We start from the raw sequence: 144,179 nt of genomic DNA on the forward strand, positions 1-144,179 counted from the left end.
GAAAATGTTCTAGGGAATAGCAGTTTTACAGTTCATTTTATACATGAGAATGAAAGGAGAAGACATAAGGAAGGTTACATGAAATCCATTGGTGGTAGGTTAAGGAGGCAGGAGAAAGCAAAGTAAGGAAGTTCATAGGATTGTATAAAAAGTAAAATGGCAAACTATGCACTTTTACATTGGTGGTCACAAAGTAGTTAACATTTAACATGTACAATTTATAGAGGTAAGCCAGTAAGAGATAACAATGAGGAATGTTGGGGTCGGCTGGCCTCGGTACTGCGGTGTTTATTATCTTTGGAGGTATGGAGATCATTCTGACATTTTAAGTATGTTATCCTAGATGCAGAAAAACAGTGGATAGGGCTTGCTTAAGGTAAAGAAGAAATCTATCATATAGGCCTAGGACATGACTTTCCATCATGGCCTGCTAAGTTAGGACTTTTTATGATCTGAACATCCCATGTAGTTAGTTCTAGTTATTGGGCTTGCCAAGTAGCCTCCTTTTCATTCACACTCCCAATTTTATTGAGGTATAATTGAGTATGTGCATATCATACTACACATATTTAAAATGTACAATTTGATCAGTTTTGACATATGTGTACACTTGTGAGACCATTACCAAAATCACAATAACATTGTCATCACTTTCAAAAGTTCTTCATACCCCTAGGTATTCCATAAGTAGAAGCAGAATTGATACTTTGTTCATTTTAGTGGTTGCAAAACATTGGACCTGTGGTAAATTAAAAATGCTGCCAATTCTTTGCTACTCCTCCCACTGAGAATTGGAGTAGATGTCCCTCTCCCGGTATCTGGACTGCACATAGTGACTAACTTGGCAGAGAGTGCAGCAGAATTGACCTTCTGTGACTTCTGAGGCTTAGTTCTAAAGCCTCTGGGAGCAATCTCTTCAAGCCCTGAGCCCCTGAGAGACCATGTGAAGTGACTGCCAGAGAGGCACTGAGACTGCATGAGGATGCAGAGATGTGTAGCCAGTACCCAGCTGTCCAGCCTGTAGGCATTCGTGTCACCCCAGCTATGGTTTCAGACATGATGAACAGAGGCAATTCCTTTCTTCTGTGCCCTGAAGAAATTCCTGACCCACAGAATTATGATATATAACAATAAAATGGTGGATATTTAGGGCACAATTTTGGGGTTAGTTTGTTAGGTAGCAATAGATAACAGGAAAAAACTATTCCCCTATTGAAAAATATTTAGATTGTGTCCATTACAAACTATATTGTACCTGTACTTTTTGCACATTCAAGACTTTCTCTAGGGTAAGTTCTCAGTGATAGAACTGCTGGATAATAGGGCCATCTTTTCTTTTTATTTCTCCATCCTCTGTTGTTGTTTTTTTTCCATCCTCTGTTTTGATAAGTGTTGGTATGTTTCCCTCTAGAAAGAGCATATAAAGGTGACCTTTTCCCTTCATTCTCCCAAATATCTCTGATGACTCACTTCATCTTCCTGTGTTTTACTTATGTCTAAATGATAGAGAACAACTCCTACCCTACCATACAGGGCTGCAATTTAGTGATTAAAAGTGAAATCTGAATAACACCTTACAAACAAAATGCCATCTATTGTGATACAGGGTCCTTGATTAGGGATGAGATAACTTTGACCTCATCTTTTTCCTTTTCACAAGATAGTCTATGTCTACTCATTCTCCCTTTTTCTCTCTCTCTCTTTCTCTCTCTCTCTCTCACACGATATGAATATGTATGTGTATCTTATATGTACATATGCACAGACACATACAATATGAGTGTTTACTATTTCAATTTGAATTTATGGGAACAATTACCAAAACTTGAATTAAATAAATATACTGTAAGAATTATAGTAGAAAATTAAAACTGCAATTGCATTTGTCATGTTGTCTAGTGCTTCTGAGAATAAGCTGTTCACTAGATAGAAACAGGAAGAAATTTGACTTGTGATACAGGGTATAAATGTGGGTCTATTATAGGAAATTTGTACTTCTTTGGCCGAGTGGGGGGCAGGGGCACTAGGTGATATTTGCTCATACAGAAAAGAACACTAGAGTCTGAAGCAGAAAATTCAGTATATTGTATACCTTATACTTTCTAGTATATTGTGAGCAACCACTACATTTTTAAATGTATATACTTCTATGCTAGTATTCCGCAAAATTAAAACACCCCATAAAAACTGATGTTAATCTGTTTCACTGCTCTTGTTTCTTCCCCACCCCTACAGAACCAGCTGGTGACTAGGCACAGCTGTCCTTCCTTAGCTCCCTCAATTCTTCAACTCAAGAATAATCCAGGCATTATTGTGTTGCATATCTACCTTCCTCTTCCCTCATTTGATATCACAGTAGATTATTAAACATTTAGCCTTGGCCAAAATGTTTTCCAGGGGTACTGTGACCTGCACTGAAACCCTTTAGCATCATGAATCACCAGTTGGTAAAAATATTTTAAAGAATTAGACATAATTTTAGAAGGAAGTGGAGTGATCATGGGCTTGGGAAAATCTGCAATAGAAATGTATTTGGGAGAGACAGTGTTTATATTTGGTCCTTGAAGGATGATGTTTGGTGAAGAATTGTCATCACAGAACTCAAGAGGATTATCTTAATTTACGAGATTTTTGGAACTAGAAATCAGTCTGGTCTGAAGAAGAGAAAGTGTGTTTTAGGTACTTAGACAGATAGATCTACATATCTGTACATATCTACAAGATGATTTTCTTTAGGAAATAGTGGTCGATTGATGTGATGTGTGGTGGGGAACAATACTCTGAAGCTGGGTTGAATAATTAAAATAGTCACCTTACTCTTTAATGCAGAATTCATTGCAAAATAAGGAGGAGGAAGAGGAAGAGGAAGAGGAAGAGAAGGAGATTACCTATTAGTAATCACAACCATCTGTAAGTGTTTTGGGAGTGTTTCTTTTGGGCAATAGGATCACATGCTATTATCATTCTTCTTAATTGTATCAGTCATTTTTCCAAAGAGATAAATATTTTCTACAACACTAGAGTTTTAACTTGACTTTGAGATAATTTTCAACCTCAGAAAAGTTGCAAAAGTAGTACAGAGTTTCAGGTATGCCCTTCATTTAGCTTACATAACTATGTACAATAATAAAAACTGGGAAATTAACATTGACAAAATACTATTACCTAAATTACAGACCTTACTGGAATATTTTTATTTTATTCTATAGTTTTTTTCTCTATCTATTCCAGGATCCAATCCGGGTTCTGACACTGCATCTAGTTGTCATTTCTCCCTCATCTCTTCCTATATGTAACAGTTTCTCAATCTTTCCTAATCTTTTATGACCTTGACACTTTTGAAGAATACAGGTGAGTTGTTTTGTAGGACATCCCTCACTTTGAGTTTGCCTGATGTTTTCTCATGTTTAGAATGTGGTTTTGCATTTTTGGCAAGAATACCACAGGATATTGTGTCCTCGATCTATCATGTTAGGAGTTTTATGATGCTGCTGCTGACTTTGATCTCTTGGTTAAAGTCATGTCTGCCAGGTGTTTCCACCTTAAAGTTAATAGGCCCCTTGCTATTAATACATATCTTGGGGAGATCATTTGTACAATGTAAATTTGTTTCTCCTCAAACTTTCACCTAGTAATTTTAGCATCAGTCATTATATCTTGTCTGCTGCAATTATTACTATTTCCCTCATTCTTTCCACATTTATATTTTTTGGAATTCTTCTGTAAGGAGAGTTGTTCCTTCTCCCCAACTTACTAATTCAATCATTTATTTATATTACTATGGACTCAAGAGTATTTATGTTATAAATTATGATCCAATACTATAATATTTTTGTTGCTCAAGTTCACAAGATGACTGTGCCATGAATTATTGGTCAAAATCTTAAATGTTGTACATTTAGGTTTTTCCCGATTATTTGATACTACTATTAATGACGTCTGATGCACACAAATCTTTGAATTTTTGTGTTTTCATAAATTAGTTTTCTAACAGTGGAGTTACCGGATGTCGGTAAAGTTTGTATTCGTGGTTGTGATCCAGGTAGCCGAAACTGTCAACAGGTCAGCAAGGCGATCGCGCAGTACACTCTCCACTCAGACTACTCAGCAGTGAGCAGAGGCTGCAGATCCGCCAGCTCACAAAAGCCCCTGCCCGCAGAGTCACTTAACACGATTGTCGCGAACAACACGTAACAATAAAGTTATGGATGTTGAGGAAAAGACTTCCGGTAGGGGCACTTCTATTTCCGTCAGGGTCTATAGCCTCCTCCATCCACGCCTACAACGCAACCGGAAATATTTGTACCGGTTTAAAGCCACGTCTGTCCGGACCTCAGTCCCGCCCACACTCTGTGGAAGTGTTTCCGGGTTCAGGCTATTCCGGCTCAGTCCGCCCCGCCCCGCCCCGCAGCCGGTGCTTAGCTGGAAGCCCTGTCTCTGCCGGAAGTGGCCCGGGCCAGTCTGTCGGGGTCCCCACCACCCCGCTGCTGCTGAGGGCCGCGGGGGGCGGCGGCGATGGCGGAGGCGGCGCTGCTGCTGCCGCCCGAGGCCGCGGCGGAGCGGGACTCGTGGGAGAGGCTGGCTTTCTGGGATCGGAGACCTGACACTACGGCGCCACTGACCGACAGGCAGACGGACTCCGTGCTGGAACTGAAGGCGGCGGCGGAGAACCTGCCCGTGCCGACCGAGGTGAGGTGACGGGCGGGAACTGGGCTGGGGTGTGCCTCCGGCACGCGGGTGGACCTTGGTCTTGCAGACCTCTGTCCAGGGTTTGTCCGCAGTCCTCCCTGACCACAGTGCGGCTCGGGTAGGAGCGGCCCCTCACAACCCCGGGCTGTCAGGCCTCACTGTGCCCCGACCGCCCACTCTCCCCGCGCGGGGATGGCTGCTGGGGCGTCCAGTGGCTGGTGTCCACCGGCACCCAGCCCTCCCCTTGCGGCAGGGGTCGGTTGGCCAGGAGCCTTGACCCGGGCATATTGCCCTGGTGTCCCCGATGTCAGCGCGGCATAATCCTGCTGTCCATCGTTTCCCAGAGGAGAGGGCACCAAACCGATCCGAACCGCTTTGCTTCAGGACAACCTCCTATTGGTATTCGTTTACCACCTTAATGAATAGCCCAGCGTCCTTTTTCCACGGGGGCAGACCAAAACTTGATCCTGAGTGACAGTTTTAGTGATCGCACATTGAACGGTGAGCTAGCTCTCCATCAAGTGCAGGTTATGGGAGATCTATTTATTTGACCTGTTGCAAAGCAATGGCAATGAATTTTCTCGGAAAGTTGGGTCAGTATATTATTAGATAAGGCTGGGTTTTGGTTTAGTGTCTTAATTACCATTGGGATATTATGCATATTATGCTTGTGTGATTCAATTCAATTAGTTATAATAGCAAGAAGTATGTTTTATGAATTGTCAAATGTTTGACAACCTTCTTATAGTAAGGCCAGGTTTAGTAGGATTATTTTATTAGGGATGATAGTTACTTTTGATTTTGGAGGCATTCTTTTTTTTAACTTTAAACAAATTGTTATTACAGTTGTCACATAATTGGATATTTCTCTACTTTGTACACAATTATTCTTACTCTCCACAGAAAGGCTGCTTAACTTTTCATTGGATGACGGCAAGCACTAAAATCCTGATTTTAACAGAATAGTAGTAAAAATGCCTCTGATTTAAATTGAAAGTTGTACGTTGGTACCTGGCTCTTGCACTTAATTATCAGGAATGTACAGGTACCTTTTTATTCAAAAAGGCAAAATAAATTATGTGTAGGCATGGATAATGACAGCAGCAAATCATTGTATGTTGTCAACTAAAACCAGTAACTGATGATTATAGTGATTTTCTTAAACATTAGCCATCTTTTTCTTCAGTCATTTCCTTCAGGTGACTTCTTAAGTTCTAGGTGAGGAGCAATACCTTGAGCTTCCTCTCACAGTTCTCAATAATAATGGTAAAGCACAGTTCTAGGAATTAGAACGTGCCACCTCCATACCACCTCTCATTCCACCCATCCCACCCATTCCAGGGTCGTCGTCGTCTTTAGGAATTTCTGTGACTACAATTTCTGCTAGGCCGCTCTAGCAGCACCCAGTAGAGCAGTTTTTACAACCTTAGTTGGAACAATGATTCCTTTTTACACCATATTCACAAAATCTTCGGCATAGTGTCATAACCAACTTCTGAGGAACTTTGCATAATTTTTTTCAACTATCAATGATCCCTCAACACCTATATTCTTAGCAGTGATTCATTGCAGGAATTTTGAGTTCTTTCAAAAAAATAATTTCTGTGCCAATTTTTAAATCTTTATTACTTGGATTTAATGAGTCCAAGGTTGGAATGAACCTAGGCACGGCACAACCCCCTCCCAGAACAATGTCTTCTTAGCATTGAGGGAATGCATCTGTTATTTTCTTTTTACTCATTTCCACATCACTTCCCAGCAACCTTCAGCACAGCTACTCCATCTGAGAGTTTTGCCAGGCATTCATTTAGTTTTTCCTTTTCATATTCATTAATTGAGATATCTAACTGTTCGATGATTTCTTGAATGTGTTTTTAAATTTGAGCCTTGTCACCTTTTCCTTTCAAGAGCATGGCATCATCTTTGGTCACAGTGACCTCCCCAACTTTTCCTAACGTGGGGCTGAACATTTTCAAGGTTTAGAATTCTTCTTCTTCAAACACTGCAGCACCAGTAGCAATAGCCATGTCTTTAAGCTGATTCTTTCTATTGTCATCAAAACCTGGAGCTTTGGCTGCTACAACCAACTTTTTAGCCTATTCAAAATGAGTGTACTTACAGCTTCTCCATCAACATCTTGAGCAATTATGACCAAGGGCTTAGGGTGAGCATTGGCAGTTTCAAGAGAAGGTACAATGGACTGAACACTAGAAATTTTCTTTTCACTCATTAGAACATAGGCACCTTGGAATTCACATTTCTGATCTTTTGATGTATTAATAAAGTATGGAGAAATATAACCTCAATCAGATTTCATGCCTTCAGTAATTTCTAATTCATCATTCAGTGTTTTCCCATCCTTTACTGTGATGGGAAAACACTGAATGATGAATTAGAAATTCCAACCTTTTGCATTGCATCAGAAATGATTTTGCCAATTTCTTTGTCTCCATTTGCAGAAATCATAGCAACCTGAGCAATTTCTCCAGAGATTGTCACAGGTTTAGGCTGCTGCTTAAGTTCAGCAATTATAGCATCAACAGCTAACATCACACCCCTCCTGATTTCCACTGGATTAGCACCTTTGCTAATCTTTTCAGAGCCTTCCTTGGCAGTAGAGTGTGCCAGTATAATAGCAGCAGTGGTCCCATCCCCAGCCTCTTCATTTGTATTATTGGCAACATCTTGAACAAATTTAGTGCCAATATTTTTATATTTATCTTTTAAGTCAATGAACTTTGCAATGGTCACGCTATCTTTTTTTATTTTGGGACTTCCCTAACTCTGTTCAGTAATCACTGTTCTTCCCTTTGGCCCCATAGTAATGGCTACAGCATTGGCTAAAACAGGGGATGTATATGGCCCAAGAAATAGTTTGGTCCGGCCCTGCCAAGGCAACTGCAGGTGGGACTTGAAATTCAATAAACCTAGGAGCTTTTTTCATAGCTAATTAAAAAGAATTATTGTTGAAAGTATTACAGATGTCCCCCTTTTTCCCCATTGATCCCCTCCACCCGGCATCCACCCCACCCCCAGGCCTTCCCCATACCATTGTCTGTGTCCATAGGTTATGCATATATGCACATAAGTTCTTTGATTAATCTTTTCCCACCCACTCCCCCACCCCTGCCTTGTCTCTGAGATCCCTCAGTTTGTTCCATGCTTCTGAGTATAGCTAATTTTTAAGTTGATAATTTTGTATGGCCTGTGAATGATGTTATAAATATCCAAATGGCCCTTGGCAGAAAAAAGGTTCCTCACCCCTGGAAAAGGTCTACACCTTGAAGCATTAAGGCTGGAGCATCTGCACCACATTTTATATCTTTGGCATAAGCCTGAATGCTTTGAGGAGCCAGTGCCCTGGACACTGGCCTAATCTGGCAAAGGACTTCATGTAATCGAAGCATTTCTGTGAAGCAGTGGCAGGGCATCTGTAGCAAGTGAGGGTGGAAGCATTCTTTTTATACGATTTGAAATTGTGTCCAAAGGCAGATTAAATCTAGAGACTTAAACTATTATTTCTGCCCTCAAACTTTAGAGGTTAAGAACTCTGATTTGAAAGTTCCTTCACTTTTACTGTTTCATGCTTTGCTATAAAGTAGAGGCGTTGTTTCTTGGATTTCTATGTCCACCTCTGGGATGCTATGCTGGAAGTGGGTTTGAAATGAGGAAGTAGGTGGAAATTTCTTCGGCTTGACAATCAAAGTATTTTATGCTCAGGATAATAGAAATTATTTGCTCTGTAAATTTTCCAGTCTCTATTTGATTTGGCCTGATACTGAAGCAGGATGCTTGGACATCACAGGGGGTGGGGGGTGGGGGGTGGGGGGTGGGGGGTGGGGGGTGGGGGGTGGGGTGGGGATATTTCACAAGAAATATAAGCCAATTTGTTTTTATTGTCCTGGCCCACAAACTATTATTTCTTATTCTCATTGAGCTCATAGGAAAGGGTTTGGAGTGAAGTAAATGGAATCTTCATTTTTCGCCCCATTCTTTCACATTTATGTAATATAATATCATTATTAGCCTCATGCAATCATTGAACATACAGTGCATCCCAAATGTGTACACACCTTGAATGATTATAAAGTCAGTGTTTATTAACATATAGTTCATTTTCAGAATTAAATGAGTTATCAGCTTTTAAAGTGTTTATACATTTTTTGGGGACACCTTATATATATACTCTGGGCTAGGAATTGAGGATAGATAAGTAAGTCAAGATCCCTAGCCTCATGGAGCTGACATAATTGTGATGATCATGAGCATGTAAAAAAGAACAAGGAAGGTAAGTTCAGATGGTGATCCATGATATAAGGTATAAAACAGGATGGTATGACACAAAGGGATGAGGTGTGCCCTTAGGCAAGGAGGGAAGGCCTTTCTAGGAAAGTAAGTCTAAGATGAGAACTTGTGATGGACAGACAACAAGAACTAGCCTTGCAAAGACTAGAGATATAACATTTAAGCGGGAGGAAAAAGCAATGCAGTCATGGTTTAGGGGATGAGCTTGACAGGTTCAGGCATTCAGTGAGAGTCTTCTGGTACATGCAGACTTGGTATTAGATTTCTGTGAGAATGAAATAACCTGTTTGTTACCCAACCTGGAATCTTTAACGGGGAAGTTCTCATTGCTGTTCAGCTCTCCATAGAACCTCATTTCCCTTTACTAAAGTGTTTATAAAGTGGTGGGAAGACTTTGGAATTTAATTTTTTCTCTTTTTTCCCATTACCACTCTTAACAGTGGTGCTAAAAAAGAATGCCTCAATTTTTATTTTGTCCAAGTAGTGTATCTCTGAAGGATTTTCTGTAGTGTTTCACAATTTTCACGAGATAAATTACATTCGGAACAGCTGGAACTGGGCAAGTTAGTTGAATAGCAAGAGTCCAGCTAACTCTTAGCAAATATCACAAAGCCATTAACTTCTTTAGAAAGTGGATTTCTCTTTTATGAAGGAGAACTAGCCTTATCTTAGAAAGGAGTTATACCTTTTTATTTGGTGTTAGATAAGGGAATTTGTGGTGGAATATTTTCAGTAGAATATTAGATAGACTGGTTTCTTGTAGCCAGGACATTTTTTTAGTAGTGAGGGGCATTTTCTTTCTGCTGGAAAGAATTAATAATTAAGAATTAAGAATTAATAATTAAGAATTAATAATTCTTGGTAAAATGCTAAAATAATTTGCCCTGAAATTTACTTGTAATTTAGTTACAATTGTTTTCCTAAAGGCTTTGTAATCTTAGACATGATGTTTAACTTTTTGGAGCCTGTTTTATTCTTTATAATAGTTCTTATCTCATGGGGAGTTGTGAGAATGAAATGAAATCATGTACGTAAAGTGCACATGGCTGGCTACTGCTAGTATTTTTCATGTGCTTTTCCCCCTCCAAATGTTTAACACCTTGAATAGATTAGAATCTTATGATCCTGAGCTGGTATAAGAGTTACTCAGACCAAAGGTAAGAAAAGAAGAGATTAGTGCCTCTAGGAAGGTTCTAAGACTCAATCTATATCTCTTCAATGATTTCTTGCAAACAGAGAAAGTAACTTCAGGTTTCATTTAGGGAATAAATTGATTAGATTGATTATAAAAGTGGTTTTCTCCAACCCAGAACTGTGCAAGAAGTAAAGTTTAGGAGAGAACGGTGTATTTGCTTGTTGTTTCCTGGACCTGTTCAGCTGGTCAGGCAAGGCTTGATAGTTTATTGTAATTAGTATTTAATATTTTAGTGTCCCATAAACTATACAGTAGCATTTTAGGACTGCCAATAAGGAAGCTAGATCTCTGCTCTTCTCTCTGTGGTTGTAAATGTCTGCTCCATCTGGAAATCAGGGCAGTGCAAGTGAGTCAGAGGCATTCAGTCATCTCCACTTCAGGAGTGAATGAGAGGTCAGACAGGAAAGTTTGTGACACCACCACGCACTTCCTGATTTGCCATTCTATGCCAGGTGCTTTGAAAAAAGAAGACAGCTTGGTAAATGTGCCTTGGGAGATTTTCTCATATGTTCTCCCCCCCCCTTTTTATTGAATTTCTTGGGGTGACACAGGTTAACAAAATATTCAAGTTTCAGGTGCACAATTCCACAACACATCATCTGTACATTGTATTGTTTGTTCACCACCCCACGACAAGTCTCCTTCCATCACCATTTATCTCATTTATACCCTTCCCGGCACTCCTCTCTCCCCTCAGCAATCAGGATACTGTTGTTTGTGTCCATGAGTTTTCTCTTTTTTTCTTTTTTAAGCACCCCCCTTCTAGGCACCTCTCTCACAGCTGTCAGCCTGCTCTCTATCTATGAGTCTGTCTGTATTTTGCTTGTCAGTTCATTTTGTTCATTAGATTCCACATATGAGTGAAATCATATGGTACTTGTCTTTGTCTAACTGGCTTATTTCACTTAGCATAATGCTTTCCAGGTAAATCCATGCTGTTACAAAGGGTAAGATTTTCTTTTTTATAGCTGAGTAGTATTTCATTGTGTAAATGTACCACAGCTTTTTTAACCACTCATCTACTGATGGGCACTTGGGCTGCTTCCACATGTTGGCTACTATAAATAACGCTGCAGTGAACATAGGGGTACCTATATTCTTTTGAATTAGTGTTTTGGGGTTTTTCACGTAAATTTGCAGAGGTGGAATTGCTGGGTCATAAAGTTCCATTTTAAGTGTTTTGAGGTAACTCCATACTGCTTTCCACAGGGGCTGCACCAATCTGCATTCCCACCAACAGTGCGTGGGTGTTCCCTTTTCTCCACATCCTCACTAACACTTGTTTGTTGATTTATTGATGATAGCCATTCTGACAGGTGTGAGGTGATATCTCATTGTGGTTTTAATTTGTATTTCCCTGATGACTAGTGACATTGAGCATCTTTTCATATGCCATCTCTATGTCCTCTTTGGAGAAGTGTCTATTCAGGTTCTTTGCCCATTTTTTAAATTGGGTTATTTGTTTTTTTGATGTTGAGTTTTATAAGTTCTTTACAAGTTTTGGATATTAACCCCTTATTTGATGTATCATTGGCAAATATGTTCTCCCACTTAGTGGGTTGTCTTTTTATTTTGTTGATGGTTTCCTTTGCTGTGCAAAACCTTTTTAGTTTGATGTAGTCCCATTTGTTTATTTTTTTCTTTTGTTTCCCTTGATATATCAGGAAAAATATTGCTATGAGAAATGTCTGATATTTTACTGTCTATGTTTTTTTCTAGGGTATTTATGGTTTCGAGTCTAACATTTAAGTCTTTATTCCATTTTGAGTTTATTCTTGTATATGGTGTAAGAAGGTGGTCTAGTTTCATTTTTTTGCATGTATCTGTCCAATTTTTCCAACACCATTTATAGAATAGACTATTTTTAGCCCATTGTATGTTTTTGCCTCCTTTGTCAAATATTTGACTATAAAGGTGTGGCTTTATTTCTAGGTTCTCTATTCTGTTCCATTGATCTGTATGTCTGTTTTTATGCCAGTACTATGCTGTTTTGATTACTATTGGCTTGTAATATAGTGTGATATCAGGTAGCATGATTCTTCCAACTTTGTTTTTTCTCAAGATTGCTGTGGCTAATCAGAGTCTTTTGTAGTTACATATAAAGTTTTGGAATATAGATTACTTTGGGTAGTATGGACATTTTAATGATGTTATTTTTTTCTATCCATGAACACAATATATACTTCCAGTTATTCTTATCTTCTTCAATTTCTTTCTTCAGTGTCTTATCATTTTCAAGTACAGGTCTTTTACATCCTTGGGTTATATTTATTTCTAGGTATTTTCTTCTTTTTGAAGCAATTGTGAATGAGGTTGTTTTCTTAGTTTCCCTTTCCAGTAGTTCATTATTGGAGTGTAAAAATGCAACTGGTTTCTGGATATTTATTTTGTATCCTGCTACTTTACTGAATTCATTTGTCAGTTCTAGTAGTTTTCTGGTGGATTTTTTAGGGTTCTCTATATACACTGTCATGTCATGTGCAAATAATGACAGTTTTACTTCTTACTTTCCAATGTGGATGCCTTTTATTTCTTCTTCTTGTCTAATTGCTGTGACTAGGACTTCTAGTACTATGTTGACTAAGAGTGGTAAAAGTGAACATCCCTGTCTTGTTCCCGATCTTAAGGGAAACACTTGTAGTTTTTGTCCATTGAGTATGATGTTGGTGGTAGGTTTGTCATATATGGCCTTTATTATGTTGATGTATGTTCCCTCTGTTCCCACTTTGCTGAGAGTTTTTATCATAAATAAGTGCTGATTTTTCACATGCTCTTAAAAAGCAACTTGTTTTATTACTTTAAAAAATTATTCCTTAGAAGTGGTTGCAGTGTGGCTTCTCTCTTGCTTAGTCTGACAGAAAATGTTTTGTGTTAGAACAAGGGAACAGGACAGGAAGCCTCCTTCTGCTTCCAGTATTTAAAAGTCCTTATGATTGAATGGTATTTAGTATTTGTGCATGAAGTAATCAAATACATTGCTCTTTCTTACAATTTATTATATTTACTCAGAACATCTAGGTTACATATTATATCTGGACTCTGTATAGTACCTTCCCACGTATCCAAAGTTTTCATGTCATCTTATTTTTAAAGTAAATTAGGGGATAAATATTTCTTGGTTCAGATGACAGACTGAGCACATGTATATGACCCCCCTGGATCCTTTTGACATGACAGTAATAAATGTGTGGCATGCCAAAAACAGATGGTATTAGTGACCCTGCAACTTGGTAAATTTATGGAAGTCAGGAACCATGTGCTATTATTCTAAAAAGTCAATCTAAAGACTTAATTACAGAACAAGCTATAAATATAAATCTTGACACTCTAAAAAGTTGATAGGTGATAGAATTTGAGAGTAAATATAGAAGAAAATAGAAGTACTCATTTCTTCATTTTACATAGTGATGAGTGAATAGATAGGTCCTCAAATTTATGAATTCAAACACAATACAGTAAATGCGTTTTAGAGTTATGGTGTAGCCATAAAAAATATTGAATACACTTAAATTGGTTAAAAGCGGGGGGTGGGGAAGGATTTTACTTTTCATTTGAGCTTTTCTAATGATTTGGAATAAAAAATACTGTCTTCATGTGTTTTGAAAAATTTCTATAAAAGAAGATTGATAAAAATTTTAAGTTATCTCTAGTTCATTCTGCTTTTAAAGTTCTTCATTCTACCCTCAAATTCCTTAGAAATATTTCTTTTTTTTAATATATTTTTATTGATTTCAGAAGAGGAAAAGAGAGGGAGAGAGAGATAGAAACATCAATGATGAGAGAGTCATTGATCTGCTCCCTCCTGCACGCCCCCACTGGGGATCGAGCCCGTAACCCCGGGCATGTGCCCTGACCGGGAATCCAATGGCAGTCTCCTGGGCCATAGGTCGATGCTCAACCACTGAGCCACGCTGGCTGGGTGAGGAATATTTCTTAAATTGTAAACATTGGTATTGTCCAAGAGAAGAAGAATTGGAAGGACAGAGAAGAGGAGGAAGAAGGGAGACTTGCTTTTTTCACTTAATTATTTTGTACTCTTGGGCTTTTAAAATAGTGGGCCTGTTATAGTTTAATGATAATTAGAGAGTTATGAGTTTAAAGTAAGTAAATTTCACTTTTTCCCTTATACTCTGTTGAAAGACCATGGAAAATGCTACATTATTAAAATTTTTTTTTTAATCCTCACCCGAGGATATTTTTTCCATTGCTTTTCAGAGAGTGGAATGGAGAGAGATACACTAGTGTGAGAAAGACACATCGATTGGTTGCTTCCCACACATGCCCCAACTGGGGCTGGGGATAGAGCCTGCAACCTAGGTATGTGCCCTTGGCCAAAATCAAACCTGGGACCCTTCAGCCCATGGACCGACACTCTAACCACTGAGCAAAACTGACTAGGGCAGACATTGCTACATATTAAATGAAAAAGGCAAGATGTGTATAGTGTTCTGTTATTTGGTTTACAAAAAGGTATACTTCCTTTGTATATGCCTAGGTTATCTTAGGAATGATTAATGAGAAACTAGTAGCATTGATAGCCTCTGAGGAGGGAACTGGATGGTTGGGGAATGGGGTCCATCTGAAAGAGACTTTTCACTGAGTATTCTTTGAATTTTGTGTCATGTGAATTTATTACCTATTTAAATTAATAAGTTTAAAAGGAGTGCTCTGTACATTACAAATAATTCTGAAACAAGAGAAACTTTACTTTTTTTTTTTTAAACATATCTTTATTGATTTCAAAGAGAGGAAAGGAGGGAGAGAGAGATAGAAACATCAGTGATGAGAGAATCATTGATCGGCTGCAGCCCACAACCTGGGCATGTGCCCTGACTGGGAATCGAACCCCGATCTCCTGGATCCTAGGTCGATGGACACTCAACTGCTGAGCCACACCTGGCTGGGCGAGAAACTTTACTTTTTATCTGTAATTTGTTATATGGTATGAGGTAATACGAGAATTAAGTGGTATAAGGCCTCATGAACTGTGATAGGAGAATATGATTATTACATTACTTTTTCATTTTGTAAAACTATGTGGTATCACAGCCAGAGTTTTGAAATTGATCTGCATTGCTTTTAAGATACATTTATAATATTTTTTTCTCAAAATAAATTGAATTAAAGATAGGTATGGGTCTAGGTGGTATTGCAGGACTGAATTTTGCAAGGTCCTTTGTATATTTTCAATATTTTAAGTGATTGATCTAGGTTTATAACATATTTCTTTAATCATAGTCTACCTTTAAATATTATACTATTTTATGTATAAGAACCTTACAACAGTATGCTCCCAGTTCTTCCTCTTTTTTGTGCCATTGTTGACATACGTATGCTATAACGCATCGATACATTGCTATTATTTTTGCTCTTAACATTTATCTTTCTGAATGATTAAAAATAAAGAAAAATAGTTATATTTACCTTTATTTTAACCATTTCTGGAGCTCTTCAGTTTTTTTCCTTTTTTCTTTTTTTTGTAGACCCAGGTTTCCATCTGGTATTATATTCCATCTCTGTAAAACTTCCTTTAACATTTCTTCTACTACAGGTCTGCAGAAAATGCATTCTCTCAGATTCGTTTAAAAAGGTTTTATTTCTCTTTCCTTTAAAAAAGACATTTCACTAGGTAAAGAATTATGAATTGACAGGTTTTTTTGTTTTATTACTTAAAAGATGTTGCTTTGTTGTCTTCTGATAAGTCTGCTATGATTCTTATTTTTATTCCTCTGAATATAATGTGTCTTTATCCTCTGACTGCCTTCAGGATTTTCTCTTTAATTTTGGTTTTCAGGAGTTTAAATATGATGTGTGTAGATGTATGTGTGTGTGTATATGCATTCTGCTTGGGATTCTCTGAGCTCCTTAGAACTGTAATTTGTTGTCTTTCATTATTTTTGGAAAATTCTCAACTGTTATCTCCTTTAATATTTTTTCTACCCTTTTCTCTTTCTCTTTGTTTTGGGATTCAAATTACACATACATTAGATCACTCGACATCATCCACAGTTCTTAGATGTTGTGTTCAGTTTTTATTCTTCTTCTCTGTTTCCTCTTTATGGGTTATTTTTATTGACCTATCTTCTAGTTTACCGATTCCTTAGCTGTGTTGAGTGTTGTACTGTAGGTGCTCCAGCGCAGGGAGTACCACACTGTTCTTTGCTAGTCCGAAAAAACCAAGTGGGGTGCCAGAGGGAAAAGACATAGCCTTTATTACATCTGGGGAAGACCTGATGGCAGCCCATTGGGTGAATTTCCACACGTGGCCAGGGTCAAGCAAGGGATTATCTAACAGCTAGCAGAGGGGAGGGAGGTAGGAGCTATGCTGGGAACGGCTTGCTTGCCAAGGCCAAACAGAGGGTATTTTAAATATATTTTATACCAGAGCCTTTATAACTAACATATTAGTTACCTATTAGTAACATTAGGTAGGGCTATTTTTAATTTATTATCTGATAGTGCCAGTATCCCGATCATCTCTGATTCTCGCTCTGTTGAGTGCTTTGTCTCTTGACAATGATTTCTTCTCCTTGCCCTTGCTTTTTAATGTAATTTTGAGTAAATACTGGACATTTTGTTCAGGACCGTAGAGAATGAGGAAAATAGTATTAACGCCTGGAAATAAGAACACCTCTTCTCTTAGGTTGTTAGTGTGGGAAGTTGAATCAATCTAGTCAGGAGTTCAGCTAGGTTGAGGTTTTGTTGTTGTTCTGGTTATCTTTAATTTACATTTGGCTTCAAATTTCTCTAGTGTTAACTTTTGCTTAACATTGGGGCTGGGTTTCTGCAGGGTTTTCTTTTTTTCTTTATCTTTATTGTTGAAAGTATTACAGATGTCCCCTTTTTTCCTCATTGACCCTTTCCACCCCACACCCACTACCTGCCCCAGGCCTTCACCACTCGGTGGGGGTTATGCATATATGCATATAAATTCTTGGTTAATGTCTCCCCACCCTCCCACCCCCTCCACCTTCCCTCTGAGATTCGTCAGCCATGCTTCTATGTCACTGAATCTATTTTGTTCATCAGTTTATTATGTTCTTTTTTCTTTTTTTTTAAAAAAATATCTTTATCGATTTCAGAGAGAGGAAGGGCGAGAGAGAGAGAGAAACATCAATGATGAGAGCCGTCATTGATCGGCTGCTTCCAGCATGCCCCTGACTGGGCATGTGCCCAGTTGAATTGAGTCTCCTGGATCCTAGCTCCGACGCTCAACCGCCGAGCCATGCACGGCTGGGCTATTATGTTCTTTAGAGTCCACCTATAAGTGAGATCAATAAGCCAGGCAGAGAAAGACAAAATATCCCATGATCTGCAGGATTTTCTTAACATTCCTCCTGTAACCGTCAGCTTTTGGTATGCTGTGTGCCTGTGTCTCAGAGGGGGTCTGTGCTTTGCTCTCTCATAGCGGTATGCTGGTACTTTTAGTCTCATAGTGAGTGTTAAGTGAGAGTTTTCTAGCATCCACATCTAGCCTCAGTGTGATGCATGTGCTTTGCTCCTGGGTCTTGGAGGTGGAGCTTTCTTACTGATTCTGCTCTCTGCTGGTTATAGGAGACTTCTATTGTAATAGGTCTTGGGTTGTTTCTTGCTTTTCCTCCAGGGTTAATGGTGTTTTCTTTTTCCCCAGTGGAAGTGTATCTTCCTCTGTGCCCTAGGGATGATAGGACTTGCTGCTCTTTTTTTCAGTTTCTTAAGACTTTTGTTCCACCGAGGAGAAGGGTCTAAGTGGGGCTTTGTTCCTCATTTTCCCACAGTCATCTCCTTTTCAAGGCCTGGGCCACCTGTTCTCAGTCTTTCTCATGAGCACCTGATGGAGGCCTGTGAAGAAAACCATGTGTGTGGGTGCTAAGTCCCCTTGTGTTTGTGGCTTTCAGGGATTCAATACTTACACCCTAGCCTTTTATAATTTGTTAGAAATTTTAGCTGAATTCTTACTTACTTGTATGGTGCTTGTTATTTCTTTTTCCATGATCTGCCACAGGTGAGCCAGTGCTCACATTCTGTCTCTCTCTGGAGGTGCCCATCTCACACAGATTTTAAGCTACTTGGATACTCTGTAATCTCAGCTCGCTGATGGATTAGTTATGATTTTGTAGGTTATTTGTCTTTTTAAAAATTTATTATGGTGCAAGCAACACTCTGTCCAGTTTTCTTGATCTTAGCCTAGCCTCCATCTGTTTTCTGGTATATTTTTCAAATCTGGGCCTAATCAATGTCTCACATTCCCTGTTGCCCCTTAGGTATTTGTGTAAACGGTGCTGACAGAATTTTGTCATGATCTGTTTAGAGATAAATTTTACCAGTAATAAAATGTAATTTTGTAAAGATAGGCTACGGACTTTTCTATGCCCAAGAAGCAGTATAGATTCAGATTTATAAATTTACTTTGTTGCTGCTAATAAATAGGAATAATAATATGATAAATAGCAATAGGTCACATTTATTGTGTTTACTATGTGGCAGCCATTATGCTAAGTACATGTAGCATTGTCTCTGATGTGTTTACCTCCCTCTCTCCAAGGAGACAGCTTGTTGTTGGTAATTGGGATGGTTGCACAGAGTGTGAGCAGATGCGACTTATCTCGGCACAGCTTCCTCTGTCCTCCACAACCCTTGCTGGTGACAGTTTAAACTCAAGATAGAGTCTCACTGGATTTGAGAAATTTAATTCTTACTGCCCCACAGTCCTTTTATACTCAAGGATTATATCACCATTCAGGAAGAGTTTACATGAACAAATTATGCCCTTAATCCAGCATACATCTAGCCCCTCTTGGCTCTTGAGTCAGACTCATTTATGGGGAGAAAGCAGATCGAGGAGCTTACCTGACACTTTTTTTTTGTCTGCAGCTTCCCAGCAGCCTTAGAAGCCTGTTTTCCCACACCTGTGTTTACTTTTTTTCACAATGCTCTTATGACATAGATGATGTAGATACTATTTTATAGTGAAGAAATTGAGGATTAGAAGCAGAAAGTGACTTGCCCGTTGTCACATAGCTTATAAATGAGCAGGAGCAAGGTTCAAATCAGGCTGTACTATAATGTTATTTACTGTGCAAGAAGATGTAACCTTACTTGAACCCAGGTACAAAAACCCCTATATTTAAAGAGTTGTATTTTTAAAAAATTCTCAGTCAAGGACATGCTTTTATTGATTTTTTTAGAGAGAGAGGAGTAGAGAGGGAGAGAGAGAGAGAAATAGCGATGTGAGAGTGAAACATTGATCAGTTGCCTCCCTCACATGCCCTGACTGGGGATCGAACCCGAAATCTGGGTATGTGTCCACCTTTCTGTGTATGGGACAACGCTCCAAGCAACTGAGCTATACCGGCCAGGGCTAAAGGGCTACTTTTAAATTAGTGATGGTGTATTTTGCATCTAGTTTATTTTAGCTTTAAAGAGAAAATACTGTCTTCAGATGAAATTTCTATATCTAGAAATATAGGAAGGCAATTTCCTAAGACCTTGGATCAAGATTTTATATTGCTGGACCTTAAATGTCATGCCCTAAGAGCTGAAAACTGGAATTGAAAGAAAACAATTAGGCCCTTTAACAACTTCCCCAGCATCCACACTCCCTTTCTGTTAGGTCTAAAAATAGCTGTTGGTATGACTACAGGTCAGTTAACACTGGACTGTCTTTAGTAGCAGTGGAGAACTACAGAGTATTGTAGATCTGATGGCATCAAAATGAGGCCTTGTAGGTGGGGCTCTTCTGAAACTGTTGGGACACTCTGAAATTCTGTTTAATTATAATTTCAAAATTTGTCAGCAGGCAGGTGAGGGTGAAGTGTGCTAGTGGTGGAAATATTAGAAGGAGTTAATATTTATTGGTACTTAATTCTTGGGTGTGATTTGTTTTCTGTTGGTTGGTGTTAATGAGGTTAGGCTTTTGGGTTAGATAATGGGGAGGGCAAGCTACTTTCAAAGGCACACAGGTTTTGCCTTGGGTGCTAGTTGACAGGAGGTTCAATTAAGAAAATATGTGTGGATTAGCACAGATTCACCACCAGTATTAGAAAGGTGATTCAAAAACCATACTTTACTAATGGCGGGATATCAGTGTCATGTTTACATTTTGAGACTAGCATTACTATAGAGAGAGCCTAGTTATAAATGTTAGCATTACATGGCATTTATTAACCTCAAATGATTTGATAGGAAACATTCATTTCTCTTTCAAAACAACTGAGGTGTAATACCAGTCTTGAGTTAAGAGAATTTTCAAGTTATTTAAATATCTTTGTGGCTCTTCTTTTTCAAGCTCCCAATTGAAGACTTGTGCAGTTTAACATCCCATTCGCTGCCCATTGCACAGACTTCAATAGTGCCTGAATCTACAGAAGACATTCTCTTGAATGGTTTCATTTCATTAGAAATGGAAGAAGAAAAAATAGAAACTGCACAGCAGGTGAGTCACAATATTGTTTCTAAGATGTTTGATTATTTATTTTAAATGTCTCGATAAGGGCTAATAAAAAAGGTCCTAATGAAAAGTTTTGAACATTTGAAACTATACAGGGTGGGACAGAAGTAGGTTTAGAGTTGTTCATATGGAAAATAATACAATAATTAATAAATAATAATACAAGAATTGTTTCTCATACTCACAACTGTAAACCTACTTTTGCCCCACCCTATAGTTAACAAAATCTTAGAACATTTTTGATTTTGTGTTAGTTGTGGCTATTAGGTATTTTCATTGAACCTTTTGCCCAATTATATTTGCAATACAGATAAAAATATGATATTTCAAGTTCAGATGTTGATAGATTATTATACTTATTAAGGTTTTAATATTTTATGCACTTCTGACTTTCCCCAGTGTATGTCTATCTATGTTATATCCCCCCCCCCCAGCATGCTGTTTGTGTGCACATGCATACACAGATACATACACATACCCTACCCTTCTCTGCCCATTGCTAGGTAATTTTTTTTAAAACCTAAATATTCTCTTATAGCTACTTTTGGTAATGTAGCCTCTGTAATCTTCTCTTGGTTTTTGCTTATTCCTGATTATAAACCTAAATGTACAATGGTTTCTTCTGCCACTTCCTTTGCTCCTCTTTCTGTCCTGTGAAGAATCAAAACTGAGGCATTTATGGAGTAAAATATAAAGCAAATGTTCTGAGTTGCATGTATAGTAAGTCAAGGGAAGCAGTGCTGCGAAGTGAGTCAGGCCCTGGATCTGAAAGTCACCTATGTCACTTACCATCCTATGAGCTTAGGAAAATTACTGTATCTTCTTAGGTCTTTCGTTTCCTTATGAGTAAACAATTATATACCTATGTCATAGGATTTTTGTGAGAATTAAATAAAATAATGCATGTAAATACAGTATATGGCAGGCACATAATCAGTGGTCAGTAAACGATAGCCAAGGTACTTGTCAAGCTTAGCATCATGAGAGATAAAGCATACTTTGACTTCAAATCCCACTTGTGGATTATAAAAGATAATCTTGCACCAGGTCTGTGAACTTATTTGGACTATTAAAAATTTTTTTCTGGATTAAGTTTGCACTCGTATATCTTTCTTTAAATTTAGAAAACTCTAACATATTGAGTTATAATTTATATACAGTAAAATGTAATCATTTTAATTGTACAGCTTGATGAGTTTTGAAAAGTGTCTATACCTGTGTAACTACCATTATGATCAAGATATAAAACATTTCCATTGGCCCAACAGTTCCCTCATGCTTGTTTAAGGTCAGCCTCCCCCATCTCTTTTTAATAATAGATATTTTCATAATACAGGTTCATAATTCAAACCTAGTTTTAGCCGATATGAGTCTATGTTCTTAAACCAGTCTGCTGTATTATTTATGAGTTTATATTCTCATATTTGCTCAAAGCCCAATGTTACCTACTCAAATTTGGCAAACTAGCAAATAGGCTTTAGGTTCTCAGGAAGAAATATTTCTTATGTATTATATCTTTAATACTCTTTTTAAGTTAACTCTGAAAATGGCCCATTCCCCCTCCTTTTTATTGAATTTATTGGGGTAATACTTGTTAACAAAATTATACAGGTTTCAGGTGCACAGTTCCATAACACATCAGCTGTGCACTGTGTTTACCACCCCAAGTCGTCTGTCCATCACCATTTATCTCCCATATATCCTCCTCCATCTCCCCCCACTCCTCCCTCTCCCTGGCAATCACCACACTGTTGTCGGTGGGCCCATTGTTTTTAATATCCTTTGCTTTTACTAGCATGTAGATATTGACTATGCAGTTAGATTGTCTCCTAGTTTAAAACCAGTTATTAATGTCTGAGCCCCAAACAATAAGAATTAGTGTTAGCCTTTTGACTTGCTGTTTAGCGTGTAGCCACTTTTCATTTTGTCTATTTTAGTTTTGTTGACAGTATAATATTCTTTATTTTTCCAGTTTTTCTCATGGTTTGCAAAGCTACAAACTCAGATGGATCAGGATGAAGAAACTAAATATAGGTATGTGACTCTTGCATTTGTTGGCTATCCTAATTTTTAGTCACAGTCATCTGAAGCATCTTCTAATCTGTGTCTCTACACAAAATTAAGGTACAAGGAAAACTCCAACAGCAATATTTCCTTTAAAAATAGCCAGGGAGAGGATTTGGGTCAACCGGTATTAGAAATTGTGTAATTAAAAAAAAGTTACATTGTAATTAATAAGTTAGGGGGTGCAGATACTGGTTTTTTAGATAACTCTAGAAAGGTTTGTGTTCAAGTGGAAATTTTACAGGAACTCTAAGAGGTGTTTGTTGCCTTTCTTCAGAAGGAGAGACCCAAGAGACTTTATGGATGGCCAGCCACCTAGCTTCTAGGGTGTAACTATGTTGTTCTCTTTGTGTATAATTGATAGCATGGGAGAAATGGTAGTGTATAGTTTCTGGCTGATTTGGGGACCATGGCTTGAGCATTTGCATTTATTAAGTAACTGTAATTGCTAAGCATTATGTTAGGCTCCTTGATGTATGATTCCATTTAATCTTTATAGTAGCTCTGTGAGGAAAGGTAATATTATTATCATTTTACAAATAAGCAGACTGAGGCCTGAAAATATTAAGTAACTTGCCTAATGTCATGGAGACTTGGGCAGAGCTGGGATTTGGACTTAGGTCTTCTAATTCTGAGTCCACAATTATTCCCATCACATCACACTATCTTTGAAAGGTGGAAGTGACTTGAAGGATTGACCTACTTGGTACCTTGGGATGGCCCTTGTGTCCCAGACTTTGAAAGTTAAGCTGGTGATTATTGCCTTACATGTGAAAAGCCAGTTTATGGCTTCATGGCTGATTCCCTTTGTTGTTACTTTTAGTTTCAGTAGTTTTCCTTCTTAAGTATTAAAACAGTTTGTAACATAGCTTTTGGTACATTTCTGAAAATAATGAACTGTAGTGAATAGGCCTGACTTTACTCCTGAAATTCAAGCGTTTGGGGAAAAGTAAGACTTTGTTGTTTATTTTCTATGCTTATTGGGGGAAAATATTATTTCCAATCCCCTTTTGGTTCTGTTTTCTAGACAGATGAGGGATTACTTGTCTGGGTTTCAGGAGCAGTGTGATGCTATATTGAATGATGTAAACAATGCTCTTCAGCATCTGGAATCATTGCAGAAACAGTATCTTTTTGTGTCCAATAAGACAGGAACCCTACATGAAGCCTGTGAACAACTCCTAAAAGAACAGGTAATTTGGAGTAGGAGAGAGGGTCAGTGATTATATTTACTATTTAATTTTAAAATAGATGACTACTGTTTAATTCTAGTTTCCTTAGTTTCTCCAGCTGTATATTTTTTTTAATCTTCACCTGAGGATACTTTTCCCATTGATTTCTAGAGAGAGTGGAAGAGAGGGAAGGGTGGGGGGGGAAGAGAAATATCAACTTGAGAGAGACAATTGATTGCCTCCCACATGTGCCCCCATCAGGGACGGGGAACCGGCAACTGAGGTATGTGCCCTTAACCAGGAATTGAACCTGTGATCCTTTGGTCTGAGGGCAGACGCTCTAACCACTGAGCACACCGGCCAAGCCTCTCATATTGAACACTACTCTGTATGAAGCCCTGTGCTGAGCATGCAAAATATTACATTGACAGCCTTCTTTCATTTTAAATAAGCTTATGTGAATGGGGCAAGGACAAGCTTTCCTGTATTTTGAGCTGTTAGGTCTCAGTATAATCTCAGAGTGAAGAGGATATAGTAGTTTGCTCCTTTTGCTCTTTATCATGGATGCTTTTGAAACAAGCATAGCGATTGTGGTAATGGTGAGGTTTAAGAAAAGATGAACTGATGTAGGTTGTGCTTAAACTGTGACTTAAAGATAGACTATTTTCGTTACTATGATTATATCAGAGTTTTCTCTATGTGTGTTGTTTTTAAAAAGGCAATTATTTATTATTTTGTAAGATGATAGATAATTTACTGTGATAATCGTCACTTATTTCAGTCCATGATGATAAAAATCTCTGAGCATTATTCTGAAATTTTATATCAATTCAGTGTAATTTTGAGACTGGAATGTTGATTTTTATGTTGTCATAATAACTGATTTTTCTCTTTTATAAAATGCAAGTCGGAACTTGTTGATCTGGCTGAAAACATTCAACAAAAGCTTTCCTATTTTAATGAATTGGAAACTATTAACACAGTAAGCATTTTTTTTACTTTTTGTAAAGTTAGTGACTTTATATTTCCCTTTCTGAGTATGATATTAAACCTATAAATTGGCTGGAGTGATATTCTAACTTAATAGTTTGCTTGCTGAAAGTATTCCTATTTGTGGCCAATGGACATACCATTACCAGTTCAAATTTTTTCAAATATGATTTAAGTAATAGTTTTGTTTAAATTATATTATTGTTAATAAATCTCTTTGTTGGTTACCTCTTATAGTATCTTATTTGTAAGCTGTGAAGAAGATTATAAGAAGAAATATTAAATTTTAAATCTTGCTGTGCTTGAACTACAATAATAAAAATTTAAAAAAAAACTAATTTCATATTTAGTGTGAGGAAAAGTATAGTCATCATAATGCATACTTGTATCCCAAAGTAATAGTCTCAATAAAGACTGTGGTGTAAATGATATTTCTGGTTCATAAATTAATCATAACTATATGTACATCATGTTATTAAAATATTAAATTAATCATAATTATAATTTACTAAAGAAATAGAAGTAAACCTAGTGGCCAGTTAACAATGGAATGCAATGGGAAATAGATCATTGCCAAGCTATTTGTATATTGAGATAAGAAATAATTGGCTGGTTTTACTTATATTTTATACATATTATATTTATATTATATTTTTATATTAAATATTGTATATTATATTACTTTATATTTTAGTATATAATCTTATATATTAAGTGTTAAATTTCATGCTCATATATTACCTATATTTATGCTTATATTAGTATTATTACTTATATGCTTACTTATATTTTACTTCTATGTGTTATATTTTACTTTCATAGTATGACTGCTAAACAGAGTATGACTGATTACTAGTTAATCCTTTAACCTTGGGAAAATAGCCAGTGTTTGAAAATAGAAAATTTATGTATGTTGTAAAGTACTAGTAAATGGGAAGTTTAGGTACTTGATGAGTTATTTTAATATAACGTTGTTCAATGAAATAATAAAATATTTGCCAATTCATCAAGAGCTCCATTAAAGCTCATTAGGAATGAACTGAATTCAATCACTATTCTTTTTTAGCTGTCCTTTATTGTTACACATGGGCTAATTTGAGGATATTTTTGTCACTCAAGATGTAAAGATATTAGTATAACTGTGTTATATATCCTAAAGGGAGATATGCTAATTCTTATACATAATTATCATTTTTTACCAGTATACTTTTTATAAATTAATATTTTTTTTCTTTTCCCTTAAAGAAATTGAATTCCCCTACATTGTCTGTGAATAGTGAAGGATTTATACCTATGCTGGCCAAGTTAGATGATTGTATAACATATATCTCATCCCATGTAAGTCATGTATTTCTGTATGTTTTTAAAGAAACCTTAACATCCCTATTAATTTGCTTCTTAGACTGTAAAATAATTATTTCTTATGAAGGGAAAAATATATCTCTAGTGTACTTGAAGAAAAACTGTGGTAAAATCTTAGTCATTGCTGATAGTGAAATAAAAAGTACTTTCAGCTGCTGAGGCAGCCCCTGGAGTAGAATGAGGTCCTGACTGACACAACTTTGTCCCACCTAAAAGGATGAGTGAATTTTAGGCTATTGAATTCCTGTTGTGCTAGGTATTATTCCTCAAGGATTTTTAGCTGCATTTATTTCCCCCAACTCATATTCTTTTCCATTTGAGCCTGACATATTAGCCTTGAAGTCAAGTATTTATTGAGCCCCTACTTTGTTCCAGGCACAGGGAACTTGGCTGTGACCAAGATAATCACAGTATTTGTCTTCATGGAACTTTCAGTCTGCATAAGATCTTTTGAATTTTATATTTAGCTTTACTAAAGGACATTTTGGTTTTCATTGAAAGTTTGCTTTGTCAATGTTTGTTTCGAAACTCTTTGTTAATCTTTCCTTTTTCTTTACAGCCAAATTTTAAAGATTATCCTGTATATTTACTGAAGTTTAAGCAATGTCTTTCTAAAGCTTTGCACCTCATGAAGACATACACTGTGAACATACTACAGAACCTCACAAATCAGTTATTAAAAAGGGTGAGTTAACTGGTGAGGTTTTTGGTTTGCTTGCTTTGTTTTTTTATTCATTTATCTTCTGTAATCTTAGCCTGAGAGTAGTACTTAGTAAATCCCAAATTTTTTTTACCTTTTGTTAAATAAGAATATGCATTGCAGTTTTATTTATAATAGGAAAAGTGGTTGTATTGTATCTGTCCATCAAAGTCTTATTTTTCAAAGAATGTGTAACTATGGGAACTATTCGATTCTAATGAAATAATATCAGATTCAAACTGTTTGTCACTTAAAACATTTTCTTATATTTTTATGAAAATACTGGAAGGAGATACACTGAAATAATAAAAGTGGTTCTGTCTGAGTGGTGAGATTACATATGATGGGTAATTTGAAATTTTTTCTTTACATGTGGTGAATAATTAAGTTTTCTATGCAGAGCAAATATATTTTCATTGAGCACCTCCTAAATGCTTTGCATTGCACTAGGAATTATACATTAGTGAAAAGGAGCTAGCAAGGTCCCTGCCCTCATGGATCTTATTATATTCAGGATAAATAATCAGTAAAGAAGGAAACAAATCAGTCATTTGCATATTGTAGTAGATGCTAGGTGGGAAATTAGAGTGTTAGGTTAGAAAATAAGAGTGGAACTTGCTAGGATGGTCATTGAGCACATTTCTTTGCTAAGAAAATAAAACCATAAAGATTATACATTTTATTTTTTAAGTTTTTCTAAACAACATTGAATATCTTCTGAGCTTCAGTTCAAAGCCACTGATTTTTGGGTTGCATTTTTACTGTTCACATTGCTCTTGGCTGACATAACAGTCAGACTATATAATTTTTCTATTTTGTAAAACTTTTAATAAGTTTAGGAAACTAATACCTAATAAGTACTACTACCTACTATGTATAGTGCTTTACTATTGAGCCACGTAATAACTTTATGAGTATAGGTTATCACCTTTAAATGGACGCTTGGAATCTCAGAGAGGTTAAGTAATTTGGTCAATGTCTTACTCTCAGTAAATGACTGAGCATGAAGCTGAATTCAGGCCTGTTTACCTCCAAAATTCATGTAACATGGGATAAGTTTTAATGATAAGAGGTGAGAGATGACAGTTCTTCATAATTATTTCTCATTTGTAGCAACATAATAATATTAATCTCTCTTTGAGATTTTTCTCTCTAAGCTTTTGGTTGGTGTGTAGGCCAAGCAGTAGTTATTTGAAATGGTGTGCAGCACATTTTCTGAATACTTATTTGTTTGCTAATTATCTTCCTTCCCTATCCTCCCCCATGTTTCTTTAGGATCCTTCATCTGTACCTAATGCAGACAACGCCTTCACACTATTTTATGTGAAATTTCGAACTGCTGCCCCCAAAGTCAGAGTAAGTCTGTTGACATAAGTAGAATATTGCTATGAAATTTATTTAGCCAGCCCCTTTGAAGTACTATTATATGTTAGGCCCTTTGCTTATACCAGGAAAATGAACATGAGTGAAAGAAAGTTAGGCATTGTCCTTCCACATTACATTACATTATCTCAGAGGCACCTTAAGACCACCGAGCAGGAAACGCCCTCTAAGATGCTTAGGGAATGTTTCTAGATGAAGGAGATAATTGAGCTTAAATGACTCAGATTTATAGTGGACTTGAGGGGATTGATTACTTATAGAAAATACAAATGGTTAATAAATATGAACTCATGTTTAGCTTCAGTGGAGAATACATTCAATTTAAGGTTAGGTGGCATTTTTTTGTCTGTTAGAAACTGGGAGATCAAGGTGTAATAGTGCTGCTTTTTTTTTTTTTTTTTTTTTTTTTTAAATATATCTTTATTGATTTCAGAGAGAGGAAAGGAGAGGGAGAGATAGAAACATCAACGATGAGAGAGTCATTGATCGAGCCCACAACTTGGGCATGTGCCCTGACTGGGATTCTAACCCCGATCGCCTGGATCCTAGGTCGACGCTCAACCACTGAGCCACGCCCGGCCGGGCTGTAATAGTGCTTTTGAGGATTTAGTGAGACAGGCAATACTGCTGATAGGGATGTGAAGCAATTTCTTTCTCAAAAACATTTTAGGAGTATGAATCAGAAGCCTATAAAAATATTTATCTCTTATGACCCAGTGTTGGAGGTTCCCAACTGGGAAGTAGGTAACTGTTATTATACCAGCTTTATATGATAGAAAGTGGAATCTCAGAGAAGTGAACCAGCTCTCCTGGGCTCAAAACAGCTATTGGGAAGCTGGCAATCACACCCTCCAGTTTTTCTCTAGGCCCAGAGGTCTTAACCACTGGGCTATTATTCTTAAGAAACAGCCAAGATGCCCGGCTGGGTGTGGCTCAGTGGTTGATCATTGACCTAGGATCCAGGAGATGGCAGTTCAATTCCCAGTCAGGGCACATGCCCGGGTTGCAGCCTCAATCACCAGTAGGGGCCATGCAGGAGGCAGCAGATCAATGACTCTCATCATTGATGTTTCTCTCTCTCTCTCTCTCCCTCTCCCTTCCTTTCTCTGAAATCAATAAAGATATATTAAAAAAAAGAAAAAAAAAGAAACAGCCAAGATGCCCAAGAGTAGAAGAATGGTTGATTTATGGTACATCTACCCAAGGGGATATTATGTAGTTATTTAAACAAATGTTTTAAATAATATTTATAATGATGATTCATTGAGTGTTTCCTAGGTACCCAGGCATTATGCTAAGGCTTTATATTTTCATCTGACATCGAGCATTATTTAATAATAGGAAAATCTTTTGAAATGTTAATTTTTCAAAAACAGATTATAAAGATGAATATGTAATATAATTTCCAGTTTTGTGTAAAAATTAAAATATAGCCCTGATTGATGTGGCTCAATGATTGTAGCACTGGCCTGCATACTGAAGCGTCAAGGGTACATATCTGGGTTGCAAGTTCGATCCTGGGCCCCAGTTGGGGTGGGGGGGAGGCAATCAATTGATGTGTCTCTCCCACATCGATGTTTCTCTCTCTCTCTCTCTCTCCCCTCCCTCCCTTCCATGCTCTCTAAAAAACAATGGGAAAAAATATCCTCAGGTGAGGATTAACAACAACAACAGAAAAAAATATATAGTAACTATATAGTGTGTACAAAAAAACTGAAAGAATATTCTAAAATATTAACTGATTATTTTGTGGTATTAAATATTTTTATATTTCAAATTCTTTGTATTTACAGATTTTTCTAATAGCATATGTTATAATCAGAAAGTAGTTAAGAGTCCATAACTAAAATAGATGGATTTTTAATTTTTTTTTTATTCTGCAGACTCTTATTGAACAAATAGAACAGCGATCTGAAAAAACACCTGAGTGAGTACCTAGAATTTCTTTAGTTTCCACATTACCTTCTTGAAGTACATTTCCCCCACCTATTATGTCCGAGATATTTTCTGAGCAATTACCTTGCATGCTATGCAAGCTTCTTCTTATAGTATATGACTTATTTTGGGGAGCAAGGTTATAGACCTGATGTAGTGAGTGTGCAAGTCATCTCTCTCTGTTTGTTTGCTTATTTACTTATTTTTACTGAGGAGTAATGACATGCAACTTACTAGTTTCAGGCATACAATGTAGTGATTCAATATGATCACCACTGTAAGTCTAGTTAATATCCATTACCATGCTTAGTTACAAAATTATATTTTTCTTGTGATGAGAACTTTTAAGATTTACTCTCAGCAACTTTCAAATATGCAATGTAGGTAGTATCATTAACTATAACTGCCATGCTGTACATTTCAGCAAGGCATTTCTTTTTTCCTATAGCAGGATTTTCTTTTCGTTTGGGTAGATGTAAGATGTCTACCCTTGGAAGATAAATCTTTCATTAAAAAATAAAGGCTTAGCCCTGGCTGGTTTGGCTCAGTGCTTAGGGCGTCAGCCTTTGACTGAAGGGTCCCAGGTTCGATTCCCCGTCAAGGGCACGTACCTGGGTTGCAGGCTCCATTCCTGATCCAGGTTGGGGCGCATGCGGGAGGCAACCAGTAGATGTGTCTCTCTCACGTTGATGTTTCTGTCTCTCTCTTTCTCCCTCCCACTCTCTGAAAAGCAAGGGAAAAAATATCCTTGGGAGAGAATTAAAAAAAAAAAAAAATAGCCTGGCTGGCATGGCTCAGTGGTTGAGTATCAGCCTATGATCCAGGAGATCGAGGTTCGATACCTTGTTAGGGCACATGCCTGGGTTGTGAGCTCTGTCCCCAGTGGGGGGCCTGCAGGAGGCAGCCAATCAATGACTCTTTCATCACTGATTTTTTTTATCTCTTCCTTTCCCTTCCTCTCTCTGAAATCAGTAAAGACATATTTAAAATAAATAAATAAGTAAATAAATAAATAAAGGTTTAAACTCCAAAGTTAGAGAATTTGGCACTGCGGTTTATTATGTGTGTGTTTTTGTGGTGGTTGTTTTTTAATCCTCACCTGAGGGTATTTTTTTCCATTGCTTTTCAGAGAGAGTGCAAGGGAGGGAGGGAGGGGAAGAGAACAGGAGAGAGAAAGGGAAACATCGATGTGAGAGAGACATACCCACTGGCTGCCTCCCGCACGTGTCTGGACTGGGGCTGGTGATCGAGCCTACAACCCAGGCACGCGCCCTTGGCTGGGAATGGAATCTGGGACTCTGCAGTCCGTGGGCTGACACTCTAGCCACTGAGCCAAGCTGGCTAGGGCTAGTGTGTCTTTTTATATGCATACATAAACATTTTTAATATTTAATGTGGGCAAATGAGAGGTGATCATATAGCTTTAGAGATTTGGCAACCTATGCTGGGACTTAAGATCAGATATAATTTACATATCTGAAATCATAAGTTTATACTCTCATCTCATTTGCTTTTCATCAGATACCAACAACTGCTAAACGACATCCACCAGTGTTACCTTGATCAGCGGGAGCTCCTTTTGGGCCCTAGTATTACTCGTACTGTAACAGAGTTAACCAGCCAGAATAACAGAGATCATTGTGCCTTGGTAAGTTTCTGCTTGTTTTGGTTTAATGTTAAACCTTCCTCTGAAATATTTTGATAACCTAGAAGCTGTATTTGGCTAAATAAGTTTTAGTTTCCATATCAACAAACTTAAATAATTTTTCTTTCAGTTATGACAAATCTATTTTAGTAATTAGCATTTTGGCAAAAGAATCTCCTTTTGATCTATTTTTTGAGGTATGATGATTCACAAACATGTATTGTTCCTTGAAAGATGAAGTTTCAAGGTTTGTGGATTTATCTTAGCTTTTGCTGCAGAAGTACTTCCTTATTTAGTGTGATTTTAATTTATGCTATAGAAAAATAAAGATTCTTTTTTTAACTACCCCCATTCAACTAGAAAAGGGATTTATTTTCCTTGTCAAAAGTTTAGACAATAATGCAGACAAAGAAAATAAAAATCACCATGTTCACATTATGCAGTAAACCATTGAAAACCAACCATTTTTTGTGCTTCAGTAAGTTGTTTTATGAATGTATATGCATAATCTCTTTCCAAATAAAATATTTGCTTGATTTCATGAATGCTAGAATTGTTGTGTGTCTTTAACTGTAGGTGGTGTATATTTGTTTCTTGCAGATTCGCAGTGGCTGTGCCTTTATGGTCCATGTGTGTCAGGATGAACACCAACTTTACAATGAATTTTTCACAAAACCAACATCAAAATTAGAGTAGGTAGTTTAACTTATTTTTAAGATTTAATTTGCTAATGATTATAATGACTTATTATAGGAGTATTCTTTTTTGTTGTTTTTGTTAAAAATATTACAGATGTCCCTTTTTCTCCCCAATGACTCATTCCATCCCGTCTCCCCCCCCCCCCCCGCCCCCAGCCCCTCTCCCCACCATTGTTTGTGTCCTTGAGTTGTGCATATATGCATATAAATTCTTTGGTTACTCTCTCCCCCTCTACCCACCTGCTCTCCTCCATCCTTTTGACATTCGTCAGTCTGATCTATGCTTCCATGTCATTGAATCTGTTCTGTTCATAGGAGTATTTTTAAGTTATATGCAGTGTTTTAACTTTTGTGGGTGTGTGAGTATTGTTGAGTGGGTCAATGTTTGTTTATTGTAAATACATGTGTAATTTAAAGGGCAACATGCTTTCGTATTGTTCATAATATAATTATGGAGACAGTATGGTATAATAAGTGAGAATCCTATATAGAGAACTAAGTCTTGGGATCTAGATCCCTTTATCTCCACCAAGTATAATAAGTCCTTCCAGTTGAAAAATTCTGTGATTCTAACTAACAAAAAACAGTTAAGAATACACACTATTTAATATCCTTTAAAATTTTTTTCTCAAAGTGTCTTTCAGATCCACTATTATTAACTTTCGTTTTCTTTTTATTGGCAATTTGGGCATTTATAAAGATTCCAAGACTATTACCCTTATAATGGGGAAGAGACAAATGTATCTTACCGTTTTGGTTGGGTTGATCACTTTTGATGAAATAAGGGATATAGAAGAATACTTTTGACAATATGAAGAATATAGACAACATAATTTTTTCTTTTCAAGTATTTTTGTCAAAATGCTTATATGTCAAGAGTACTTTGAGATTTGTTTATCTAAATCTGTAAGTGATCAAGAACTTAGCTTTCCTGGGGAAAATGTTGCCATTTGATTCACAGAAATGTAGAATATAGAAGGATAATTAAGTATACTGAAATACTTTTTATTGTTTTTGAAGGTACATATACAGAGTTATTACTGAAATAAATAAAAGTTGTAATAAATTGACATTTGGCTGGGGGCAGCTAATTTGAATTGATTACTGATTATTTATTGATTCTTGGCTTTTAAAACAACACTTTACAGAATTACTTTCAGCCTTTCACTCTTCATTATAAAATGTCCCCTATACTGTTTTCTAGTAGATTTTTACTATGTTTATTGGCTGGGAGAAATCAAAGATGCCTTTTAAACTGGAAAGATTGCTACTAAACCATGTTTTATTTCTTTATTTTAGTGAACTTTTGGAGAAACTGTGTGTGTCATTGTATGATGTCTTCAGGCCGTTGATCATTCATGTTATTCACTTAGAGACACTTTCGGAACTTTGTGGGATTCTTAAAAATGAGGTGCTTGAAGATCATGTACAGAACAATGGTAAATGATAAGTAGAAGTGATAATTTCAGAGGTCTTTTAAATTATATCTGTGGCTCAGTGAATTTGAAAAAGATCAACTTTTATTCCCCCCTATCCCACCACAGATTTAATATTTTTGAAACCTGGGTTGATGCCTCGTCTCTTTTTGAATCAAGATGCACCTTAATCTGTGACTACATGTGTAAATAAAATGGGGAAAGCATTTTATTTTATTTTATTTAAATTTTTAATAATATGTCTTTATTGATTTCGGAGAGAGGAAGGGAGAGGAAGAGAGAGAGAGACAGAAACATCAATGATGAGAGAGTCATTGATCAGCTGCCTCCTACACGCTCCCCACTGAGGATTGAGCCTGCAATCCCTGGCATGTGCCCTGACCGGGAATTGAACGGCGATCTCCTGGATAATAGGTGGATGCTCAACTGCTGAGCCGTGCCCGGCTGGGTCGGGAAAGCATTTTAAAATCTGGGCAAAATTAGTAATAAAATAATTATACTTACTTTTCTTTCTGGCATCTTGAAATTCAGAGAGAACAGATGATTAGTTATTTCTAGTACACTTACCAGAATACATAAAGAATTGACTATATTGTATACTCTTGATTAAAAAACAGGAATTATTTCAGCATACATACATAGTAATAATGTTTTTTGAAATGACAAAGAAAAGCAATTCCCTAAAACAGATTTGCTTTATCCATGTGATACACTCCTCAATATTTGATTTGATTGTCATAGAAAACAATTTTCCTGATGGTACTTAGGTACCTTTAAAAAATACCTTTCAAGTAATTATTTTACTGGCAGAAATGATTTGACTTTCCTTAGGAGATACTATAGGTTTGTTACTCTTCCAAAGTATCTTATTCTACTGCATTTAGTTTATTCAAAAACATACAGTTTCTCATTATTTTTGAACTTTTGTGTTTGAGCCAAGCTGATGACATAAGCTGGGGAGCAAGATCAAATGCTCCAGAGAATAACAGTTTTGCAGTTTCTTTTTTGCATTTGAAATTAAGGAGGGCATTTTCTCACATTTTAATGCTTCTGAATTAAAAATGATTTAAAAGAAATTAATGTGAATTTTTATGTGATTGTATAGTGTCTTCAACTCCCCAGTCATTAGAAAGCTGTTACTGAATTACTGATGTGTCTTAACATTGACAACATCTTAGAAATGAATAAATTCTATATAAAATCATATCTCTTTTTATTTTTTAATCAATTTTCTTTGTGAAAATATTAACAAGTCATTTAATATCTGTGGGACTCAATTTATTTGTAAAATGGGGATGATAACCCAGTTAATAAGCTGCCTTAGTTATCTCTCAGGATTTGTCTGAAGCTGTCTGAGATAACTTAAAAAGCACAAAGTACTTTAGAAGTCAGATTTTATTATTCATACATATTAATAATAGAAATAATTTCACAGAGCCCCAGGAAGAAGATGTAAGAGCGGAGTTATTTCCCAATTGTAAATTTGAGGAAATCGAAAGACATTTATTAAATTTTTCTAAGATCACTGAGTCTTACTGAAATAGAATACATATGCACTACAGTCCATGAAGCAAAAATGGTTCATACTGTTACTAGACAATTTAGTAATATATTTTCTTGTTAAAAGAAAGTATTTTTGTAAATCTAAAGGAATGGATGATTTTTTTTTTTTTAATCAGCTGAACAACTAGGGGCATTTGCAGCTGGAGTAAAGCAGATGTTGGAAGATGTACAAGAGCGGCTCGTCTATCGAACCCACATCTACATTCAGACTGATATCACTGGCTACAAGCCAGCTCCTGGAGATCTGGCATATCCTGATAAGTTAGTAATGATGGAGGTAGGTTCTCCTTACTGATCTTGTCCCCACCTCCTCATAACTTTTAAGTGATTTATACTAGTTAAAGTAGAATTTTTGTTTTTAATTCTTACTCAAAATGTAAAATCAAGATAAACTTGCCACAAAATCATAGGAAATAAAATGTAAAAAAATTGAATAGGAATAATTTGTTAGGTTGTCTCTCTTTCAAGTTGTATTTAATAAACATTCTATTCGTTTCTCTCCCCCTTCCAGGAAATATGTATTCCCTGGTTGCAAGTCTCATGGGGACCCTTAGAGTTTAGGAGCTGCGCGCCTGTTAGGCAAGAAGAAGGAGGGAAGGGAAAGGCATGGGAGTGCTCCCAGGAGGGAGAGTGCATCAGAAATATATTTGATTTTTATATGTTGATCTTGTATCTTGCAACCTTGCCAGACTAGCTTATTAGTTCTAATAGTTTTTTAGTGGATTCCTTAGGAATATATATGTCTCTCTGTTTGTGTGTATATATGATCATGTTGCCTATAAATACAGTTTTACTTTTTCCTTTCCAATCGTGATCCCTTTCATTTCTTTCTCTTTTCTAATTGCCCTGACTAGAACCTCCAGTACGATGTTGAATAGAAGTGGTGAGAACAGACATTCTTTTTAAAAATATATATATTTATTGATTTCAGAGAGAAGAAGGGAGAGGGAGAGAGATAGATAGAAACATCAGTGATGACAGAGAGCCATTGATTGATTGGCTGCCTCCTGCATGCCCCCAGCTGGGGATCCAGCCCTCAGCCTGGGCATGTGTCCTGACCAGGAATTGAACTGTGACCTAATGGTTCATAGGTTGATGCTCAACCACTGAGCCATGCCGGCTGGGTGAGAACAGACATTCTTATCCTATTCCTGATCTTAGGGGTAAAGCATTAGTTTTTCTCTGTTAATTATAATGTTAGCTGTGGGTTTTTCATATAGGCCCTTTATCAGGTTGAGGAGGTTTCCATCTTTTCCTAGTTTGCTGAGTGTTTTTAATACAAAATGGTGTGGTTTTTGTCAAGTGCTTTTTCTGTGTCTGTTGGGCTGATCTGGTGATTTTTTTTCGGTTGATATGATACATTAATTGATTTTTGGAAGTCAAACCAAGCTTGCATTTCTGGGATACATTTCACTTGTGATATATAATTCTTTTTATTTTATTTGTTTCTGGATTTGGTTTGCTAGAATTTGTTGAAGATTTTTACATTCTTAGTTATGAGATACAGGTCAGTAGTTCTGTTTTCTCTTTATGTTCTTGTCTGCTTTTGATACCAGGGTAATATTGACCTCATAAAATAAGTTCTTTTATTTTTTTGGATGAGTTTGTATAGGCTATTGGTAGTAATTCTTTAAATGTTTAGTGGAATTCAGTGATAAAGCAATCTGGACCTAGACTTTTCTTTGTGGGAAATTTTTAAAAGTATTAGTTCAAGCTTTTCACTTGTTATAGGTCTATTCAGATTATCTGTTTCTTGAGTCAGCTTCAATAGTTTATGTCTTTCTAGGAATTTTTCCATTTCATCTAAGTTATTTAATTTGTTGGCATATAGTTCATCATTGTTGTATTTACATTTTTTTATTTCTGTAAGGTCAGTGTTAATGTTTTGTCTTTTATATCTGATTTCAGTAATTTGAGTCTTCTTTCTTTTCATCTTGGTCATTCTAGACTTCTTTGCTTTCTTTTACAAGATGATCCAGGTACTCGCCTTTTACATTCCTTGCTCTAGTCTAGACCTAGACTAGCCTAGACTTGGAGCTGTTCCTCCAAGAAGCTTTGGTTCCCTTAAGAGGGAGGAGAGTGGTATTTAAGAAACAAAGATCGGAGTGTTGGGTGTTTTTATTGCTAGCAGTGAATGTCATTACTTCCAACTTCTTTTACAGGCCAGAGGTAGAAAAAAATATTTTTAAATATTATGAATTCATATGGAAACCTCCAAGTCAAATCTAGTTCCATAAGGTTCTTCCTCATTTTCACCATTCTGTAACAGTATCTCCCTTCTCTCAGAAAAAAACCCTGATTTCCAGTACTTTGCATGTTTATTCATATGCTCAAAGTTATAACATGCACAAAAAAACAGTTTCAGAATTTCACCACTGACATCATAACTAACAACAAACTTACTAAATTCAAGATTTTGGGGAGGGGGGCGGATGCTGGGTGGAGAGGGCCAGTGGGGAATAAAGAGGATATTGGTAATACTTTCAACAATAAAAATACATTAAAAAAAAAAAAAGATGAATCTACAACATCTTGTTATACCAGAAAACAAAAAGCTACCAGTAGACTATTAGGGTCATCCCAAAAGACTCAGGAGGCTCTTCATGGCCAATTATGAACTATTTAAGCATTGATAATGATAATAAGGCAATAAATTGAAGCAATCAAAAATAAAATCAAGATTTTTGTACTTCTCTTTGTCCTTAGAATATATCCTACTACTATATACAGGATGGGGCAAAAGTAGGTTTACTGTTGTGAATACACAAAACAGTTTATTCTTGTATTAGTATTTATTATTGTGTTATTTTCCATATGAACAACTGCAAACCTACTTGTGCCCCACCCTGTACAATCAGATTACTGTCACTGTTGATCTGAAGATTTTAAATTACAAGCTAATCTCTTTAGACTAGAGATTTTGCCCATGTAAGGTTGCCATTTGCGTGGCATGGGAGGGGAAACTGTAGAGTAAGATAGGTCTAGGTTCAAATTCTAGCTCTGTCAGTATCTGTTACTTAGCTGCTATGAGTATGTTTCATTTTTTGTAAAATAGGTATAACCATACTGACCATGGAGGGTTGTGAAAGTAGAGACAATGGCTAGAAAGCACTTAGCTTTGTAGTCGTACAGTAGATAGTGACTGTTATTGTTTAACCTTTGAAATATTTAAAAGCATAACATTTGACTGAAAGTCAATGAGTAAAATATCCAACCCATCAGTTAAAGTTTTTAATTTTTAATGTTTTCCAGCTTTATTGAGATATAATTGACATATAACATTGCATAAGTTTAAGGTGTACAACCTACTTATTTGCTATATGTATGCATTGTGAAATGTTTACCACAATAAGGTTAGTTAACACATCCATCACCTCACACAGTAACAAATATATATATATATTTTAAACATATCTTTATTGATTTCAGAGAGAGGAAGGGAGACGGAGAGAGAGAGAAAGACAGAGACAGAAACATCAATGATGAGAGAGTCATTGATCGAGCCTACAACCCGGGCATGTGCCCTGACCGGGAATTGAACCCCGATTGCCTGGATCCTAGGTCTACACTCAACCGCTGAGCCACGCCCGGCCAGGCAACAAATATTTTTTTTGTGTGTGGTGAGAACTCTTAAAATTTATCTTAACAACTTCAAAATATAAAATACAGTATTGCCCTAGCGGGTTTGGTTCAGTGGTGAGAGTGTTGGCCCAAGGACTGAAGGATCCCAAGTTTGATTCTGGCCAAGGGCACATGCCTTGGTTGCAGGCTCAATCCCTTGCTCCAGTTGGGGTGGGTGCAGGAGGCAACAATCGATGTGTCTTTCTCACATCGATGTTTCTCTCTCTCCCTCTCTCTCCCTTCCACTCTCTCTGAAAAGCAATGGAAAAAATATCCTCGGGTGAGGATTAAAAAAAAAAAATACGGCATTGTTAATTATATTCACATGCTGTACATTAGATCCCCAGAAGTTATTTATCTTATGACTGGAAGATTGTACCCTTTAACTACGTTCCCTCCTTTTCTCCATCTTCCACCCCCCACCCCGGCAACCACCTATCTATTTTCTCTTTCTATGAGTTTGAGCTATTTATTATTTTAAAAAAATAAGACATTTAGCTTGTTAGTAAAGGTGAGTTTTGATGGTCTGCTTTTCTGTATTAAAATTTAATATGAAGGGGGTTGTCCTTTCAGGTTCCCTTAACCTATAAGAATGTAACTATTTCCTCACTGATTAAAACAAACTACTTGATCTAGTTTGTTTGAAAAATATTTAAAGTAAAATACATTTTAAAAAGCAGTAGAATAAAGGTTATCAGTGGCTTGGTATTTTATTTGAAAGCTTCCAAAGGAAATTTTGGTGCTAGTGAATTTGAAAATATCCCCTGAAATAATTTTGCTGAGTCATCACGTTTTTAACATATTTTAAAAAATAATCTAAGTTTTGCCACGTTTATAAGCTATTCTTCTTAATTATCATTGCTTTATAGCAGGATTGGTGATAGACTGAAATCTGTCTGTGAGATACATTACAGTTTATGTCTTTCTAAGTGTATCTCATGTTTATCAGTATACCTTTTATCAAGTGGTAGTAGTCTGTGTTATTAAATTGTTAAATGTTACCCTATTTTTGTTTAGACTGCTTCTCCTGGATATCACATATCCTGATTTTCTTCACTTTTTTAAAAATAAATTTAATTTTTTAGAAATTTTAGATTCATAGAAAAATTGAGAAGATATTACACAGAGTTCTAGTGTACCCACACCTATTTTCCTCTATTAATTAACATCTTATATTAGTATGGTACATTTGACACAGTTAATGAACCAGTAATAATACATTGGTATTAACTAAAGTACATAGTTTATTCAGATTTTCTTAGTTTTTATCTAATGTCCTTTTCTGCTTCAGTATCCCATTTATAATACCATATTACATTTATTTTTCATATCTTAGGCTCCTCTTGGCTGTGACAGTTTCTCAGATTCCTTGTTTTTGATGATTTTAACAGTTTTGAGGAGAATTTGTGCAGTATTTTATAGGTGCCTCTCTACTGGGATTTGTCTGATGTTTTCCTATGATTAGATTGGTGTTACAGGTTTTTTAGAGGAAAATCATAGAGTTAAAGTACCCTTTTAAACACATCATATCAAGGGTAAATACTGTCAACTTGATTTATTACTATTGATATTGACCTTAATCACCTAGCTGAGGTAGTGTTGTCAGGTTGCATTGGAAAGTTACCCTTTTCCCTCCTTTTCCATACTGTCCTCTTTGGAAGGAAGCTCTGTGTGCAGGCCTACTTAAGGAGTGGTGAGTTATGCTCTACTTCCTTGAGGGCCAAATATCTATAAAAATTATTTGGAATTTTTCTGCAAGGGAGATTTGTATTCGTTCATTCATTCATTCATTCAAACACTTGATATCAGTATGGACTCATGTATATTCATTTTATATTTTGGATTATACTCCATGCTACTTTATTTTGTTGCTCAAATAGTTCCACTGTTGGTCATTGGGCGCTCTTTTAGTTGGTTCCTATGTTGCTTTGACATGTCCTTTCAGTGAGTGCAGTCTGTCTCCCTCCCTCCTTCCCTCCTTCCCTCCTTCCCCTCCCTCACTTCCCTCTCTTTCTTCTTCCCCTTCCTTCCCTCTCTTTCTTCCTTCTCTTTCTTCCTTCCTTCCTAGTACTTTCTTATTTCCTGGTACTACAAGATACCCCAGGCTCATCATTTTTTTTTGCCTTTTTTTTTTTTTTTTCCACTGTTTCCTGCTTCAGCCCTAGAATCAGCTATTTCTTTAAGGAGTTCTGTCTCCTTTTATTGGAGAATGATATTAGAAGCCATGAGCTGGGTACTAGGTGCACTTGTTGCTATGGGGTGTTAGTGCTTCTGGGACTTCTCAGATGACAGCAAAGAAATATATGTGTGTATATCAACCCATCCCTGTTGCTCCAAATCTTCACCAGCATTTTAACTTAACCTGTTTCAGTGCCTAGACTGATAGCTGTGGTGATAGGTATGTTTCTCTTAAAGCTAACAGTTTTAAATATGCCAGCCTATTTAGTTTAATGCCCTTATTGTTTTAAGAATGTTTTCCTAAACCTATATTTTTTCCTCCTGACTTCTATTTAAATTTATTATGTCTTGGGTAGTTATATTAATTATTTGTATACTACTTTTTTTTTTTTTTTTTTTTGTAATGTGTAAAAATCAACCCTACAGGGATCCAGGTGTATGGTAGGTTGGGGTATATAATATTGGGACTATTTGGTTTTTATCCAGCTTTTATTATTCTGCAGGCTCATAGTAGGAATCATCTTTTGGTGTCTGGGGATTGCTAATAATAACTCCAGGGAGCAGATGGATAGTCCATTTGCAGGAGTTGCCTTGATTCTATATGATGAGGACTAGGTCTGTTTCTCAGCCTGATCTAGAGAATTGTGCTCTCTCTCATTCCTTCCTCCCTTCCTTGTTTTCTTTATGAAATTTGAAATTTGAATACTTTTTTCTAAACTTAAGTGAAAATTATGCCTCTTATATGAATGAATCTTGTATATTTGAGCTCTCAATAGTGGTTCTGCAATTAGTGGTTCAGAAAAGGTTATGTATGTGCTTATAAGAATAGAGACACTCTAATTTAACTTTTTCATTTCCATGTGTTGTTTTGGTGTAGTTCTCTTAATTAGTCCATTTATTAATTAATAAATATTTTTTTTACTTTATAGAAAGAACATATTCATATTGCCAAACAGCTGAAAACTACTCTTTAATGTTCCTTCTGATTTCTCTATATAGCAAATTGCACAGAGTTTAAAAGATGAACAGAAGAAGGTACCTTCAGAAGCTTCGTTTTCAGATGTTCGGTTAGAAGAAGTAGAGTCTAATAATCTAACAAAATCTGGTATGTTATAATGTTTTAACTTCCAACTTCTATTTCCTGAGGACTTGTCATATCCCAGGCATGAAAAACAGCTTGTGTTTTTGTGGAGCCCACTCTTTAGTGTGGGGGGAGATTGACCAGCCACAGACATAATTCAGTGGTGACATATAAAAGGTATGCACAGGGCACTCTTGCACCATGGAAGAGGGGCATCAAAATTATGAAGGGGAAAAAGTTTATGAGGGAGATGAAATTTGAGCGCAGGAAGGTGGGTTCAGTGAGAGGTGTCGTCTGAAAGCTGTAGTGTTTATGAGGATGAGGATGAGGATGAGGAAGTCAGGTGAAGTAAGGTTGTTTAAGGTAGAATAGCGTGGAGGATGGCATGCAGGATTGGAAGACTGTGGCTGCTCTGGGAAGTCAAGTTGTTTGATGTAAATGTATTGAGTGCCTGGGACTGGAGTAAAAAATAATGGAAATGTATGGGAAAACTTGGACTGTGGTATATGTTATGCAAGGAGCAAACTTGTCCAAGAATAACCCTGAGTACTCTTGAGTTACCTAGACAATAATCTAGATGGGAAATGGGGTGTCCTTTCTCCCTGCCCCCCAGCCATAAATGTCACACTAAAACTGCTCTTCACAGGCTGGGAGTGGGGGACACTGAAACTCCATCGACTTTAAAGAGCCCCAGCTGCCCCCAAGTCCCCAGGTTTAGGGCATCATCAAGTATTCTGAGTCAATTCTATAAACAGTTGGTACCCCAAATCCAGATTGCCAAGCAGCCTGGGTATTCCCCATCTGACAGAGCCATTTTATTTTGCTTGCTAGGAAGAGAGATGCACAGCAGGTTGGAACTTTGTCCTCTGAAATAGAATCCATGCCATGTCCTACTGTTTCTCTTGGTGCTAGTATATATCTTGGTTCTAATATGTATCTTAGTCCTAGTATATACCTAGTAAATCTCTTCAAGAGTTATTGGAGAGACTAGAATACATTTCTATTTTATCAACCCTGGCCTTATATGTTTTCCCTTCTCCCCCCCCAAATCTATTCTTTAACTGATACCTGGCTTTACAATAAGGTATTGTTGGTAGAACTGTAGAGACTGGTTAGGAGATTGTTTCTTTTGAAAGAACAGTGGTTTGAACCATGGTGTGACAGGGATGGAGAGAAGTGTATAGATGAAGGATATGGTTGAAGTTTGAATCAACAGAATTTGATGACACACTAGGTGTGGGGCCAAGGAAGATTGAGTAAGGTCCATATGGAATAACAGAGAGCATATCTGTGTTATATGGATCTAGAACCATGTTGTCCAATATGGCAGCCACTTTCCATTGCATATGTGAAATGTGGCTAGTTTGAATGTGCCACAAGTGTGTAAAATATACACCAAATTTAAAAAACTTAGTAGGAAATAAAGAATGGAAAATATCTTATTAGTAATTTCTATATTGATTACATATTACAGTGATGATATTTTGGATATATCAGATTAAATAAAATATATTAAAATTAATTGCAATTGTTTCTTTTTACCTTTTTTATGTAGAATTTTAATGTCACATTTATGGCTCACGTTATATTTCTGTTGGACAATGCTACTCTAGAACTATAAAGAGGGTGACTGGTTTAGAGGTAAAGATTGAGGAATGGTTGATGCTTTGGGTTATATAAGATCACCCCACATACATATATGTTAAATCTCACCTGTCACTGATTTAGGTTTCTTTGGCATTCTTGACCAAGGTGAGGCTAGAGAAAGCAGATGCCTCCAGCTAATGGTAGCTAATGAGAACAGTTTATAGTTGCTATGTAAATAAGACAAATCTACATGTGTGTGAAATGTGATTTCTTTTCCATTGGGTTTTTAGGTTCAACAGAATCTCTCAATCCTAGACCACAGACCACAATTTCTCCAGCAGATCTTCATGGAATGTGGTATCCTACAGTTCGACGCACTCTTGTCTGTCTCTCCAAATTGTACAGATGCATAGATGTACGTGTGTAAATTCTTCATCTTTACTGTAAATTGCTTGCTCTTTCATTAGAAATGTTTTTAAATTTAAATTTTAAGATTTTGATAAAATATTTTGTTTGGTATTAGATTACAATCATGGTTTTTAGATACAGAGATAATTTTAAGGTCAATCTAATTTGTGGATTCTTAGCCTGAGCATTCTGTAGATCCTTAGAATCCACTAATGGGCTCTGGGTAGTCTGTGAACACCTTGATGATGTGGGCAAAATTGTATATGTATGCTTGTATTTGTGTCTTTCTGAGGAGAAGGGCTATAGCTTGTGTGTGTTTTTTTTATAGGGGTCTTTGACTGCAAATAAATTTAAAACTATGGATTAATTAATTTGTCTTAGTTTATAGGTGAATAAAAAGAGTTGCAGAAAGGTTAAGTGATATATCCAATGTCACATAGGTATAATATTCATTTAGTATTTAGATTTAGTATTAAATGCAACTACTTTAATTTAGTGTAAGTCAGTGTAAGTCAGCTTCCTTAACAAGCAGTATTAAGATTATATGTTTTTCTAACCATGGACTGATTTTAGTTATTTGCTGAAATTAGCAGTACCCTCTCCTTTCTACCTTTTTTTTTTTTTTTTAGCACCAACTTATACTGTGCATTGATTTCAGGTAATAGTTATTTTAAGAATTTCAGCTTAAGATTATCAGTCCCTGAAAGATCATATTTGTCTACATTTATTTTCAATTAGTGGTTTGTTGCTGAACCAAAGTAATTTATAAAATTCAGTGTGTTTTTATTTTTTTATTTTTATTGATTTTAGAGAGAGGAAGGGGGAAGAGAGAGAGAGGGAGAGATAAACATTGATGTGAGAGAGAAACAGTGATTGGTTACCTCCCATATGCACCCCAACTGGGGATTGAACCTGCAACCTGGGTATGTGCCCTGCATGGGAATTGAATCCACCACCCCTTGATGGACAGGACAATGCTCCAGCCAACTGAGCCATACTGGCCAGGGCAAAATTCAGTGGTTTGAATTCATTTTTTAAAAATTAATTTGATTGTTACAACCCAAATAGCATATAAAGAGAGAAGTGATTAAATACAAGTCATGTAATTAATTGTCCTGATGCCACTATTTCTTATGAATATGGGTCAGCCCTAGCCAGTTTGGCCTTGGTTAGAGCATCAGCCCAAGGACTGAAGGGTCCTGGGTTTGATTTTGGCCAAGGGCATGTACCTCTGTTGCAGGCTCGGTCTTTGGCCCTGATCAGCGCATGTGCGGGAGGCAACCAATTGATACGTCTCTCTTACATCTCTCTCTCCCCCTCCCCCCCACTGTCTCTGAAAATCAGTGGAAAAAAATATCCTTGGGTGAGGATTAAGAAAAAAAAAAAGAAGAGAGTATGGGTCAAAGGTGTATGTGTATCCCCTCTCAATATGGAGATGCTCTGACTGAGTCCTAGGGCCTGACAAGGTCGCACAGTTCTTTCATTGGCTCAGTATAGTGCACACTACTTGGTATCTATTTTAAACTGCCCAGTTGTTGGATTTTGTGCTTGGAGATTTTGCAATTCAACCACAAAGTAAGTGGTGCCCAGTTTTGGGGCTTTTAGAGGTGAGGCCAGATCACCTCTATAGAGTACAGAGTTAGATGTCTCAGCCTTTTTGCCCAGCTGATGAGGTCTCTTCCAGAGGGAGGTTTGGACACTGGCATTACTTTTCCCCAGGTTCCCTAGTAGGTGTATTGAATGATGGTATTATGCTGAGATTCAGAAACTTCCTATAGTGGAGCCAGGATCCCAAGGGAAATATGCAGGGGGCATATTCCACATAGAACCCATTGTGATCACAGGCCCTAGTGAAGCCTCTTAGGTTCTTAACAGGGATTTAGCCAAACAGTAGGTAGGCACAAGGACATCACTGTGCCTGTATTTATTTTATGCCCTAGGCCTGCCTATTATTTTTTCACCTAGCTTACATTCAAATCTTATCCCTCTCTATCTTACCCATCAAGAGGCTTGGAAAGACAAATCCAGTGAAAACCCCATTAAGGCTAAGCAGGAAAAAGAGAGGGTCTTAGTCTAAGCTGGATTTTCAGTCTTCCTAAAGGAGGGTCAGTCACCTAGGAAAGGGCAGCCATAATCTCTTCTTACTACAGTAACCTCATGGCAAACGAGAGGGAACAAAAAGAAAAACAGCATAAAGTATGAGACCAGGGCTCAGGGCTGTGGTCTAATAAATATTTTGCTCATGTTCATCCATATCAGTTCTGTCTTGGGTGGAATGAATGCAGAGAAGGAAGCAAGGGGACTGACAAGAGTCCCTGCCCAGACCAGCACACCACACACACAATTAGGAAGATACAGAAATGACAGAATTAATTTAAGAATCATACTTAATATACTATCTTGTAACCTAATTTTTTTTACTTATATTTTATAGGATTTCATGACCTCCTTTAGCACTTTTTGATTTCATGCACAGTGTTGTATTTTATTGTCAGCCCCTTCATCAAACTGGAAGTTATTTCCATTTTTTTTTGCTGTTTTAAATAATACTGTGATGAAGAGCCACATGCGTGAATCTTGCAATACACTACCGGTTAATTACTTGGGATAAATTTCTAGAAGTGGATTTACTGAGGGTTGGTTTTATATATTTTAAAAATAGCCTACAACATGAGGTCAGATTGGAGTGAGAGCTCTCTGATGTCAGAACCACATCAACCTTGTCTGCCCACCACTGACTGTACTTCCAGCACCTAGCACAGAGAGTTGGCATCAAATAGGTGTTCAGGAAATATCTTTAAAGGGTCATATGAATGTTTCGAGAGATGCAAATTACAAAACTATGTGTTAGTAGAAAGGTTGCACGGGAATAGGAAATACCAGGAGGAATGTTGCCAGTAATATAAATTAATCCAATGGATGAGGTCAAGCAGCCTGTCCCTGTGTTCAGCGTAGGATTTTTCTTTTTTTGTGTTTGTGAAGTGCTACAGGGTGATGTTTCTCTTTTATTTCACCAGAGGGCAGTGTTCCAAGGATTATCACAGGAAGCCTTGTCTGCCTGCATTCAGTCGTTACTTGGAGCATCAGAGTCTATCAGCAAAAACAAGGTTTGATGAAGTGTTAGGTGAAATCTTTTTACCTATAATAATGTGGAATATAGCGTTTATGTATAGGCACATCGATTTAAAGGCATTTTGGTAGTAGGATTTCTTTGATTAATGACTTAATTTTGAGGCCCTTTGAGAGAAGCTAGTATTTCATTGTAGTGCTAAATAAAGACTATACTGTGTAAGAGAACTCCAAGTTTGCTAAAGTACCAAAAATAATAATTATGTTATAAATTCTATAGGATAAAAGTTTCTTGTTATATTCTTAGCAACTGAGGAGGTTCTGGACTGCTGTTTCCTTGGAATACCAACAGGGTTTTCAAGGAAACATAGCAAATTATAATCATTTCTACAGTGATGTTTTGTTTTATTTTATTTTACAATGGTGTTTTAAGTAATTGAATGGCCTCACGTGGAGGAAATCAGCCAGTTTGGAAGACAGGCAATTGTGGCCCATGGATTGTATGACTAGAAGTACTGGCCATGACTTTGTGACTTACAGTTTTAATCAGGAAGGGATCTGGGGCTGAAAATTGCTTCCATGTGCTTCTTCCACGGCCCCTGAGATTTTTTTCTGGAAGTATAGCATGGTTGAAAGTGTTGTTCTGCTAACTCTTCACTTAAAATACCTGTTGCCTACAGGGAGGGACCTGTGGGGCTGTTTCCAGCCAAGATTTGTTTGCTGCTTGGAATGTTCAAACCTTATTAACCTTTCTGGACTTCCAGATTTACAAACTTGATTTCTAACTTCAAGGCTTTAGACAAATTAAAAAAACACACAAATCTCACAAAATAATTTGGGATCTGGTTGCTTGAAAAGTTTTACCTTTGTTTGTGACCACTGTGTTCTCCCATTTGTCTAATGGAGAATTGAAATGACATTTTGATATGGGCACTACAAGAGGATAGAAAGTTAAGTTATAGACTGGCAGATTTAAGTTCTAAAAAGTATTTCCTGCTGTGGCCCGTGTGGCTCAGTGGTTAGAGCATCAGCCTGCACACCAAAGGGTCACAGGTTCCATTTCTGGTTAAGGGCATGTACCTGGGTTTCAGGTTTGATCCCTGGTCCCAGTCAGGGCGCTTGTGGGAGTCAACCAATTGATATGTCTGTCTCACATTGATGTTTCTCTCTCTCCCTCTCTCTTTCCCCCTCCCTCCCCTCCACTCTTTCTAAGAATCAATGGGAAAAAAATATCCTTGGGTGAGGATTAACAAAAAGAGAAAAAGTATATCCAAGTCTGAGCTTTTATTTATTTATTTATTTATTTATTTAGTTAGTTAGTTAGTTAGTTAGTTAGTTAGTTTGTTAATCCTCACCCGAGGATATTTTCCTATTGATTTTAGATAAGAGTGGAAGGAATGGCAGGGGCGGGGGGAGGGGGGGAGTTGAGAAACATTGATGAGAGAGACACATATCGATTGGTTGCTTCCCACATGCACCTCGACTGGGCCAGGGATCAAATCTGCAACCCAGGTACTTGCCCTTGACCCTTTGGTATGCTGGTCGAGGCTCTAACCACTGAACTACACTGGCCAGGGCAATATTTTTTATAATAGGTGAAATACACATAACTCTGTAATGAAAACATACATTTAAAAAATGTAACATGAAAGTTTTTGGGTGACCGTGGATGATTTTTCCTCCCTTTCCCTACACTTATTTAATTTTGCAGATTTTCTATAATGAGCATGTATTTATTAGATCATCAGGAGGGGAAAAAAATGTCCTAATTTTAAAAAAAAGTTCATATGCTTATGTCCTCTTGTACCACTGTCCTCTTTTTCTAAGGGAGGAGTGAAGAGTCCTATGATTATTTAGTCTTTACCCTCATTGCCTCTTTTATCTAATTCAGTTTCCTGCGTATTATAAGGGGTTTAAGTATGTATGAGGAAACACTCAGTTTGGTAAGCATGAGCAAATTTGTTTTCATGGTGGCTGAGTTTGTATACTTCGGCCTTTGAGCTTTATTTTTTAATAAGAGTTTATTTGAACCAAACTGATGACATATGTCAGGGAGTAAGTTCCCAAATGCTCTGCAGAATAACAGTTTTGCAGTTTCTTTTCGCATTTGCAATTAAGGAAGATATGTAAGGGAAGATTACGTGAAGGTGGGAGAAAGCAAGGTGAGGAGTGGATTACAGGACAGTTAAGATTATTTGCTTTCTTAAGGGTGTTACATCTTAGAAAGAAGGGTCTGAAAAGAGGTATTTTAAAGTATGTTAACCTAGATTCACAGAAACAGTGGGTAGGACTTTCTTAAGGCAAAGATATTCCTTTTAGTAAAGAAGTTGTATTCCTGGGTTGTGACTACCCACCATGACCTGCCTAGTTAGGAATTTATGATCAGATGATCCTGAGGTTACTTTCCATAGACCCCCTATTTTTGTCCACAGTTCTCCCTTTTGGTTATAAATCAATCCAAAGGATGCATTGATGGTTGGATAGTGTAGTCTCACAGCTCTAGGAACGCTCATTCCGAGAGAGGCTCAGTATTGATGTTTTCTCGTTGACCATTGGGGATGAGGCAATACCATAATCATGGGATCTAAGTTGAGGCTGAATTTTTCCCAGAAAGGGAAGGGTAGTTAAATGGAAGGCAGTCAGGTCTTATGGACTTCATTGCGAATAAGACACTGTGGATCATTTCTGTTCTGTGAACTTTCATGTTTGAGTTTTGCCTAATTGCCAAGTTCTATTTTTTTGTATTTGTCATCTAGTATAACATTTACATAAGCCATGAAAAGGGTAATAACAATTATCTTATACATGTTCGGTAATCATAAAGTTGAACTATATACAAAAACCCAAAGAACAGGTATAACTCTTATTATGACTAATATCATTAGCAGAGAAGTAAAGACAGTCAAGCAAAATGGATCTTGAGTTCAATATCAATCAGTAGGTATACAGACCTTGTTCATGTCTTGGGATAGGTGTCTACCTCTGATGTCAGCGGCTTCTAATCCTCGAGGAGTCTTTAATGCCCATTGGTGGAGGCGAGTATCAGAGATGGGTAGATGTCCATTTGTGGTTATGTTCCTGATAAATTCTCTTCCAGCAGGATTGCAGAGTGTCTCATTTGATGTTCTTTCTAAAAAATAATATCTAAAATCTTTGTCTCCTGTGAGCTCATTGTGAAAGGAATTGGTTATCAACTGGACATTTTCTTTAAGTGACTCTCTCAAACCTTGGCAGTAGTTTACTATGTCTCCCTTTCAATAATGTCAGCTCCTAACTTTCTTCGTCTCAGTTCAGCTTAAATGCACTATGATGCATAAAGGAATGTAAAAAACAAAAAATGGGTTTGCCAGGGAGCCAGGCAAAGAACCAAGTAGCCATTGTAGGTTTCCTGTAGCCCCAACTATTTATTTACAATCATCTTTTACCCATATAATATACCCTAGAAGTTTTTCCTCAGTTATTTTACAATGTTTCTCGTGCAATTCAACATAAAAAAAATCCTTTGAGGTGTTCCAGGGGCCCTTCTGGAACACTCCAAAGTTATTTCTACACATATTGAGATTTTTAACCCTTAAAATCTCAATTTCTAATGAATATTAAGAAGTAAGCAATTTGTATTCTTTAGCTTGGCTAATTTATGAGGACATTTTATAACTTCTGGAAACATATTTTATAGAGATCAATGTCAATTATTAACATGGACTTATTTTTGTAAAACCCAGTTAAAATAAAGATATGTCTATTTTACTTAAACCAATAAGCTTAAATTAGCTTTTATTTACTAAGGGTTAATTTTAGATCATGTGAACTTGAAAAGCATTTGAGTTAGTTTCTATATTTCTGAGAATTTTAGAATACCCAGTCCTTACAAGCACTTGCCTTTAAATTAATTTTAACAATAACCATCTGGAGATAGAAAATCACCTCACATTTACAACATACATATACAGACATACATACATAGACACAAATAGAGAACAGTTGGATCCAAATTTTGTTTTAGAGAAACTTCCAATTTATATCTGTCCTTGACAAATCAAGATCTAAATGACCTTCCCCCTTTTAAAATAGGACAGCCATTTTTTAAAATTTTTTTAAAAAAAATATATCTTTATTGATTTCAGAGAGAAGAAAGGAGAGGGAGAGAGAGAGATAGAAACATCAATGATGAGAAAGTCATTGATCGAGCCTGCAACCCGGGCATGTGCCCTGACCAGGAATTGAACCCCGATTGTCTGGATCCTAGGTCGACACTCAACCGCTGAGCCATGCCCGGCCGGGCAGGACAGCCATTTTTAATACCTCAGAGGATTGGGTTGACACCTAAACAATATAGGTTGATCCATTTATGTAAATCCTCTTTTTGAAGCTTTAAGAGACCAATTAAATATGCTTTCTATTCTTTCTGCCTAATTTTATAGTTTTTTTTTCTAATTGTAAGCAGATTAATTTACAAGTATCAAAGGATCTTGGCCATCTTGGTATTAATGGGAGGCTGACTGTTGTTGGCCTCAGAGGCATGATTTCCCCTGTTAATTTTCTTTTTCCTCACCGAGGATATGTTTTTATTGATTTTAGAGAGATAGGGAAGGAGGGAGAGAGAGATCCATGGATGTGAGAGAGGAGGACTGATCGGTTGCTTCCTGTATGCATCCAGACTGGGGATCGAACCCACAACCCAGGTATGTGCCCTGACTGGGAATTGAACCCGCCACCTTTTGGTGTAGAAGATGATACTCCAACCAATTGAGCCACTTGGCCAGGGCTCCCCTGTTAATTTTGAGATCTGTAAATTCTGAACAAACTCCTAGGAAAAACTAGCCCGTATGTGCATGAGCCAAATACAGTAAATATCCCTGTAGGACTACTTTGCACCCTAGAGGAAATTTTCCTCAGGCAACCCCACAGCATTTCTTATTCACCTAAGAATACCTGAGCAAGGGCTAGAGAGCTTACCAGATGCTGCCAGAACCACTACTCTTTCCAAGGCACAGGCCTCTCTCTTGATTCATTCTCTCGGAGTGAGCCCACTGCAGGATGCCTTGCCCTTCTCCCAAAGGCTCCCGCTGTCTTCTCTGGGATCAGTTGTGCTACTGCACTAGACGACTCCAGGTACCCTTCTCCATCACTGGTTTTGGGGTCTGAGCAACTATCATCACCCCATTGGCTGTTTGGGTTGGGGAAGCAACTGTCCTTTCTCTTTTGGAGCTAAAGAGAGTTCAGTCTCTCATTTAACCTGGGAAGATCTTGTTCATATTCTCAGTAAGCAATCCAATGAAAAAGCTGAGATTAAAAGCAGTACCCCATTTTTTCCCTTTCCTTGAATTATGTCAAGCCTTACCACCTGAGGGTTTTCTAAGAACAGTTCAAATAGAGTCAGGGCCTGCTGCTGCTTGAAGCAAGGAGGCCCAGAATTTTGAGAGAAACTCACCCAAGTTCACCCAGTGCAAAGTGGGGAGCTAGTGGGGCACAGTGGGCCCTTGCTTGTACCTAGCACCAGGTCCAGGTCCACAGGGTGCTGCTGAGTGGGCTTCTTTGGAATCCTGCTATGTCAACTAAATGTTGATATAAAAAATGTCTAAACCTGCAGAGAATTTTAAAAAAGAGTTTATTTGAGCCAAACTGACGACATATGCCAGAGAACCAGATCTCAAATGCTTCCTTGATTTTTTTTAGACAGTGATCAGTGTGCCCTGGCCAGTGTGGCTCAGTTGGTTGAGCATCGCCCCATGCACTGAGAGGTTGTCGGTTTGATTCCTGGTCAGGGCACATGCCCAGGTTGTGGGTTCGGAGGCAACTGATAGATGCTTCTCTCTCACATTGATGTTTTTTTCTCCCTCTCCCCTCTCCCCTCTCCCCTCTCCTCTCTCCCCTCTCCCCTCTTCCTTCTCTCCTCTCCCCTCTCCCCTGTCCCCTCTCCCCTCCCCTTTCTTCTCTCCCTCTAACCAATAAAAACATATTAAAAAAAAGTGATCAGTGAAAATGATCACTAAATGTCTTAGAGAGTGTTTTAAGGCAAGAAATTGTTCTTACATATTTAAATTGAACATCTAGTAGTATATCAATAAACTAAAATGGTACTATTTACTGGATCACAACAGTTTTAGTAAAGTAAATTGAATCTATATTATACTATTTTGTCCATTGGAGTTCCTAATTTTTTTCTTTTTAATTTTAATTTTAATTTTTATTATTTTTTAATCCTCACCCGAGGATATGTTTATTGATTTCAGAGAGAGGAATGGGGACAGAGGGAGAGAGAGGAAAAAAAATGTCAAGGCGAGAGAAATATCAGTTGCTTGCCTTTCTGAACATGCTCCAACTGGGGATCGAACCCGCAACCTTTTTTTGGTGTACAGGATGACACTCCACCCAACTGAGCCACCCAGCCAGGCCTGGAGTTGCTAGTTCTTTTAAAAGCAGAGCAAGTATTCAAAATGTGCGGCATTCCTTCTGTTCTAGAGTGCAAAGTTAGTTTCCATCAGTAATACTTATGTGTTTATTTGGAAGGTGGGGAGAGACCAGAGAGGAGTCACTTTGTTTCATAGCCTCTTTACTCTTTTCCTAATGTAGTATAATTCCATTGGAAATATTTTCAAGGTAGGGTTCTATCTTGAGTAGCAGCAACAAGGAGCAAACAGCCTTGCTCTTGTTTTATACAGACTCTTTTCTGAAATGAGAGATGATTATTCACTGTTGGGGCCAGACCTTTGAGAACTAAGAGTGATTCACAAGACTCTTGTGGATGGGTCCTGAGAGGGCAAAAGGCACTGCAGGGACTTTTCAGGGGTGTAGGTGGCCAGTGCTCTGTTGGTGGCAGGATAAGTGGTAAGCCAAATCAATGTACATTTGGAGGCTCCTTTTGTACTTTTGTATAAATATGAGTATTTCTGATATTCTGGATTTTGAAACCACTTTGACCAAATAGTGAAAGCCGAGTTACAGAAGAGAAGCTAAAAAGGCATGAGAGGTCAGAATTGTGCTCATACTTTGCCTGCTCTGTGCTGCTGTTAGACTGCGTGTTCTCCTCTGCTTTTGCACCAAGTTAAGATAGGTTTGACTTCTGTTTCTGACTGTGCTGCTTTACAACCTTCTGTCTGATTTTACTTTCTTTGATTTACTAAGTAGAGCAGGTGACAGTGTTAGTAATAATTTGAAGCAAGATTTTTCCAGATAGTTCTAATCTGGATAATATGGGGAGAGTTCATTGCACAAGAAAGGAGTGTTGGTGCCATAATGTTATGTTAAGAGTAAAAAAGTTAGGTCAGGCTCCAAACACTTAGATTAATGTTGATTAATATTGTATATGTTTTATATGTTCATATTTTTATTTAATCTGTGATAATATCCATTTTTCTGTTTTATCGTTTAGACTCAGATTGATGGACAACTTTTTTTAATAAAGCATCTTTTGATTCTTCGTGAACAAATTGCTCCATTTCACACTGAATTCACCATTAAGGAAATTTCCCTGGACCTCAAGAAAACTAGAGGTACTTTTTTGTCCTGGCTGGCACATTTCGACCTGTCCAAATGTATCAGCACAGGTTATAGGTTTACTTTATGTTCATCTGCAATTTTTTTGCATGCTGTGCTTGCTAAGCATGTTACTTGTTCATACTAAGCTGAGCTGTCAACATCCTAATTACATCTAACTTGCTGTATTTTCTTTTTGAAGGGAACTATATCTGAGCATTTCAATTTGTAGTATAGCATTACCTCTCTTAGACTCTGCCATGTACTATCATAACCAGTTAAAAAATGAAAAATCAGTATAACAGCTACTTACAGTTTCTGCTAATTGGGATGGTTTTAAACATTGAGATGTCAGTTCATGAAAATTCAGGAAGCCAGCTGGATAAAAGAGGAAGAGTATTTATTCGAGTCTGAAAAAGTTGGGTTCTGTTCCTGGCTCATCATTTCCTGGCTCTTGTGTGATCTTGGATGGATGTTTTAATTTTCGTATGCCAGGTAAAATGAGCATAATCAACATGTCATGATACCTTTACCAGGTTGTCAAATTAGTTAAGATCATTAAGAATGAAAATGTATGTTAAAGGCTTTGTAAGCTTAAGCTGTTTAAATTAATGTAAGTGGTGTTATTATTAAATCAGTTGATTGTTAAGTAATCATGTAGATAGGGTCTTTGAGTTGGTAATAGACTTAGGATCATCTTGGTAAAGATGCCTCATCTATCCTAATCATTTGTCTCTGAATTAATAAGTGATGATTTCTAGAAGAACAGAGTAGTAATTTTCTAAGATATTGATCTTAAGCAGTGAAGAATATACCATACATATCCCTCATTTTTCTTACTTACTTACAGAATTATCTAAACTATATCCTTTCTTAACCATTTGCAAGAGACTTAAACTCTAATGACTTAAGCCATTCATTTATGTAATGAGGGGAATTGAGAAAAATCATAGTCACTCAAATTATTTTCTGTATTCTGTGGTTCAGTGGAACTCCAAATATAGGATTTCCAAGGATAGTAGATTGTTCCCTAATGACTGTGCCTTTAAATTAGTAGACTTGATTTAACTCACCTGAGAGCCAGCGTGGTCTCCTCATGAGTCATATTAAAACAGTTTGCTCTTTTCTTAATGCTTTCTTCTTTCCACCACAGAGGATGCTCTTTGGCTCTATTGGAATTTGGATAGTAAACTTGTGTGTTACTCATATACCTCGTGATTTTCTTTTTTAAACAGAAGCCACATTTCCTGGCTTTTGTCCTGAGAGAATGTATAGTTTTTTAGAGCTTATTCTCATCATAAGCTTCTCTCTCTCAACCATTCTGTATGATTTTCTTTCTTTTCAGTAGGAGATGTGGGAATAGTGCTCTTAACCTTGAAGAATGCCAGGCACTGATAGTCCTTACTTTATTTTAGTGATGGGATAAAGCAGGGCTGATCCACTTCCTTTCATTTTTTAAAATTCATAACTTGTTGCTGCTGGGTTCTAGTATAGATCTACTGAAGTGTAGGAAAATGAAGTACCCTAAAATTTTGGCAAATATTGGTTTAAAGTATGTTTTCCCTAAAGCATATGTAATCCTACCATATACTGATTTGATTCTATTTTTTGCAGACACTCTGTTAGGTATTTTGTAGAAAAGAGAGCAGAAACAAAGAGCTATTTACTAAAGCCTTACTCTGAACACTGAATCTGATAGCGAGGTTCTTTTTCAGTAAGATCAGGGTCAGGGCAGTAAGTACTATTATGATAATAGCACGGTTGGCAGCATTGCATGCTTTGCTTTCTCCAGTCTGGCAAAACAAAGAAAAGAAATGGTCTTTTCTGACTATCCCTTAATAATACTTGCTATCTTTACTTTTAAGCCTCTAACCTCTCATGACTAATGTTATATCTTATTGCATTTGAACATCAATGAGACCTCGATTAATATTTGACATAAGTTCTAGTTGGTCTGGAGGTTAAGGGGTAAATATGTCCTTTTGGTGTTTTCTTTCTGGCTGACACATTAGTTTATTCACTCTGCTTCAAATGAATAAATTTGTATGCCAGCCAGGATCTTAAAACAAAAGAAGTCGGGTAAGTATATGAATATTAAAAAAAAAAAATCTATTTAGCATCATATGAGTAAAGCAGTGGAATTTTAAGATATCAATTACTATTTATCATTTTTCTATAAATGAATAATTAAGTTTAATAGTCATTTTGCATTTCTGACTTCTAGAAAATAATGATAGGTGGGTACTCTGGTCATCTTGGCATTAATCTCACTGTCATCATGGAGCTGAATTGGTGAAAATGAAACTTCTTACTTTCTGGTAATAGAGAACTAGTGCATGTTAACACACTGAATAGTAACTCAGCTTTTCTGTTGACATTGTACATGTTCACTGGACGAGTAATTTTTTTTTCACAGATGCAGCATTTAAAATCCTGAACCCTATGACTGTTCCAAGATTTTTTAGGCTGAATAGCAACAATGCCTTGATAGAATTCCTGTTGGAGGTGAGAAGGAATCTGTTTCATTGGTGGTGGGAGATAAATGACATTCTTTTACATGTCTGGTAATTTTAAACATGTGAAAACAGTAGGAAACTGTCATCTTTTTTAGGGCACTCCTGAGATAAGAGAACATTACCTTGACTCTAAAAAAGACGTAGACCGTCATCTGAAGTCAGCCTGTGAGCAGTTTATTCAGCAGCAGACCAGGCAGTTTGTAGAGCAGCTGGAGGAGTTCATGACAAAGGTATAGACCTTGGTGCATGTTCGGTAAAGTGATTCTGAATTCTTCCCTAGATTTCCTTTTCGATTAATTACTCTCATGAAAACTCTGGCAGAAAGAGATAGTAAGCCCAAGTCTTAATGTATTTCGTCTAGGAAATCACCTTGTTTCTTTTTATGGAAGCTTTTTGTTTTGAACTTTTAGATAAAAACTGCTTATAGAGGTTTTAATTTTTAAGAGAAAGAATGCTAATACTGCAAAGATAGTTATAGCAGACCTCTGGTTATCTGTGTTCTGTTCATCCACATTGTATGTGCACGTGGTCTCGCTTCTCCTGGATTAGGACCTGCGTGGCAGTGGTCACAGTACTGCTTGTCAGAGTTTCCTGTTACTTAAGTGGGTGAATTATTTTCCTCTTTGTTTTACATGCTGTTTCTCCCTTTCCTTTGCATGGATAATTGAAAATTGAAGATTTTATATCTTTGCATTCTTAATCACTAGGTATATGAGTTTATAATCATCTGTCTGTCTGTCTCCTAGCTAAAATTCATTAACTAGCCAATGCCAGCAATGAAGAATTCAGATCATGGCTATTTGACTTTCCTGTTTCAATCTAATCATTAAAAAAAATTTTAAGTTTTGTTACTAAGAACTTTTCTCATAAAGATGTTTAAGTCTTGAAATTAACTTTTGTTTAATTTATTAAGCCTCTGCTGCTTGTCCAGACTTGTATTAGAAGATATCATAAAAAGAATAGAATATCACAGACTTTTCTCTTAAACTCACTTATTTGAGTCTTAACAGGAGACAAGATTATGAAATGACCAGGAGACATTTAAGCAAATTGTTCATTAGTAATGTGTTGCTGGGCCCATCAACATTAACACCTGAAGCCTGTGATAAAAACAATGTGTTAATTTTAAAAAATAATAAATACCAAAAAAGCAAATATAGAAATGTTAAACCAGACTACTCTTTGTTTATCATTGGAATATGTTAATTGTTTAGTGAATTTTAGTCCACTCGTGTCAAATATTTGGAGAGGGTGTGTATGTTTTCTTCCTACCACTTAATTTTAAGAAGAGATGGTAGAAATGTTTTCTTCCAGGTCTTAACTTTAAAAAATGGTGCAAGTATTGATACTTTGTAATTTATTGATATGTTATTATAGTTTTTACTGATGGAAAACCAGCTTGTAGATTATAGTTTGTACAGGATGGGGCAAAAGTATGTTTACAGTTGTTTGGATGGAAAATAATACAAAAATAATAAATTAATACAAAAATAACCTGTGTTTTGTGTACTCACAACTGTAAACCTACTTTTGTCCCACTCTGTATTTTTGGGAGAGCATCTATATTAACACTGGTGGGAAATATTATAGATGAATATTTTGCAATAACAGCAGCAGAGCGAAACTTCCCGTTAGTATGAAATCTAGGATTAAAGGGTTTTCCTAGAAAAGTATAGTTTCTTGAAATCAAGAGAATGAAAATTGACTGATGTAGTTCTCCAACCTGACCTTAGTATATGTTTGATAAATCTGGTAGAACTGTATAGTTGTGCATTTTGGACACTATGAACAATTTTTAAAAATTAGAGGCTTGTGTAGAAAGTATGTATTCCAAGTCTGAATTATGTAATGATTCTCCATGGACATTCTACATGTCTATAGTGGGGAACTATATATAGCTAAACTGTTCATGCCTCTCTTTTCATTTTCTAATTTTTTTAAAAAAATACGTTTTTATTGATTTTTAGAGAGAGAGGAAGGGAAAGGGAGAGAGAGAGAAACATTGATGAGAAAGAAACATCATCATCTATTGGCTGCCTCCTGTACGCCCCCTGTTGGGGATCGAGCCAAGGTCCGGGCATGTGCCCTGACTGGGAATTGAACTGGGGGGGGTTTGTTAGTACGTGGGCTAAACCACTGAGTCACACTGGTCGGGCCATGCATCTCTTAAAAAATATATTTTTATTGATTTTTAGAGAGAGAGGAAGGGAGAGGGAGAGAAACATTGATGTGAGGGTGAAACATCACTTGGTGGCCTCCTGCACACTAGCTATAAGGGATCAAGCCCAAAACCTGGGCATGTGATCTGGGAACCAAACCCTCAACCTTTTGGTGCATGGGACAAGGCCCAACCAACTGAGCCACACTGTCCAGGGTTCATGTATCTCTTTTTATATTCCCCTCACCATGGGATTGGTGAGGGAAAGGCCCTCCTCTAATCATCATTGAGAAGTCAATCTCATCTCCCCTTCTCAGTCTGTGGTGTGCTTGCTTAGATCTTTCACAGGTGCCTCATTTTTTTTTCCAACCCTGGTCCTTCACTGCTCTTAATTGAGTTTACAGTCAACATATTTAGTAGAGGACTGAGCATCCCTATTATGTTACCTTATTCTGAATTCAGGACCCTTCCCCTGTCCTGTTGGCATAGAGTGAGTTAGAGATAAAGGCACACATCACACACACATGCACGCACACGCACGCACAAACATATAATGTAAGCACTAGAGTTCACACAGATATATGTGATCATTTAAGACATGGCTTCTTAGAATTTGTGGGCCAAACATTTCGCTTTTTCCTGGTGATTGCTACTATTCTGAATAGTAAAGACAGAATAAAGAATTTAAAAGCTTTAAAATGATTTTTTAAAGGTAAATCTGCAAGTGTAGAATCTTGTGCCTCTTTTATTATAGTTGGCATTTTATAAGGCAACCAGTGCTTGTACCTTGATAAATGACTATAAGAAAACAGCATTCATAGGTACAGAAAGGTAACAGTGTTTTATCTTTCATTTGGACGTATGCTTGTAGATCTCAGTATTTACCATTTGGATGCAAGTCTCATCATCAAAATGTCCTCAGCTTGTTTCTAAATTTGGACTGATTTTATAAATGCATATGGGCTTGTATAATAAAACAAACTGTGAGTGTGTAGAGAATATTCTTAGGTTGTCAGAAGACTTACTTTTGAGCCTAAAGACTCAGGGTTTGATTCTGGTCCCCTGTTGTTAATTGACTTTTTTTACTTTATGTAGCTCCTTCTTTGGGCTCTTCTTGAGCTGCTTCATTTTCATTAATCCCCATTATATCCCTGGTACTTGTAGTAAGTACAACAACTTCACTTCACAGATTGAGAACGTAAAGTTTTGCAGAGTGATCCAGCATACTGAGATAAACATTTCTACATCTTAATATGTCTAGTGCAAACATCCTGATTTGGGGGTATAATTCATGAAATTTCTTGAGAAAAGTAAGTTCTAGAAGAACATACATGCTCTAATGCCTTATTTCTTGATCCTTGGAAAAGAATGTTTTCTCTAAGTATTTGAATGGCCCTAGGGAATGTAATACTGTTCTAAATGTTGGGGATAGAGGTTCATATGAAAACCCCCAAATATTGGATCAGATATTTTCTCTCAAACTCAGAAACTTGATACTTTTCTATTGTTATAGAATTTCATCATACTGAGTGTTGCTTAAAAGAAACTATGACTTAGTTTGTAGAAACCAGTTTATGCTAAAAACTCAGATTTGTATTTAGCAATATATATTTTCTTTCAAGCAATTTGCTAAGAAGTTTATTCTTTTTTTTTTTTTTAAATATATATTGATTTCAGAGAAAGTAAAGGAGAGGGAGAGAGAGATAGAAACATCAATGATGAGTCATTGATAGAGCCCGCAACCTGGGCATGTGCCCTGACCGGGGATCAAACCCTGATCGCCTGGATCCCAGGTCGACGCTCAACTGCTGAGCCACGCCCGGCCGGGCACAAGTTTATTCTTAATATTCCCTTTGAGGTATTTTTAATTTTCTCAGCAATACTATAAATTAAAAAGTTTTTCTTGATGTGGTGTGTTTAATAGATTTTGACCTATAGATTCAATTTGTTTTTAAGAAGTTATAACCTAATGGGAGATTAAGATAGAAAATATGTAAGCATTAGATGTCTGCAGCAGTGTCATTATGAGACAATGGGCCTGTGTTCATCCTGTAGGGTTTTTAAAAATAGATGGGGCTGCCCTGGCCAGGTGGCTGAGTTGGTTAGAGCATCATCCCTTATACCAAAGGTTGATTCCCGGTCACGGCACATACCAAGGTTTTAGGTTCTATCCCTGGGTTGTGTATGGGAGGCAATATGTTGATGTTTCTCTCCCACATTGATGTTTTTCTCTCTCTCTCTCAAATCAATGAACATATCCTTGGGTGAAGATTAAAAAAAAAAAAGATGGGGTTAATTGGGGAATACTTTTGAAGAAAATACTACCTGAGGTTTAATGTAAAGATAAGTATATTATCTAGATAGTAAATAGAGATGAATATACAAGTTTGTATTTGTAATATATAAATAATTATACACAGTTGTGATGAAATTGGTTAAGTTCTGGAATAATCAGTGGAATATAGGCATCCATTACTATTAAAAGATAACTGTTGGGGCCTGGCTGGAGAGTTGTTTGGAGAGTTGTCCCGTACACTAAAAGGTTACAGGTTCTATCCCCAATCGGAGCAAGTCTAGGAGGCAACCGAACGATGTTTCTCTCTCCCTCTCTCTCTCTCCCTCCCTCCTTTTTTCTCTCCCTCCCTCCCTTCCTTTCTAAAATCAATAAACATATCCTCGAGTGAGGATTAAAAAAAAAGATAACTGTTGAATACAGAAGAGTGTCTAGAATTTAAATTTAAATAGGGAAAAGTTTTCAGAGCACCATGTTTTCTATTTTGTAAGTGTAGACAGATTAGTATGTTTATATATTTACATTGAAAATTATTTGGGAGCAGTGGTAAAAACTCAGTGACTTGCTTATTACTATTTCAGTCAGGAGGTGCAGAGGGCTGCAGAGCTCAGCTTTCCTGACTCCAAGTGCTGTGCTCTTTCTACACCCACAACCAGTCCAAGCCCTACTTAAAAGTTTGTTTCAAGATGACTGCAAACTGGTACAGCTCCTCTGGAAAACAGTATAGAGATTCCTCAAAAAACTAACAATGGATATACCACATGATCCAGCAATTCCACTTCTGGATATTTATCTAAAGAAAACGAAAACACTAGTTTGAAAAAATATGTGCACCCCTATGTTCATTGCAACATTATTTATAAGAGCCAAAATATAGGTGCAACCTAGGTTTCCATTGATAGATTAATGGATAAAAAATAAAGAAGATGTGGTATATATTTACAATGGAATATTACACAGCAGTAAAAAAATAATGAAATCTTGCCATTTGCAACAACATAGATGGATCTAGAGTGTATTTTGCTAAGTGAAATAAATCAAACACAAACACTGTATGGTTTCACTTATATGTGGAATCTAAAAACAAAACAAAACAAAAACAGACTTATGAAAACAGAGACCAAAGGAATGGTTACAGAAGGGAGGGGGATGGAAGGATAGGTAAAAAGGGGAAGAGGAGTATAGTCAATAATATTGTGATAAGTTTGCAAGGTGACAGATGATTACTAGTATTAGTGGGTTGATCACATTTTAAGGTATAAAAATCTCAAATCACTATATTATACACCTGAAACTAATATGACCAATATAATATTCATTATGATGAAATTTTAGAATAATAAAATATCAACAGCTTTTTGGGTTTTTTAATCCTCACCTGAGGATATGTTTATTGATTTGAGAGAGAGAGAGAGAGAGAAAGAAAGAGAAAGAGAGGTGCCCTGACGGAGTCAAACCCACAACCTTTCTGGTGTGCAGTACGACGCTCCAATCAACTGAGTCACCTGGCCAGGGCAGCGCAAGCCCACTACAGTTTTTGAGTTTGATAGAAAATATCTGAGCCAGATGTTTTCATATGAACTTCTACCCCAACACTAAACATGAAGGTGTTTTCTTTTAGCACTATCTAATCTATAATCATATGTATGATTGCTTTTAAAAGTCACATCTCACAATGAGAAGTAAAGACATGAAGAACTGAGTAGTTGTAGGAAAGGGGTGATTTTATACTTATGGCAGTGCAAGCAAAGACCTAGAGTGGTTCATAAATATGAACTCGGTAGAAATAGAGAGAAGGCTGGAAAGCTCCGAGTTAACATTATATGCTGTCTGTGCCCATTCTCTGCTTAAATATTTGTGTGTCCTTTATGAGATCTAAAGAGTTGGTGCTCAAATTTTTCTAATGGGACTCTCTGGTGAGGTCTAGGTCATGGGCTGCACCTTTGGCACCTAACACTCTATTTTTAAAAAATGTTTTATGCTGCCTAGCTCTTGTGTCTCAGTGGTTGAGCATCAGCCCAGGAACCAGGAGGTCAGGGTTCGATACCCAGTCAGGGCACATGCCCCGGTTTTGGGCTCAATCCCCCAGTAGGGAGCATGCAGAAGGCTGCTGATCAATGTTTCTTTCCGATTGATGTTTCTATCTCTCTCTCCCTCTCCCTTCCTCTCTTTGAAATCAATAAAGCATATTAAAAGACTATTTTATGTAGTTTCTGCCCTTCCCCCTTCCCAGTTATACCTTAACCCCACCATGATTTGCCATCTTAAGAACAGTCTTGTTCAAGAAGCTGACTACTTTTTTTGGTTTTGCTTCTCTGTACTGATACTGAGGAATGAAAAGAGATGACTAGAAGATGGGCATCCAAGTCTGTAACCATAGCACTAGTTGGTCAAGGGTGCCTTTTGATGCTATTTGAAAATCTTGTTTTTTAAAATAACATTCTCTCTGCCTATAATATAATAAAGAAAAAGACCCTCTTGGTATAAAAAGGAGATTTTGTTCAGCTGCTGACATTTTTCTAATAACATACGATAATAACTTAATATTAACATAACAGTTCACTCAAAGAGAGGCCTGTTTTATGTTAACATTTCCCTGCTTCCTCATTTTTGGCTCAGAGTTTCAGGTAGAATGCCTCAGGACGTTGGCATGATTTTTTACAAGACAACATATGTCTTGAAATGACAAAATAAGTTTTACTAAAATACTTTATTGTAAAGAACTATGAGATATATATTTTCTATTAGGGCTGTAAATTTGATTATTGTTATGTTTTAATAGGTTCAAATAGTGGCATATATCTTCTGAGAGAAGTACTAGTTTAATTTGTCATCAGTGAAAATGAAACTTTTTTTGTCTCTTCTAGGTTTCAGCATTAAAAACAATGGCCAGTCAGGGAGGACCCAAGTACACTCTCTCACAGCAGCCATGGGCACAACCAGGTATTCACTATCTGGGGTTTCTTTTTTTAGGATATTGATTAACTTCCATTTATATAGTCCTTGCTCTGACAGCTTGGAGTTGGTTTCCTATTCTTGGGTTAATACAAGATGTAGTTTGGAGCTGACAGGACTTTTGCATTTCAACAAATATTTCAAGGAAGGAAGAATTTAAAAAACACATGCACACACAGTTAAAAATAAAATGTGGCGTAGATGGAGACACTGGGGTTGCTGGTTTCTGTACACCCACTTTTCATTGTGTTATACAGCTTTGATGAAAATACTTTATATGATAGCATGAAATTATGGAGAGAATGCTACTATTTTCAAGTATTATATGAAGGAAGGTGGTACATTATTTCATTCCTCGTTTTATATACACTACACCCTCTTTTTAATGTTTTAGAGTGTTTGAAAAAAATGATAAAAATTGTGGTGTCAGTTGGGAGTGGGCAGGCAGTATTATTGTCTCATTGGCAGATATGCTTGAGATGTTCCCATTCTTACTCTTTCTTAAATGTATATTTTTTGTGTGCCAGAAAGTTTTTTTTGTTTACATTTTTAAAAAATTTATCTTTATTGTTGAAAGTATTACAGATATCCCCCTTTTCTCCCCCATTAACCCCCTCCCCCTTTTTCTGCCCCCTCCCCAGGCCTTCACCACACTATTATCTGTGTCCATGGTTTATGCGTGTATGCATATAAATTCTTTGGTTAATCTCTCTCCACCACCCCCATTCCCTTTGAAACATGGTTCAATGTCTCTGGATCTATTTTGTTTGTTAGTTTATTTTGTTAATTAGATTCCACATATAAGTGAGATCATGTGATACTTGTCTTTCTCTGACTGGCTTATTTCACTTAGCATAATATTCTTCAGGTCCCTCTATGCTGTCCCAAAGGGTAAGAGATCCTTCTTTTTTACAGCTGCATAGTATTCCACAGTGTAAATGTACCACAGTTTTTTTATCCATTCATCTACTGATGGACACTTGGGCTGTTTCCAGATCTTAGCTACTGTAAATTGAGCTGTTATGAACATAAGGATGCATATATTCTTTCATAATTGGTGTTTCAGACTTTTTAGGATCTATTCCTAGAAGTGGGATCACTGGGTCAAATGGCAGTTTTTTGAGGAAACTCCACACTGTTTTCCATAGTGGTTGATGCTGGTTCCTTCTGCTGTGCCAGAAGCATTTTAGTTTGATGTAGTCCCATTTGTTTATTTTTTTTCCTTTGTTTCTTTTGCCCTAGGAGATGTAGCCGTGAAAATTCTGCTATATGAAATATCTGATACTTTGCTGCCTACATTTTCTTCTAGGATATTTATGGTTTCACAACTTACATTTAAGTCTTTTATCTGCTTTGAGTTTATTCTTGTGTATGGTGTAAGTTAGCAGTGTAGTTTCATTTTTTTGCATGTACCTGTCCAATTTTCCCAGCACCACTTATTGAAGAGACTGTCTTTACTCCATTGTATGCTCTTGCCTCCTTTATCAAATATTAATTGAGTGTAATGGCTTGGGTCTATTTCTGGGTTCCTGTTCTGTTCCATCGATCTATATACCTATTCTTGTGCCAGTACCAAGCTGTTTTGATTACAGATTTGTAGTATAACTTGATATCCAGTATTGTGATCCCACCAATTTTAGTCTTCTTTCTCAAGATAGCTGAGGCATTCGGGGTCTTTTTTGATTCCATATTAATTTTTGGAGTATTTGTCTTTGGGTAGTATGGACATTTTAATAATGTTAATTCTAACAATCCATTAACATGGTATATTCTTCCACTTTTTTACATCTTTTTCTATCTCTTTTTTCAACATCTGGTAGTTTTCTCAGTATAGGTCTTTTACCTTGGTTAAGTTTATTCTTAAATACCTTAAATTTTTTGTTGCAGTGGTAAATTGTTTTTTTAGCTTCTCTTTCTGAGAGATCATTATTGGTGTATAGACATGCCATCGATTTTCGTGTGTTAATTTTGTATCCTGCTACATTGCTGAATTCATTTATTTAATCTAGGTAGTTTTTTGGTGGAGTCTTTAGGATTTTCTGTGTACAATATCATGTCATTTGTGAATAATGACAGTTTTACTTCTTCCTTTCCAATTTGAGTGCCTTTTATTTTTTCTTCTTGTCTGACCGCTGTGGCTAAGACTTCCAGTACTATGTTGAATAACAGTGGTGGAAGTGGACATCCCTGTCTTGTTCCTGTTATTAGGGGGAATGCTTTTAATTTTTTGCCCATTTAGTATGATGTTGGCTGTAGTTTGTCATATATGGCCTTTATTATGTTGAGGCATGATCCCTCCATTCCCACTTTGCTGCGAGTTTTTATCAAAAATAGGTGCTGGATTTTGTTGAATGCTTTTTCTGCATCTATTGATACGATCATGTGACTTTGGTCTTCCAGTTTGTTTATGTGATGTACCACATTTATTTATTTGGGAATATTCTGCCAGCCTTGCATTCGTGGAATAAATCACACCTGGTCATGATGTGTGATCTTTTAAATATATTGCTTGATCTGATTTGCTAATATTTTGTTGAGGATTTTAGCATCTATGTTCATCAGGGATATTGGCCTGTAATTCTCTTTCTTTATAGTGTCTTTATCTGGTTTGGGGATTAGGATAAATCTGGCCTCATAAAAGGAGCTTGGAAGTGTTCCTTCCTCTTGGATTTTTTTGGAATGGTTTGAGGAGGATAACTGTAGTACTTCTTTGAATGTTTGGTAAAACTCCCCTGTGAATCTGTCTGGACCATGGCTTCTTTTTGCTGGGAGTTTTTTGATTACTGCCTCAGATTCATCAGTTGTTATTGGTGTGTTCAGGTTTTCTGATTCTTCCTGATTCAGTTTTGGAAGATTGCATTTCTTAGGAATTTGTCCATTTTGTCCAGGTTGTCCAGCTTGTTGGCATATAGTTGTTCATAGTATTTTCTTACAATCCTTTGTATTTCTGTGGTGTCAGTTGTTACTTCACCTGTTTTGTTTCTGATTTTATTTATTTGGGTCCTCTCTTTTTGTTTCTTGATGAGTGTGGCTAAAGGTTCATCAATCTTGTTTATCTTTTCAAAGAACCAGTTCTTGGATTCATTGATCTTTTATATTGTTTTTTAGTCTCTATGTAATTTATTTCCACTCTGATCTTTATTATTTCCTTCCCTCTACTTACGCTGAGCTTTTCTTGTTCTCTTTCTAATTCTTTTAGTTGTAGTGTTACATAATTTATTAGAGCTTTTTTTTGTTTCTTGAAGTAGACATGTAATGCTATGAACTTCCCTGTCAGGACTGCTTTTGCTGTGTCCCATAGATTTTGGGTTGTTGTATGTTCATTTTCGTTTGTTCCCAGGAAGTTTTTGATTTCTCCCTTGATTTCATTGGTAACACATTCATTGTTTAATATGATGCTAATTAGCCTGCATGTGTTTGAATGTTTTTGAGTGTTTTTATTGTAATTGATTTCTAGTTTCATGCCATTGTGATCCAAGAAGATGCTTGATATGATTTCAGTCCTCTTGAACTTGTAGAGACTTATTTTGTGTCCTAATATGTGCTCTATCTTTGAGAGTGTCCCATGTGCGCTTGAGAAGAATGTCTGTTCTGCAGCTTTGCAGTGGAATGTTCTGTAAACGTTAGTTAAATCCACGTGATCTAATTTGTTGTTTAAGGTCTCTCTTTCCTTGTTGATTTTTTGTGTGATTTTTTTCTTAGTGGGGTGTTAAAGTCCCCTTCTATGATTGTATTGCTGTCGATTTCTCCCTTAAAGCCTTCCAAGAACTTTTTTGTATTTATATATCCTCTTGTTATATCAATCCCTTTAGTATTATGTAGTGGCCTTCTTTGTCTCTTGTTATGGCCTTTGCTTTGAAATCTATTTTGTCAGATATAAATATTGCTACTCCTGCTTTTTTTTGGTTTCCGTTTGCATGGGAAAATTTTTTTCTTCCTTTCACTTTCAATCTGTGTGAATCTTTTGTTCTGAGATGGGTCTCTTGTACACAGCATATATATGGGTCATGTTTTCTTATTCATTCAGCTACCCTATGTCTTTTGATTGGAACATTTAAGCCATTTACATTTTAGGTTATTATTGATAGCACTTATTTACTGCTATTTTTTTTTTTCTTTATACCTATGTTCCTCTCTCTCTCAATTTCTTCTTCTTCTTAAAGGACTCCCTTTAACATTTCCTGCAATGCTGGTGTGGTGGTAATGTACTCCTTTACCCTTTTTTTGTCTGGGTAGCTCTTTATTTCCCCTTCAATTTCAAATGATAGCCCTGTTGCATAGAGGAGTCTTGAGTTCAGGTCCTTGTTTTTCATTACTTTGAATACTTCATGCCAATCCCTTCTGGCCTGAAGTGTTTCTGTTGAGAAATCAGCTGACATTCTAATGGGTACTCTCTTGTAGTAACTTTCTTTCTCTTTCTTGCTGCCTTTAAGATTCTTTCTTTGTCTTTAACTTTTGTCATTTTGATTATAATGTGTGTTGGAGTGGATTTCTTTGGGTTCATTTTGTTTGGAACTCTCTGTGATTCCTTCTGTGACATTTTCCTTCACCAGGTTAGGGAAGCTTTCTGTCATTATTTCTTTAAACAGGTTCTCTATCTTTGCTCACTCTCTTCTACTTCTGGTATCCTTATGATGTGGATGTTGATACATTTCATGTTGTTCCAAAGTTCCCTTAAACTCTGCTCCTGCTTTTTAATTTTTTGTTGCTCTAATTGAGTGTTGTTTTCTACCTTGTCTTCCAAGTCACTGATTTTATCTTCTGCCTTATTTAATCTACTTTTGATTCCTTCTAGTGTATTTTTGTTGTCAGATATGTTGTTCTTCATTTCCAACTGATTCTTATTTATGGTTTCTGTTTCTTGTTTCATTCTGTTGTAGTTGCACTAAATTTCTTGAAATTCTCACTAAGTACCTTGAGCATCCTTATAACCATTACTTTGAACTCTATATCTGTTTAATTGCTTGCCTTCATTTCATTTAGCTCTCTTTCTGGAGTTTCCTCCTTTTCTTTCATTTGGGGGTGGTTTCTTTGTCTCCCCATTTTTGCTGCCCCTTTGTATTTGTTTCTGTGTATTAGATCAAATTGCTATACCTCCCATCTTCGTGAGGTGGTCTTATGTAGTAAGTGTTTTGTGAGACCCAGCGGTGCAGTCTCTTAGATCTCCTGAGCTGGGTGCTCTAGGAATGTCCCTTGTGTGAGTTATTTGGGCTTTCCTGTTGTGATTGGGTCTTGAATGTTGTTGCCCCATTCATGGGAGGAATCTCCTCTCAGGCTGGCTGACTGTGAGGCTCACCCCCAACTTCCCCATGCGACTTGTTGTGCAGGTGCTGACAGAACAAAACAAAACAAAACAAAACAAAACAAAACAAAACAAAACAAAACAAAACAAAACAGAACAAGAAAAAAGAAACCCAAAACATACACAAGATCTCAGTCTCCAGGTGTTTTCTCTCCTTCCTTGATATAAGTCTTCACCTCAGCTGGACCTCAGTTGATAATTCTGGGTGAATGATTTCCAATTTAGTTGTATTTCCAGTCTGGCCTTTTCCAAGAGCACCACCCTCCCTAAATCTCACCGTGTTCACCAGTTAGGAATCTCTCCAAACCCAGTTGTTTGGGGTTTTTAACCTAGGAGATTTTGCTGTGGCTTTTGTGTGTGTGTGTGTGTGTGTGTGTGTTAGCATTAGATGTTGAACATTTAAAATTATGACTAACTTTGTGGGTTGTTTTAGGTACATTTTGTGACATTTTAAGTTGCCATTAAACAAGAATAAATAATTTTGTTAGATGGCATTTTGGGCCATCCACTGGCCTATATTGTGCTAGTGATTCTTTGAAACTAAAAAGGGCAAAATGGTGAAAGAATCAGTGTTTTAATTTGGGATAAGCTGTGTTCAAGTTGGTAGGGAAACTATTTGCCTATAGTAAGGGAGATCCAAAGAATGATTCTGGCTTAGCATCCATAAAAAATTGGCTGCCTAGAGGCATATAATTTGGAATTAGTTTATAATATGATTGGTTTTCCATATAAAAGAATGTTACACCTGTCCAGCATTTCTTTTGGGAAAACGAATTGAGACCATTTTAAAATTGTCAATTATTATTGTTTAATGCCTCATGTTATTTTGAAGTTGAACTAGAACTAAGAAGTCGAAAGAGTAGCTCTGGCCCAGCAGGCATGGCACAGTGGTTGAGCATCGACCTAGGATCCAGGAGATCGCAGTTTGTTTCCCGGTCTGGGAATATGCCAGGGTTGCAGGCTTGAGCCCCGGGGGGGGGGGGGGGGGGGGGGAGGAGCGTGCAGGAGGCAGCCAATCAGTGACTCTCTCATCATTGATGTTTCTGTCTCTCTCCTCTCCCTTCCTCTCTCTGAAATCAATAAAGACATATTAAAAAAAAAAAAAAAGGAAAGAGTAGCTCTGTATCTCTTAGGAAGATTTGTAAATGTAGAGTTATCAATTGTATTGAAAGGAAGACAGGCTTTTATTTAAAAAATTTGCCATGTGAACTTTGTTGATTTCAGTATATTTTGATTTGCTTTATTGCAAGGAAACTTTGTAACATTCTTTAGGCCTTTTATTTACTGTACTAGATTGAGATCTTTGCTACCTCACTGAAGGGCAGAGAGCATACTTGATGTTGCAGTACATTCTATCAGAAGACAGAAAACCAGATTCTCTTACTGACAATACTGGAAATTCTAACTATAGTTAGCCTCGTGGTGGACACTTTTTTTTAAAATCCTCACCCGAGGATATTTTTTTTCCATTGCTTTTCAGAGAGAGTGGAAGGGAAAGAGAGAGACAGAGATAGACGGACAGACAGACACTGATGTGAGAGAGACACATCGATTGGTTGCCTCCTGCATCTGCCCGACCAGGGCCAGGGATAAGCCTGTAACTGAGGTATGTGCCCTTGACTGGAATCGAACCTGAGACCCTTCAGCCTGCAGGCTGATGCTCTAACCACTGAGCCAAACCGGCTAGGGCTGAACACCTATTTTGAGCCCTTAAAGTCAGGAGCAGACTTATTAGCCCATTATTCAGCACAGTTCTAGAAAGAATTCTGATCACCTTTGGATTAATCTGGCCTTGGTCTCAAGGTTTCAGTCACTTACAGAGCTTATTTAGAAATAGGAACTGATTTTATTTTGAACATTTATGTAAATGTAACTCATGGGCATAATCTGTCTTCAAATAGGTAGACACCAACAAATAGGCATGGATGTATTTATATTTAGTACAGCCAAGCCCAGGGCCTTGATGCATAGTGCCCCTTTGGAAAGATCCTTTCACCCAAAGTAGAGGCTGTCATTTCCTCGAGTGGAATTCTAATAGAACCCCCAGTGTTGGTGTGTTGTGCTCTAGGCATCACTAGAGCTGTCATTAGTAAAGATGAAAGGGAACTGACAGAAGCACAGGTTGAAATAAGACTTGCTGCTTTGTTATTTTGTTTTTTCCTAAGTGAGGAGATCTTGGCGAATAAAATGGTGGCGCTGCAGTTTACCCACTTGTATTTTCTGTCTAGCCTCATAGGGCTGGCTGTGGAGTTGCTTTTTCTTGATCTGTTATGCAAGAAGCCCACACTTAAATGTCAAAGAGAGGTTTTTGGGCTTTTGAGATGGGAGCATCAAAAACAATCGAGGGACTTGTTGTGGGCCTCTGGAAACCCAGTGTTACTGGTTCATGCAGATTTGATTAGGTTCCCGGATTCATTTCATGGTAAACTCACAAGAGATCTAGTTATAATTTAGGATGCTATTTTGCTAATTCACTCTGGGAAATATGTCTTTTTGGGAATTGGAAGATACAATATTCCCCTTTATCCACAGGGGACACAGTCCACGACACCCCTACCCACCCCCCAGTGGATGCCTGAAACCAAGGATAGTTCAGAATCCTGTAAATACTATGCTTTTTCCTATACATACATGTACTTTGTGGCTTCTCTTTGGCGTGTCCAAATTACCAGCATCACTGCAGGTAAAATAAGGGTTACTTGAACACAATCACTGAGATACTATAGCAGTCAGTCTGATAACTGAGATGGCTACTAAGTGACTCACAAGCAAATACAGCCTGGATACAGCGGACAAAGGGACGATTCATGTCCTGGCTAGGATGGCAAGAGTTCATCATACTCTCAAAATGGTGTGCAATTTAAAACTTACATATTATTTATTTCTGGAATTTTCCATTTAATATTTTTGGACTGTGGTGGACTGAGGGTAACTGAAACTGTGGAAAGGAAAACCTCGGATAAGGGAGGATTACTTTATTTACCAGGCTCTACACACACCTCTTGGTGATCAAGGGCTCTGAAAACTGTCTTAGTGATCCTTGAAGTGTGTTAGTGATGACAGAACCAGAGCCTGTGGAATTCATTGTCTTAAAGGAGCTTTCATGTGTTTTATGAAAAATAAGCAATTTCTGGATTATTTGTTCTTTCTTCTTGAGAGTGTTAGCTCTTTTCTATCCTGCTCTACCACAACCCTCCTCAATTAAAAAAAGTTTTTTTACATACATAAAATTTGAATTGTGGGAAAATATAAAATGAAAAGTAATTCTGTTCTCTACCTCCAAACTAGTCCTCTCAGAGGTGACCACTAGTAATGGTTTTCCCACCCAAGTTATTTATGTATGTACTAGCATATATGAACTTAAAACATGTACAAATAGGTTATATTGTATTCCTTGCTTTTTAAACTTATTCTGTAGCTTGGAGTCCTTTCTGTACCAGTCTCTCCAGCTCTTCCCATTCTGTTTAATGGATGCATAGAATATATCCCTGTAGCACAATTTCTTTAATAATTTTATCAATGTTATTTAAATTATTTTTACCATTTTGCTTTTCCATACACTGTTTAATAAATGTCCCTGTACACAAATATTTTGGCATTTTTCTAGCAGTGGAAATGTTAAGTGACAGAGTATGCGAATAGTCGATTTCGCCTAATATTCATTCCTTCGAAGAGGTTGAACCAGTTTGTACTCCCATCATCAGTAGATGAGGGTGCCTGTTTCCCCACACCCCTGGCAAATGTCTTTATTCACAATCTTAATTTTTTTGCCAATCTGAAAATATCTTAATATGCATTTTTAAAATTATGAGAGGTTGAACATATTTGAAATGATTAATCAGTCTTTTCCTTTTGTCACTTCCTAGGTAATTTCCTCCTTTAAATACTTTTATACAGATTGCTACTCTTCTTTTCCATTTTAACTTTTTGACTGGGAATCAAATCCATAACCCTTCGATGCGCAGGCTGACTCTCTAACCACTGAGCCACACGGGCTATGTAATTATTTCAGTTACAGTTTTCTGGAATTCTATTCCTTTTCTGATAATACAGTTTAGAATGTAACAAATGAATTTTTAGTTCCCATTAAATATGTGTGGCTATTTTCTGAATGATCCTGTAAGGCAGAGAGCATCTCTTACTGTGAGTCAGTTCTGCAAACGAATAAGCTCATTCATTATGAAGTAATTCTTATTAACATCTTTCTGCAAATGGTTTTTTAGTATATTTACCTAGACACTTAATCTCCAAGTTCCAAAGGCACCAACCGCATCACAGCCCCAGCAATGTCCTGAAGCACATGGGGGTAGTTCTTTTTGCTGCCTTAACCCTAGGGGTTAGCATTTTATATTTAGAAGATACTTAAGGATTATAGGGCTTGTGACTAAACTTAATAAATAAGCAAGAAAAGTGAAAGCTTTCTTTGGGGAGATAAAGAGTTTTTTCTTTCGCTATTTTTCTCTCCCTTTATTTCCCTCTGAATTAAAATGGAAATGTTTATTCTCTTTTTCTTTGTGACACTAATGAGGTTAATTTCTTTCCAGCAAAGGTCAGTGACCTTGTGTCAAGTGTCTACAAGACAATAAAAGCAAAGCTGCCTCTGACCTTAAGAAGTATGTCATTGTACCTATCCAATAAAGATACCGAGTTCATCTTGTTTAAACCCGTTAGGGTGAGTATCATGATAATTTATTTGAATGTCGTTCAGTCTCTTCAGGTGTTCTGGCCTTGTCTACCATTTTCCTCTTAAAAATAGTTCTTCCTGTTGGTGCACTATTCTGGTGAAGTTGACTAATAATCACTGTGGTTCTTGAAAGGCTTACGAAGCTGGCATTTGTCTGATTATACCTTTTTACCTCCACCCTCACTTTGTTTTAAGTACCTTTAGCACTAAGATACTTTCTACCTAAAAGTAGAAATTAGTAAATAAATAAATAAATAGACCCTCACATTGGATGTGTGGCCCAGCACTTGAAAGAGCAGCCTTTCAGGAATTTTGCCTGTGTTACTTGTGAGTAGTGGAAATAAATGGCTTGCAGCAGCCACTAAGGTATTAAATGTCAGAGCAGATTTAGAACTCATAACTTCCAGCTCTTCGTTGAGCTCACATCCTTACCCAAGGCATTGGCTGATTTTTAAAATGCATTTTGTGTCTGGGAACTTGATTATCTTTTGTGTAAGAAATTTCTGGTGAAGACTCTCTAAGGGGACAGGACTTGCTATGGTTTGGTTTTTCCAGGAAGTATTCTGTAAGAAGTCTTAGTCTGGTTGTGCCAGCATGTGAAATATTAAGTGCAAACTATGTCTTTTCCCTGAAAGATACATTCCCTCCACTCATTTTGGCAGTTATTACAATTTAACATTCTTAGTGCTTCATGTTTTAGATGGCTGTGCATGTTTTTAGTGAGTCATTTAATATGATTGCTTCTTCTCTTTCTAAGAATAATGTTCAGCAAGTCTTCCAGAAGTTCCAAGTTTTGTTAAAGGAAGAGTTCAGTCCTGAAGATATCCATATCATTGCTTGTCCTACTATGGAACAGGTAATCCATAGTCCCAAGATCCTTTGTACTTAGTTACTTTACATGAGTAATGTCTTTGAGTAACTATGTTTTTAGTTTTACTTTTTAAAATTGTACAATATTTTATTCTGCTGAGCAAGAGTTCAGACTTGGTCAGATTTTTGGTGATGGTTTTAGAATTTTCAATTGCTTTTGATCCTTCCTAACATTGAAAGTTGCTGTGTTTAAGATGAATGAACTGTTTGTGAGAGATTCAAATAGTGGTATTTAGGTTGCTGAATAATTTTTTTGCAATGTGCATGAGAAGAGGCCCACATTTCAAATGGAAAAAAAAAGTTATTTTAGAGATAAGATACGAGAAGTGTTTGTTTTCTCTCTTCTTCTTAAATTAAAAAAACTGAATATAGAGCTCAGTTTGTTTACTATCGATTCATTCAGTTCAGTCAGCAAGTTTTTATGGAGAATCTGTTATGTATTAGGAGTAGGCTGGTATATGGATGATATTTTAAGTTTAGTACAGTTTAGGATTTTAGTATAGTAAGAACTAGAGAATTTGGGGGAAAGTGGTAAGGTTGGTGAGAGCCTAATTGGAAGGAGGCTGGGAGGAGAGAGACTGGAGGCAGAGAGTGTGGATAAATCTTTTGAGGTATTTTTTATTTGGGGAGAGAAAAGATGGCGTGGTAGCTGGAGGAGAAATGGATCATTTTTTATTGAGATATAATGCGTATACCATAAAATTCACCCTTTAAAGTAGACAGTTCATTGGTTTTTAGCATATTCATTAAATTACGCAACCACTACTACTATCTAATTCCAGAACATCCCGTCCCCCCTCCCCCCCGCCCCAAGAAATTCCATACCCATTAGCAGATTCCCCATTCTCTGCTCTTCTCCTAATCTACTTTCTGTCTCTGTGGACTTGCCTATTCTAGCCTTTTATGACTGGCTTTGTTCTCTTAGCATAATGTTTCCAAGGCTTATCCATGTTGTAGCGTGCATCAGAACTCCATTCTTTTTCATGGTTGTATATATTCCTTTGTATGGATATATGGGCCATATTTTAAAAAGATATCTCTGTAGTTCTAGGGTTGTACATTTAATAGACTTTTTTGTAAGACATTTGAAATAATTATATTCTGTGATTATACTATTAACTACAATATAGTTAGGCTTGTTTTCACTATTTAGAAATGTTTTCTCCCATTTTGACTTAATTTTGTTTTTTAATTAGGTAAAATATTTACATAGCTTCCAAGTCAGAATTATAGACAAAGTAAATTTAGAGATGTCTTATTTCCCATTCTAGTCTCCTCCAGCCTTTTCCTTTCCTCCCCCTATAGATAACTATTTTATTATCGAACTATAGGTAATTCTTTATTTGTGATTGTTATTAACCTTCCTTTTTTTATTTTTAAAGATAGGGGGAAATGCATGTTTGTATGTTCATGAGGAAGATCCAAAGAGAGGGACTTACTGGTGGGCTGCAACCTACAGTTTGAAAAACACTAATAGATGCTGGGAAAATGTCCTTGGGTAGAGAAGGGGGGTGGAATCTCAGGAGCAGTTTGAGGGTGGAGCCTTTATTAGGTGCATGGGGGTTCAGATGTGGAAAAGCAGAGAAGGCTGAGTGAGGGGCGCACATGCGGGGCAGTAGTGGCAGTGATGGAAGCTCACGGAAGCTGTCATCTGACTGCTTCAGGTCTGTGAGTGACACAGGAAGGAAGGTCATCACTGAGAGTGAGGAGGTGCTAAAGTGATGAGGAGGGAGGCTCAGTTGAGTTCATTGGTTACAAATCCATGAGAAACCATTCAACATAGTTGTCTAAGTTTTTTCCCTCCGGTCATAGTCAGTTGCATGAATGTAAATGGGGAGTAGCAGGGGGGGGCTTACTGAGAACACAGAGTTCCTGAGCTCCCACTTGACTCCTGCTGGCGAGGTACATGTTTTAGTGTATGTGTGTATATATCTGTAACTTAAAAGGCTTGCATATGAGCAACTCAGTTGCTTTGCTTTGCGTCTTTCTGTTCCCCTATTCTTTTGAACCACTAAATTATTTTCATGATTTACTAGTGGGTTGCAACCTACAGTTTGAAAAACAGTAGTAGATACCATCATTTTCTCTCTGCCTTGATTCTCTTTCAGAACTGTTAACATTTTCTAGATAATAGTAGTAATAGCCGATGTTATTGCCTGCTGCCAAGTACTGTTCTAAGCATTTGACGTGTATCACCTCATTTAATCTTCACGTGACCTTCCTATATTTGCCCTATTTTACTAATGAAGAAGCTGTGGCCTTGAGAGGTTGAATCACTTGGCAAGAGCTGCATGATAGAAACCAGAACCTTGTATTTCCATGCTAGGGATTGTTCCAAGAGGGAACCCTCTGGTTTGCTCTCACTTTCTGTCCCATTTTAAATTTCCCTGGAAATTGAATATTTGTGACCCATTTCCTTTTTTAAAAAATTGAATTTATTGGAGTGACATTGGTTAATAAAATTATATAGATTTCGGGGGTACAATTCTAAACACATCAACTGTATATTGTACTGTGTTTTTACCACCCCAAGTCAAGTCTCCTTCCAGTGACCTATTTTCTTAACATCCATTGTATGGCATTGCAGATCGTCCTTGACTTACGATGATTTTTTGACTTTATGATAGTGTGAAAGTGATATGCACTCAGTAGAAACTACACTTGGAATTTCGAATTCTGACCTTTTCCTGGGCTCGCAAAATGTAGTACAATACTCTCTCATGATGCTGGTCAGGGGCAGCGAGCCACAGCTCCCAGATTACAAGGGTAAACAACCGATATTCTGCTGTATGTCATTGAGTTAGATGAGTTTGCCCAGCTGTAGGCTAATGTAAGCGTTCTGAGCACGTTAAAGGCTAGGCTAATCTGTGATGTTTGGTAGGTTAGGTGTATCAAGTGCATTTTCGACTTAACAATATTTTCAACTTAGAGTGGGTTTATCAAGACGTAACCCCATCATAAGTTGAGGAGCATCTGTACAAATATTTTTTCAACTTAATTTTGTTATAATTTCACATTTACAGAGAAATGCAAGATGGTAATAAGGAACTTTACCCAGTTGTTCAGTTTGCCCCATTTGCTTTATCATGGTTGTTTTCTCCTTTCTTCTCCCTCCCGACTTTTAAGTCATTTAAGAGGAAGTTGGGAGACACTGTGTTCCTTTACTTAGAAATATTTCAGTGTATTTCCTAAGAATGAGGAATTCTCTCACTCTACCCTCGCACAATGATCAAAACAGAAAATGTAACATTGATACTATTATCTAATCCACAGTTTATATTCAGATTTTCTCAGTTGTCCCAGTAGCATCCAGGATCCAGGCCAAGTGTTGCTGTTGTATCAAGCTCATTAGTTCCTTTTAATCTGGAGCAGTTCTGCATCTTTTTCGCCTTTCTTTACCATTACAGGCCAGTTGTTTTGTAGAATGTCCCTCAATTTGAAGTTGTCTTTTTTCTCATGATTAGATCCATGTTTTGTATTTTGGCCAAGAGAAACACAGAGATGATTTTTTGTTCCTTTCAATGGAAGTATAAATTGCTAAAAGAGGTTATGAGGTTATTATTTTTTTAATATATTGATTTTAGAGAGAGGAAGGGAGAGAGAGAGAAGCATTAATGTGAGAGAGAGAGAAAGATTGATGTGAGAGAGAAATATCGATGGGTTGCCTCCCGTTCACTCCCTGACTAGATATCGAACATGCAACCTAGGTATGTGTCCTAACCAGGAATCCAACCTGTGACCTTCCAGTGCATGGGACAAAGCTTCAACCAACTTGAGCCACATCGGCCAGGGCTAGGTGATTATTTTGGGTTTATTACAGTGTATTTCCTAAGAAGAGGAATTCTCGTTCCAAAATAGTTTGTACTTTATAGAAGGGTTCACTGCCATGTTCATTTAACTGCAAGTCTTGCTAGGGCCTGGCTGACAGTTTGCAGTATGTAGGCTGCCTGCCATTTCCCCTTTGTCACCAGGGTGGATTTCTCTGGTTTTCTGGCTGGCTCTGTGTCACCCCCTCCTTTACAGAGCAGACAGGGCGCTCCTGGGTTCAATAAGAGTAAACTTGTGAGCTGAAATTCACTTGTCTTGCCTGTTCTTACACTTTTGAGAGTCATTTGGTCATTTAAAGAATTTCTCTTACATACAACGCTTCTCAACGCGCACACTGCATAGAAAAAGGTGAGGTTGATTATTTAGATGTATTTCTTCCCCTTTTCAGTGCTGGTATGTAGTTTTTTCTGTCGTCCCTGTTGGATTCTGAATGAGTTGAGGGTCTGGATTAGATAATGGAGTGTAACTCCCCATGGGCCTCCACAAAACGCAGTGCCCAGTGGCAGCTTCAGAAATCAGACCAGCATTGTGTCCACTTTAGACTTTTCCTCTTATTCTGTTTTTGAGGATCTGGACAACTTTTCTTACATCACAGCAGAACTAATGACACCTTTCACTTTGCTTTTCAGCTGAACCTCTTGCTATCAGTTTCCAAATAACCAGGCCAGTCCAGCCGTGCTTGTAAATGGTCTGTCCGGTAGGAGCAGCTGAGGAGTCATGCCGCCTGCGGGACACCTGAGGAACTGTATGTGGGAACGTTCCCGAGAACCACACAGCGTGCTACTTACTTATTGCTGACTACAGAATGAAATACAAGCAGAGTGTTAAAAAAATTGGTGTTTCCCTTTTAAAAACATCAAAATGCCAAAGATTAATCTGTGAGCAGCGGTAACTGCCTCATTTAAATGGTCTCAAGAAATGTTAGTTTTTAAGAGGTAACTATGGTGGGCATGCAGTGAGATGGTTCTTAGCAAAAGATGTGCAATGAGAATAGGTTGCAATAGGTAGTGCAGAGAAGAACTTTATGGAAATACTGCTAATTAGAAAGCTTCTGAGAGTAAGGTTTGTTAAAGCATGAAACACTGCAATACTTTTAACCACTGAGCATTCCATAGTGACTTTTTTTTTTTTTTACTTTCAGAAATGTTATTTCTACATTCAGTATGTTTCTCCTATCACTTTGAAGATTAGTTTGGAGTAGGTTGGATGCTTCTGAGAACACATTCTGCTTTCCTGGGAATTCAGGGTGTTATCTTCCTATGTTTTTTTAAAAAAAAGTTATTATTGAATTTATTGGGGTGACATTGATTAATAAAATCATACAGGTTTTAAGTGTACAACTCTATAACATACCTTCTGCACACTGCATCGTGGGCTCAACCACCCAAAGTCAGGTCTCTTTCTGCCACCATCTATCCCCCCTTTGCCCTTTCCTACCTCCTCCCACCCCCCTTTTCTTGTGTTTTTTATGTGAGTTAGTTTCAAGAGTCAAGGACCTCATGTAAGGTCCCAGTATCTATACTCCTTGAACTGCTTAAGTACAGACGTTCAAGGGCAGGGAGTTGCAGCCTCCCCATGTGCAGCATCTTTAGTAAGAATCTTCATAATACAACACTCCGTGTTTGTGATTGGGAAGGACCTTTAAGGTGTATTAACTCCAGCACACAAAGGAGAGAAGGAAACCTGATGAATCGCGTACCTTGCATGAAAGCCAGGGTTACCAGCCTTCTGTACACTGCCTTCAGTTTCAGTAGTTCGTTATATTCGGTGGCTGTGCCATGTGCCTGCTACAGCGAATGCATTTTACTAACAGAGACAAGTTGGGTGAAGATGGCCTGCCCCTTACCACCTACCACACGTATCAGGGACCATCAATTAAATAATGCACTTCTATGAATTTCCCAACAAATACCTATTTTCTGATTGGGTTGGTTTTGCCTCTGATATCCTAGTGAATGTAGCCTGCTTTTTGGATCGAAAGGAATTTTGAGTATACAAACACTAGCCTGGAGCTGGAACACTGACGAGTGTTCTGGAATGTAGCCAGCAGACCTCATTCTGCGTGACTGCAGCATTTCTCAGACCCTTAACGCAGACGCCTTCAGTGTGTAGATAGATTACATGTCTGTCATTTTAAACAGGTCACTTGTTTTTTCAACTCAGTTTAAATTGGTGATGGATGTTGTTTGATAGAGCTTAATACTCCATATTTTGGGAAGGTGAAAGGTAAGGAAGGCCCATATTCTTTGACATGAAATGAATGAAATAGGAAGATTGTACTTACTTCCACTTACTCTTTAAAATACATGTTTAATGAAATAAACTGTAAAATACCCAGTTTTGTGTATTATATGTATATTTGATTTTTAAAAACCTTTCCAAAGAAATGAGGACATGATTATTGTACTATACTGTGATTGATGTAATTTGATGTACAAAGCAGAGTGTGTTCTTAAGGATAAAAATATTTGACAGCACTTGTTCTTGTGTGGATATTTTATTTCGGAAACACTCAAACACCTTACAGAGTGCTGAGTAGGTGACGGTGGTCCAATTTGTCTGCTAAATGAATATTTGTTTAAATCTGTACAGTTTCAAGTGTTTACTTATACAAAGAGTGTATATACTTTCAAATAATTTAAAAGGCTTTATGTTATTTGGCTAGAAATTGCTGTTTTTAAGAAATGTGAATTTTTTAAAAAAATAAAGATTTTTGCTTCCTAACATGTCTGTGTGTGGATTCTTTTTAAAAAATTTTTAATTGAAATTTTATTGTGCTAACTTGTGGATTCATATGCAGTTGTAAGAAATAATAGAGAGAGATCCCAACGGTAACATCTTGCAAAACTACGTCACAAGCAGGGTATTGACATTGGTGCATGCCGCCAATCTTATCCCGACTTCCCCAGTTATACTTGCACTGTGTGGATTCTTTTGGCAAGATGATTATTGTGGAAAGACATTTCTGAAGCATCTTAATGCTTTATTAGTTGAAAGATTGTAAATTTTTCTCTGTTTACAAAACTGCCAATTTCCTGAGTACTGTCAGCTCAAATGGTTGTGTTGAAATTTAGTAGTAGTGAAGTAGCAATAAAAACAAATTTGTATTTTCCCTACTTTAACAACTCCATATCTTTAAGTTCTCTTCTGCTACCACCTAATAAGTGAGAAAGAATAGTCAACCTTAGTTTGTCACTGGGGCCATTCCTTAAAGGAACTTTGGGACATTGGCGAGAAAACCTTACTCAGAAAGAGGAACTAACTTCTTGCTTCCGTTCTGGAGCATTCTTCTCCTGGCGCCGCTTCCACCAGTGTGTCCGTCTGCTCTTTCTCAGTACCCAACCCCTGGAAACTTGAAATTGTGGCATCTATTAAATCACGATCCGATGAATATATATTTTCCTTTTTGGAAATAAAGGGTTTTAAAAACAATTTCTGATTGTAAAAAGTGTTCACTATTAGACATTTCTGTAGTGTTTGAAATTTTAACGTAAACTACGAAAGTCTTTAATAAATGAACCCTGAAAGGCAAACTGCTATGAAATATAGCAGTGGATTTTTCCATGTATATTCTAAAATAATTTTTCTTACAAGATTGAACTTTCTCTCACATTTTTAACCACGTGGGTTTTAATTATCAGTGTATACACATATACATGTAAATGATTTGAAAGTAAGTTGAAGACATTATGACATTTTATCCTAAAATATTTCAGCATCTCCAAACACAGGACATTCTCCTACGTAACTTTAATACCATTATTATACCTAAAAAAAAAATTAGTAATATCTAATAGGTAGGTAGCCCATATCTTAGTTTCCTCACTTGTCCCCCTAAATGTGTCATAGCTTCTTAGCCAGGCTCATACATTTTATTTGGTGATTGTGTCTCTTTAGTACCGTTTAATTTAGACAACTCTTAAGGTTTTGCTTGCTTGTTTTCATGGCACTGACTTTATTTTTAAGTGTAGCCTAGTTATAGAATGATGTGCCTCACTTTCCTTATTAAATTCAGAATACCTAACAATAGAATACATACTTTTCAAGTACGTGAAACATTTGCGAAGATATACATATACTGCACCATAAACCCCAAACTGATCTACAGCAGTAGTTCTCAAAAAGGGATGACCTTCCCTCTCCCCTCCCATGGGACATTTCCATTGTAATTTTTTGTTTTTTTAAAAATTTATTGTTGAAAGTATAGATGTCCCCCGTTTATTCCCCCCATTATCTCCACGCCACATCCACCCCACCCCCAGGAGTCTCCATACTATTGTCTGTGTCCATGGGTTATGCATATAAGCATATAAGTTCTTTGGTTCATCTCTCCCCTTCCACTCCTGCACCCTCAGCTTCCCTCTGAAATTCCCCAGTCTGTTCCATGCTTCTATGTCTCTGGATCTATTTTGTTCATCAGTTTATTTTATTTGTTATAGTCCACATATGAGTGAGATCATGTAATACTTGTCTTTCTCTGACTTATTTCCCTTAGCATAATATTCTCCAGTTCCATCCATACTGTCCCAAAGGATAAGAGATCCTTCTTTTTCACAGCTGCATAGTATTCCATGTGTGTAGATGTACCACAGCACTTTTATCCACTCATCTACTGATGGGCACTTGGGCTGTTTCCAGATCTTAGCTATTGTAAATTGTGCTGCTATGAACATACAGGTGCATATATTCTTTCATAATTGGTGTTTCGAGATTCTTAGAATATATTCCTAGAAGTGGGATCACTGGGTCAAATGGCAGGTCAATTTTTAACCTTTTGAGGAAACTCCATATTGCTTTTCATAGTGGCTGCACCAGTCTGCATTCCCACCAGCAGTGTACTAGGGTACCCTTTGCTCCATATCCTCTCCAACACTTGTACATTTAAGTCTTTTGTCCATTTTGAGTTTATTCTTTACATAGTGTAAATTGGTGGTCTAGTTTCATTTTTTTGCATGTACCTGTCCAATTTTCCCAACACCATTTATTGAAGAGACTGTCTTGTATGTTCTTGCCTCCTTTGTCAAATATTAATTGAGCGTAATGGCATGGTTGATTTCTGGGTTCTCTGTTCTGTTCCACTGACCTATATCTGTTCTTGTGCCAGTACCAGGCTGTTTCAATTGCAGTGGCTTTGTAGTATAACTTGATATCTGGTATTGTGATCCCTCCAACTTTGTTCTTCTTTCTCAAGATTGCCGTGGCTATTAGGGATGTTTTTTGGTTCCATATGAATTTATGGAGTATTTGTTCTAAATCTGTCAGGTATGCCATTCGTATTTAATAGGGATTGCATTGAATCTATAGATTGCTTTGGGTAGTATGGATATTTTAATGATGTTAATTCTACCAATCCATGAACACGGTATATTCTTCTACTTGTTTATATCTTCCTCTATCTCATTTTCAATGCCTGTAGTTTTCTCAGATCCTTTACCTCCTTGGTTAATTTTATTTCTAAGTATCTTAATTTTTTTGTTGCAATGGTAAATAGGATTGTTATTTTAGTTTCTCTTTCTGAGAGATCATTATTGGTGTATAGACATGCCATCGATTTCTGGGTGTTACTTTTGTAACCTGCTACATTGCCAAATTCATTTATTAAACTTAGTAGATTTTGGTGGAGTCTTTAGGATTTTCTATGTACAATATCATGCCATTTGCAAATAATGACAGTTTTACTTCCTCCTTTCCAATTTGTATGCCTTTTATGTTTTCTTCTTTCCTGATTGCTGTGGCTAGGACTTCCAGTACTATGTTGAATAACAGTGGTGATATCTCTTTCTTGTTCCCGTTATTAGGGGAAATAGGTTTAATTTTTGCTCATTGAGTATGATGTTGGCTGTAGGTTTGTCATAAATGGCCTCTATTTTATTGAGGTGTGAACCCTTTATTCCCACTTTGCTGAGGGTGTTTATCAAAAATGGCTCTTGGATTTCGTCAAATGCTTTTTCTGCATCTGTTGATATGATCATGTGATTTTTGTTTTTCAGTTTGTTCATGTAATGTGTCATATTTATTGATTTGTGAATATTGTACCAGCCTTGTATTCCTGGAATAAATCCCACTTGGTCATGATGCATGATCTTTTTAATATATTGCTGGATCGGATTTGCAAATATGCTGTTGAGGAATTTAGCATCTATGCTCATCAGGGATATTGGCCTGTAATTCTCTTTCTTTATAGTGTCTTTATCTGGTTTGGGGATTAGGATAATGCTGGTCTCATAAAAAGAGTTTGGAAGTATTCCTTCCTCTTGGATTTTTTGGAATAGTTTGAGGAGGATAGGTGTAGTTCTTTGTATGCTTGGCAAAACATCCCAGACATGCGAAGCTGTCTGGAACAGGGCTTTTGTGTGCTAGGAGTTTTTCTATTACTGCTTCAATTTCATCAGCTGTTATTGGCCCATTCAGGTTCTCTGATTCTGCCTGACTCAACTTTAGAAGATTGTATTTTCCTAGGAATTTGTCCATTTTGTCCAGGTTGTCCAGCTTGTTGGCATATAGTTGTTCATAGTATTTTCTTACAATCCTTTATATTTCTGTGGTGTCAGTTGGTACTTCACCTCTTTTGTTTCTGATTTTGTTTATTTGGCTCCTCTCTCTTTGTTTCTTGATGAGTGTGGTTAAAGGTTCATCAATCTTGTTTATCTTTTCAAAGAACCAGCTCTTGGATTCATTGATTTTTGATTTTTATATTGTTTTTTAGTCTCTGTGTCATTTATTTCCACTCTGATCTTTATTTCCCTCCTTCTACTCACTCTGGGCTCTTCTTGTTGTTCTCTAAGTCTTTAAGTTTTAGGGTTAGATAGTTTATTAAAAGTTTTTCATTTTTTTTCAGGTAGGCCTGCAGTGCTATGAACTTTCTTCTCAGGACTGCTTTTGCTGTGTCCCATAGATTTTGGGTTGTGTGTTCATATTCACTTGTTCCCAGCTATTTTTAAATTTCTTCCTTGATCTCCTTGTTAACCCGTTCATTGTTTAGTAACATGCCATTTATCCTCCATGTTTTTGAGTGTTTTTATTGTTACTGATTTCTAGTTTCATGCCATTGTGATCCAAGAGGGTGATTTCAATCTTCTTGAACTTGTAGAGACTTACTTTGTGTCCTAACATGTGGTCTGTCTTTGAGAGTGTCCCTTGTGTATTGAGAAGAATGTATATTCTGCAGTTTTGGGGTGAAATGTTCTGTAAATGTCAATTAAATCCATCTCATCTAGTGTGTCATGTATGGTCACTGTTACTGTGTTGATTTTTTTGTCCTGAAGATCTATCCAGTGATGTCAGTGGAAAGTCCTCTAATATGACTATATTGCTGTCGATCTTTCCCTTAAAGTTCTTCAGAAGTTATTTTATAAATTTAGGTGCTCCTACATTGGGTGCATATATGTTCATCAGGGTTATATCCTCTTGTTTGATCAATCCCTTTAGTATTATGTAGTGACCTTTACCTTTCTTATCTCTCATTATGGCCTTTGTTTTGAAGTCTATTTTGTCAGATATGAGTATTGCTACCCTAGCTCTTTTTTTCAGTTTCATTGCATGGAAAATTTTTTTCCATCCCTTCACTCTCAGCCTGTGCGAGTCTTTTGTTCTAAGATGGGTCTCTTGTCAACAGCATATATTTGGGCCATGCTTTCTTATTCATTCAGCTATCCTATGTCTTTTGATTGGAGCATTTAATCCATTTACATTTAAGGTTATTGATAGGTACTTATCTATTGCTATTTTAGTTCTTTATGCCTATATTTCTCTCTCTATTTCTACTACTTATTACAGCAGTCCCTTTAACATTTCTTGCAGTGCTGGTTTAGCGGTGATAAACTCCTTTTGCCTTTTTTGGTCTGGGAAGCCCTTTATTTCACCATCTATTTTGAATAATAGCCTTGCAGGATAGAGTAGTGTTTGCTTTGCATTACGTTGAATACTTCATGCCATTCCCTTCTGGCCTGTAGAGTTTCTGATGAAAAATCAACTGACAGCCTTATGAGAGCTCCTTTGTAGGTAACAGATTGCTTTTCTCTTGCTACCTTTAAGGTTCTCTCTTTTTCTTGAATTTTTGGCCTTTTAATTATGATGTATCTGGGCATGGGCCTCTTTGGATTCTTCTTGCTTGGGATTCTCTGTGCCTCCTAAACTTGTGTGACTTTTTCCTTCACAAAGTTAGGGAAGCTTTCTGCCATTATTTCTTCAAATAGATTCTCTATCCCTTGCTTACTCTCTTCCCCTTCTGTCATTCCTATGATGAGAATATTGTTATGTTTTGTGATGTCCCACAGCCCCCTTAGACTGTCCTCCTGTTCTTTTTTTTGGGGGGTTGTTTGTTTTTTGATCAATACAAAAGTTTATTTAACAAAAGTTCAGTGTCAAAATGGACAGGACTGGATTTTTATATTGTGTTAAAACAGGTACTGCATGGAGAGGGGACATGAGGAAGCAGTTCATTTCTGGTGAGTACAGCCATTCTTTATACTCGTTCCAAGGCTTCTAACATGATGATACTATTTTCTCATATTACCACCATTTCAATATTGTTCTGTTGCCACTGGTTGCCATTTCCACATATTCATCTATCACAAGAATCATAAAGGGATCAAATCCCTGCAATATTCCTTGGACATGCCTGCCACCATTTAATTTCAGTGATAACTTCTTGTCCATAAATTTTTTTAACTCAGGAGGGTGAGCTTTGCTCATGGTGTTTAAGCGAGCTCAAAGATACCTCCAAACGGAATTCATGGACCCCTCCTGTTTTTTAATTGTTATTTCTTTTTGGATCTTTGATTGATTTTTTTTTTTTTCTGCCCTGTCTTCTAATTCACTGATCCATTCCTTAGCCTCCTCTAATGTGCTGTTTATGCCTTCTAATGTATTCTTTATTTCTGCTATGTCATTCTTAATTTCCTTCATAGTTTCCATATCTTTTTTTCATGCTGTTGAGCATCCTTACAGTCAGTATATCTGATAGATTATTTATCTCTTCTTCTGGAGAATTCTTTTGTTCTCTCATTTGGGGCTTTTTTTTTTTTTTTTTTTTTGTCTCCCCATTTTGGCTGCCTATTTGGGCTTGTTTCTATGTATTAGATAGATCTGCTAGGACTCCCAGTCTTTTTGGAGGGTCTCTGGTGCAGGCCAATGTCAGACACTGTTTGTGACTAGTCTTGAGTACCCTTTTTGGAGCTATCAACAACCCATGGCTTGTGGTTACCTCTGCTGGGTCTGTATCGTTTGGGACAGGACCAAGATGCACACCAAAGTGTGCTTTTCCAAGCCCTGGGTCCAGAAGCAGATCAGGCAAAGACTCAGAGCACCCAGTTAGCTGCCTTTGCCTGCAGGCTGATTAATCTGAGTTTCTTAATGAGCCTCAGGCTGTAGACCACAGCAAGGTGTATAACTCCACAGGGTGGGGTGACTGGTTTTCCAATGGGTGGGGCACTTGCTTCTCCCCCACCAAGACAAAGCCTGGCTGGCAAAAGTCTGCCTGAGAAAGATGTCCTCTCTGGTATGGGGGAATGACTCAGTACAGGAATCCTGATGGCTGTCCTCTGAGCTCTATCCCCAGAGCCAGCATCCCTATATTCTCCTCACACAGCTGTAGTCCACTCTGCCCTCCCTCCTCCAGAACCCAAGGTGAGTGGCTACACATGAAATTTTGTGTGTTGGCCCTTTAAGAGGCTGACTGCTTTTCTAGTCGTCTCTTCCTGGCAGACAGAAACCTGGCTGCTTTTCACAGCCAGATATTATGTGGGCACCTTTCTTAGTTCTGGTGCTCTGGGCTGGGGTGCCCAGCTTAGGGTTTAGACCCCAGAATTCTCAGTGGGAACCCCCCCACAGCTGAGATATCCTCCCAGACCTTCAGTTGCTGTGGGAGCCCAGCCAGCCCTTTCACGCCTTTGCACTTCCTACCAGTTTCTTTGCGGTCTACGTTTTTTGTCCTTGGTTATGAGGGTGCTGTCCAACTAGTCTTCAGTTGATTATTCAGGCTGGTTTTTCTATATTTTAGTTGTAATTCCAGTTTGGTCCTGGGAGAGTATCAATGTAGCTTCCACTCAAACTACCACCATCTTGGTATCTCAGGTTAATCCATTTGGCATTGTTTGAAGACGTTTTTAGTTTCCATGGCTGATGTATGTGGGGAAATTACTGGCTCCTACTTGGTAGATGTCAACTACAACTGCTAAATATCTTACAGTGCACAGGACAGCCTCCCACAACAAATACTTTGCCAGTGCAAACCCTGCTGTACATATACTTTAGGGACTCCCAATTCCTAGACTTTATTCCCCTTACCTGGCTTACTTGTCTTCAGACAGCACATGAGATATTTTGCTTATTTGTTTTTTTGTCTGTCTTTCCCAACCCAGATTGTAAACTGCATGGATGGGAGCTGTTTTATTTATTGCTGTATACCTAGCACCTAGAACAGTGCCTTTAGTAGGTGCTCAGTAAGTATTTGTTGAATGAATGAAAGAATCCACTCTGTTGCCCAAGTCATGTAGCCTTCCCTACCCCACTCCATTGCTACCAAGTCCTGCCTATTTTCTATCTTACATAGCCCTTTATCCCCTCCCCTTCTCTATTTCCAATGCAATTGCCCTCACCAAGGCCCTTGTTTTCAATATCCTTGTTTGGAATATTGAAATATCTTTACTACAAGAGCCCAGTCTTATTAATTCTCTTCCTCCTCTTTCTCCAGAATATAAAACTTTAACTCCTATGGCACATGAGGCTGTCTCAATCAGCCCCTGCCCATCTGTGTCCACTCACTACTCATCCTCTGTGTCTGTCAGAGTCCTTGAGTGCAAGCAACAGAGGACATAATTTCTAATATGAGCAGGAATGGCTTTATTGGAAGGAAATGAGGGCTTGAGGAACAGACTGGTGCTGGAAGAGCAGAGGGGTAAGAAAAGGAAACATCGCAGATGCTTTTTTTTTTTTTTTCAAAGCAGAAAGGGTTGGTCCAGTCTTCACTGCTGTGGCAGAGTCCTGGACAGTGGACATCAGTCAACTGCTTTCATCTTGGCCAAGTTTTGGTTTATTGCCTATCTGCTCCAAATCCACCCTTTTTGCCTTGCTTTGAGATTCTGGAGCTGGGACCTGAACACATCTCTGCCAGCTGGTGCAATATTAGGCTTTGTTGGGTGCTGGAGGTACACTGCGAGGCATAGGGGGCAGGGATCTCTTTCTGTTGTGTCTGTTTTTCCCTCTATTTGGGCTGTCAGCAGAGTATGGGAGGTCTGGTGGTATACATTCTCTAGTGAGTTTTCCTGGCACCCTGGCAGAAAGCTTTTTGTGAAGCAGCTTCTACAACCTTGTGGCCACATCCTGGGCACCGGCTCCAGATCCCTGGCACCCTGTGAACTTCCCCACCAGCCAGGGGCTGCAGTCACATCTTCCCAGCAAGGCATGAATCTAGCTTTTTCATGTTCTTAGTTCCCTTCTTGGGTACATTCTAGAGAGGTAAGGAGGGAGGGTGAACACTGCTTTTCATTTGTTCTTCTAGTGTTCCCTTTAAGTTCCCTTTTAGTATTAACTTGCTAAATTTTGTTACATTTTCCCTGTTGAAATTACTGATGTGGTTTCTGTGTCCTGACTGGCCCCTGACTGATACAGCCTTCTTTAGTTTCTGTCCTGGCAAGTGGGCACTGCTGCCCACGAATAAATACTCATGTTGTTTTTCCCCATAAAGGAAGGGGGCCTGGGGTTGTGCAGCCAGAAGAAGATGCTCTCCAACATGTCTCCAAATACCCTAACTTTTGTGTCTGCCCTAAATGCTTTCTGTGTGTGTTTCTGCATAGACCCTTGCCTCTCCTAGGGACTCCCAGCATGTCCCACCCCCACTCCTTATCATTCTTTAGCTCTGGCTCAAAGGCCATGTCTTCAGAGAGGCTTTCTGTGACCCCTGCCCTCTCCCCCAGGTAACTCTTCTGCTTCCACTGTGCTCCTTCACAAAGCAATAATTTCACCTTTTGCTGTTGCTTGTGTTTCTGATCTCCACTCTGTGATCCCCCTGAGGGCAGACAACCTGTTCTCTCTTTGGAGTTTCAGCACAGTGTATATTTATTGCATGGCACAATTCATTACTGAATTAATTAGTAATTCTGTAGGCACTGGATGAGACTCCATTTGCCCTGGGGCATTCACTGATGAAGATACCCATCAGGAAACCCTTGTGTGTAGCTGAGCAGGTTAGTATTGATAAACAGCCCAACTTAGTTCATTTCCATTTGTAGGAGAAGCACCTTTTCCTGCCAAGCCACTAAAGATAAAATAGTGAGAGAATTTGTCCCCTAAGGAAGTTGAGGGCCTGGGAGGGGCTGGGGTATGAGGCAGACAGGGTGTTAGGGTTGAATTGTATCCCCTAACTTCATATGTTGCGGTTCTAACCCACAGCACCACAGACTGTGACCTTAATTGGAAATAGGGTTGTTGCAGATGTAATTACTAGTGAAGACGAGGCACACTGGAGTAGGGTGGGCCTCTCATCCTTTATGATTGGTGTCCATATAAAAAGGGAAAATTTGACAAAGACACACAGGGAGAACTTCATGTGAAGATCATACTTATGCTGCCACGAGTCAAGAGACTACCAGAAGCTGGGAGGAAGGCCTGGAACAACACATCCTTTCCTTGCACCTTCAGAAGGAAGCCCATGATTGTGGACTTCTGCGTCCAGAACTGAGACAGTTTCTGGGGTTCCAGCCTTTGATAACACTGGCACAGGGCAGCAGTTACAAGAGCGGCTGGAAATCTCCCATCATAATGTTGGCAACAAAATATTCTAAAATGGGACTGAGCAAACAAAATGCCTCTGTGAGGCTGTTTACAGCCTCTGTACAAATGGAATCCTGTGTTCAGTTTTGTGAGAGGAAGACGACTAAGGAGAGGGTCTGGTTGATAACATTAAGAGCCACATCTATTAAGCACTAGTGTTTTACCGGTGCCTTTTCCTTTAATCTTCATAATTCCTCCTATTTCAGACAAGCAACGGAGTCATAGAGGGGCTCACTACCTTGCCCAATGTCCCACAGCCAGCAAAGAGTGGTTCCAAGACTGCAAACCAGGGCTGTCTGACTTCAGGGTGCTCATGCCTTCAAGTCCATGCCTTCAGTCCCAGCAGAAACATCTGGGCTGGCATGGAGACATGGCTGCAAGCTTGGAAGGACTTGCTTGTTGCCCGGTGCGACTCCAGTGCTTTGTCTCTAGTGCCCAGTGAGGAAAGAGGCTTCTCTGCCTACCGAGTGGAAGGACAGCACTGACAAGGCACACGAACATGTTGGGGGTGGCCTGCAAAGCTACACTTCTACAGTGGCCGTCTGTATCACTTATGGTAGTAACTCTAGTTTTAGCTGATGATACTATTCACCAACAAGGTGCGAGTCAAGTAGTGGATGTGTCTGTAACGCCTGCTGGCCCTTGCACCCTACTCCCAGCTCAGCTGCGCAGCTTCATGTCTGGTGATGACGAGACATGGAGGCAGGCAGTGCGAGGTCAGGAGAGCAGGGCACAGAGATGGGGCTTGGCTGTTACTGTTCATGGCAGGGAATGGCTGACTGAGAGGAGGGGTTTCCTGTGTTGGTTTAGGCTGCAGCTGAGATCACCCTGGGAAGTTTGCTGTGGTCAGGGATTTAAAAGGCACACTGCCCAGCTCCTGAGTCCCCTGTTCTAGAAACTGCCACCCCTCCCCACGCTCAGGCATCAATGAGGAGCCTTGTGTACAAGACATAACCCACCTCCCTTATCACCCTGGATTGCACCTGATCACACCAATCCAAGACCATGGGGTGTTTTGAGAGAGAGATCAGGAGACCAACTCATGTTAACTGAGGTGCATAGAAAATGTGTCTTCAGAATAAGATGAGAGTCACCGAGATGAGGAAAGTTGCCCTGTCTTTGGAGGCCCTGCACGCTTGTCCTTTCAGACACCCATTGCGTCTCCCATCCAGATTACACAGTTCCCATTTTGCTTTACCTACCCTAGTTGGTGACTATAACTAGTAACCAGAAGAGTCCCAGCTATTGGTAGGGGGTTTAGTGTGGATCCTTTTGGGCTTCAGTTGGCTCCTGGTTTGGAGGACCTGCTGCAGGCTGGTGTTGGTTTGCTGTCTGGGTTTTCCTCTGCCCTGGTGGAGGTGGGGGAGGGGTTGTTTGTGATGAGGTCAGGATTAGTGAGAGCTACTATATTTAGACCCATTTTATAGATGAAGAATCTGAGGCATAAAGCTACTTGCCCAAGGTCACACGATCAACACTTGGCAGAGCTAGACTTTGAGACAATCTATGTCCTGAGTCAACCCAAGTACAGGAAGGTTGCAGAAGAACTTCTGCACTCAAGTGACCAGAAGGAGCAAGCAGGACAGGTGTGGACGTGTATTGCCTACTAGACAGCCTGCCCTAACGCTGTCAGGTTCAGGCCGGTTCTTGAGTCTTTTCTGTCCCCAGCCACAGATTCCATCAGAACCCCAAAGACTTTTCTTGTCAAACCAAGTTGTTGTGACAGGTCCCAAATTACAAAACAAATCTCAAAAGGCAAAAACAAGACTTTGGGGTTTTCCTTGGCACTCCTGACGACATCACCTTCCGGAGACATTCAGTGGGTGCTGGAGAAGCCCTGGACAATGGGGCAACTGGCCTTCTTCGAGAAATAAGATAATTTTCTCATGTTTTCCACCACCAGCAAGATCTCGTTGTTCTCTAGGAAGTTTTTCAAGTCGTAGATGGTCAGGAAATTCAGGATCCTACTCATTTTCCTCAGAAGGACCTGGATCTTCCGAGCCGTTGAACTAAATTCCACCTCCAGGAGTGCTTTGTTCTTCATTTCACTCTGCATCTCTGGGGTGACGAACTGTGGGAATTCACGGAAGGCCTGGTGAGGATATACACTGTCCCAGCACCATGCTCCCCCCACCCCAGGATTAGGTCCCTGTGGCCAGGACCGAGTCTTCCCTGGAAACTCCACTCGCCAGGGCAAATCTCTGCTCCTAGCCCTGCCGGTGGCAACCTTTCTGCTGCTTCCCAGACACATGCACTGGGCCTATGCCAGTGGCCACACCCCAGCCTAAGGGTGCCAGCTCCTGAGACCTGCCGTCCAAACGCTATGCCCTCCTGGGGGTATCCTCTTCTCCCCATGGATCCCCTACCATGAAGACCCTGCCACAGCTGGGAGACTGTCCAAAGTGTTTGCCGACGAGCCCCACTTCTACCTAGGGCTCCCTGGAGCGTGTCTGGGTTTTGTTGGGATGAAGTCACCTGTACTTGGTTCTGCCTTGGTTTGTACCTTCAGAAGGCAGATCAAAGGGTCTCCCGGAGGTGGGAGAATACTAAGGGATCGTACCAATGTGTTCTATTTCTATGAAGTATCCAGCTTATGAAATGTTTCCACATAAAGCGTCTTATTGAAGTCTTACAATAACCCTGTCACTATAAATGACAACAGGCTCAGAAAGAGCAAGAGGCCTGCCTGGTGTCCCACAGGCAGTGGAGGGACTGGTGTTCTCAGGGTGCCCTGCTGCCTGGCCTGGGAGCACCCTGCTGTAAGTCACATCTGTGCTGATTCCTTTCATTTGGGGCCCACCCTCCACTGGCACTAGACTCTGACCACATCAGCCACTCACCCACTCTTTTAGGCATTGATTTTCTTTGCTGACCCTCCTCTCTCAGTGAAATCCCACTGTTATTCGAAGACCAGTGGCCCAGGTCCTCATGCCCTCTCTATTCTAGCTGCCACTCCTAGCTTGTCACCACCGTGCAGGCACAAATGGAAAACTTGGGGTAGACTATAAGTATGTGCCATCTCTTTACTGAGGTGGCTGCTCAGGGAGACTCAGGGTAGGTAAGAAGGTTGGGACTTCATTATTTAGCTTGTAAAATAGCAGGCCTTCCCAGGCAAGGACCTAGCGTGACCAGCTGTCTGGATCTGCTTGAACTGTCCCAGTTTTAGCTCTTGAAGTATCATGTCCTGGAAAACCCCTCAGTCCTGGGCAAACTGGGGTGGCTGGTCACCCTAACCTGCCACTTTCCTTCCTCTCCTTTCAAATAATATTCATACAGCTTAATTTTGCCTGAGTCTGCTGTTTGGCTGCTTCCTTCATCAACCTACTTCTCCATCTGGCTCACTTCCCAAGAGACATGTTCATCTGTCACCCTAGGCAGTCGGGCTGTCAGAGGCCTCAAATGCCTCTCTGGTGGGTCTGTAAAGAGCCTTCTGTGGAACGGGGAAGGGGAGCTGGAACAGGAACAGTCTTACGTGGGTCTCAGTGGGCAGCTAAGGAGATAGATGGTACAGGGCGTGTGGATGTAGGGGTTCAGATTCCACCAGTTCCAGGCCTTCTGAGGTCTGCCAATTCCTCTTCTTGACTCCAGTCCTCAGGAAGGGTCTCAACAGCCCACCTTCTTGCCCTCTCACACTGAGAACTCTAGGGTCCAGACTCGCCAGTTGTAGTGGGTTGCATTGTGGCCCCCAAAAGACACGGACAAGTCCTACCCCCTAGTAACCTGTGAATGTAACCGCGTTTGGAAATAGAGCTTTGCAGATGTATTTAAAGACCTTGGATGAAGACTTGGGGTGGGCCCTAAATCCAATGTCTGGTGTCCTTATGAAAGGAGAGGGAGGTCAATGCCCAGAGACACACGGAGAGAAGGCCATGTGAAGACAGAGGCAGAGACTGATGTGAGGCTGCCACAGGCCAAGGGATACTGGGAACCACGGGGAGCTGGGAGAGACAAGGAAGGATTCTCTCTTAGAGCCTTTTGGGGGAACGTGGCCCTGCTGGCACCTTGATTTTAAACTTCTAGCCTCCAGAACTGTGAGAGAATAAACTTCTGTTGTTTTAAGCCCCCCAGTTTGTGGTAATTTATCACAGCAGCCTGAGGAAACTAACAGTCCTTTGTGACTTCCTGCTGGGCCTAGGCAGAGAGCCTTGAACTTCCAGGTGGTCATTTGTTTTGAGAAGAACACATTTGGGAGGAGAGAAGAGGACACTAACAGTAAGGCTGGGAACACACATTTCTCTTTTGTTTCTGTCCCTGCCATCTGACAGGATTGTAGTGAGTGTCAGACAAGATAATGTATGTTCATATTGTGGCCTTGTGTTCCTATGGGTTGGAGTCATGCATGGCCGGGGGCCCGTGGCATAGACCCGTCCAAGACAGCTGTGGCCTGCGTGCAAGTGGGCAGAGGTAGAGGGAGTTGAGACCTTACCTTGTACTTGGTGCCCAGGTTTAAGCAAATATGCTTTGTTTGGTGGGTGAAGCAGAAGATGATCTTATCTTGGCTCCTGATTTGTATCTTGATGTACCGGTTGATATTTAAGGAGATAGACTGGACAGGGGGTGCGTGGACATGGAGGTCCAGGTTCCACCAATTCCAGGCCTTCTGGGGTTTGCCTTTGGCAAAGTAGTAGCCCAAGTTTTGGCTCAGGCTCAACCTAGATCAAGAAGTCCCATCAGGCAGTCAGGGCACTTGGCCCTGGGGTGAGGGGTGACACAGGCCTGCTCCCTCCCTCTCTTTCTCTCCCTTGTTTCAACCTTTGCCCACAAACAGGTCACAGGCTCCCACAGGTATTGGCAGGTGGGAGAAGCTCCAACCAGAATGGCAAGCCCAAGACAAGGTGTGGCCCTTTAGCCCTCGTGTGTGGGACTGCAGCCTTGTTTTGTGCCCCGGCCTCTCACTCCCACTCTCTCCTTTCAGTCCCAGGGGCTGCGTGCTCTTCACCTCCTCAGGGCTCTTCCATGTTGTTTCTTTTGCCTGGAACAGACTTCCCAACCTGCTTTGCACGGCTGGCTCCTGCTTATCCTTTAGGTCTCAGCTTAAGTGTCACTTACTCAGAGAGACCCTGGCCTGACCAGCCCCCTTGGTTCCCTATATCACTCTCCATCTTCACCCCTTGTTAGTTTCCTCCATATAATTTACTAAAACATACAGTTGATTCTTATTATTTGTGATATGTAGCTAGGTTCTATAAGGTCAGCTTGAGCATGTAGTGAATACTGAGCCTGTTGTTCTTAGGAGAAATATATGCATCTCTCTGTCTTGCACAGGTAATCTTAAATCCTAAAAGCAACCCATCCTGGTAGATTCCACCTGGCCCCAGAACTGAGGCTTCTGCACCACAGTGCCCTGCCCTCCTGTCCCCATCCTCTGGGAGACAGTCACCTTGTTCAGCCTCAGCTGGGAATGTGCACATCAGATGACTCAAATGCTTCACAGCTCTGCCCATGTTTGTGTCTCTATGTGAAATACACTTGCACTTCCTCTGTGAGCAATGGTCCAGTGTTCACTAACTCAGTGTTCATGGAGACTATAGAACAGAACCATCCTGAATGAGACTCAACTGTACTTGTTTATTGCCTGTTTTACCTTACTAAAATGTAGATGTAAAATGGGGTCCTTCAGGGCAAGGTCCACATCTGTCTGGTTCCCTGATGAGTTCCTGCTACCCAGCACTGTGCCTGGCACCCACATAAACAGGTGTTGGGTGAGTGAAGGGTGGATGGGCTTCTCCCTCCCCAGCCCCGGTCTTACTCGTCTATGAGCCATCCTTCTTTTGCATTTGAGACCCACCATATCCCTCTGTCCCTGGCTTCTGCTTTTGAATCCCACCAGGCTGTCCCTGGAGTCTGTGCTATTGGGGTAGCAACTTCTCTTGAGGATTGAATACAGAGGGAAGAGACTCTGAGACCTGGGTTAACCAGAGGATGTAGGATTTGGGGGAGTCTGGATTACCCAGACCACCTCCCAGGTTCCTCTGGGCTTTCCAGGGGCCTTGTAGGTTGGCTCAGAAGGAGAGGCTGACCAAGGGCAGCCTGTTCACCTGCAACAGGAGAACTTCTCTTAGTCACTCCCAATCTTAGATTCTGTTGCTTCCTATTGCCCGCTGAAAAAAGTGCAACAATCCTAAGCCCTTTACCACTGGGTCCCAGCCTGGCCAACCTCATTTCTCTTTACTTAGACGAGAGGTTGTATGCACATGAGCAATTAAAAATGTGGGCTCTGGGGCCAGAGTCTCCAAGTTCAAAGCCTAGATCTGCCTCTTGCAAGGTGGCAATGTGCAAGGTGGGGCCAGTTACTTAGCCTCCCTGCCTCAATTTCACCTGCAAAATGCAGGTAATAGTACTTCACTCTGAGGGTTGTTATGAGGATTAAATGCCTCTACATAGCAATAACTCGGCCAACATTAGAATTTCCTTATTATCATTGATAGAGAAGAGGGCAGAGAGGGGTTTTCTTTCACTTTGTGGGGGAGCAGATCCTTCTAGCTCTAACCCTTCAATGGCTCCTATCACAGTTCTCTCACCAGGCCTTCGCTGCTCCCTGGGGTTAGAGGTCTGTCCTTGCCTGAGGGTACCCAACTCTGGACTAAGGTTACCTCAGGGCAGTGGGATCTAGAACACCCAGAGATGTCTGAATCTGGAGGTTCCTCCTCAGGGGGTAGAGTGTGTAGACCCACCACCAGGGACCCTGAGTTCAGGCAGGTCTGGGGCCCCTCACTCTAGGGAACCCTGAAGCTTGGAGGGAGGTCTGGTCTGAGATTCCTCAAGTCCAGGGCCTAGAGGTTGGGGACAATGCTGGTGTTTAGTTTCTAAATACTGGCAAACTACAACTATGCCATCTACTTTTCCCAAAGAGACAGAAATAAAAAAAGACTCAAGAAATATGTAGTCCTTAAAACATCTTGTCTCTAAATCCTTTCCAGTGCCCGGATGCACAGAGGAGCTCTCCATCAACATCAGCATTGGGGTGAGGAGGTGATGCTGGGACCTGGGGAGCAGCTGTGGAAATTTCTAGCAATGATTAGGCTCAGTGGGCCCTGGCTGAGCAGCTCTGTGTTCCCAAGTGACTGGAGGGTCTTTTCCACAAAACTGTTCTCTCTGTGACAAGGAGATTGCAGTTCTAACACTGAATTCCCTCAGGGACCTTTCTGCTATGGGATCACATTTTTCTTTGGTGCTTTGCAGCACCAAAGAAAAACTGCCCCTGGGGAGAGAACCAGCTTGAGTAGCCCATTCTGCCCTGTGGAATGACCTTTAGGAGGTGACCGGTGTCTGTAGGGGATACACAGAGACAGTTCTTCTCTCATCCAGGCGTCTGATGCCTGAAGTGCCCGCTGCTTTGCTTTGGTTTAAGCCAAACTAGAGCATGACCCAGATAAGATGCAATTGCCCTTGGGGGAGATAGGACAGAAAGGTTGGGCAACTGCATACAGCTGAGTGTGGAGGGGCTGCTGGAAGGAGGTGAGAGGCGCACCAGGCCCATGTGCAGAAGGGGCCGGGACCTGCTGAGGAGAATCACGGGTGGGAGCTCTTCCCTTTTCCTTCTAGCTTGCTCCTCCAGCACCAAAAAGGACAGACAAGAAAAACGACAGTGACATTATGCGGGGAGGGTGTTCTTGGCTGTGGGAGCAGCTGGGGAGCAAGGAGGGAAAGGCAAGGGCTGCCTGGTGGGTGGGCAGAGGGGCCAGGCCAGAGTGGGTAAGAATGGAGGCCCTGCCTGTGGCCTGGTGGGCAGGATGCTGCACAGCCATTTGCAGAGGTTGACGAGGCCCACTCCAAGCCTAACTGAGCACGCTTCAACCCCGGCAGCCTCCCCTTTTCTCCAGGGGATGAAGAGCTCAGCATTAGAAGGGAAAACTGTCAGCGTATTTCCCCCTTCTTGAGAACCCATAAATGGTGAAGTGGTTAGCTGTTTCAGAAAAACTTCAGAACAAGAAGACAGTAGGTCTCAAGGAGAGAGGTGGGAGATGAGAAGTTTGAGGCTCCTGGACCCTAAAATGGCTTCGAGGCTAGTGCCCAAGGCCTGGAAGCAAGGCTATTCTAGGGGAGAGAGACTGAACCACTAGCTGCTGTGGTCTCCCAGCACGAGACATTGGGCCCATTTCCTTGTGAGATTGAGGCTTTCCTGGCGTCCCAGCAAAGGGGTGGGTGTCAGTACAAAGGCCATCCACTCCTGACCCAAAGGGAGGGCCGTAGGTGGCTCCTGTTGATTTTAATGATTTGGAAGTATTTCCTTCAGGGTCCCCTATATTTGTCTTACAGTGTTTTGGGGGGACCATGCCTGGCAGACAGGGGAATGGTGGGCAGTTGCTGCCAGCTCATGGGCTTTGGCTGCTTTCTGAAGCCTTGAAGGCTCAGTGGAGGGCATGCTGGCCTGGGGTCTCACACCCTGCTGACCTGCACAACCACCTGGGAAGCTTTTAAAGAGTGCAGACCCCCAGCCCCACCCCAGACTGACAGAATCAGAATCTGGAGCAGGCGGGGCAGCCCTTACCTAGCTCTGAGCACCATCTTTCCCCCTGAATTTTGATGGGCTGAGAGTCAGGGATAAGATGTGGTTTCTCTTGCAAACCTTATTTGATAATTTAAAAAAAATGCTTAATTTCAGGCTGAGTCAAAATGCGATAAGACTTCTTGCCTGTAATTTTGTGTATGGTTCAGGGCAAATGACTTATCAGCTTCTCTGAGCCTCAGTTTTCTCACCAAGAAAATGAAAGTAGACTTCCCCAAAGTCTTCCCTTGCCCTAAAAATAAATGTCACTAGGGAGACATGCATGTAGCCAGTTGCCATTGGGATAATTAATTGGGTTTCTTGCTCCACTACTTGGTGCTTCTTGTATCCAGTACCTTCTTCCACCTTTCAGACATCATTTTTTATACAAAGGGCCATCCAGGGAGGGTAGACACCTCTGAGAACACAGTAGTCAGCTAGAAATGGTGTTGAAAAAACCCATAGCTGAGAAAATATTCTTAAAAACCAAGGCCTAGAGTATGAAAATCCTTTTTCTTTTTTTGGAATTAAAAAGAAAAAAGTTTGGCTTTGACTATCAGTGAGAAAGAAAGTATAACATTGATCCAAGATAATATGCATTTCTCACTACCTGTCCACTTACAATGCAAGGGGAGCAGGAAATTCTGAAAAGACAAGAGTCCTTACCCCAAAGAGATGGGCAAAAATTTTGAAGTGACTGAATTACCTTGAATTGATAAGATGAAGTTTTCCACCTTTACCAGAAATGGGAACTTAAGAACTAAGTTCAGTTACAATGAAATATTTGGAAGTTATATTTTTGAATATAATACATATGTCTCCAGAGCGCTCACCATACCCTCCTCTCTGAGGCCAGAACAGAGGGGCTCTGGGTTTTTCTAGAATAATTCTCATGAGGTTTGACTTTCAAGAGGTGTAAAGGAGATGAAGCCAATAGAAGTGGTTGCACTGAGTCTGTGACTGCCATTTCAGCCGTGGGGAAAGCATTGGTGGGACAAGGATAGTGCTCCTTCTCTGAAGTCAGGGACCTGTCTTATGTGTGAGTCAAATGAATGAATTCACAAAGAGAGAGAGAGAGTGAGAGAGAGAGAGAGAAAGAGAGAGAGAGAGAGAGATGAATGAGTCTAGCCTTAACCACACTGCTCTTCATGGGGAAAAGTTTGGGACTCATGACCCAAGCTTACCAGATTTCTCTGTTTTCATCATAGAAGGTGACATGGCCGTTGTTGTTGATAAGGGCCCGGATACACGTTTCTTCACTGCCTTCACTGTCTTCCAGAATGATAAATGTGAATGTGCTCTCTTTCGCACTGAGGATGAGCATAGCCAGGTTTCCTGATGGATAACTGGAAGCTGGTTAAGGCACAAGCAGTCAGTTGGGATCCCCTTGGAAAGCAGAGCTCTACAGAGGGTACAGGCCTTAGTAAAACCATGCCCCAGCCCTGAACCCCAGACTTTTTAGGTGCTATATGTGTCAATACAGGTGTCCTTGTGCTTCAGTGGATACTATATCTGGCCTGATCCATCAGGAAAGAGAATTCGGAAGACATTCTCATTGGGATAGAGAATTAATTTTACATCACCTTCATGCACCTGGGAAGAAAAGACAAGCCTGTGAAAAGTGCACGGAGGCCGACTGTCCCAATTCAGAGCATGGGGTTGTCACTAGAGTGCTTGAAACCTACACACTTACTCTGAATGCCCATCCCACTCATCACCACCCTGCCCACCCATTACTACCACCAAGCTGCTAAGGAATCTGTACAGCAAACCTCTCAGGGCCTCAGATTACTTGTCCATGTGATGGAGACTGAAATGGATCACTCTGTGTGTGTGTGTGTGTGTATGCACACACACGTGCATTCACATGCGTGCACATGTAGATTTTAAACTATTATTTCAGTCACTCTAGTGGTTATTGGTTGTTTGTTTCCAAGAGCTGCCATAACAAAGAACTACAAACTGGGCAGTTCGAAACTACAGAAATTTATTCTCTCACAGTTGTGGAGGCCAGAAGCCTGAAATCAAGGTGTCAGCAGGATGGGTTCCTTTGGGAGGCCCCGAGGAAGAATTTCTTCCATGCCTCTTTCCTATCTTCTGCTGATGGCTGGAGACCCCTTTTTCCCTTGATTTGTACTGCATCACTCCAATCTGTGCCTCCACCTTCATGTGGCCTTCTCCCCCTGTGCCTCTGTGTCTTCTGGTGGCTGTTTTCTTGTAAGGACACCAGTCATATTGGATTAGGGGCCCACCCTACTCCTATATGACCTCATCTTAAGTAATTACACCCTCAAAGACCAATTTTCCAAATAAAATTACATTCTGAGGCACTGGGAGTTAAGATTTAAACGTATCTTTTTTAGGGGAATATTCAGGGTTTTTATTTTTTCTTGAATCTGAGTGAATTATATTTTTTTCTGGGAAATTGTTCATTTATATAAATTTTCAAATTTATTATTATAAACATTTTTCATATAATGTTTAAAAAATCTCTTCGGCCTCTGTAGTTATGTCCTTGTCTTCATTCTTTATATTATTGATACCTTTTCTCTTTTTTTTTCTGGATCAACTTTTCCCTAACATTTGCCCATTTTACTAGTCTTTTTAGAAAACCAGCTTTTGGTTTGTTTATTCTATTATTTCTTTGGTTTCTATGGTATCAATTTTCTGCTCTTATCATTATATTTATATATTTCTACCTTCTGTGTGTTTTCTATATTATTCTATTTAATTTTTCTAATTCCTTGAATTAAATGTTTTTAAATTAATTCATTAGTTTATTTATTAATTTTAGAGAGAGAGAGAAAGGGAGAGAGATTGATCAATTTGTTGTTCCACTTATGTATGCATTCATTGATTGCTTCTTGTATGTGTCCTGACTGGGTATCGAACCTGAAACCTTGGCATATTGGGACAATGCTCTAATCGACAGCTACCCAGCCAGGGCCCCTTGAATTGAATGGTGAACTCATTGGTTATCATCTTTCTTCTTCTCAGTCTTCTTCCTCCTCCTTCGTCTTTAGTATAAGCATTTAAAGCTATAATGTTTCTCTCAAAATACTGTTTTAACTGTTTCTCATGAGTGTAGATATTTACCTCTCATTCCATTCTAAATATTTTCAAATTTCAAATATGATTTCTTCTTTAACACAAAATTTATTTACAAGTGTGTTTTTAAATTTACAACATACCAGTAGCTTTTGGTTATGTTATTATTATCACTAATTGAAATGCATTGGGGTAAGAAACATAGTCTATATATCAACTCTTTAGTGTTTGCTGGGGTTTGTTTTGTGGCTTAGTGTGTGATCAATCATTGTAGCTATTTCATATGTGCTTGAAAAGGAAGCACATCCTTCAATTGTCTCATACTCCTATCCTGCATTAAAACCCAAGCTCCCAGATTATCAGGACACATTGTTCACTTGTCCTCCCCATCTCTTTCCCATCATACGCCCCCATCTCACCCACACTTGCTCACACTCTCACTCTTCTGCTTTTTCAGTTTTTCTCTATTTCTGGTATTATTTCCCTTATGTTCTTACACATGCTACTCTGCATTTAAAGGAACACTTTTTACATTTCATCTAAATTTCCCAGATGTTTGGAGCCAGCTTTTTAGGTCATCTAGTATTTCATGTAACTTTAACTAGAAGCCAAACAATTGATTTTCAAACTATTGTTTAAAACAATTGAAAAATCCTTTGTTCAAGAAAGCTTGCTGCAGGATTGCTGATAGCTCCAAACATGTTGCCCAGGGCCAGTCACAGACAGCATGTGACATTAGCCTGCACCAGAGTACCTCTGAAGAGGCTCAGAAACAGTACACCCAGTGGCCAGCTTCAGACAACAATAGATCAGGATCCAATAAGCTTCACAAGTAGCATATCTACAGGGAGATCTTGGCAGGCACCAAACCCTGCTAAGGTGAATTCTGTTTTGTGTGATAAGCACCTGTACAGCAGCTTTCACACTGTGTTGGGGGTGGAGCCTCATTGTCAGCCAGCCTGAGTGTCAATCCCATGCATGAATGGACCAATAGCAATTAAGACTCAATGACAACAGGAGGCCCACTTATGGGCACAAGGAACACTCTTAGAGCATCCAGCTCAGATGATCAGGGACACTGTGCCCCTGAGTCCCACAGGTCACTTACTACATAAGGCCACCATAACAAGACTGGGAGTTGTAGCAGATCTACCTAATACATAGGAAAAAACACAAAGAAGTAGCCATAATGGTGAGACAAAGAAACAGACCCAAAATGAAAGAACAAGAGAATTCTCCAGAAGAAAAGCTAAGTGAAATGGAGGTAAGCAATTTATCAGATATAGAGTGCAGAGTAATGATTATAAGGATGCTCAACAACATGGAAAAGGACAAAGAAGCCATAAAAAAGGGCCAGTCAGAAATGAAGAATACAATATCTGAAATAAAGAATACACTGGAAGGAATAAACACTAGGTTCAATGAAGCAGAAGATCAAATCAGTTATTTGGAAGACAAGCTAGAAAAAACAACCAATCAGAGCAGAAAAAGAATTTGAAAAAATGAGGATAGTTTAAGGAACTTTTAAGAAAAAATGATGCGTAACAACATCCATGTCATAGGGGTACCACAAGGAGAAGAAAGAGAGCAAGGAATCGAGAACCTATTTGAAAAAATAGTGACTGAAAACTTCTCTAACCTGGTGAAGGAAAAAGACACACAAGTCCACGAAGTGCAGAGAGTTCTAAACAAGATGAATCCAAAGAGGCCCACACCAAGATACATCATAATTAAAATGGAAAAAGTTAAAGACAAAGAAAGAATCTTAAAACCTGCAAGAGAGCCTGGCCGGGCATGGCTCAGCGGTTGAGCGTTGACCTAGGATCCAGGCGAGCAGGGTTCGATTCCCAGTCAGGGCACATGCCTGGGTTGTGGGCTCGATCAATGACTCTCTCATCATTGATGTTTCTATCTCTCTCTCTCCTTCTCCTTTCCTCTCTCTGAAATCAATAAAGATATATTAAAAAAAAAAAAATTAAAAACCTGCAAGAGAAAGGCAGTCAGTTATCTACAAGGGAGCTCCCATAAGACTGTCAGCTGATTTCTCAACAGAAACATTTGAGGCCAGAAGGGATTGACATGAAATATTCAAAGTGATAAAAAGCAAGGACCTACAACCAAGGCTACTTTACCCAACAAGGCTATGATTTAAAATTGAAGGAGAAATAAAGTGCTTTCTAGACAAGAAAAAGCCAAAGGAATTTGTAACCACTGAACTAGTATTACAAGAAAAGTTAAAGGGCCTGCTAGAAGAAGAAGAAGAAGAAGAAGGAGGAGGAGGAGGAGGAGGAGGAGGAGGAGGAGAGGGAGGAGGAAGAGAAGTAAAAAAGAAAAACCATAGGAACATATCTAAAAAATAAAATGGCAAAAAATACTTACCTATCAATAATCACTTTAAATGTAAATGGTTTAAATGCTCCAATCAAAAGGCATAAGGTAGCCCTAGCCAGTTTGGTTCAATGGTTAGAGTGTTGGCCCTCAGACTGAAGGGTCTCAGGTTCAATTCCTGTCAAGGCTTGATCCCTGGCCCCACTCGAGGCTTATGTAGGAGGCAGCCAATCAATGTCTCTCTCTTACATCTTTCTCTCTCTCTCTCTCCCCCTCTTCCCCCCTTCCCACTTTCTCTGAAGAGCAATGGGAAAAATACCCTCGGGTGAAGATTTTTTTAAAAAAGGACATAAGGCAGCTGAATGGATAAGCAAACATGACCCACGTATATGCTGTCTTCAAGAGACTCACTTCAGAGTGAAAGATACACACAGACTAAAAGTGAAAGGATGAAAAAAGATATTTCATCCAAATGGAAGGGGAAAAAACTAGGGTAGCAATACTTACATCTGACAAAATAAACTTTAAAATCAAGACTATAGTGAGAGACAAAGAAGGACAATACATAATGAGCAATCCAACAAGAGGATATAATCCTTGTAAACATTTATCTACCCAAAATAGGAGCACCTAAATATGTAAAGCAAATCTTGATGGACATAAAGGGAGAGATTGACAGTAATACAGTGATAGTAGGGGATTTTAACACCCCATTGACATCAATGAATAAATCTTCCAGACAGAAAATCAACAAGGAGATGGTGGCCTTAAGTAACATACTAGATCAAATGGACTTAATTGATATCTTCAGAGCATTTCACCCCAAAGCAGCAGAATATAAATCCTTTTCAAGTGTACATGGAACATTTTCTAGGATAGACCATGTTAGGACACAAAACAAGTCTCAATAAATTTAAGAATATTGAAATCATATCAAGCATCTTCTCTGACCATAACACTACGAAACTTGAAACCAACCACAAGAAGAAAACTGAAAAACACACAAAAACATGAAGCTAAATAACATATTATTAAACAATGAGTGGGTTAACAATGAGATCAAGGTAGAAATCAAAGGATATCTTGGAACAAATGAAAATGAGAACACAACAACCCCAAATCTGTCAGACACAGGGAAAGTAGTGCTAAGAGGGAAATTCATAGCATTACAAGCCTAAACAAGAAAAAGCTCAAATAAACAATTTAACTTTATACATAAAGGAACTTGAAAAAGAACAAAAAACAAAGCTCAGAGTGAGTAGAAGGAAGGAAATAATAAAGATCAGAGTAGAAATAAATGAAATAGAGTCTAAAAAAAATACAAAAGATCAATGAGTCCTACCTGGGTTTGCTCAGTGGTTAGAGTATGAGGGTCTTAGGTATGATTCTGGTCAAGGGCATGTACCATGGTTGTAGGCTTGATCCCCAGACCTGGTTGCAGCACATGCGGGAAGCAACCAATCAATGTGTCTCTCACATCGATGTTTCTCTCTCTCACTTTCTCTTTCCCTTCCACTTTCTCTGAAAAGCAATGGAAAAAAATATTCTTGAGTGAGGATTAAAATAAATCAATGATGCCAAGAGTTGGTTCTTTGAAAAGATAAACAAGATTGACAAACCTCTAACCAGACTCATCAAAAAAAGAAGAGAGAGGACCCAAGTAAATAAAATCAGAAATGAAAGAGAAGTAACCAAGAAATGAAAAGAATTATAAAAAATATTATGAACAAACTATATGCCAAAAAATTGGACAATCTAGATGAACTGTATAAATTTCTAGAAACATACAAATTTCCAAAATAAATCAGGGCAAATCAGAGAATTGGAATAGACAGATTACAACTAGTGAAATTGAAACTAATAAAAAAAATTCCCAAAAAAACAAAAGCCCTGGACTAGATGGCTACACAGGTGAATTTTACCAAACATTCAAAGAAGGACTAACACTTATCCTTCTCAAACTATTCCAAAAAATTCAAGAGAAGACAAGATTCCAAAGCTCATTTTATGAGGCCAGCATTATTCTAATTCCAAAACCAGATAAAGACACAACAAAGAGAGAAAATTATAGGCCAATATCCCTGGTGAAAATAGATGCTAAAATCCTCAACAAAATATTGGCAAAATGAATCCAGCAATACATTAAAAAGATTATACACCATGATCAAGTGGGATTTATTCTGGAATGTAAGGTTGGTACAATATCCGCAAAACATAAATGTGATACACCACATAAGCAAAATGAAGGATAAAAACCACATGATCATATCAATAGATGCAGAAAAAGCATTTGATAGAATCCAGCACCCATTTATGATAAAAACTCTTAGCAAAGTGGAAATAGAGGGAACATACCTCAACATAATAAAGGCCATATAGAACAAACACACAGCCAATATCATATACTCAATGGGCAAAAACTACAAGCATTCCCCTCAGATCATGAAAAAGACAGGGATGTCCACTTTTACCACTACTAGTCAACATAATATTGGAAGTTCTAGTCACAGCATTCAGACAAGAAGAAAAGAAAGGCATCCAAATTGGAAAGGAAAAAGTAAAACTGTCATTATTTGCAGATGACATGATACTGTATATAGAGAACCTTAAAAAGCCACCAGAAAACTACTAGAACTGACAAATGAATTCAGTAAAGTAGCAGGATACAAAATAAATAACCAGAAATCAGCTGCATTTTTATACACCAGTAATGAACTATCAGAAAGGGAAACTAAAAAAACCAACCCCATTCACAATTGCTTAAAAAAGAATAATATACCTAGAAATAAGTTTAACCAAAGGGTGTAAAAGGCCTGTACTCAGAACAATTATAAGACACTGAAGAAAGAAATTGAAGAAGATACAAATAAGTGGAAGCATATACTATGTTCATGGATAGGAAGAATTAACATAATTAAAATGTCCATATTACCCAAAGCCATCTACAGATTCAATGTAATTCTTATCAATATACTAATGATATATTTTACAGAATTAGAACAAATATTCCAAAAATATATGTGGAACCATGAAAGACCCTGAATAGCAACAGCAACCTTGAGAAAGAAGAATGAAGTTGGAGGAATCACACTACCTGATATCAAACTATACTACAAAGCCATAGTAATCAAAACAGCATAGTACTGGCATAAAAACAGAAATATAGATCAATGGAACAGTATGGAGAGCCCAGAAATAAACCCATGCCTTTATGGTGTTGGGAAAATTGGACAGATATGTGCAAAAAAATGAAACTAGATCACTTTCTTACACTGCACACAAGAATAAACTCAAAATATATTAAGGACTTAAATGCTAGGCTTGAAACTATAAAGATCCTAGAAGAAAACATAGACAGTAAAATCTCAGACATTTCTCATAGCAATATTTTTTTCTGATATATCTCCTAGGGCAAGGGAAACAAAAAAAAATTAACAAATGGGACTACATCAAAGTACAAAGCTTTTGTACAGCAAAGGAAATCTTTAACAAAATGAAAAGACAAACCACAAAATGGGAGAACATATTCACCAATGCATATGATAAGGGATTAATATACAAAATTTATAAAGACCATATGAAACTCAATAGCAAACAAATGATCCCAATTAAAAAATGGGCAAAGGACCTGAATAGACTCTTCTGCAAAGGGGATGTACAGATGGCTGATAGACACACGAAAAGATACTCGGCATCACTAATTATCAGAGAAATGCAAATTAAAACCACAACAAGCCTGGCTGGTGTGGCTCAGTGGTTGAGCATCAACCTATGATCCAGGATATCGCAGTCCCATTCTTGGTCAGGGCATATGTCTGGGTTGTGGGCTCAGTCCTCAGTGAAGGGTATGCAGGAGGCAGCCGATCAATGACTCTCTCATCATTGATGTTTCTCTCTGTCTCCCTCTCCCTTCCTCTCTCTGAAATCAATAATGATATATTTAAAAAAAACACAAAGAAAACAAAACCACAATGAGATATCATCTTACACCCGTCAGATGACTATCATCAATAAATCAACAAACAACAAGTGTTGTTGAGGTTGTGGAGAAAAGAGAACCCTCGTGCAGTGTTGGTGGGAATACAAATTGGTGTGGCCACTGTGGAAAGCAGTATGGAGTTACCTCAAAAATCTTAAAATGGAACTGCCCTGTGACCCAGCAATTCCACTTCTGGGAATTTATTCAAAGAAACCCAAAACACTAATTTGAAAGAATATATGTACCCCTATGTTCATCGCAGTGTTATTTACAATAGCCAAGATTTGCAAGCAGCCCAAGTGCCCATCAGTAGATGAGTGGATAAAACAGCTGTGGTACATTTACACAATGGAATATTACTTGGAAGAAAATTTTAAAAGGACCTGGAGAACATTATGCTAAGAGAAATAAGCCAGTCAGAGAAAGACAAATACCATATGGTTTCACTCATATGTGGCATTTAATGAACAAACTGAACTACCAAGGAGAATAGAGACAGGCTCATAGATGGAGAGCAGGCAGGCAGCTCTGGTGGGGATGGTGTTGGGGGGTGGGTGAAGGGATTGAGCAAAAAAGAGAAAAAAGAGAAAGAACTCATGGACAAGCACAGCAGTGTGGTGATTGTGGGGGTTAAGGGGATGGGTGGAGGTGGAAGAGGGATAAATGGTGATGAAAATAAAATAAAATAATAAAGGAGAAGAAAAAAGAAAGCTTGCAGTAGAATGCCAACATCTAAGACAATAAAAGAAACAAATGCAGCTGTTTGAGGAATCTCTGGAAGCTTTCTCTCTATGGCATAGCCTTCTTAAAAAAATCCTCACCTGAGGATATTTTTTCCATTGCTTTTTCAGAGAGTGTGGAAGGGGGGGGGGGGGACAGAGAGAGAGAGAGGGAGAGAGAAACATCGATATGAGACAGACACATCAATTGATTGCCTCCCGCATGCGCCCTGACCAGCGCTGGGCATTGAGCCTGCAACCGAGGTATGTGCCCTTGGTCAGAATCGAACCAGGGACCCTTCAGCCCTTGGGCCAACATTCTAATCACTGAGCCAAACCAGCTAGGGCTACAGCACAGCCTTTAAATGCCCAGGAACATGGGTATCTGGGTACAAACCACTATGGGAGGTTAGAAGATCCTGTAACTGACTCTATCCCCATACCCAGCATTGCATTAACCACTTTACTTCCACAACACAGTGACCCTACAAAATGGGCATTATCATTGTACCCATTTAAGGGAGGTTAATGACTTACACAAAGTTACCAGAGAGAGAAGAGCCCCTCCCCTCAACCTTTGGGCTCATCAGTGGAAAGAGGCTGCCTCCGACCTTTAAGCTCCCAGCCACCTGATGCATTTAGTCTACAAATTACTGCTCTTCTTTTTGTTAACCCAAATAAGTGCCTTGAAAGAACATCTTTGGTTGGTTTGTTCCTGATGGCCTGTAAAAAGCTTTTAGATATCACTGATGAAAGAGGATATTTGTATTTTAGGTCTTATTTTCAAAAGCCATCTGAAAGTCAGACTTTCTCAAGATGCTTTCTGCTTTCAAATTCACTTGTCACGTAATGACATTTTCCTAATGATGAGGATCCCATGGGCAAAGCAAAATCTCTGTCACAGAAGTAAAATCCTTACATTTTCTCTCACTGAGAGATTATAGTCATATGCCACTTAATGACAGGTGTATGTTCTGAGGAATAGCGTCTTTTAGTGATTTCATTATTGTGGGAACATCTCAGAGCGCACATACACAGCCATAGATGGCACAGTCTACTATCATAACTGTAAGTGTTGTACTTTTATGTGACTGGCAGCACAGTACGTTTGTTTATATCAGCATCACCACAAACATGTTGCATTGTTATGTGGTGCATAACTGTATAATAAATGGCATATCTAAAAGCCTAAATCTCATTACTATTTGCTTGATCACAGGGTATGAGGCTAAGAGATAAAAGATAAGAAAGAAGGGACCACATACCCTGGACCTTCCTTCAGTTCTTCTAGAGAAAAAAACGGTGCCTCACAGGCAGGACCCTGCGCTGGAGACAGCTGCTGTCTGTGAGCTTGCTCTGCTGCTCTCCGACCATGAACTCTCCCTGACTGCTGTGGAGCCGCTGGCTCCGGGCTGGCTGGCTGGGGTTCTGCCCAAACACCAGTACACACATCAGCAGTGTTCTGCCTGACTTAGCAGACTACTCCAAATTTATTGCCATTTGTAATAACCAAAAAACAACCAAATGTCCCACTCCTCATGGAAGTTTTGGGCAGTCTGATATGAATGGTGGATTAGGAAGGATCCTTTGCCTAGAGATCTTGGTAAGAACCTTTCTCTTGGCTACAGGGAGAACATATAAGATTAGTTGGGGGACAGATGCTGCAGGAGTAAAAGCTTTGAGGCAGGACAGGGCAGGGAGTCCACTAGCCTGGTTGGAGCAAGAAACCAAGGAAGGTTTCATTAATGGATTGGAGGTGAGGCCAGGTAGATGAGAAAACTGAAGAGCTTCTCTTGGGGCTTCCAACATCCTCACTATTCATTGCCTATTACAACCTAAAGAGTCTCCCGCTCTCCCTTGATTCCTTTACCTGTAGGGGTTCTGACTGGTCCAACTGATTTCCCTTCCACACACAAGCCTAAGAGATGAAGGGAGACTGAACTTCACATTCCTTCTCTGGAGGCCAGGAGTGTCCACACCTTGGCTGACAGTGTCAGTTTCTAGCTCTTACATTTTTGCCACAAGTGATGCTACCTTCATCACTTGAAGATGTCTGATTGCTTCTCCTCTTAGAGCAAACTGTTTTCATTTTCTGCTGGACACACAACAGGAGTACATTTCCCAGTCTTTTTGCATCTAGGTGAGGTCATGTGACTAATTTTGGTTAATGGAATTTAAGCCTGGATCTTGGCTTCACTTCCTGTCCATGCAACTGGACACAAAGAACTACAAGATGGTAGAGACCCATGATAAAAGTTCCCAGATCCCTCAAAGCCACTCTTTAGGAGAGCCACTCAGAGAGCCGTGGGACTCAAATCAGATGTGACATGAGCAAGAAACTCATAGCTGGCTATTAAGCCACTTAGCTTTGGGAATCATATGTGTCAGCAGCAAATGAGCATTGCCTTGACTAACATGGCTCAGTGTCTTGAGACAGTCATGTACATTCTTCTGGGTCTCACTTTCTTCAACTGTAAAGTGAAATTAATAATACCATACATCACACAGGAATTGTTGGGAAAAGCTACATTTACATTATATGTGGAACTGCTTTATAACCTGCATGGTATTACATAAATGTTAGTTTCTGTTAGTCTCCTTGTGTTCTCCAATTTAGTAAATGATAACATAATGTTTACTGAGTTGCTCATGCCAAAATTCTTAGATTCATTCTTTGTCTTCTCTTTCTCTCACACCCCACTTCCAGTTCAATAGGAAGCCCTCTTGATTCTCCCTTCAAAAATATCCCAAATAAGACTGATTTTTTGCCACCTCTACTGCCACCACTTAGTAGAGATACCCATAACCTCTCACCTGAATTTATGCCCTGGCCCCCAGCTGGACTTTCTGTCTTTATTCTTGCTGCTTAACCTTACTCTCCAACAGCAGCCAGAAAGATTCTTCTAGAGCATAAGTCAGATGATGTTTATCCTCTGCTCTAGACTTTCCAATAGTTTCACCTCATTCTCAGGATAAAATCCAGAGTCTTACTATGACCCACATGGCTCTACCTGAGCTGGGCACTTGGGCTCATTCCTTATTCCTCTCTCACTTATTCACAGCTGTCCTTGAGACAGAGACCTTGCCTGCTCTGATTAGCATGCCTTTCTACCAGGTATCTACATGGCTCACTCCTTCATTTCATGCATGCCTAGGCTCAAAGGCCACTTCAGAGATTGCCTCTCTCAGCTCAACAACTCAAGAGCTCCTTATGCCGCCTCATCCCCCATGACCTACCAATACCTGGCATAGCACTGAACAGTATTTTTGTATATTGTTTGTCTCCTCAAACGAAACATAAGTTTTATGGGCACAGGGGCTTTGTTTTGTTTACTCTTGTATCTCTGGTACCCAGAAGAAGCCCTGGCATAGTAGATTCTCAATAGATATTTACAGAAGGCATAAAGTCTATCACACCTTCTTAATTCCCACTTCCATGCCTCTTTTTTGAGCTTCAGACCTGATTATTAACTAACTCTGAATGACTAATATTTTGAGACTAGTTTTCATTTATAATTCCATAGTACCCATCTTCATAAATATTTCCTTGTGATTGATTTTTAAAAATAGGCTTTATTTTTTTAGAGCAGGTCCCAACAAAATTGAACAGAAAGTACAGAGATTCCTTATATCTCCTGTTCCACCACACATGCACAGTTTCCACCACTGTTACTATCCACACTGCAGTGTACATTTATACAGTCAATGAACCTACATTGGTACATCATTATCATGCAAAATCTATAGTTTCCATTAGGGTTCACTCTTGGTGTTGTGCCTTCAAGGGGTTTAGACAAATGTCTAATGACATGTATTTACTTATAGTGTCATACAGAGTATTTTCACCGCCCTAAAAGTCCTCTGTACCACACCTATTCATTCCTGTCTCTTCCCAAGCCCCTGGCAACCACTGATCTTTTTTCTGTCTCCATAGTTTTGCCTTTTCCAGAATGTCATACAGTTTACCCTTAAACATGGATTTGAACTGTGCAGGTCTACTTATTTATATATAAGTAGACCCATGCAGTTCAAACTCATGTTGTTCAAGGGTCAACTGTAATTTTGATCTTCAGTTGGGAATCCATGTATGTAGGGGGCCAACTTAAGTTATACTTGATCTTTGACTGTGTGGCACATTGGTGCCCCTAATCTCCACCTTGTTCAAGGATCAAAATACTATATAGTTGAAATTACACAGTATGTAGTCTTTTCAGATTGGTTTCCTTAACTTAGTAATATGAATTTAAGGCTCCTCCATGTCTTTCTATGGCTTGATAGCTCATTTCTTTTTAGCACTGAATAATATTCCATTGTATGGATGTACCACAATTTGTCCATTCACCATGTGATTACAAATTTATTAAAGAAGGGACTTATATATTATAAAATATATTTTCTTTATTCTTCTCCGAACCCCATCCAATTGCCAAATATAGGCCCTTCAGGAAGAAGAGTCTCAATGAACCCTAATAAAATCCTAGTCAATCTGTGATAACCCTTGTACTCAGATGTGCCTCCATATATTGAACACATTTTTCTTGTTGGTATTCACATTGTGTATTGGTTCTGACAGCTCCCCGAAGGGTTGTGTGTCTCACCTGAGCCATAAAAACCTGCACAAAGTAAAAATACCATGCATTGCCACACTTACCTTAATGTTGCTCTTTACCCACTCTTTATCTATTTCGAATTTCTTCTCACGAGTAACAATACGATCAGGTTTTTTGACTTCTTTTTTCTTGGGCTGCTCAATTTGTGGTGATTGGTCGTGTAAACAATATGAGCAAGTAATCAACTCTGGAGCTCTGTGGCTGAGTAAGTCTTTGGTAGAAAAGAGAAAGAAAACGTAGATCTATTTCTCAAGAGAGTTTGGGGGTTTGGGACATGGGCCGTATTCCCCCAAGTAAGGAAGGCTGCCAGGAAGGAGCAAGTCTTTGAAGAGAGAAATGTAGAGGTTGAATTTCCAGCTCTTATTTATTTATTTATTTATTTATTTATTTATTTATTTATTATTTATTTATTTATTCATTTATTCATTTAACAGCTATTTATTAAGGGTTTACAATGTGCCTGCCCAGTGTTAGATGCCAGATACTATGGTGAAGACCACCCAGCCCAGACTTGGGATGTGAGGGTGACACACCAGCCACATGCCAATAACAAGCGTGGCTGCTAATTCAGTTAATTGAAAAAATAAGTTAAAGTGGGGAGTCATTAAAAAAGAAAATACACCTTAAACATATGATTTAAACTTAAAATGTAAATATATATTAACACACCACTTTAAGGTAGGGCAAGATCTTTGCTTTGTGTGTCGGTTTGAGGGTGGACTCTGTGATCATTTTGGTCAAACACATTCATCATTTATTATATATAATTTCCAGTTTTGGCAATTTCTAAATAGTTTGAGCATAGAATTATAGAATTTTAAAAACATTTCTATATATTCTCCAATATTTTATGTATGGTGCACATCTAGTTCCAAGCACTTTCTTTTAAAAGTTATTTTTTATTGGGTCTTCTTAAAGCATTCAAAGCATGATTGAAATTCTTAAAGCAGTTTTCTTAGCAACAAGTTTCTTTTTATTTTCATTTTTTGTCCATTTTTTTAAGCTGATAAAAGGAACTAAACTAGTAAGGACAACTTAAGAACAATCCCTGTTTCAAGTGACTCTTGGTGGATGTCTGGCAACAGGTGGGAGCAGCAGTGGCCAGAGCAGTGGGGAGGAGCTTCTAGCACCCTATCAGCTGGGAAGCTCTTCACTGGAAGGGATGCCCTGGTTCTGTCTGCAACTAGGTTAGGAGGAGGTTGGTTAAGAGAGCTTAGTTATCCCTTGGGGTTCAACACAGTGTTGGAGGAGGTCACCAAGAGGATGTGATTGCTGGTTGACCTGGGAGCTGGACCTGGGCCATCAGAGGCTCCTCAGCCGCTCTCCTGTCTTTGGAATGCAATCTCTGCCCACCGTTCCCACAGCTGGAGCTGTTTTCAAGAATGCAGCCTTGAGAAAGCAATGCGTTGTGAGACCATCTGGACTGAATACGTGATTGACCCAGTTAAGGCCTCTACATAAACTTTAAGATTCTCATGGGAGGATGTGGAGATCTGATTATCTTACTGCTGACTAATACAAGCCTTGCTTATTAAACCTGTCCTGTTTGGGGGTACCCCATTGTGTGAGTCTTGGTGGAAGGCAGGACCCTCCCACTATAGAAAATGAAGGTGGCAATTCCTCCTTGTCGCAGCCTCCTAACTCCACTGAGGGCATGAAACCTCGGCTTAGAAGGCCCCCACTTTTTCTTCTCCAGACACATCGAACATGCCAAGAGGATGAGTCTTGGATTTGTCCTGAGAGGTTTTGGACATGAATGTGGCTCATGCTCAAACAATGACTGAGTGATCTCAGGCAAGTCCCTTAGCCTCTCTGAGCTGCTTTACTTTCTTTTTTTTAAACATATCTTTATTGATTTCAGAGAGAAGAAAGGAGGGGAGAGAGAGATAGAAACATCAATGATGAGAGTGTCATTGATCGGCTGCCTAGCCCGCAATCTGGGCATGTGCCCTGACCGGGAATTGAACCCCGATCTCCTGGATCCTAGGTCGATGCTCAACCGCTGAGCCACACCCAGGTGGGCTGAGCTTTACTTTCTTTATGCTACTTCACATGGTTATGAAAATTAACTTGAATCAGATAGCATATGTAAAAGTACCTAGCCCACAGCAATTATTTTTTAAGAGTTAGGTTAAGGGCATAAAGTGGTATTAGGAAACAGGAGCACTTCCTTGGGAGAGAATCTGAGGCTGTGTCCTGGCTCAGTGAGAAAAAGACTATGATTGATTCATTATGCCTGCCATTGTTATCATTGCCATTTGTATGTTAGCTGGATCTGGTAATCTGAAAGATATTCCATATGGGGGTTTTGAGTTTCTGAATTAAGTAGTCTGAGAGCTTAGGCTCTTGGCCCAAGCTTTCCATGATTAGACTAAAAAAACTGGCAAGCTCCATGATTGGCAAATCTTAATAGCTGGACCTCAGATGCTTTCAGAATTTGGTAAAGGGGCTATTTCTTTCCCAAATCTTATGTTAATAATGACTTCTCAGGGTCCCCCAAATCTGAGTTAGATCTCCTTCTGTGTGGTCCCATAGCATCCCTTTCCCACCGCATCACTTAACTATTCTATATATGAATTCCCTGCTTTCTTGTCTATCATCATCACCCCACCAACCTGCCCCCCCCCACCAAAGTGTAATCCTGTTGAGATCCCAGACTATGCCCGTCTTGCTCCATATTTTATCCCTGGCAGCTAAGACCTTACTAGACCAATAGGTGCTCAAATGAGGGAATGAGCAGTTCTGCCTACTTTACAGACATGGCAGAAGGTGAGAGGCAGTGAGACACACAGGAAAGCCAGTGACAGATGGAAAATAGTAGAGAAGTCCTTACTTGCACGTTTCTTCATAATCCAATGGATTACTTCCTTGTACTTTTCCAAATTTGTCTTCAACCTAAAAGGAATGTGAGTTATCTTTAAAGCTGAGAATAAATTCCTGTTTATATGTCATGCTCCACAGTGTAGACCATGCTAGAACTTGCTGAGTCTTTTTCATAGGTGGAAAGTTGGGCTTATGGTTCTTTCAGACCCAGCTTTTCTTCCAGTCAGAGCTCAGGAATAAAGGGACAGCACATGGTATCGACTCAGTGCTTCCCTCCTGGCCTCTAATTGGCCTTCCACCTGGGTCCTGGGCACCTGGTCTGACCCCCCAAACTTTAAAAAAGAAATTTAACAAGGGTCATCTTGGGGGATAGGGCAGGGCAGAAAGATCCAAATGCAAGGCGATTCTATGAGTTAAGCATTAGAAATCAAGCTCATGCAGCTTGATTTTTCTATGGCTTGTATGTATCCCAGTGAGGGTTACACTTGGAAACATTTTGGAAAAACATTGTTCGTGCCATTTGCATTTAGTAGGAAGATTTTCAGTAATCCCATTCAGAATGACTCACCATGAAAGCCACATCAAGGTACAGCTTTTCAAAATACTCAAGCCCTTAATGCCCTCTCATGTCAATACACAAAGCAAGCCACCTTGGCATTTCAATGGCTTGGACTGTTGTCCTGCCAAATAAAGGTGGCCTCCAGGGATAGCTGTATTTCCCGGTTCTCAGATCAGAGCACTTTTGAAAGGGAATGTGCCAGGATTGGGCTTCCCAGCTTAATTAGATCTGGAAGAAGGCCTTTGACATGACAGATTTTAAGTTCTTGGTACAGATTCCTCAAAGAGATCATGATAATTCAACCCCAAGCAACCCTGGGAAGCAAATACTCCTTGCTGGAAAGTGCTGAACTAGTTCACTTGGCAGAAAGTTCACCAAGGTTTACTATTTTTGCTTTAGAAGCAATAATGGAACTTGAGAATGAGCTCTTCATGACCCATTTGTACCAAATGTTATTTGTCTTATTTGCTAGCACTTTGAATGGAATGGAAGCAGTTACCTAGCTTACCATTACCTGTGAAGGAATGAGGACTGAGGAGTGGGTGGGGTTAGACCCATCCCACAGGCCAAGAGAGGATGCCAAATATATGCAAGAGTTAAAACTCCAGTGAGGGGGTGCAGACAGAGGCCTTTTTGGGAAGGTTTCTACCTTTGGTTCTTTGCCCACCTTTGCAAGCTAGTGGAATCCTTACCAGGTAGCTCCTTAATGGCAGAGACTCTGGGGTATATACCCTGTAAAGATCAGCACACAGATCAGCACAGAGTAGGTGCTCAGGAAATGTTTGTTGAGTGCAATAAGGTTAGAATGAGCTTCGATAACAGGCTTAAATAGGAAGGGATGGAGGGTGGAATGTCATAGATAAGGTAGAACAACTTACTGGGATGTTTTCTGGCATTTGTTTTTTGCAGCTGTACAAGGATCTGAAAGCTTGGATATTTGCCTTCCTCTTTCCTAGAGAAACCTCAGAGGACTCTGGCCCCAGGACACTACTGAGCCCAAAGCTAAAGTTGCTGGCAGTCAATCTCTCTTCCCGATTTTTGTAAAAGCCTCAACTCATGAAGGAGATTATTCAGGACACCGCGTCCCCCACAGCCTGTTCCTTGGCACCTCTGCCAGAGTTTGTGATAGACTCATGGGAGGCCGAAAAACACACTTGCTCACCAAGGGTTTTTGACAGCTGGATGAGTGAAAATGCAGCACAGGGTGGATGTACAAATGAGATTCTGAAACATTTTGTGACTGGGGTAATGTCAACTAGAAAGGCTTGGTGCCAGCCACAGTCTTCATCATTCTTCACTCCAAATAGGGGCTTTGGCCATTACTCCTAGATCAGTGAAGCTTATGGCTTTTCCCCTCCAAGAAGCCTGAAAAAGCATTAGCTTAGTCTAGGATAAATGTAGGGAATTTCTTAGGCAGATGCCCAGCATCTTGATTCCCCGACTGTCTCCTCTCTTAAAAGGCCTTGGGCTCTGAGCCTTGCTCCCCAGACTTTTGTCCAAGTTCATGGTTCCTTCAAGACTTTTCTTGCTCTGGATTTCCAACCTCTGTCATTGCCTCTCTTTGATCCTATCCTGGATCTCCCATGCTTGTAGATTTCCTTGCCCCTGTGCCTGGCTCATGCCCGGTTTTTGACTCAGGGGACCTGTCTGGCACCCGCCTTTCTCTTTTCTCTGGTGGCCCAATTTATACTTTCCTTGCTGCTACCTCTGACTTACCTGAACCTACTGACCAATACCTTGATCTCTCCAGTCACTTACAGAATTACCAGTTTCCTTCTGGTTTCACTCTCCAGGTGGCCAGTCAGGGGAATGTCAATATCCTCTTCCAGTTCATTGTGAGCAGCCATTTCTTTGACCACAGTTTTAAATACTGAGTGATAGGAGCTCTTAAAAAGCTACGAAAGGATCACAGAATAAGACATCCAGAAAATGAGAATTAGCGATTTACTAATTAATCACTTTTCTGACTCCTAAAGGTGTCAGGTGAGATTTCAAATTATTATTCAAAAGCCACAAATAGTGGGAGCAGTAGGGTGGCTAGCAAGATTTGTTTTAAAAGATATTTCAATTATTATCATAACCTCTACTCACTTCCCAATTCCCTCAAGATTTTTTTTTTAACAGCAGCATACCAAGAAATCTTTTGAGAGCATAAAATTATGCTCTTTTTTTTTTTTTTTTTTAAGAAAAAAGTAACTAATTTTTAGAGAGAGAAAGGAAGGGAGAGATAGATTTGTCAAATCTGCAACCTTGGCGTATTGGGATAATGCTCTAACCAACTGGGCTACCTGGCCAGGGCCAAAAATTATGCTCTTTTTCCAAATGTGGAGATGACTATAGAAAGTAAAAATACTCCCATGCTTTAAGAGCTTAACAGGCTTTCTGAGTTTCAGGAATGACCAACCTCCCAGTGGTTGCTTATTTATTCAATGTGAAGAATGACAGTCTTCAGGAAAGCAATGTAGCACATGGCATGTTATTGCAGTGGGTAATTCTGAGTTTAAAGATTCTTCCAAAGTAATTACATTGCAAGCTGCCTTTTTTATTTTGTAAAATTGATCATTCTATCCCAAGTCCATGATGCTGACCAGGACTGACCCCATAGGTGGGTCTTTTTTTTTTTTATTTTAAAACTTTATTTGCTGTACACTTAAGTGAGCATTAAAAAATACCCGGCTCTGGAACGCAGGAGCTGCAACGTGAGGGCGAGATTATGCATTAATTACACACTTATGGGGGCCCAAGGAAACCGGGGACTGAAAACCTAATTGCAATTCTTTAAGGCAGCACAGGTGGCAGGCGTTTTCTTCTTTAAACCCTTTTTCCAAACAGCCTCCTCGGTGCTTTCCTGAAACAGGGCATAAGAAGAGTTTCTTTTTTTTGGGATCCCTTTTGCTAGAAGATGGAAGTTGGCTTGCTACTGAGGAAATCTATGGTTCTGTCATTTTGCCCTGCACACCTACAAGCTGAGGTTGTCATTATTGTTGTTCAGCATCTGATAATGTATAATATGCCATTAACTTATTGGTTTTTAATAGTAAGTGGAAGGCCAACATATTTAGAGTCACATGTGACCTGGGACAGATATAAGAATGAAAGTTGTGTTTGGCCAGTTTTTCTACGTTGTGGGGAAAGCTGGGATGCCTCAGGTCTAGCTTGTCTGATTCTGAGTCTCTGTCTTGCTCCCTTGCTTATTGCCGGTGTTAAATTAATTAAACAAGGAGGCCATTAGCTTGGGGTATCTCTGAGCTTGTGGTGGCCTGCATAAACAACCCAAATCTAAGCCTCTCAATGCCTCAAGGTTAAAAAATCAAATCCTAAGGACAACCAATCACAAGCAGCCAGCCGGCTTTAAGCTGTCGCCAATCAATAATTTCCTTGTTTTGCTTCTGCCTTTTTTCTATAAAAGTATCTCCCGAGCTCCTGTCAGTGGAGCACTCTTAACCACTTCTGGTTTAATGATGACCAATTCTAATTGATATATGCTCAGATAAACTCTCAAAATGTTTAATATACCTCAGTTTACATTTTAACACTGGAATCAGTGTTTCAAGCCAGGTTGAGGTTAAGTGGTATCTTGCTTCTAAATTCCTCACTATTAACAATCCTGCTCTTAGGTGGAACAATTTCCTATTTGCCCAGGCTGGTGATCTCTCACCATCCTCTTTGGATTCTATGTTTTGTTCACCAGAGAATACAGTGCTCAATGTAGTCCACCAGACAACAGACCCATGTGAGGGCCTACTTGAAGTTCTCGTCCCATCTAGGCTGCGTCATCCCACTTGATTCAGCCAGTACATGTGACACCTTGTGAGGTTTGTCTCATTTGATTCCCCAGCCTAGTAGAACTATCCTCATCGTCACAGTAGGTGTATCGGGCACCCCAGGGATGAATTCTCTCATGCCCAGAGACTCCTCCTGGGTGAATCTCTGGTTCTTGTAACCAAAAGAATTTGCATAGCAGAGTTTGTGATGCATGGGTGGTCATAGAAGTAAAACAAGAAAAGCGAACCAAGAACAGCAAAGGAATTAAATTGTTAGAATAACCGAGCCCAGCCGGGCATGGCTCAGCAGTTAAGCATCGACCTAGGATCCAAGTGATCGGGGTTCGATTCCCGGTCAGGGCACATGCCCGGGTTGCGGCTAGATCAGTGACTCTCTCATCGTTGATGTTTCTATCTCTCTCTCTCTCTCCCTTTCCTTTCCTCTCTCTGAAATCAATAAAGATATATTAAAAAAAGAAAAAAGAATAACCGAGGTATCTGTTGATAGCCCCGATCCAAATGGGAAGACTTCAACTCCTTCTCCCTAGTTTGTACCCTAGTGGTTTCTGGTATCCCCCCATAGGGGCCTCAAAAGTCTCTCAGCTGTAGGTAGCCTGTGGCATTCATTCCATTCTTCCTGTCCTGCTCTGGAACCGCTTGTCAGCATCTGCTGCTGACGACATTGCTTGGAGAAGTACTGCTTTGCCAAGGTGTATAGCTGCCTATCATGAGAGTGCCAGTATCGGGGACACGGGTGCTGCCTCAGTGTCCTCCTAAGCTTCTGACCCTTGGGGGCAGGGTGGTATAGAAGCAGGGGGAGCGTATCTCCCAGCTCTCTGCCATACTCTATCACCAAGGCCAAGCCCCTGAGATGACCAGACAAGGCGCTTGTGACTGGAGCTGGCCTGCACAGCTCACCTGTCGCAGGGAACCCTCACATCCAGAGGCTCACACAGCTACACGGGAGATGTCTCACCGTTGCCTGTGACCGCAGCTCTGCCCACACAGCAAAACCTCAATGGGCAGGCATGCCGAAGGTTTCTGAATAATTCCAGTTTCTAATTCAAACAATTCCTTTAGATTTCAACTCTTCCTGAAAAGTGTTTCTAAAATACCTGAATTTACTTTCCTGTCTTAGTAAATCCAGTGCAGTGAGTCTAAGGTCAAGCAATCTTTTCTCTCCCTTGGATATGGTTTTTCAGTATTTGAAAAGCAATTTTTATTAATACACAAGGTGGGGCAAAAGTAGGTTTATAGTTCATATGAAAAATAATACAATAATTAATAAATAATCATACAAGAATACACTCTGCGTTTTGCATACTCACAACAATAAACCTACTTTTGCCCCACCCTGTAATATGTATAGAAGTAAGTGTGGAAAGCAAGGAATTTATGGCTAAATATGAACTGAGACTAGAAAATTTCCCAATTAAAAAAAAAAAATCTTAGTTTTTTTTTCTATTTTTGCCTTTTCTTTTGTAAGTATAGAAAAATATATCTGCTTAATATTGAGTCCCAGGGATACATGATTTCAGTCTTGTGACTGTAGTTAGTACCTACAATCCTGAGAAGTTTCTTACCATAGTGGAGAGGACACATAATAATGCTTCTACCTGAATCAACGGAGGTTTTACAGGAAATTAGAGCCACTATGCTGTACCAGCAGGGAAGGAATTCACGCAGTAAAGACAATACCACATATAGATGTAAGGCTTATTCAATCTATTATGACTTCCCATCTCATCTCTGGTTACTGGGTACAGCTGGGGAAAGGACGCCTGTTGACTCTCCGGGCCTCATTCTGTGCCTCTCTGAAGGGTGGTGTTAGCAGGACCACAGATCTGGGGAGGTGGTTCACCGCTGTTTGTTGTGGTATTTGCTTGCAGAGGTGGTCGTCTAAAGTCTACCTTGCTAGGCTGCCCCGTGCCTGGCCCTTTGGTTAGAGACAGTAGGCTTTCCTTGGGGGTTTTACTGTCCGTGCTTGTTGGAGTTTCTGGGTTGCTGTCTTTGCTGGCGCTCAGTCAGGGACATGTGAAGCAAAAATAAAACTCAGGAAACTAGCTTGCATGTTGTTCCTGAAGTCCCCAGGTCCCTAGCCGGTCAGCCTTTTCTCTGCCTTTCAGAAGCTTCTTATGTATATTTTATATGTAATGTCTAGGGTTTTAAGCTGTACTTAGTGGGAAAAGTACATCTAGTCCATCTTTCCAGAACCTAACTTCATTTTTACAAAGGGTTTCTACACAGAATGATTTACCTTGAGATCTAGATGACTTGCATGTTTGGGCTTTCCTGCCTTCAAAAGGAATCTTTTTAAGAAATCCTCATCAGAATATATGTTTTTACTGATTTCAGAGAGTGAGGAAGAGAGAGAGATAGAAACATCGATCGGTTGCCTCCCGTATGTGCCCCGACCAGAGATCGAACCCAAAACCTAGGTATGTGCCCTGACTGGGAATCAAACCCACTACCTTTTGGTGTAGGGCACGATGCTCGAACCAACTGAGCCGTGTGAGCAGGGTTCAAAAGCAGTCTTGAGGGTGTTTGTTCATATTACCAGCAGGGTGCTCTGAAATTTGGGTCCTGGGGTGCTACATTTGGCTTTCTAAGACCTTCTTTGATTGAATGTGTGTCATTTAAATTTATGTCTGTTATAAGAAAAGCTCATTTGGGCTGTGCTAACAACAGAGTGAAGCTATGAATTCCAGGGCTCATGAGGCAGCGCCAGCTGGCCTCGGGCCACCTGCCCCAACACAGAAGCAAAGTGGTCTCAAGCTTTCATCCAACTTACACTGTCTTTGAGTCCCTTGACTTCCACTGTGTCAGTAGGCTCATTTAATATACTATCCCAGAGTTTTCTCTGAGAGACGATCTTCACGGCTTTTGCTTTTGGAAGGCACAGCAAAAGGAAAGACGTTTGGAAAAGGCACCAAAACAAAAACAGAAACAAAAAGGGAAATAGATTTACATTTTCTCTTGCCCTTTTAAATAAAAATACAAACATCATCAATAAGACTTTAAATAAATTCATCATATTTCCTAAAATTCAACTCGAAGATATTAATAAAATAGGAACAAAAGGGTAAGTTTCAGTGGCTGACTTAAGAAAGTGCGTGTTTGTTCCTGGTGCTGGTGAAGGTTTATTTGACAAAGGGATATTTGAGTGAGTCCTGAATGAAGGGAGCGAGCAGGCAGGCAGCCAGGGAAGAGCATTCCTGCCAGGAGGCTAGCAGTTACAAAGGCCCCGAGGTGAAAATGAGTGAGAGTGTGGGTGACATATTTGACAAACTTCAAGAGGCACAGTATGCCTGGAGAGGAGTGAGCATGAAGTAGGGCAGCTGGAGGGGAGAAGGGGGAAGGGGTAGGGCCAGCTCACCCAGGACCTTGTAGGCTGAGGGATTTTAGATTTTATTCTGAGAGAGATTTATTCTGAGTGTGATTTTCTCTTGGAAATCCTGAGAAATATTCCTATGTCCTCCCAGTTTTGTCAAAAATTGTCAGTTTCTGGAATTGCGTATGGTTCATAATTGCAAATTAAAGCATAAGAAGCGAATCCCTGAGCCAGGGAGCTAAAAAAAAATCTATTGGAGATCGTGAATACCTTTGTTCTCAAGGTCAGCCACGGCCTGGTGACTCTTCAGGCCAGGAAAGCGGCTTCAAGCCTCCAGTGTAGAAGGGGTGCAAACTGAATCAAGGAATTGGTCATTACAACTTGGGTCTTGCTTCCCTGCTCCTGGGAAAGTGTGGATCCTGAGGGAGAGCTGGGAGGAAGGGCTCTTACTGATAATTGGGCCCCCAGGGAGATTATGGGGCCTGTTGCCTCAGCTTCAGAGTGACACTGGCCCCTTCAAGCTGGGCCATCCAGATAGGCCTGAGCACCCACCGGCTAGCACAAAGGTGACTCATTTTTTTCTGCTCTTTGGAGGTGGAGAAGGGATGTTCTCTGTGATCCACATGCTATTTTTGTACTTCTTCCCAATTTTGGTTCAGTAATAAATCTGACTCCATGGGGCTCCTGGTGGGTGGAGAATTCACTCAGCTAGAACTGCCTGTATCCACACTAGGCTCAGGGGCCTTTCTGCCTACAGACCTCCTGCGCCAGCTTTGGTTTATTTCTGGCAGAAACCTGCCCATCTGCGGTGGACCCCAGGCTAGAGAGTCCCCTCAGCAGTTCTTTTCTGTAGTTCCCACAGGCACACACCATCACACTGCAGTACTGACAACTGGCAAAGGCAAGGCCTCTTTCAGCTCCATCCCAAAAACACTGAGTGTCCTCCAACTGTCTGCCATGGACACAGCCAAGAGAAGTTTTAAAAAGCCACTCAGGAAAGACCAACAAGAACCCATGGGAATTCAACTAAACACTCAGGGAGCTCCTTTTGGTTGTTATCGAAAAGGAGACAAGAGGAGCTGCAGGGACTGAGTGGCAGCACCTCCAGGTAACAGTCTCTGAGTGTTGCTGCCTTAGACTGAGAATAAGAGTCTGGCCCTGGCCCTGAGAGCTTGGCCAATCCCCAGCATTTGTGCTTGCCTTACTTTAACAGGCTTTATTGAATACTATCAAGGGAAGAGGTGGCTTGGCAGCCCTGAATATTGAACAGCAGTGTTCACAAGCGTCTGATTCGACATAATAATTAACCTTATTAACATTAATGGCACTGTCTACCTGCCAAGACAAGAACAGTAAGTACACAGTCACACAAGCATATCTGGGCCTGAATGAGAAGGAAAAACTTATTCCTAATTAACTTTCCCTTTGGGGATTTTCGTCAACCCCTGCCTTTGTTGGTGTGAGATCATTATCTTCTCCTGAACTTGCTGTAAGGGTCGACTGGTGAGGTGAGGTGGGGAGTGTCAGCCTGTCAGGGAGGCCCAGCATGTCACACAGCCCTTTCTACTCTACTCCCCTCATCTGTGAGATGGGGACAAGAAGCCTCATCTTCAGGGTGGCTCAGAAGAGGAGTGCTAATATAGGGAAGTGCCTGGCATATAGGATTCCCCAAAGTTGAGTGTGTCTTCCCGATGTCTGATTAAGAACAAATCTTAACTCCCCCCCATCCAATCAATCAATGTCTGTCCTCTAATGTTTTTCTTGATTGAACTGCAGTTCCTGAGTCTGGGAGAGCTGTTGGGGCCATGCATGTTTTCCCTGCAGGGCAGATCCCCAGTTATAGATGAGATTAGGGTGGGGAATAGCAATGAATGACCAGCCTGGTGCTTGCTCCAAGGAATGAGCAGCCCAGCTCTGCAAGTCAGTGGTCTTTTCAACCTCCTCTACCTTTCATGAAGTGAATTCCTTGTTATCTTAGACAGGTGGGCCAAGGGATGGGTTGGTCTGTTGGTTGCTAAGGGCATAAATCTATAAGCTGTTCTAAAACCTTGCTACTCAATGTGTGGTCTGTGGATCAGCAGCAGTAGCTGCTGCTGGTGTTTGTGAGAAATGCAGGATCTCAGACCTACTGAGTTAGAATCTGCATTTTAACAAGATCCCTGGTTCTTTCTCTACACATTAAAGTCTGAGCAACACAGCTCTTAACACCCTCCCCAACTGGAAATGGAATAAAATAAATTATACTTATCAGTACCCTTCTGGGGGCAGAAGGATGGGGGCTGGAATGCACAGTCTAGAGTTTGATAGAGTTTGTTTGACAAGCCACTTGTATCAGGATGAAAGCCCTGATCCTCTCCCCAGAGCCCACCATGCTCCAAGACAACAGAACACAGTCCCTAAATTATTGTCTAATAGAATGGCTTGGTTAATTGCAGGGCTTTTGCTTTGTGAAGTGATGTATTCAAGTTGGGATTCTACTCCCATAAGGATTCTCCCTTGCTCTTCCCCCTCATAAGATTCAACTAACCCCTCCTTAATAAAAATGTAGTTAGCCTTTAAGGGGACCATGTGTAGGGGCTCCAATTTATCCCCTACCAAGGTGTCATCAGGTGAGCTCTCTTGAGGAGCCCATGCATCCCAGTCAGCTTCTGCTGCCCAGATCTCAGGGAACCCAGCCACCTACTAGACCCTCTTTAAATGTGGGAGTCACTATACCAGAGCTTGAGTAGAGAGATGGACTTTTTGTCCTATCCCAGGTCATTCTGTGTTGCTCCAGAGACCCTCCCTCTGTTTCTTGATCTATACCCCTTCTTCAAGAAAGGACAGGAAAGCACATCCAGGTTCTGGGGCTGTGTGCCCAGCATATCCCTAGGTCCTCTCTAGGACTTGGTCCAGCCTGGACTTGCTGGGCCCCCACCACCCGGGGCACCATCCCCAGATGCTGTGTGGGGAGCAGAGATCTTTGGATGTTTTGTGGGACTCTCACCATTTTTTTCCTGTTGCAGCACTTCAGGCATAGAACACTCTGAAAAAGAACAGGAAAAGTTGCTCTGGCTGGTGTAGTGGTTAGAGCATCAACCTGCAGACTAAGGGGTTGTGGGTTCGATTCCAGGTCAAGGGCATGTACTTGGATTGCAGGTTCTACTCCGACCCTGGTCAGGGCGTGTCTGGGAGGCAACCAATTGATGTGTCTTTCTCACATCAATGTTTCTCTCTCTCTCTCTCTCTCTCTCTCTCTCTCTCCCCCCCTCCACTCTCTCTGAAAAATCAATGGAAAAATTATCTTTGGGTGAGGATTAATGACAGCAACAAGAAAGAACAAGAAATATTATTAATAGAATGTGATATGGTGAACTAGTCCTGACCTTTGGATACCTGAAGAAATCAATTTAAAATTACCTCACTTCCTAAATGGCTGGGAAGACCAGGGTGGAGATTATGTGTTTGGGGATAAGAAGCTTACATGATCTTTAGCAGTTTGAGGCCTGAAGCTTATGCTCAATAAATATTTATTCCTCTCCCTTTGTTCATATTTCATCTTGCCCATTAGAATTTAAGTTCTGAGAGGGTATGATGGGTTTGTTCATCTTTATATCCTGCCCAGTATACAGTAGGTATACAATAAATGTCAGTAGGCATACAGTAAATGTCATGGGATGAACTGAGTATGGATATCCCATTATCTTCCCTCCTAACCCCACTGGTAAATACTGTTTTCTCCCCTTTCAGGATTCAATGTTGATTCAAATTTAAAGCACTTTACCCTTTGGCTCAGCTTCTTACCTGACCCTTGAGCCTTGACACCAAGCCTTGGAAGTAATGTCTTGGTCACAGGCCTTAATTAGGCTGCTCTAGTCTAAAATGGTCAAAAGAGGGCTCTCTTTGGCTGGGGGCCTGATAATTCTGTGCTTCTTACCTTCTTGTGGATGGTTTTGTAACTTCTGCAAGTCATTTAAAATCATCATCAAATTATAAAATTAAAATGATACCTTCTGAATCCAATTTTAAGGGGGGTATTATAATTGTTGAGGCTTCTTGTTCTATTTTTAGTTTCAATTTTGAAGGTGCTGTTAAAAGAGAGAATAAGGTGGCCATTAATGATTTTAACTACACACTTCCCAGTGGGCTCATATCGGACATTTAGGGTCTGATGTTCTTTCCTGGCACCCAAGGTTGATCAACAGAGGGGAGAAACGGACTGGAGGGGACTGCTGGTATATACTGTATGCTCCCTCTGCCCTCCTCCTCTTTCCTAGGACTGCAGTGAACCAGTGGTCATGAAATGTAGCCCCTCTGTGGCTTTCTCCTCTGGTCACCATGGGGCCAGTAAGGGTCCCCAGGATAGATAGCATGATGGATTGGGGGTGCACCTTGTAGCTCTAGAACCATAGAGCCAAGTGGCTCCAAGACCATGTAGATAAGTAATGGGGTATGGTTATCACTGTAAGAAGTGGGTGTTTCTGGTGTTCTTGCTCTCCAAGAGGTGCATAATGGGGGCTGGCTAGAAACACGGGCTGTCTAGTATAGATCCAGTAAGATACACAATGGGAGGCTACTGTAGTTTTTTGAGAACTTTTATAAGTTCTTGGTGATGCTTACTTTATGTCTTCTGGAATTTTGTAGTCTTCACTCTTTTTTGCCTCCCCCATCCTCACCTGTCCCTCTTCCTACTCCTAAACATATGCGTGCACACGTGTGCATGTACATATGTGCACACACTCTAGGTTCCATGCTTAATAGTAGAGAGGAGCAGGCCCATGAAGAAAAAGTAGAAGCAAACTGCTCCATCTGCTCTTGGGAGTATCAGAATTTGACCTGGTGGGCAGTGTCTGGACCTTCTGCACATGTGCAGTGTCACTGCCTACTAGTTCTTCTGAGCCCTCTAAAGACAAGGAACTTTCCAACTCATTCCTTCATGGCATGGCTTTCGCTGTTAGAAAGAAGTTCTTAATATATTTCCCTGAAGCTAGTCCTATGTTAGCCCTTCAATGCAAATGGAGAGGTCTCGGTTTTGTATGGCTGATCATCAGGTATTCGAAGGCAGTTGCGCCATCTCAGAGACACGTGTCTTCCAGAATTAACACCTCCTCTGCTTCAACAGTTCTTTGTATGGTGTAGTCTCCTGGTCTGCCTAACACCACCCTCTCCTCCAAATCCCACCAGTCTGCTTCTATCCCTCATAGAGTGTGGTAGCTCTCAGAGGGAACACTGTCCCTGGGCTGACCCTCAGTGCAGGCTAGAGTAGGACTAATCCATTTTTATAAGATATTTTAATTATATTTGGTTATATTAACTTTTGGGGATTGAACAATCTCATAATAAAAAATGTTTTAAAAGTAGGAACCTCGTACCCATTACATTCATCCTGCGCTTGAGGTCTGCGATTCTCCAACATCCCTGCACCTGAGAATCCTCTGGGGGTAATGCTAAGAATGCAAGCAGGGATCCTGATAGAGGAGGCTGGGAATGTGCCTCTATACAGGTTCCCAGCAGAGGGATGCATAGTCTTGGACCCTGTAGATCAGCAGTGTCGAAACCTGCTGTCACCTCTGCTTGCTCCTGCTGGCCCTCGACCCCAAATGACTAGCTCTTTGGGTTGCTTTTATCTTGATTGTCTGTGTTTCTGCAACAAGAGGATGAGTGGCTTCTGCCATGGTCTGAAAGTAGCTTTTTTTCTTTTTTTTTTGCATCTGCCACGCTGGGGAATGCTTCGTGTTCTGTACTCCAGCTACAAAGGGCTGGCTTTCTTTCTTGGCATGGGCTAAGCCTCCACCACCCGCAGATCCTCTGCCTTGTGTCACTTTCCTTTCTCCCTCTTGAAAGGTTTTGAGCTCTCCCACCTTCCTGGAGCTTCACATTTCCTGGCTTCCACCTGCACCTCTGTCACTTTGTCTGGAAACTATTCATCTTCTCAGAGAAGCTTTTTTGTTACATATCTGCTCCATTCCTTTGGCCAGATATAATCATGTACCTATTACTGGCAAGTTTTTCCCAGTTATTACCAATGTTCTCCAGAAAGTTAGGTTATAAACCATAGGCTTAAGGGAAAAGAAAAAACCTCCATGAATTTTAGGAAATTGCTTGCTCTTCCTTGTGTTTCAATCTTTACTGTAATGATCATCCCCTCACATAATTGCAGGAACCTGGGGTGTGTCATTGATCCTCGTTTAGAGGCTCCAATACAGTCCATACCTTTGGTCCAGACCACCCACTCCACAGTATTTGACCAGTAAGCATTTATGGTGGTGGCTAGACTTTTACTAAACACAAAACATATGTTGGCATTAGGAACTCAATACTGGAAAGACAACAGTAAAACATGCCCCCACAGACCAAATTATGCAGAGTGCTTTAAACTTGTTAGATCCAGGCATGACTAATTCTGTAAATTAAGCTTAGAAACCAAAAGGATCATGAATGAACAGGCCAAATAAAACAATTTCCAGAGGGCCTCTTTCTGGAGGTGGGTCCACAGAGGTATGGACAGGCCCTGGTGCCCCCTTCCCACACCCCAACCTTCTCCTATCTTTCTCCTCTCCCACATCTTTTCAAGCTTAGCATTGGCACTTTACAGGCGATTACCCTGTAAATGACTTTCGGAATCCTGCTTATGAATATTTTAGAGAAATGCTCAGGTTTTCCCCAGCTGTCATGCTTACTGACTTTGAAATGACTCCAGTTCTTGGGGCCCCATCAGAACACACATGCTGACAAAGGTCCGGCATGACCTGATTTGGCCTGTAAAATACTCCTTATTGTATGCTGTCTGCTTCACCGAACTCTGGCTTCTGTGGGCTGCCCTTTGCGTCTCCATTCTCCCTCATGGGGTTTCTGGCTCCTAATTTCATTTAATCACACTTGAGCTATAAAATTTAGCCGGCACAGATGGGGGCAGGGAAGTGAGGTGATGGGGAAATCTAATTTACTGCTGCCATGACTACAGATGTGAAATGAATCTGTGAATCCGTGATGGATCAATCTCACCAAGGCTGGGTTTAAATTATTAAAAATGGCGAGAGATGCTGTTCAATGTTCCATCCCAGGATCCTAGAGTGAGGGGCCTTTGGGTTTAACTGGGTAGAGGATTAAGCTATCTGATCACTGCAACCTTGCCGAACTTTCCTTGCACGTCTCCCAGTTGTGGCCACAAAAGTTCACACTAGGATGGTTTGGCTGTTCTTGAATCGGGGCTGCCTTTAACTGCATGCCGTTGCAGAGCTGGGGTGGGCCTGAGTTGCATTCCCCACTGTCCACATGAATATCTGGATATGGCCTATCACCTCAGCAGACCGCTCTGTAATCTGGGGAGGAAATGGCCTGCGTTTGTGAGGGAAATGGGGCCTGTGTTCACGCAGAACAAGAACAGGAAGACTAACGAAGAGACAGGGAAGGACTGAAGAAGGAAATTGTCTCAGGACTTTGTTGACGCTCTTTCTCTGAGAGGGGTATGAGATGGAGGAAGGCTGTAGCAACTAGTAGAAGAGTTTAATTCTTACCCAAAACCCAAAATACAACTTCAAATGTCACAGGTAGCAGTATATATCATTAGCATGAGTAATAATACTTGAGCCCCGATGCTTCACATGCATGGAATGCATTCTTCCCCCAGCCCCCAGAGCGCCCAGCTGTGGGATGGACCACAGGCTCGGTTTCCCTTACCCTTGGTCCCGTAGACGTGCTCCGTCTGCGTGCTCTGGTCTTGCCAGGACGGAGATCCTCCAGCATCCCTTGTGAAGGATGTGGAAGACTTTGTGTCGTAGTAAGAAGATTTGCTGGCAAGTTCAGAGATGGGAGGATGGACAGTGAGGAGGGTAGTCACCTGAGAGACGCCAGCAGCTGGGCTTCTGTCAGAGGGGAGCACAGGGTTCAGTCAACTTCCAAACAGGGGCCAGGTAGGAACCCAGTGCTGCGGCCTGCTGGGAAGTTGGGTGGCACTGCTGATTTCTGCCCATCCTAGATGGTGGATGTTGCAGGATAGAAGTGACCAGACTGTGGATCATGGAAAATAGGCCTGGGTACCATTTTGGTCACAGCTTCACAGCTGCTTCAGGCATAGTAGAAAAAAAACAACCAAAGTAGATGTTGCAGTAGTTTAAAATCAAGCACCAAGGTCTGGCCTCTCTAGCCTGCCAACTACAACTGAGCCCCATGCTGCCAACTGCTGCTTTACTTACAGTGAAAAATCTAAGGGTGCCTTCAAAGGCCAATGGGCCAGGCTTTGATAACTAACAGTCCAATGTTCCAGAACATTCCCTGTCCTTTCTCCCTCATTACCCTGATTATTCCAGTTGCCCTTCCTGCTCCACAGCTGCCTCAGGCACAGTAGAAAAAAAATACCAAAGTAGATGTTGCAGTAGTTTAAAATCAAGCACCGAGGTCTGGCCTCTCTAGCCTGCCAACTACAAACACCACCATCATCGAAAAAGATTTCTGCAGGGCCTGATGGCAGGCTGTTAGGGTGTGAGTCACAGGCCCTGACGCACACTGTGTCCTTCCTCGGGAATCTCTCACTTTTAACTGGGGGCAAGAAACTTAATTCAAAGGAATGAGAAGGGTCTTTGGGGTACTTTGGCCCTGAAGTCATCTCATGTAAACCGGCCCAGGAGTTGTGAGGAAAAATGCCCAACATATAAATGGGTGGTAACTATGGTTGGTAGAAAAAACATGGACTTTGATGTCAGATGGTTCCTGCTTAAGTCTTGGCTCTTGCATGATAGTGGAGTAACTCTGGGTGAGTTACTTAACTTGTGTTTTAGCATCCTTTTGAATATCAAACCACCCACATAGATCCCCACAGGTGAGGCCAAAACCCGGGTGGGGCAATATTGGCTACTGTTATTCTCAAAGGGGAAGTCAGAAGTTCAGTAGCCCTTCCTGAGACAGGCCCTTCCCTTCCTGGGTCAGGGTTCCCAGATGCAGGAACAGGGAGGGGGGCAGGAGCTACAGTTCGAAGGTGCTAGTGAAGAAGTTGAGAGAGGAGGAAGCTGCTCTTTCTAGCCATGGGACACCACCAGAAAGCTGTTCTCTTTCAGCGTCTGTGGGTGTTACAGGCAGGTCTTGTGCCACTTCAAGGGCCCCGTGGGTGGCCCTGGGTCTGTGCCAGCCAGTGGGCTGGAGCAGAGCAGCTGTTCCCAGGATGTACCATTGAAAAGGGTCCCAGGGTCAACCAGCAAGATGCTTGGGTCCAGTCAGGTGACCGCAGGGATCAAGAACTAGTGGACACAGGTGAGCTCTTTAGGCAAGTGCCAACTCTTACGCTGCTCCAGGCTTCAAGGCCAGATCAGGAGCCTCCCCTGGGCTTTATCCTTCTTGTGGGATAATAGCTGTCCTACCTCACTCACCAGGTGCCCACTGATACTCAAGGAGATAATGGAAATCGCCATGAAAGGAACTTGAGAGGTCAAAGCTACAAAACAACACAGGGATTATACTTAAGGCAATAGTGGACCGCTCTGGTCATCTACATCTTTGTGTACATTTGCTTAGCACCCTCCCTGCCATGACTGCCCCAGTCTGGGATGTTGCAGGGCCTTCTGGGGCACCTGCCAGGGCTCCACTGTGGCTGCAGCACCCACCGACCTGGGCCAAACACCAGTTTCCTGGCTTATCCCCAATGGGGCGAGGATGAGGAGGACCCATTGGACCCTGGATCCCAGGGAGCATTGACGGTTCTAGGCTATCTTCTGCAGCCACTTCAGAGTGTGGAAGGGGTCTGGCATGTGCTTGGGGGATCTTCAGGGCTTGTGTGTGGAGTGGGAGAGGGAGCATTCCTGTTTATAAGGGACCCATGAAACGCTTGACTTGAATCTGATCCCCTTCCTCACCCCCTACCTTAACAAGCATGAGAGTAACACTTCTTGCCTAAAGGGGTTTATGGAAGGTTCATTCTCTCAGCAACCTTGTGTGAGGAAAATCTAGGGTTTGTCTGAGCACCCCAAGGTTCAGACCTGGACTCTGGGGGCATAAGCCAAAGAGCACATGGACAGACCCAGGTAAAGCCCTGGGACCACATTTTCCTTAGAGCCCTGGGCACAGAAAACCCACTCGACTAAACTTTGAAAACAGGATAAGAGGGGTGGGTGTGTTTGGAGTAAAGTTGACCAGGAATCACGATCTTCATTCTGGGCCCGCTAAGTTTCCATGTGGGCTCGTGGAGGGCAGAACTGTGAACAAAAATGGTCCTCAGCACTTACTGGGTCTGCCCTGAGTGCTGACCACTGTTCTCAGTGGGTCTCATGAGTTAATACTCATTTAATTTTCACTACAGTCCTTGAGGCTGAAACTTACTGTAGCCATGTTACAGATAAGGAAACCGAGGCACAGGCACAGGGACATTAAGTGGTTGCCCTGTGGTATGCAGCTGGCTGGGTGGAGAAGCTGAGGTTCAAACCCAGGCTCTGGAGTTCCTGTTCTCACAGCCTTCCCACCGTCAGGCCCCTTCACTGCCATGTTGCTTAATAGTCTGTGAGTGTCAGCAACTGAGGCCTTGGGGCCTTTGAAAAGCCACTCCCTTTTACACATTGCCTTAGTGAGGGCCATCCTGTCGGAGCCATGTTTCTGCACCTCTGGAGGTGTGAAGCATGGGATGGAGCCAGTGGAGAGGAGAAGAGGGGGTTGGCCTTGCTAAGCTGAGGGGTACCCGAGTGGAGCCCTGTGCCCTCAAGTTGTAACCTGTTGCTTCCCAGTGCTGCAGCACTGGGATTTTAGTCCTGCTTCTCACCATAACCAAACTGGCCTTGTGCTTTCTTTGTATCTAGTGTCAACCCACTTCCCAAGTGGAGATAAATAAGCATTCCTTGGGAAGGGATTGTAGGGGCCAAGACTCTAGGACAACGACTGTGAATCAGAAGTCTTGTACCCCCCCCCACACTGGTTTCTAGAGAGCTGAATACATTTAAGGTATTTTTATCATTTATTCCATAGGTATATTATTGATCATCTAGTGTGTGCTAAACCCTGTGGCAGTTTAATGAATACTCGCTGAATGGTCATTTAGACCTTGGGAGTATGCCCGAACACAGAAGACTGCAACTTCTTTTCGGGCATTCATTCATCTACTCACCACAGGCGCTGCCCGTAGGCCCTTTGCTCTCTTTGTCCAGTTCATACTCAGTCCCCCTGCCCTTTAACCTCTGTAGTTCTGGGTGCCAGGACTCTGATTTTGGTACCTGTCCCTCCCTCTCTGAGTGACTGAGGGGCAGAGGGGAGCAGTACTGGGAGGTCCTTGTGTGTGACTTCCAGGAGACCTCATCCCAATCAAACCCCTCCTTTCTCAGGGGACCTGCTCCCTGCACCCCCTTCTCCTTCCTCCATTCCCAATCTTTGGAAAGCTAAAGGCTCCTGAAACACCATCCCTAAGCTTGAATTGCCACCTTATTTACCCAAAAAGGAAACTATTACCTTGCATTAAGATTAGACGGAGTTTGTGATGAAGAAGTCTCTTTGAGTTCTATTGGGGAAAAAAAGAGAAAGACAATATTGGAAAAAAAAGAAACCATCTTTCCTTCTATATAAAAATGTGTTGCTAAGTATGTGATGCTGGGATTGGGGTCGAGAGGTCCTGATTTATAATTTTTTATTTTATTTTTCTTGTTCCTTAGTGTCGTCTCTCTAAATGGTTTCCTTTAGAAATTATGGGTTGAAACTTTATAAAATCAAAAAGAACTCCAGAAAATGATTTTCATGAAATCATGATTTTGGAAATTCAAGTTTGCTGTGTTAATCTTTTGGGTTATCAAGGGGGCTTTTTGTGTCACAGTATGAAGGATATCTGTACAGAAGAGGTGACTGAGGTTCAGAGAATATAAAAATTATTAATTTTGAAGAACCTATTTGTGTCATTTAAGCACCAGACTGTTTGCCTTGAATGATATGACATTAAGAATTTCATGTACCACTGGGATAAAATATGCCATCAATTCTAGAGTGATCAGAAGAGAAAGAAGAGAAGGCCTGGGAACTTCTCCTGGCTCTTCTAATTATTTTCCATGACCTTGGAATGTTCCATACCCTCTCTCTAACTCTAGGTTCCTTGTTTGTGAAGTGAGGGGTAAATAATGGCTGGGAGAATGAAAGGAGACAGAGATTGTGAAATATACTATATACACCCTATGCCATTGGACTGTGCTCCCGACCTCCTTTGGTGCAAGGAACAACAGAAAATGATGTTGTTTGTAAGGGAGCAGAGTGGAGGCTGGGGGCAACTGGTCCTGGGGCCCAGCATCTCCCTCCATCATTTGCTAATTCAAGACACACTGGTTGGGAATCTCTGCCACAACCTGTGAACTTTCTTTTTTAAAAAATAAATTTTATTGGAGGAGAAACAAGATGGTGGCATAGGTAACAGCTGCACCTGCCACCTCCCACAACCACGTCAAAATTACAACTAAAATACAGAACCACCATCACTCAGAACTTCCTGAAATCTGGCTGAACAGAAGCCCTACAACCAGGGAACTGAAGAAGCACCAAGACCAGTAGGAGGGGTGGAGATGTGGGCAGATCGGGGTTGAATTGTGGAGACGGGGCAGTGGGCCCACACCTGGTGCTGAGGATTAAACCTGAAAGGGAATCTCAGCGGTGGAGGTTTTCCGGAGGAGTAAGGGGTCCCAGCCCCATATCAGGCCCACAGCCCAGGGCTCCAGGGCTTGGGAAGAGAAGTCCCCACAACTTCTGGCTGTGAAAACCATCTGGGCCTGTCACTGAGGGATGCGAAGGCTGCGGGAACCCCAACAGCTCCTCTTAAAGGGCCTGCACACGGACTCACTCAGATGCGCTCCCTCTGAGCCCCAGAGCTGGGCAGCAGCTTGAAAGGAACCTTGGACACTTGGGGAGGAACTAACTTGCTTAAAATCAGGGGGAGAGGTGGAGGAGCAGCTTTCTCCCAGGCAGAAGAGTTGGTGGAAGCCATTGCTCCTTTGGCGAGTCCTTCCCCCACAGAGCCGGCAGGCAGGCGCCATATTTGAATCGCCAGCACCTGACTCACACCTTTGCCCCCCCCCCCCCCCCGGTGGTTCCCAGAGGCCCTGCCCCTCCCTACTTGCAGGATCATCCAAGTCATTCCCAGTGGTTTTTCTATGCAAGTGGCCTCTCGAGCTTCATGTTTAGGACTTTCCTAAAATCTCTCAAACAAACAGCAGCATGGCCCATTCAGCTTGATAAGTGGCCCCAGGCCTAGCACTAGTGGCAGCCTGCATTGGTTCATAGCTTGGCCTCTCCTGGACATCTCTAAGCCCAGCACAAGTAGCAGCCATCTATGGTTTGCTGTGTAGCTCAAGCTGGGTGGCCCTGGGCAAGGTATAAGCAGAAGCTGACTTTGCACCTCCCAGGAGGCCCCAGAGACAGTGCACCTGGCAGTCAGACTCGACCAGTTCGTCCCAGTGATGCCAACAGCAACCAAGGATCAACTACAATAGGACAGTGCACACTGCCCACACAGGGGAGCACCTAGAAGGCCCAGCTCAGGTGACTGGGGAGGCTGAGCCACTGGACATTACAGGACACCTACTACACCTACTCTACAAATTCCAGGAGACATAGCAGCTCTACCTAATACATAGAAACAAACACTTGGAAGCAGCCAAAATGTGGAGGCAAAGAAACATGTCACAAAGGAAAAAAGAGAAGAAATCTCCAGAAAAGGAACTAAACAAAATAGAACCAAGCAAGCTACTAGATACAGAGTTCAGAATTACAGTTCTAAGGATGCTCAAGGATATTAGTAAGACTATTATGAAAACAAGTGAGACCATCGATGACTTAATAAAGTACCAATTTGAAATGAAGGCTACACAAACTGAAATAAAGAATAATTTACAGGGAATCAACAGTAGAGTAGAGGACACTGAGAATCAAATTGGCAATTTGGAATATGAGGAAACAAAAAACATCCAAAGAGAAGGACAAGGAAAAAAAGGAATCCAGAAATATGAAAACAGTGTAAGGAGTCTCTGGGACAACTTTGAGCAGCCCAACATTCATATTATGTGAGTGCCAGAGGGAGAAGAAAGAGAGCAAGAAATTGAAAACCTATTTGAAAAAATAAAGACAGAAAACTTCCCCTACCTGGGGAAAGAAATAGACTTACAAGTCCAGGAAGCACAGAGGGTCCCAAACAAGAGGAACCCAAAGAGGCCCACAGCAAGACACATCATAATTAAAATGCCAAAGGTTAAAAACAAAGAGAGAATCTTAAAAGCAGCAAGAGAAAAGCAGTTAGTTACCTACAAGGGAGCATCCATACGACTGTCAGCTGATTTCTCAACAGAAACCTTGCAGGCCAGAAGGGAGTGGAAGAAATATTCAAAGTGATGAAAAACGAGAACCTACAACCAAGATTGCTCTACCCAGCAAAGCTATCATTTAGAATTGAAGGTCAGATAAAGAGCTTCTCAGACAAGGGAAAGCTAAAGGAGTTCATCACCACCAGACCAGTACTACATGAAATGTTGAAGGGTCTTCTTTAAGAAGAAGCTAATGAACAAAAGAATCTGACTACCTAAATAGATCCAGAGACATTGACACATGCAACAGACGATCATATTTCAGAGAGAGAGGGAAGGGAGGTGGAGGGTGGGAAGAGATTAACCAAAGAAGTTATATGCATATATGCATAACCTATGGACACAGACAATAGTGGGGAGCTATCAAGGGTAAATAAAATCAAGCCAGCGGATTATGTGTATCACAATACTACTCAGCAAAAGCATGATTAATCAAAATTAATATACTGTGGCATCCCTGTGGCATTATTTGCTACAGAACAGAATTCATCCAAGAATTCATTCATTCTTGGGTTGTAAAAAACAAAGGGGCCTCTTACAGAGTGGCTTCATGTTCTATGACAGCATGATAGTAACGCAGACCATCTTTCTTCCTTCTAGCACCTTCCTGCACCTTGTGAGATCAGAAGAGTACTTTTGTACCTTACGATTAATTGTATGGTGTGGGAGAGCTTTCACAGCATTCTCAGATATGTGCTTTCATTTAATTAGCAGTGTTCTTTCTCCACATTGTGAAGAAAGGTATTTTTACACATGGAGAAACTCAGCGAATGTAGATGCTAAGGTCAAAGGTCCTACCATGTGCTGGATCTTCTGGCTCTGACCTCACAGCATTTCTACACATTTTACAAAAACTATTTGCAACATTCTGGGGAGTTCAGTCATACATGGTTATTGATTATTCAGTGGCAATTGATGCAGCATTTATATTCAAGTTGCTCATCTAATTCTATTGGATTTCCCCATAAACCATGGGGAAAACCTTCCCTGTAAAGAAAAGAGGGGGTGAGAGTAGTTAGTCTGACCCTACCCTGATTTGTTCAGTGTAGTGGGAGTCTCTGAAATTTACCTGCCTGCAGGGAATTGGATGGGCGGCAGAGATTCCTCCCACACTCTAGTTCATTGCATCTTCTCTTGTCCTTTTGTTATGCCTATTTTACAAAGTAGGAAGATGTGGCCAGGGGAAGAGTGTAAACCACCCTTCACAAGTCAATGGTAGGGGAGTATAAAATACAGTATAATAATAATAATAATAATAATAATAATAATAATAATGGCTCGCACTTAAAGAGACTTCAAATGCTATGTGCCTGGCATAGCTCATAATGCTTTACATAACTCCCTTCATTCTCACTAACATCCTGTAAGGTAGGTCAATTTTTATTCCTAATTACAGTTAAGAAAATCAAAACAGAGAGAGGTTAAGTGACTTGCCCAGCCTTGTGGAACTAATAAGTGGAAGAGAATTGGCATTCAATCCTAGACAGTCAAGCTCTTGAGACAGGAAGAAAACAGCTCTTTGTGACAGGCTTATTAGTATCTGTCACCAAATAGAAAAATAAATGGCACTTATGCTCCTCTCCATGCACCTGGTCCTATGGCTAGTTGATCATGGCACTCTTTCCTGTTGATCCCAAATGGAGACTCAGAATCCTTCTTAAATAATGTTCCACCACTAACCTCTCATAACTAATCCATCAACATGAGATGTGGAAACCCATTTGTCGGCTCATTTTATAGGCCCTAATTAATTCATAAAGTTGTTTTAAAAATAAATGTGTGTGTATATATATATGCTTGACTTTATGAAAGGAATGAAATTGAACTTGATTCAATTTGCATTTACTGATATCTGCTATATAGGTCTGGAAGGTACTCTTGTTATGCACTGAGGCTTAAAACAAAGGATAAACAAAGTTATGTCTTAAAGAAGACACTATTCCACATTAATTTTGATGTAAATTGTTTTGAAAAGTTAAGAATCCTCTTGTAAACCTCTTACACAATGGCTTTTCATGAGACCAAGACATTCTTCCATGTGCCTTTAAAGGCATCTTAACATTCCCTACAGTTTCCAGTGCTCTCCAATTTTTGCTGGCATTTATTTTCATTTTTCTTAATTTCTTTTCTATAAATTGAATTTATTGGTGTGAAATTGGTTCGTAAAACCGCACAGGTTTCAAGCGTACAACTCAATAAAACATCATCTGCACACTGCATTGTGCACCCATTGCCCCATGCTTTATACACAGCTCTATGCTTTACACCACTGTAGTTGTTCTACTCTAGTGGGTAGTTATTTACAAAGGTCCAGTGCATGGAGGGGACTTATTAAGAATGCTTGATTCATACTGTGCAAAAGAAATGTCCTGAATGTTATTTTTCAGTATTAGAACTACACTTGGTACTTGAACAGCAAGGATATTAGGATTCTGAGAAGGAGCTTAATGGTAGAGGCACACAGAAAAGAGGGTTTCCCAGCAATAGAGAAATTATCTCTTCAATGCCCCAACTAAACGTCCATGAGGGTAGTTGGAACCAATGCTAATACATCTGATTTGATCAAGAGAGACTTAAAGGTGAAACGCCTGTGTGGCTGCTGAGAACACACAGCCTTTAGGATTTAGGTCGTGTGTAGGATGTAGAGGTAGATTTAAATTCAAGCTGCAGCAATTTACAATAGCTAAGATCTGGAAACAGCCCAAGTGCCCATCAGTAGATGAGTAGATAAAAAAGCTGTGAGACATTTATACCATGGAATACTATGCAGCTGTAAAGAAGAAGGATCTCGTACCATTTGGGGTAGCATGGAAGGACCAGGAGAATATTATGCTAAGCGAAATAAGCCAGGCAGAGAAAAACAAACACCACATGAATTCACTTATATGTGGAATCTAAAGAACTTAATAAACTGATGAACAGAAATGAGTCAATGACATGGAAGCATGGATCAGCCCGACGAATCTCAGAGGGATGGAGGGGGGCAGGTGGGTGGAGGGGGAGAGAACTTATGTGCATATATGCATAACCCAGGACACAGACAATGGTCTGGTGAGGGACTGGGGAAGGGGTTGGGGCGGGATGGAATGGGTCAATGCGGAGAAAAAGGGACATCTGTAGTAATATTTTGAACAAAAATTTAAAAAAATAATTTAAATAAATAAATAAATAAATAAATAAATAAATAAATAAATAAATAAATAAAATTCAAGCTGCCTGAGATGCTTGTAGTTGACAGCAGAACTGGATCCAGGAAAATAGTTTAGTTCTATTTCTAGGTCAACATTAAGATGCTGAGCATGACTTGGATTCTTTAACTTTCTGTACCTAGGTGGATATGGCCATGCAGTCATGATATCAAGGGAAGACATCATGTGGGCCTATGAGTAAGTGCACATCAGCCACTTTTAACAACAGCACGAGGGGACCACTGCCAAATAACTAAACCCAACTTAAGCAAAAGTTGCCAATTGCAGAAACAGTATTGGAAAAAAATATCAGCCCTAGGATGAGAGAAATAACTCCAAAGTTAAATACTCACCAGCAGGGTAAGATGATGCCTTCCTGGGGCCAAATAGGCACCCTGAGAAGCTACTAGTGTCTGTTGACCTAGCAACAGGTTGTGGGAATGTATTCTAGGAGATAGAGGTCATTGATAAAACTTAGCTATAAAGATGTTTATCAAAGTAACAAAAAATCAGAAGCAATGACTAATCAATAACAGAGGATCAATTAAAAATATTATGATTTGCCCAGGCCAGTGTGGCTCATTTGGAGTGTAATTCCATACACCAAAAGGTCATGGGCTGGATTCTGGTCAGGGCACATACCCAGGTTGTAGGTTTGATTCCCGGTCGGGGCACATGGGGAGGAAACAGATAGATG

At 39.8% G+C, this 144,179-nt stretch overlaps 2 protein-coding genes and 2 pseudogenes across 2 annotated transcripts in view; 1 reads left to right on the forward strand and 3 right to left on the reverse strand.

Annotated features, from left to right (window-relative positions):
- The first annotated feature begins 4,500 nt into the window (after positions 1 to 4,500).
- On the forward strand, positions 4,501 to 82,316 carry COG3 (component of oligomeric golgi complex 3). The gene is made up of 23 exons (XM_016205440.2): positions 4,501 to 4,689; positions 20,457 to 20,603; positions 22,591 to 22,652; positions 23,710 to 23,875; positions 24,762 to 24,836; positions 26,090 to 26,182; positions 26,766 to 26,891; positions 28,182 to 28,262; positions 30,173 to 30,216; positions 31,746 to 31,872; positions 32,470 to 32,561; positions 33,867 to 34,006; positions 35,683 to 35,843; positions 42,365 to 42,470; positions 44,324 to 44,448; positions 47,459 to 47,548; positions 54,883 to 55,003; positions 57,403 to 57,491; positions 57,598 to 57,732; positions 64,821 to 64,896; positions 74,755 to 74,882; positions 75,652 to 75,750; positions 80,222 to 82,316. Exons 1-23 carry the CDS (start codon positions 4,516 to 4,518, stop codon positions 80,249 to 80,251), a joined length of 2,487 nt encoding a protein of 828 aa, XP_016060926.1. The 5' UTR covers positions 4,501 to 4,515; the 3' UTR covers positions 80,252 to 82,316.
- On the reverse strand, positions 5,969 to 8,096 carry LOC107531322 (60 kDa heat shock protein, mitochondrial pseudogene; annotated as a pseudogene).
- A 5,782-nt stretch (positions 82,317 to 88,098) lies between the features above and the next one.
- Positions 88,099 to 88,326, reverse strand: LOC107531359 (small nuclear ribonucleoprotein G pseudogene; annotated as a pseudogene).
- A 5,853-nt stretch (positions 88,327 to 94,179) lies between these two features.
- The window catches only part of ERICH6B (glutamate rich 6B), a 51,111-nt gene continuing 1,111 nt past the window's right edge, over positions 94,180 to 144,179 (reverse strand). Inside the window, exons 2-11 of the mRNA XM_016205375.2 lie at positions 137,413 to 137,461; positions 133,672 to 133,856; positions 125,473 to 125,567; positions 120,676 to 120,812; positions 118,369 to 118,430; positions 115,577 to 115,728; positions 102,359 to 102,444; positions 102,036 to 102,197; positions 96,790 to 97,015; positions 94,180 to 94,434 (exon numbers count right to left, since the gene is read on the reverse strand). Coding sequence (XP_016060861.2) covers positions 94,180 to 94,434; positions 96,790 to 97,015; positions 102,036 to 102,197; positions 102,359 to 102,444; positions 115,577 to 115,728; positions 118,369 to 118,430; positions 120,676 to 120,812; positions 125,473 to 125,567; positions 133,672 to 133,856; positions 137,413 to 137,461 — 1,409 coding nt within the window. The remainder of the gene's footprint in view (positions 94,435 to 96,789; positions 97,016 to 102,035; positions 102,198 to 102,358; positions 102,445 to 115,576; positions 115,729 to 118,368; positions 118,431 to 120,675; positions 120,813 to 125,472; positions 125,568 to 133,671; positions 133,857 to 137,412; positions 137,462 to 144,179) is intronic.

The sequence above is a fragment of the Miniopterus natalensis genome, chromosome 2, assembly GCF_054644295.1.
Source record: "Miniopterus natalensis isolate mMinNat1 chromosome 2, mMinNat1.hap1, whole genome shotgun sequence".
In the NCBI taxonomy this organism is placed as follows: domain Eukaryota; kingdom Metazoa; phylum Chordata; class Mammalia; order Chiroptera; family Miniopteridae; genus Miniopterus; species Miniopterus natalensis.

Excerpts from the sequence above, each read along its gene's own strand:
- COG3 (XM_016205440.2), top strand. The coding sequence starts at position 4,516 with ATGGCGGAGGCGGCGCTGCTGCTGCCGCCCGAGGCCGCGGCGGAGCGG. Across the intron at positions 30,217-31,745 it reads CGATCTGAAAAAACACCTGA|ATACCAACAACTGCTAAACG; the intron begins GTGAGTACCTAG and ends GCTTTTCATCAG. Across the intron at positions 42,471-44,323 it reads TAATAATCTAACAAAATCTG|GTTCAACAGAATCTCTCAAT; the intron begins GTATGTTATAAT and ends TTGGGTTTTTAG.